This window comes from Podarcis pityusensis (genome assembly GCF_964106645.2).
Source record: "Podarcis pityusensis genome assembly, chromosome: 13".
NCBI classification, from domain to species: Eukaryota; Metazoa; Chordata; class Lepidosauria; order Squamata; family Lacertidae; genus Podarcis; species Podarcis pityusensis.
Genome location: NC_138038.1, coordinates 14,803,922 through 14,926,051, shown reverse-complemented (window position 1 = coordinate 14,926,051; position 122,130 = coordinate 14,803,922). Strand labels below are relative to the sequence as shown.

General features: G+C 46.1%; 2 protein-coding genes across 9 annotated transcripts in view; one reads left to right on the top strand and one right to left on the bottom strand.

The window, feature by feature from the left end:
• Window positions 1-3,134: 3,134 nt before the first annotated feature.
• NSF (N-ethylmaleimide sensitive factor, vesicle fusing ATPase) lies at window positions 3,135-111,888 on the bottom strand. Of its 8 annotated transcripts, none has more exons than XR_013978548.1 (22): window positions 111,737-111,888; window positions 78,937-79,022; window positions 74,825-74,924; window positions 71,979-72,018; window positions 66,687-66,853; window positions 63,830-63,937; window positions 62,693-62,768; window positions 53,010-53,165; window positions 38,783-38,982; window positions 36,925-37,090; window positions 31,955-32,029; window positions 30,853-31,040; window positions 27,866-27,961; window positions 27,582-27,738; window positions 26,010-26,143; window positions 24,052-24,118; window positions 21,356-21,435; window positions 14,711-14,845; window positions 12,316-12,429; window positions 7,184-7,239; window positions 6,411-6,631; window positions 3,135-5,457 (listed from the first exon to the last, which is right to left on the bottom strand). XR_013978548.1 is itself a non-coding variant. In XM_080976676.1 (21 exons), exons 1-20 carry the CDS (start codon window positions 111,746-111,748, stop codon window positions 7,180-7,182), a joined length of 2,217 nt encoding a protein of 738 aa, XP_080832802.1. In that variant the 5' UTR covers window positions 111,749-111,887; the 3' UTR covers window positions 3,135-5,457; window positions 7,155-7,179. The 8 variants fall into 8 exon arrangements, 6 of the variants coding, with proteins under 6 accessions (XP_080832802.1, XP_080832805.1, XP_080832803.1 ...); XR_013978549.1 differs by lacking the exon at window positions 111,737-111,888 and adding an exon at window positions 110,555-110,602; XM_080976676.1 differs by lacking the exon at window positions 6,411-6,631 and having other exon boundaries at window positions 7,155-7,239; window positions 111,737-111,887.
• Window positions 111,889-120,715: 8,827 nt separating this feature from the next.
• The window catches only part of PSMD11 (proteasome 26S subunit, non-ATPase 11), a 21,115-nt gene continuing 19,700 nt past the window's right edge, over window positions 120,716-122,130 (top strand). The window contains exon 1 of the mRNA XM_080976905.1: window positions 120,716-120,876. Coding sequence (XP_080833031.1) covers window positions 120,786-120,876 — 91 coding nt within the window. The 5' untranslated portion in view covers window positions 120,716-120,785. The remainder of the gene's footprint in view (window positions 120,877-122,130) is intronic.

Genomic DNA, 122,130 nt, shown 5'->3' with positions numbered 1-122,130 from the left:
ATGTCTCTTTTTCTCTCTCGCTCCAGCAGTCTCTCCTGTTTCCAAAACACTGCAACAGTACCACCAGATCAAACTGCTTTCATGGCAGGGAACCCATGGCTCTGCAGATGAGGACCTCCCAACTGCCCTCAACTTTGACCACTAGCCATGCTGGCTGGGGCCAAAGGAAGTTGGGAGTCCAACAAGATCTGGAGTGCCACAGGTTTCAGCTCCCTGCCTCAGACTTACTGGATAGCTCCAAGCAGGAGATGGAAAAGAATTATTCATCCTCCGAGATTTTTTTTCTTTTCTTTTTAAACCACTGGAAAGATGCAAGAGGGATTTGTCCCACATTAATACTTCGTTTCCCCTGGTCTGAACTGACACGATTTCTTTCCTCACGGGGATTTTACCTTCTTGATCATTTCCACAGCTCTCCTTTTCATCCTTCCCAGCTTGTCAATGGCCACTTTTGAAGCCTGGGACAGGCTGATACTAGAACTTCCAGTTCTTGGAAGCAAGGGTCCTTGTTGGCAACATAAAAGACTTGCATTACCACTGGTACCTTGGTTCTCGAACGGCTTAGTTATCGAACAAATCAGCTCCCGAACACCACAAACCCAGAAGTAGGTGTTTGGGTTTGCGTACATTTTCCAGAAGCCAAATGTCCGACGCAACTTCCGCAACTTCTGATTGGCTGCAGGGCGCTCCTGCAGCCAATCGGAAGCCACACCTTGGTTTTCGAACGGTTTCGGGAGCCGAACGGACTCCCGGAACGGATTAAGTTCGAGAACCAAGGTACCACTGTATTGACCTTTTGTGAGATGGGACACACTCAAGTTTCTCATCTGCCATACCTCCTAAAGCCATCTCCACAATGCTGGTTGAATAGACCTTTACCCACAGCCAAAGTGTCTGGGCGTTTATAGCATTAGCCAGAAGCCAGCCAGAGTACATACCGTATTTTTTGCTCTATAAGACTCACTTTTTCCCTCCTAAAAAGTAAGGGGAAATGTGTGTGCGTCTTATGGAGCAAATGCAGGCTGCGCAGCTATCCCAGAAGCCAGAACAGCAAGAGGGATCGCTGCTTTCGCTGCGCAGCGATCCCTTTTGCTGTTCTGGCTTCTGAGATTCAGAATATTTTTTTTCTTGTTTTCCTAGGTGTGTCTTATGGTCTGGTGCGTCTTATAGAGCAAAAAATACGGTATTTAAGCCCGCTGTCTACTCAGCAGCAAAAATTCCCACACTAAACAGACCCCTGTGCTGCTGTAGACCTAACATGGGAGTTCTCTCACTGAAGTTGAGAGCAGCTGGGAGCGGGCAATGGCATCGCAAACTGCGATCCGCAACTGAGGAAGAGGTCAGTATTGTTAGCTACCATTAATGCTGATCAGCGGTCAATGGTAAGCTTCAGATTCTGGCTAGGAGGATCCCTGGCTAGCATTAACCCCGCTTAACTTCATGGCTGATTTTTGTGATTAAAAAAAGGAATCTGTTCCAGAGAGGCAGTGTGGTAGCTACAGGGGTGCTAGCCAGGTTTTTCTGCCCTGGGTGAAGCCTCCAGAGTGGCAACTGTGTGTGTACCAAACTGCGTGAAATAAATCCTAGTTTCATTCCTGCAGTCACTCAGCCTGCCCCCGATCTCTTATCCATTATGCTTGACTAGAAAGGGCCTGGTACAGGCATATGCATACTAATAAACTATATATTCCAGTCATCTTTTGGGGGACATTAAGTCCTGCTCCCCCCCCCCAGCCTCCCCTCAACCTGCTGTATCCAAAGTTCTTTACAAAGCCGTAGAGGGTTTCCAGCCTTTTTTGAAAGTTATATTCAGAAAATGCTCTTTTTATAATTATTTATTATACAATGTATATATACCTTTGAGTTAACTAAGATTATATATTATATAAATATATATATATTATATATATTTGAAGAAGAAGAAATATATTTCACCTCTCTTTGGTCCTCTTTAAGTCAATAAAGTTAAAGGCACTTAAAAGCAAACTTAAAATTGTTGGAATATTTTTTGTCGTGTTAGTGTGCAAGGCTGGGTGTGTGTGTGTGTGTGTGTGTGTGAGAGAGAGAGAGAGAGAGAGAGAGAGAGAGAGAGAGATAAAGTGCTGTGGAAAGGAGGAGTTGGCTGCCTAGGGTTAATCGATTTTTTTTAAAATGTCATTACTCATTCCATGAGGGAAAAGAGACACGAGAAAGCTACTGCCAGAACCCACGAGGCACAATGGAGGAGGCAATTTGCACTCAAGGACTTTTACAATTTGGGAGTTATTAGCTCCCCGTTCTTTTTATCTCGACTTCTAAAGGCATAGAGCACTGATTCTGAAATATTTAAAAGAGAGAATTATTAATGGGAATGAGAGCAGGGAGTGGGGGCAGTGGATTTGATTTTTCATTAAGGCGAGGGGGAGGGGAAAGGAATCTGGGACTTGTGGGTTTGAAATGGGAATCTTGGAGTCCTAACCTAAAATTTCCTGGCACTGGGGATGCTGAGGTGGCAGAACCCTGGAGCGAGCAACACTTGCAAATGGCAAGTGTAAGGCCTGTGTATAAGGTCAGGCCTGGTATAAATCCTGGAATCCTGGCCTTCTGCTCCTCATCTAGTTGACTAAGCAGGACCCTCTGCATCTCTGGCATCAGTGGTACCCAACCTTGAGAATGTACCCTCCAGGCACTGCTTCCATACAGAGTCGTACCTTGGATCTCGAACGCCTTGGTTCCCAAACAAATTGGCTCCCTTTCGGAACCCGGAAGTGAGTGTTCCGGTTTTCGAACAATTTTTGGAAGCCGAACGCCCGTCGTGGCTTCCGATTGGCTGCAGGAGCTTCCTGCAGCCAATCAGAAGCCGCGTTTTTGGTTTTGGAAGTTGAATGGACTTCCGGAACAGATTCCGTTCAACTTCTGAGGTATGACTGTACACGCACGCTTCTCATACCCTCCAACTTTTCTGCAGTGAAAATAGGGACACTCTCAAGCCACATATCTGCTGAACGAAGCTCTGGCCTTTAAAGCTTTACATTGCAACAAGCTAGTTAAAACATTTCTGCAGCACTGCATCTTTGGATTGCGCAGACATTCCAAGGAGAACCGAACGACTCGCTCATCTCCTGCGCCGTTCACAAACCACCCAAACACCTGAATATCTGTGCCTTTTTATTGCATCAGTTCACCTGCGTTTTAAACATACAATCAATCGATATATACATATATATTTGTATTTTTCTCTCTCTCTGTGAATATAGCTTTGGACAAAAAAGAAGAAAAAAAACCACAATAAAAATGTTTTACATCATTTGGTTCCAAGACATTACGTTAAATACAACATGTGTGTTTCCCTTTCACTGGAAGATGAAAGAAGTTGGAGAAAGGAGAAGGTTCTTGAGATTTGGGCCAGGTGGGGAGGGGGGTGGAGGCAAAGGTGCAGCTGGAAACAGAGCAATCACACAACTGAAGAGGGGATTTTACAGCTCCACCAAGGATTCACATAATCCTCAACACTAATAACAGGGGGGGTGGAACTAAAAAAAGAGGATAAAGCTGCTAACCCACGTTATAATAAATGCATCCATTGTGATTCAAGTACATTGCAGCAACTTCTAACACAACTGTTTTCCTTTTGCTGCACAGGGCGGAAAGGAGTCAAGTGTAGTTTTCAGCTGCCTGATTGTAGCAACTTGGGAGAGGTGGGGAATGAGGACCCCGTCAGTGATATAGAGGGGGGTTTCAGCAAGACGGAAGATCGGTCCAGCCACTCACTTGTGTTGTGGATGAGGTGGAGGAAGATTATTCAGGGCCATTAAACCACCTGTATTTCTACAGAGCAGTGTTAAGAGCCGATTCAGAGGAAGCAGAAACTCCGTAATTAGTTTTTTACCCTCCTGTCCCTATGGGCTTAGCAGAACTCGATACTACGTGCACCCCTCTCGCTCCCAAACTGGCTGGGCAATTGTTGCCGATACGGCGGGGAAACTTCTCGATGGGACGGGCAGGATCCAGGTGGCAAGCTCTGCAATAAAATGCAGCCGGACGATAGGTGGAAGAACTCATCCGGCTCTAGCGTAAACAAGCGCGACGTTGCTTGGTGGTTTCCCAAGAGCAAATGGGACTATTGGTTCACTATTGCAGTGCACAGCAAAGGAAGCCTCTCTGGAAGAAGCGTAACAGCTTTCCGCTTTTGTGATGCCACTACGCTGAAAAGCAAGAAGCCGACGGCAGAGACCAAGGTCTCCGATAGCCACTTAGGAAGATCGCTATGCGCTCATGCCTATGGCAACCGCATACGGAAGAAACTGCACACCAGGCCTCTTGTGACAGATCTGCGCGACATCACAAGGGGCCAGACTCCAGCGAGGAAGGGCGCTGCAACAGAAAGCTGCAGGCTGTTTTCAAAGTTTTGCAGGAATACTAAGCTGTCTGCATCTACGGGTGGGACCACGCTGCCTGTTTTATAGGAAACCATTAGTGAAGGGATAGCCCATGCCGGGGGGGGGGGGGGACTACAAATCCCATCAGCCCCAGCCGGCATGGTCAATCGTCAGGGATGATGGGAGCTGAAGTCCAACAGCATTGGGGTAGCCCTGCGCTGTCTACCCCCGCCTTAGTGCACCAGAGTCCGGCTGGGTTCTTCCACGCCCAGTGGCCGCTGGGAATTAACTAGCCGCCACTGCAAATGTTGTCGAGCCTCTGAAGGGTGCAGCCACCATTGCCCCTCTTTCCTAAAACCTCTCTCTGGATCCTGGTCTTGTGATGAATACTTCATTCACCGTTTTCCCCTGGGACGAGTCTGAAGCTCCACAGCACGGTATTGGCCCACGAGGACCAAACCACTTGTGTGAATGTGTGGGAGAAAGGGGGAACTTGGGGTACCAGCAGCTTTAAGAAGGACCATACACAGGTCTGGAATGAGGAGGATTTCCCTGTGTTTGGGGCCTGGGAGCTATCACCAGCTTGCGCGTTAACACGGACAGGTCTGCATGGGGCACGTTCGTTTTCCTCCCCCCTGTGCGCCAAAACCAAGTGAGCAGGTGCGGCAGGCAGCATAATACGAAAGCAGTTACTCTAGATAGAGAGTTTTGATTTGCCACGAGACACCAGGATATCGAGGACGATAGATAACAAAGGGCAGAGTGTTCGGCTGCGTCCGACATGCAAAGAGGAGGGATGAGGGGAGTCTCTGAAGGAGGCCGAACGTTAGGCTCTTGTCCAGACACACCACACGGAAGAGGAGGAGGAGGAGGAGGCTCTCGCTTGGCTTCTTCCCCAGCCACGGCTTCTGCCCAAGGCTCCGGGTTTCCCTCTTAGTCCAGCGGGCTGCTGCAAAGGAAAAGAGGGCAACCGGTTCCACAAAGGGCGGGCATATCTTGGGGGAGGGGTGGTGAGTGGCACACACAGCTGGACATCCAGAGATGGGAAGCGCATGCGGAGTCACAAAGATGGCCGTGCATCAGGCATTAATCCTCCAAGCTGCAAAAAGAAAGAGGTTCAGCGGGCTACGGCTCTGGACTGGAGCAGGCTATGGGGAAACAGAACAGCCCCAAAGCAGGCGACCCATATCTTTAGCAGAATCTCTCTCGTGTTATCTCACCCCGGAGAGGTACAGAATCGGGTCCGAATCTAAACCAGAGGTCTGCGGAAACTCCTTCCTTGAACCCACGAAGCCGCGTGTGAACGCATTTGCCTATACCTCTCTTCTAGCCCCTTATGGGAGCTCTTCCAGGAATCACCGCTTCCGCTGTCAAAGAGCTAAATCTACAGACTCGCCGGCCCAGAGGCGGACCGTGCCCTGCGACTAGATGTGCGTGGGGAAAACTGGAAGAGAAATGGCTCCAGAGCCCAACACATTCAAAAATATCCACGTGGTACAGCCATCTGGGTGTGCACATCTTCACAGGGAGGGAACAGGCATGATTGTAAATTCCCCTCCATCAGAACCTCCCTCCATGTGACGGAGGAAAGGGTCTAATTTCGCTTCCTCCTTGGTGTGCTGCTTTTCTACATGCAGGGGGTCTGAACACAACCCTCCTCCCCACAACTGCAACCTGAAACAGAGCAGAGCAGGAGGAACGGTGCTGGGGTTTTTTGCAACACGCTGCTCAGCTCGCGGCATTTAATCTTGAGTTTCAGTCTGCCGGTGACCCAGATTAGTGGCCAGGGGTTCGGTTATAAGGCAGTGCATCAGCTGCTCTTAGCCGCTCATGCTCAGAGCGCTTTCCCTCACAATGATGTCAAAGCCAAGCCAAAAGACATATGAAAACAAGGGGCTTTGTGGGGGTCAAAAAGTATGGCTATACAGAAAGGATAAATGACACGCCTATCAGCTTCCGGGCCCAATTCAAAGTGCTGGTTTTAACCTACAAAGCCTTAAGCGGCTCAGGACCGCAATACCTCAAGGACCGCCTCTCTCCATATGAACCTACCCGGACCCTGAGATCATCTTCTGAGGCCCTCCTTCGTGTGCCTCCTCCTCGAGAGGTCTGGAGGGTGGCAACATAAGAACGGGGCCTTCTATGCAGTGGCTCCCCATTTGTGGAATGCTCTCCCCAGGGAGGTTTGCCGGGCGCTTTCAATATACACCTTCAGGTGCCAGGCGAAATGGTTCCTCTTCAACTGGGCCTTGGGCTGACTGACATCCAATGCCCTTTTAAAATGTGTTGGAGAGGAGGGAATTATTGGGTTATTCTTGCTTTTGTTTTTATTATGTATTGTTTGTTTTTATACTGTGATTTTATGCTGTGACCACCCTGAGGCCTGCAGGTATAGGGTGATATACACATATGAATAATAATAATAATAATAATAATAATAATAATAATAATAATATGGTTCCTATGCAAGCTTGAGCCACAAAACTCCCTCCCTTTTTACACACACACACACACACACACACACACACGAATGAATGCAACAGATTTTTGCACACACTCATGTCACTGGTGAATAAGCAAAATGTTGAAATAAGAAGAAAAACCCCAAACCTCGAAAGTAGGATGAAGCAGGAATGGAGTAATTTAAACAGCCACCAAGGACGAAGATGAGCCTTTTTTCTTTTTGTAAAACCAAGGTTTACAAAAAGGACTCTTGCTAAAATTCTGGCCTGGGCCAATGGCACATGGCGAGTTATTAAGCATGCACGCAGATTAGGCAAGAATAAGCGGACACACCCCTGTCAGATGCTCTTACTGTCACTTACGCTCCTTCTTCTCTTAGAAGTGCCAGGAATTTTCGCACGCGGTACTCGGGATCCATCTTCGCAAGTTCAAAGGGAAGACACAAAGAGAGAGACAAAATCAACCAGTGAACCACAGCAAGCTCACCTTGCTGAAGGGACAAGGAGCAGGTGAGGGCAGTTGCGGCTAAACCAACTCAAAACTGTCTTATTATTTATTCTTAGGCTTATATCTTCCTTCTTCCATGAGCTCAAGACTGTGGTCGCACGCACATACACACACACTTATTTCATCCTCACAACAGCCCTGTGAGGTAGGTAAGATTGGGAGGCAATGATTCGACCCAAAGACACTCATAGCTGAGTGGGACTTTGAACTTGGGACTCCCTGGTTCTTGGTTTTTAAAAAAAGGTAAAGGACCCCTGGATGGTTAAGTCCAGTCAAAGGTGACTATGGAGTTACAGCGCTCATCTCGCTTTCATGCCAAGGGAGCCGGCATTTGTCCACAGACAGCTTTCCGGGTCATGTGGCCAGCAGGACTAAACCGCTTCTGGAGCAACGGGACATCGTGATGGAAGCCAGAGCACACGGAAACGCCGTTTACCTTCCCGCCGAAGTGGTACCTATTTATCTACTTGCACTGGTGTGCTTTTGAACTGCTAGGTTGGCAGGAGCTGGGACAGAGCAACAGGAGCTCACCCCGTCGCGGGAATCCTTTACCTTTTATCTTACCCTGGTTCTAGCTGAACACTATAACCGTTACACTGTGCTGCCTCTCTTGAAACTCAATTTTGTATTCTGCGGTTCTTTGCACAAGCCTGGAAATTTGCACAGGGCACAATTTAGCAGACCGAGATGCTGAAAGGTCTGAGCAGTGTGGATGCAACACATGGCAACACCTTGGAAGACAGAGGAAGGGAAGGCGTGAGGTGAGATTTTTCAAATTCCCCTCAAATATGGAGTCTGCAGGGAATCCCTACTAAACCTGGGTTTTGTCAGTGGAAAGCAAGCAGCCCCTTACAAATAATGCTTCACGCTTCTGAATGAGCCTTTAACACGTCAACATTTCAAAGGGCTGCAGCCTACTTCAGAAACCCAGTAGATCCGACCAATTTTTTTTAGGTGCCAGTAAGTGACTGAATTTTTGCACCCCAGTGAGGAGGGGGGAAACTTAGCATGAGGGGTCGCCCCCCCCCTTAATACCCTCAAACTAATCCAAGGGGTTCTTGCAACAGCCTATTTAAAAAGTTTTGTAATTTTTCACTTTGGAAAAATGTAAGGAATCTAACATCTGTAGGTGATCTTAAAAAAAAAAGTGTTCACATTAAATTCCAATACTTACAGTGCTATAAATTTGGGGTCTAAAATTCTGTCCCAGATATGAAATTCAAGATTGGTTGTGTGATTATTTAGAAGCTACATTTTAATGCAAGCAAGCAACTTATGGGTCGTGATGAGCAGTCAGGATAATCGTCAATGGCTTTTTTCTGATAAACCGATTTGTGGAAGGTGTTACGGCCAGCATGCAAAGAGCCACAAAACCAGTTCCACTTGCCCGAGAGGACTTGGGGCTCCCATTTTTTTAAACTGCAGTGCTCACTCTCATTACCACCAGCCCTTTAAGGCAACATGGTTTTGAAGCTGGGGGAGCTTTCAAAAACAGACTGTTCCAGTCCTTGGGAGCCCTTCGGATCCTGCGATTCGAGTTGAAGCATTTTGCTACTCTCGTTTCTTAGAATACCAACCCAAAGTCTGTGGCGAAGGAGGATGAGGTGGGAGAGAAGCTGCTGAACACCCCAAAGTAGTCACTCTTTTTTGGAGATGCACTCAACTCTTCACTTTGTGGGGAATACCCCAAAATAGGACAATGTTGCTGTCAGGCTCAGTTTATGAAGTTTCCTGGGTCATCTGGCTGGGCAGGGGCAGAAGAAACAATGGCAAACTGGATGGACCATTGATATCACCTACTATGTGAGTTATTTTGGCTGCTGTGCCACCAGCTGTGGCTCCAAATATAATAAATCTACTTTCCTCCTTCTTGTCAGTGCAGAAAAAGCATGCTTCTTTCCCTGTCCCCTAAAGCCCCTCAAAAATATCCCAACCACAGGGGTGCAAACTTAATTTGGTCTTGTTTCAAGTCCAGTTTTGGACTATAGGATGCTACCTCACTGAAAGCAGCACACTCAGGTTTCTGAACATATTCTAGGAATAGCAAGGAAAGTCAAAGGCCACCTGCCTTCCAGGAATAAACACCTCCACCACTAGGAAATTGCAGTCGCAAGGAACGTGCGATACAATTTGACTCCGGCTCCTGTCTTCATTCAGACCCCTTCTTCTCTCACAATACCACTGTCCCACCTCTGAAACATTGCATCTTGGAAATAAAAGGCCCTAAACTTCAAATCCTGCCGCCCGCCACCCCGCTGCCAAAAGATAAATATTTTTTTGGATGCACGTCCACAATTCTAATCCAACTTTAAAAAGCGCCCCGAAAAGGGTGAAATTGGCCGTAACCTTGCAGATCTCTGCCCATTATATACACTTTAATAGGTGTGAGCAATAACTTACTGACTTTTGCCTGCGGGTATGGAATTAAAGAGTCAAGGGGAAGAGAGAGGGGGGAAAGTAATCTAGATAAATGACTCTGTACCCTCGGGTGACATCCAGTCAGAGCAGATCCCCAGCCCTGTGCAAGTTTCAACAGAATCACAGAGAACGAGCCACAGGGAAGGGGCGGGGGACGGGCTTAACACATTGCCGAACTGCTTGCCTCTTGGCTTGCGCCTGGAAGCCTGTCCCAGGAAGGTGCGAGGAATCTCTTCATTTAGTAGCACCTGAAGACAGGGCCCGGTCCCAGAAGGGTACAGAGGCATTGCCCGCGGATGACAGAGGGCACTATACACTGGGATAGCCTCCCTTTGAGCTCCCATCAAAGTTGGAGCAGAAGGGAAAAAAGCACAACTCCCAGGAGTCTGCAAAAGACTCAGACCGGGATGGTGCTGTACACGGCGAGAATATAAACATACGAAGCTACTGGTCCATCACGCCCAGGTTTGTTGGCTCCAGCGAGTTGCAGATCTGCAAGCAGAGATCTTTCCCTGCTGCCAGAGATCCCTTAGACGGAGAAGCCAAGGTGTTAAACTGAAATTATGACTTTTCCGTATTGGATCAGATTGTCATTAGGTGTGTGATCTTTGCTGTCTATTTAAGCTCTTTCTTCAGCTTGCAAAGCACCTTGTAATATCGAAAGGCGGCATACAGATTAAAAGTGAAATGAAATTGAACGTGTGCAAAAGGGCAAGCTTCATCACTGAACCCCAAGTAAGAACTGCTTGCTGGGCCAGGCCAAAGTTCAATATTCTGAACTCCAACAGTGGCTAAATTTGGCGATGATGGATAGCCTTTCCCTGTTTGCCTGCAACATCCAGAAGCATACTGCTTCTATATATGAACAATTCCATCCAGCTGTTGTTCAAGTAGCCATCAGTATACCTATCTTCTGCTGTTATTTATCAGAGATGGGGAACCTGCAGCCCTACAGATGTTGCTGGGATGCAATTCCTATCAACAGAACATTGGTTACGTCAGCTGGGGCTGATAGGAGCTGAAATCCAGCAACGTTAGGAGAGTCACAGGTTCCCCATCTTACATATAGTGGTACCTCTAGTTACGAACTTAATTCGTTCCAGAGGTCCATTCTTAACCTGAAACTGTTCTTAACTAGAGGCGTGCTCTCGCTAATGGGGCCTCTTGCTGCCGCTGTGCCACCGGCACACGATTTCCGTTCTCATCCTGGGGCAAAGTTCTCAACTCGAGGTAACTCTTCCAGGTTAGCGGAGTTTGTAACCTGAGGCGTTTGTAACTCGAGGTACCACTGTACATATCTAGTGACGGGGAGGGAAAACAATTTGTGTTTTATCCAAAGTACGGTGGTACCTCGGGTTAAGTACTTAATTCATTCCAGAGGTCCGTTCTTAACCTGAAACTGTTCTTAACCTGAAGGACCACTTTAGCTAATGGGGCCTCCTGCTGCCGCGGCGCCACCAGAGCACGATTTCTGTTCTCATACTGAAGCAAAGTTCTTAACCTGAAGCACTATTTCTGGGTTAGCGGAGTCTGTAACCTGAAGCGTATGTAACCTGAAGCATATGTAACCCGAGGTACCACTGTAGTGCTAAGTAACTTGGTCCATCGGCGCAAGGAGTTTTGCTTGGGCAACAGAACTGCCCCTGTAAATCTTCTCTAGGGGTTCCCCACACCCTCCAGAGCAGATTTGAAGTGGGGGCAGGCAGTGGGCAGGGGAGAGTCCCACTGCGCAAGCAGCAATCCTTGCACTGACAGGATGCATTAATTTGGATAGCGGCCTTTTCATGCAAGTTATTATTTTGCAAAGCAGTCGTCTAGCTGCGGCTCCAGCTGCTTTCGAAATGCTACAACAAGAGAGCTAAAAACCCGCTAAGGAAAAAATGTATTATAAGAAAGGTAAAGAAATTGGAATACGACTGTAATATTGTTTTATGAAATAATGATATTGGAAACTGCTGCATTCAAATTAAGAAGAAATTCAGATGGAGAAGATTAGAGGAAGTCAACCAAAATGTTTATGAAAATGCATTTTAATGAATTAATTGAGGTTCTTTTTTTCTGTTTAGGTATCTTAAGTTTGTTACTTTCCCCCCCTTCTTTTTCACTTTTTCTATTGTGTTGTTGTATATTTTCTTTTTTGTTATGTCTATTGATGAAATTTAATAAATATTATTGTAAAAAAAAACAAAAGCCGCTAAGGAAATCTTCCTTTTCCGACGCTAGAGAAAAACGCCAGGGAGGGGCAAATCCAGCCTGTCCTCCGTGGTCAATTTGCCCATCTAATTTGAAGAGAAGAAAAAGATGCACAGACTAGATGGCTAGTTCTTGGACAGGGTCTGTAGTTTTTGAACTGCTAAATCGCAGCTAGGAAGCAAACCCTGCAGTACATGCTGCTATTATTATTTTTTTTTAGCTTAATCATTACTGACATTTTAATGTGTGGGTGTTTAGGTTGCCAAGAGCTTTGAGCCCCTGGGAATTGAGAGAGGCAAAACCAAGTGGGTGTCTTATTACCCCACAGCTATTCCAGATCCAGACTCTGGCTTGACCAGAGGGCAAGGTACCTTACCTGCATTGACATCTCAATCAACATCAGAAGCTTCTTGATGCCAATCCAGACCTTCCTCCCTTTGACGTTCTGGGCAATGGTGGAACGCTCCTTGTCTTTAAAGCTGCCCAGGAGCTGCGAGGGGACAGAAGAGAGAAGCCGGCTGCGTTAAGAAAAGCCCAGCACTCAATGGAAGACCTTGTCTAACAAGCAAGTAAGACAGGTAACATTGGCAAGATGCTACGCACTGCTACAGAACTTGAAATTGATCCTCCATGCACCAAACTCTCCATCGCAGAGCCTCTTACTTCACTGAATGGCAATGTCGTAAAGGATCTGTCTACTGATCAAGCACACAGGTATCTGATCACACAAGCCATAGGTAAAGGTAAAGGGACCCCTGACCATTAGGTCCAGTCGTGGCCAACTCTGGGGTTGCAGCGCTCATCTCACTTTATTGGTCGAGGGAGCCGGCGTACATGTGGTCATGTGGCCGGCATGACTAAGCCGCTTCTGGTGAACCAGAGCAGCGCACAGAAACGCCGTTTACCTTCCCGCCGGAGCGGTACCTATTTATCTACTTGCACTTTGACGTGCTTTCAAACTGCTAGGTTGGCAGGAGCAGGGACCAAGCAACAGGAGCGCACCCCGTCGCAGGGAATCGAACCGCCAACCTTCTGATCGGCAAGTCCTAGGCTCTGTGGTTTAACCCACAGCGCCACCTGCGTATCGGATCACACAAGCCATAAGGACAGGGAAATTGGTCCAGTACAGCATCAGGTGGGAACAGAAGAGGACCTGGGCCACAAGGAAGCTCCTCTACAGCCCCTGAAGCAGGAACTTCTTCTGTGCAATCTGCATGCCGAAGGTTAACGAACTTGCCTCTTAATATTTACAACTTCCTCACAGACCAAAGCAGCTCCCAGGAGCAGAGCAGAGCAAAGAAATTTGGGGGGAACGGGACTGTGTGTTGCAGAAGAATTGAGGCCACTACCATTCCCACAGCTACGAGTACAGGAGCTGTGCCTGTGCTCCCCACAATTTTTCTCTCCACAGATTCACCTTTGGGGGGGGGGAGTTTCTGTACTCCCTCTTAGGTGCTCCCATTAAATTGAACAGATTTATTACTGCAGAATGACCAACGTGGTATGTAGTCCTTAGAAGACTATCTGGAGAGGCTAAGCATAATCCTGCAAATGAACAGGGGTGGGTTTTTGAGGGGGAGGATTGCTTTTTTCTAAAACCGAAACGAAACAGCAAATGATTCCAGATTCCGCAGCTAGGACCCAAAACTTGGAAGTAAACTGTAAAGGACAAGGGCTCTGTTTGCTATATAAGAGACATGCTTCTTAAAAGTTTGAGTGTGTCACCCACAGTTTTTATAAGTACTGTATTTTTCGCTCTATAAGACGCATCAGACCACAAGACGTACCTAGTTTTTGGAGGAGGAAAACAAGAAAAAAAATATTCTGAATCTCAGAAGCCAGAACAGCAAGAGGGATCGCTGCGCAGTGAAAGCAGCAATCCCTCTTGCTGTTCTGGCTTCTGGGATAGCTGCGCGGCCTGCATTCACTCCATAAGACGCACACACATTTCCCCTTACTTTTTAGGAGGGAAAAAGTGAGTCTTATAGAGCAAAAAATATGGTACTTGTATTTAAAGATCATGTACATCTGAATGCTGATTTACTAATTAAGGACACTTTTTATTCTGCCATCAATTAATTGATTAAAAGTCACAGTCCTAGTATTCATTGTTCCATTCTTAACAGTTTCATTTCAGGTTATATAAACCCAGTGCCTAAGCCTGTCTTTCACGTCTCCTTATATTCATATAACTCAGAGATTGACATTTCTTTACAAGTAGTAGCAAAGCTGATTTATCGATTCCTTCCCCCCACCCCCCAGGTTCCAGAGCCGTGGTGTTATATAGCACAGTTCTCCAATATTTTGCAAAAACCAGTTTGGACCTTTGGGGTGGGGGCCTGGAGACTCACGCACAATGGCAGATCACGAAGGGAAAAAAGGAGTGAAAGTCCCGGGGCTGAAAGATTGGGCATTAACAAATCTGACCAAGTAAATGCCCCCAAAACATCTGGAAATGGTTCAGGTGATGGTTTACCCAACCAGACGATGATGGGAGATTAATGTATTGCCAATTGCCCCCTCTTCCCTTCTCAATTCCAGGATGAATGCTGAAATGTTCATGCCACAACTCCACAATAGGTTTTTGGGTCTACTGCAGACAGTAGCCAGGGACTCAACTAGTCAGTTTTCCCAGGCTTTTGGGCCCACTGCAGGCAGTAGCCAGGGACTCAACTACTCAGCTTGCCCAGATCTTCCCATTCCTACAGCCCCAAAGAAATCGAGCTCCTCTCTCAGCTCCCTTCCCCAGCCATTCCCAGGTGCCTCCTGACCTCGAGGGCTTCCATGAGATGGTCTCCTGTAGCAATATTGGGAACATGGATAGTTGTGCTGAAAGCATCCAGCATCTCCATCTCCTGCAGGACATCCTTGCGACTGGTGGTCCCAATGATCAAGAGCTTACGACCCTGCGCATTTAAAAAGAGCACAAGGAGAGAGAAGGGGAAAAAATAATAAGAGGAAGTCATTGTTATTGTATTACCAGATAGGCGTTTTAGACATCTAGCATTATACATAGTTTTAAATTTTCCTGCTTTTAAGTTTCCAACTGTTGCATTTTATCTTGCTTTGAGACCTTTTGGTAAACCCCAACTAACAAATGCAATTATTCTTTTTTATTATTATTAAACTTTGTTTTGTGTTATTAATAATATTAATAAATGACCTAGACTTCCATTTCTAATAGAAGCCCACCAGAGACCTACAAAAGCATTTAAGGAGGATGGATATGAAGACAACAACCACCCAGCCATAGTTTGTGTTTATTTACATTTATTTCCCAGTATTTTGAAACTGCTCTTCACTGAACATTTCCATACAGCCTATGTATGCTTGTATTAACCTTTAATAGTGAGAAAACCTCACTATTAACCTTAATAGTGAGAAAAGTGGCCGCACTCTGTTGCCTATGAGCTTCTCCAACAGCCACAGAAAGACAAAATAATTGTTGTTCTTGCGCAGAAAAAACAGAGACTGGGACCTAGCACACACAAAGGGCTAAAAATGCTGAAGCTTTGCTCTAAACTCTATCAGTTCCTGATTCTGAAACACATCTACTCCCCCCCCCCGTGAGACATTTAGAGGGCTAAGTTGGAGATCATAGGCCATAACCCAAGAGAAGTCCGTGCCTCTGCTTGAAAGATCTCGAGGGGAACCCAGTAAGTAATGAAAGAAGTGCCACCTTCTCGGTTTAAAATTTACTGCATGCAATGCCCTAAAAGAAAATGTGATGAAAATGATGTATAGATGGTATATTACACCTGTTAAGTTAGCGAAAATGTATAAAGTCAGTAATAAATGTTGGAAATGTAAAGAAAAAGAAGGAACATTTTATCACATGTGGTGGGAATGTAAAAAGGTGAAATGCTTCTGGGAGATGATATATAATGAGTTGAAAAAAATGTTGAAATATACATTTATAAAAAAACCAGAAGCATTTTTATTGGGCATTGTGGGGAGTGACATAAATAGAAAGGAATGTAAGCTCTTTTTATATGCAGTAACAGCAGCAAGAATATTATTGGTCCAAAAATGGAAGCAAGAAGAGTTACCGACGATTGAAGACTGGAGGATGAAGTTAATGGACTATGCAGAATTAGATAAACTAACAGGAAGGATTCAAAACCGGCGAGACCAGAAATTCACGGAAGACTGGAGTAAATTTACGGACTATTTGAAAAGTAATTGTGAAGAACAGACGTTTGTAGGGTTGCAAGAAGTTTTGTGAGGAGTATTATTAGAAGTATTGTAAAAATGGACAAGGGGGAGGATGATTTGTTAAGAGATGTAAAGGCAATATAAAGTTAAGAAATGCATAAGAAGTGGTTAAAACGGTGGATCATCAGAGGTGCTGATGGAAGTCTAAAAAAATTGTATAAGTGATAAGTTTTGTGGTACATTTTATAATTTATATGTTAAAATTAATAAAAAATATTATAAAAAAGAAAGAAGTGCCACCTTCTCACAAATCAATTTCCTTCCTGTTTCTCAAGAGGAGCCCAGCACCTGAGCTACTGCTTTGGCAAGTTCTCCTCCCTATTATAAACCCAGAATAATGGGGAAACATCCGAACGAGAAACAGCCTTGCTGAAAAGCAGAAAGCCATAAAAAGAGATCACTGCGACGAAAGATGGAGCCCACCCGTAAAACGATACAGTGGTGCCAGCGGGAAGGAAGGTCGCAGAGTTTAAACGTGCCTGCTGGTGAGCTGGATTATCAAACGCTTGCTGAAAAATGTCGAGAGTGGGTTGTCAGGCACGCCCTTCATCCAAACAGGGAACGTGCTCAATAAAACATTACATTATTAGAACTGCTCTGTGGTCCAACTCGCATGGGATCGTAAGCCTGTCCTCTTCCCCCACAAAACAAAAAACCGTGAAATGAAGGAGCCAGTCTAAACCTTTGGGGATAAAGAACTGGGAACCTCAGCCAGCAGCCTTTGCTGCCAAACAGTAGGTGCAATCTTTGGGGGAGAGGTGAGAGGCAGTTGGAGGGGGCTAAGCAACTTTCAGGCGCATACAGTACATGTTTCATCAAGGCAGGGGAAATAGTGGGGCAGGGGTTAGTTATACACCTTCCTTTGTCTGCCTGTACTTTCCTGTGAATCACAGGAGCCAATTTATGGCAAAAAAGTGTAGGGTTCTCAAACCTGTGCTTGCCTCTAGACAAAAAAAAATCAACCCTAATGATCAGATTTTAAGTGCGGCACAGTTGTCTTAAAGAAGGCTGATCGCCGAAGAATTGATGCTTTTGAATTATGGTGCTGGAGGAGACTCTTGAGAGTCCCATGGACTGCAAGAAGATCAAACCTCTCCATTCTGAAGGAAATCAGCCCTGAGTGCTCACTGGAAGGACAGATCCTGAAGCTGAGGCTCCAATACTTTGGCCATCTCATGAGAAGAGAAGACTCCCTGGAAAAGACCCTGATGTTGGGAAATATGGAGGGCACAAGGAGAAGGGGACGACAGAGGACGAGATGGTTGGACAGTGTTCTCGAAGCTACCAGCATGAGTTTGACCAAACTGCGGGAGGCAGTGGAAGACAGAAGTGCCTGGCGTGCTCTGGTCCACGGGGTCACAAAGAGTCGGACACGACTAAACCACTAAACAGCAACAAAGTAGTGGTGGAATAAATAAACAGAAATGATGTATTAAACAGAGACCTAGGTGCATTGAGTCAATTAACATGTCCCATCTGGGTTCATCAAGGAGCATGTAGCACAAATAGTTTTGAAACACGAGTGGAAACGCCAGGGGAAAAAGTCCCATAGTTGATCATCCTTTTCCTTCGTTATAGCATGGTTTAGCTTCTTTTTTTTTTGCTTTTGGCATTTCCAGTATCGGTTTCTAGATTTCACAGGGGTCTCAACGTCCACTAAAATTCCGAACAGGATTACAAGTTCGTCGGCAGCGTCTCTGCGCTGAATGCTGAGGCCGGCATTTCAACCAGGAAACAGCTTCTGCAGAACTTCAGATGTCCTGGCAACAGCTTATTTTAAAAACACAGGTCTAGAGAGCGTCGCTTTTTCAGACGCAGAAGCCCGCAAGTCTCTTGCAAGGGACTGCAGGGTCACTTTAACTGCAAGGACCGCAGCAGAATTTAAAGTGAGCGGGGCCCTACGGAAAGGAAGCAGTTAAAGGCCGGACCTAACACAGTTTTTGTTTAGTTTTCCAAAGATACATGCAAATGCAGCTTTGCGGGCACGGGGGGGGGGGGGCGGAAGACGACGACACCCTTAGCATCTCCAAGGTCCTTAGATGGACCGTCGCTGCGCTAAAACTTTGGAGTAACGCAAGGACGGCAATCCTCGTTTCTTCCCTCTGCCTCCCTGAGGAAATCGTGCAGGGGAAAAACTGGGGAAGAAGTCTTAAGCAGGCCTTTCTAGGGAGCACGCCCCCCCCCCCCCAAAGAGAGTCCACCGTACTTCTTATAACACTGACCAAATTGTCTGTCCAGCTTAAGGACGGCTTTGGGGGGAGTTGGGAAGGGGGTGGGGAGAGATACCACAAGGGGCTTTCACCCTCCGAGCCCAATTGTTAGCTTTTTCAGAGGAACCAGCAGGGAACCACATGTGAAACCTCCATGGGGTTCCCGAGCATCCAATGCCTTGTGTGACTCTGCATGTAGATGAAGCTAGCCTCTCGGTTTGGCGAGATGTTGCTGCTCCGTTCTCAGAGAAGCCTTTTTCTCTCTGGCTTGGCTCCCCGCTGAGACAACGCTTTTCAGTCTCCTCTCCCTCTCTCTCTTCTCCCCCCCCCCAAACAACCATTCCTCCCCTCGACAATCTCTTCCCCTCGCAAAAACCCAGGGAAACCTGACTGAAATAAAAGAGCAGGGAGAAAGAAAGAGTTTTATTGGATTCCCTTTCATTTCATAACAGCTTTGAAACAAAAAACATTAAAAAAACAACCCAAATTGGTCACGTTTTAAATTCTCCTTGGACTATTTATACCATGTTCGTGTCGTATGTCATATTCTCGCCTTATATCGTAACACTTTGCAGGTTAGGGGAAGCGGGACAGAATATGGGGTTGTCAGGTTCCCAAAATGGCTTTGCACCAAATGTTTGCAAAGCTGAAGAATCCCAGGAAGTCTGGGTACTTTGCAAGCGGCAATACAGTGCTACCTCTGGTTACGAACTTAATTCGTTCCAGAGGTCCGTTCTTAACCTGAACCTGTTCTTAACCTGAAGTACCACTTTAGCTAGTGGGGCCTCCCACTGCCGTCACCGCGTAATTTCCATTCTTTCTCTCTCTTTTTAAAATAATTTTTATTAAAGATTTTCATGAACTACAAAGAACGTGCAACGTCTCTTGCTTTTTTTTCTTTACAAAAGCATTGCATACAGTCAAACCTCGGTTGTTGAACATAATCTCACACGATTTACGTTCTCATCTTGAGGTAAAGTTCTCAATCCGAGGTACTACTTCCGGGCTAGTGGAGTCTGTAAGCCGAATTGTTTGTAACCTGAGGTGTTTGTAACCCGAGGCACCACTGTATTCCTAATGAGTTCTGTGGGAGCAATAAAACAGTTTCTGGAAGGAAAAGAATCTGATTTCATCCCTGTGAGAGAAGTGTGTGGGGGGGGTATTTATAGGAAGCTGTAAGGCAGACAGGCTGCACGACTGGCAAGCAACGTGGAATAATAAAACCCAGCCGCTGCATACAGAACCATCTCACATCTCTTGGTACGTGGATTGTGGAAGCAGTCACGCCACAAACTAGGCTTTTTTTTTTATTCAGCTGGTTTCAGCTGCTTACCGAACAAAAATACCGCATGAAAACCTCCACACGGGAGCTTCACCAATGACGTGTGGGGAGGTGCCTGGGGAAGTGTGCCACCGTGTGGAATAATATACACTTAATTATCTGTCACACCACTACCTCAACCCTTCCCTTCAAGGGGCTCAGAGGTGCCTATGTGGGGTTATCCCCATGGTCTCCAGAGGTCAAGCAATTAATGCAAATATGGCCGTTCCTGCTCCGATTGGGTTCCTCTTGCAAAAACACCTTTCTGCCTGAAAGAGGCAAAGGTGAAGAGGCTGTCTGATGTCTTTGATAAGTTTACACACACACACCCTGCAGGAATCAGCCTTAGAGAATCCAAATTCTGTAGGTTCGCTGGCAACATAATACAGTGGTACCTCGGGTTACAGACACTTCAGGTTACAGACACTTCAGGTTACAGACTCCGCTAACCCAGAAATAGTACCTCGGGTTAAGAACTTTGCTTCAGGATGAGAACAGAAATCGTGCTCTGGCGGCGCAGCGGCAGCAGGAGGCCCCATTAGCTAAAGTGGTACCTCAGGTTAAGAACAGTTTCAGGTTAAGAACGGACCTCCAGAACGAATTAAGTTCTTAACCCGAGGTACCGCTGTAATAATAATACAGTCATACCTTGGGTTATAGACACTTCAGGTTGCGTTTTTCGGGTTACGGACTGCCGAAATCCAAAAGTACCGGAATGGGTTACTTTCGAGCTTCGGCGGCTGCCCATGCGCAGAAGCGCTAAATTCACTTTGCGCATGCGCAGAAGCGCCGAATCGCAACCCTTGCGTGTGCAGACGCGCCGCTGTGGCTTGCGGATGCTGTGGGTTGAGAACGTGCATCCCACACGGATCACATTTGCAACCCGAGCGTCCACTGTAATAAGCAAATCAGACTTTGCTCTAGAAACTTTGAGTAGCTTACAATCCACGAGGAAGGGCTGTATTCACTGTGATTTGGCAGCTTTGTGGTAGTAAAGGTAAAGGGATCGACTGAGAATTCGACTGAGATCCACTTCCTGCAGAAGACTTCATAATAATAATAATAATAATAATAATAATAATAATAATAATTTATTTATTTATACTACTCCCATCTGGCTGGGGTTCCAGAATATTAAGTGGCTCACAACAGAATACAGTATTAAAAGCACAATAAAACATCAAACATTAAAAACTTCCCTAAAAGGGGCTGCCTTCAAATGTCTTTTAAAAGTAAGATAGTTGCTTATTGCCTTGACATCTGATGGGAGGGCGTTCCACAGGGCGGGTGCCACTACTGAGAAGGCCCTCTGCCTGGTTCTCTGTAACCTCACTTCTCGCAGGGAGGGAACCACCAGAAGGCCCTCAGAGCTGGACCTCAGTGTCCCGGCTGAACAATGGGGGTGGAAACGCTCTTTCAGGTATACTGGGCCGAGGCCGTTTAAGGCTTTAAAGTCAGAAAGACCTGCCCACCCAGCCCAGGAAGGTTTCCCTCATACTGCACGGCTCTCCTGTGCTCAAGGAGAGAAACACATGATCTACCACAACAGAACGTTATCAAAACCGATAGGCATTTGTGAATGGGTCCTGCTCAGCTTTCCCATTGGCCTTCAATGAGGGCCCAATGCAGTTTGCAAACATTCCGCTCTGCTGCAAGAAATGGAGACTTACATGAGGGGGCGCTTTCTTCAGCAACACCAGAAGAGCCTGTAACACCAGGTTGGAGAACCGGGGGCCAATCGGAACATAATCTGAAAGAGGAAAGGGGACAAGGTCACTCGCTGAGCTCCAACCAAGTTCAATTGTGGCTCTGTTTCAAATGTTGGTGTTTGGGTTGGTCTGCTAAGCGCCATACACTCTTTTCAGGTCTGGGTGGGACGTAAGGCAAGAATTCGGCTTGTATGCTGTCCCCCAGCTCTGGGTAACCCAAAGGGAAGGGGCTGTGGAGACAGCAGCAGAGCTGGAAAAACTTGCCGTCCTCCTGACATAAGGAGTTGGACATAAGGAGGGCCACAGGTTTCTTTCTGCACATGCTAGAGAGGGAAGAGAGGGGCAGATGCGGCTCATTAACCTGGGAAGGCAGCCCATCGAGGAGAAGGAGAACTCTGATCCATATATATATATATATATATATATATATATATATACACACACACATATATTATAATTTTTACCAACCACCAAAATACAAACAGTGAAACCCCCCAGGCAGCTGATACATTGGGTATACAATATTCAATAATATAAATATCCAATAATATATTCAATAATATTCAATAATAACATATTCAAATTAACCATATGTACGCTTCTCTATACCTTAACACTCCTCCTTCCACAAGGTTTATTTAACTTTTAGCATTTTAAGTGCCCCAAATTGTTCAAACCTACTCAAATAACCCAACATCTTCTCAAACCAATCCTCCTCTTTCTCACTGACCTTAAACCCTTTCGTTCTATGTTATCTTCACAGTTAGGTAGAGAACTCTGATCCTAATCCTCTGCTGCCTTTGGTTGGGCTAAGAAAAGGCTAAGGAATAAACCAGCACTTCCCAAACTTGGGTCTCCAGCTCTTTTTTGGACTACAATTCCCATCATCCCTGACCACTGGTCCTGCTAGCTAGGGATGATGGGAGTTGTAGTCCAAAAAAACAGCAGCAGCTGGAGAGCCATGTTTGGGAAACACTGGGGTAAACCCTACACAAATCCAGAGTGGGGTCCCTAAGATGGTTGGATGGCGCCTTCCGGCAACTCCTGCAGCCAAGCTGGTGCCAAAGTATTGCCCTGCTGTCCTTTGGACCACATCGGTGAGGCCAAGATCTGTCATCTGGGCAGCCTGGGATCTCCATAAAAACTGCTCAGGCTTGCACCCCAGGGAGGTCACATGGGTGCTGTTAAGACAGCAGTTTGACTTCGCCCCTGGAGGTGCACTCCATCGTTTCTCGAGACGGACGGATGCCAACGACAACGCTCTCCATTAGTGCCAACCAGCATGGCTGCCGGTCACAGACGATGGGAGTGCAAAACTCTATGGAGGGCTACTGGTTCTCTAGCTAAAGGTAAAGGGACCCCTGACCATTAGGTTCAGTTGTAGCCGACTCTGGGGTTGCGGCGCTCATCTCGCTTTATTGGCTGAGGGAGCCGGCGTACAGCTTCCAGGTCATGTGGCCAGCAGGACTAAGCCGCTTCTGGCGAACCAGAGCAGCGCACGGAAACGCCGTTTACCTTCCCGCCGGAGCGGTACCTATTTATCTACTTGCATTTTGATGTGCTTTCGAACTGCTAGGTGGGCAGGAGCAGGGACCGAGCAACGGGAGCTCACCCTGTCGCGGGGATTCGAACCGCCGACCTTCTGATCAGCAAGTCCTAGGCTCAGTGGTTTAACCCACAGTGCCACCTGCACCTGCCACTGGTTCTCTAGCCCTGCTATAAAGGATTCCATGTCAGATTTGACTACTGTAATTCCAGGCTTGACTACTGTAATTTGCTCTACGCGGGGCTGCCCTTGAAGCTGTCCCAGAAACTCCAGCGGGTGCAGAATGCTGCAGTGAGGCTCCTCACGGGGTCTCTGCCATGGGAGCATATTCACCCAGTGCTTTTCCAGCTGCACTGGCTCCCGGTGGAGTACAGGGTCGGATTTAAGGTGCTGGTTTTGACCTTTAAAGCCTTTCACGGCCTAGGACCCTCGTACCTACGGGACCGCCTCTCCTGGTATGCCCCACAGAAGACCTTAAGGTCCATATATAACAACACCCTAGAGGTCCTGGGCCCTAAGAAAGTTAGATTAGCCTCAACCAGAGCCAGGGCCTTTTCAACACTGGCTCCGGCCTGGTGGAACGCTCTTGTCTCATGAGACCAGGGCCCTGTGGGATCTGATTTCTTTCCGCAGGGCCTGTAAGACAGAGTTGTTCCACCTGGCCTTTGGCTTAGAATCAGTTTGATTCCCTCCCCCTCTTTCTTTTTCCTTTCTCCTCCTGTGAAGAGGCTGCATCCTAATGTTTTACTGTTGTATTTTAAACTTTTTAAATTGTATTTTAATCAACTTGTTTTTATTATTGGTTGTTAGCCACCCTGAGCCCGGTCTTGGCTGGAAAGGGCGGGCTATAAATAAAAAATTATTATTATTATTATTATTATTATTATTAGCCCAAGCAAATAAGAGACTGGCTCTTGCCTATGCACAGAGGGCCTTCAACGTTCTTCTCTGGTCTTTGCTTCAGCCTGCTCTCATCAACCACCTACTTGAGTCAGGTTCGGGTGCTCCAGTAACAAGAGCCCTAGGATTGGGGAAAAGGCTACAGAAAGGAAGATCTTGCCTCAAAAAATGCCTCATGCAAGACCCCCTCACAGTCTTCCACTTCTCTCACCTAGGAGTCTTTCAATGTCGTCCACCACAACGCAGCTGAGCTGAGACTTGTAAGCATCGTCAAAGATCTGTTTTTCGGAAAGCGAAAAGTTAAAATTTTTACCTCTTAGCTACAATGATTGTACTTTAAAGGGTGGGGGGAGACCCATGAAGGGTAGAAATTAAATCCTTAGTTGTGAACACATGATTTGATTTATTTATTTGCTTTGAAGGAGCAGACAAAAGCCAAACGCACGGTTGGCGTCCATACAAAACGCAGCGTATTCTAAGGCTGTGGAAAAAAGATTTCTTAGAATGCGAGACAAATTCCAGGAGCAACAACTTGGCAATGGTTGCTGTCCCTGAACAGGCACAGTCAAGCCTGAAGAACAGGTGTTTTGAAGTCTTTTTCTAAAAACACAGAGATTAATGAAGAAATATCATGCACATTATATATTGCCAGCAATTTTGCTCCCCTCCTCTGGAGAGGTTGTTAGATGTTTGGAATTCTTGAAAGGAAATGCCCCCATTTTTCGGAAAAACCAAGCCGCCTATCTGCTTGTCTGTATTCAGTTCTTTCAAACTACCTTCCCCCAGTGCAGATCCTGGTGAAAAGCAATTAAAAAGCAACAATTTCCCCACATTTGAAAGGTCGTATAATTAACTGTGGCTCAGATGTCTCTGGGGAATATGCGCTTTCTAGAGATGGAATAATATTTAGGATTCTAAAGTCAATCTTTTCTTTGCCGAATGTATTCATCCCATTAGGGGATGTTTGCTTCATCTTACTCTCTTTCTGTGAAGGTTCTACATAGATGCAGACAGACTGCATTTATTTCCTTCTTAAACCAGGGAAATGGAAGGTATCTTCCTTTTGTTTTACTGCATTCTTTAATTCTTTGTGCGTTCCATTCAACCGAGCAATAGGTTCAGATGATCTTGCTCACTGTCTATTCTTGACAAAGCCACTTCCGCCTTAGGAAGGTATGGTCAGCCCTGCGCAATTGGGGGGTTCCCCGCCTGCGCCACTGCAAAGGCAACCAAGCCGATTGCTCTGGGGGTGTGGCCTGCTTGATTTAAGCAGGACGCAGCGGGAATCTCACCCCTTTCCGCGCTTCCAGCTGCTCCAGTTTTCCCACCCTCCTGCCCTTTAGGTTATTTCATCTCTTGACCTTGCTATGGACTGTGGTTGGTCGCCGTTGAGGGGCCTGGTAGGAATTTTCCCACTTGGCAAATTGGCTCCGCCACTTGGTTTTCGCCTACCTCGTAGCAAATCGTCACAACTTTGTAAGGTTTGGCGGTCAGGCATTGGGATATTGCTGGAGAAGAGAGGAAGGGGGGTAGTGCCATCACCTTCCCCGCACATTGAAGGGTATTCCGTTAAAGCAGTGTTTCTCGACCTGTGTGGTCCCCAGATGTTGTTGGACTACAACTCCCATCATTCCTAGCCAGCATGACCAGTGGTCAGGGATGATGGGAGTTGTAGTCCAACAACATCTGGGGACCCACAGGTTGAGAACCGCTGTGTTAAAGGATTCTGGGGGAATGGCCCAGTCCGAAGCCTGGGGAGGCTAGGGCCTAAGGCACGACCCCTATTGGTGACCCCGGGGGAGCTCCTAGTTAATGTGCATCAGCAGGACTCCCCCTACTGGTGGTTAACCTTTCACGGACTCCTCGCAGACGGGCAGGAGTCAGATATAGTCAGTTAGGTCCAATGCCTAAGCCAATACCGCTCATAATCTGTAACCAATAAAGTTGTGGCCTTTTTTAGCCCATTAACCTAAAAATACTGGTGTTGAGTGTCTTTATTCAACCTTGGGGGGGGGGGTTGGGACCTTGCTACACAACTTTCTATAGTTTGTGGCATCATTTTATAAATTTGAAAGTAGCAGAGGACATCGATGGAGTAATAGGGAAACAGACACAATGCCCGTGACATTAAACAAAAAATGTGGCATGGAAGGGATTCGCAAAATATACCTTCTTCATTGCCTGGCATTTGGCAGTTTCTGAAAAGCCAATCATCTTATCTGGAGAGCAGATCTTGATAAATGGGAAGTTAGATTCTTCTGCAATCTTTGCAGCCAAGGCCGTCTTTCCACTGTGTGGGGGACCTGTAAGGATCACAGAACAGACAGAATTGAGTAAGAGGTAACAGCAAATTCAGCATGTCCGGGCTGAAACCATCCAATCTCACTTGGAAAAGATGCCCATTCGTTTCCACGGTTTGTTTGTTTGTTTGTTTACTGTTTTGTCATGGATCTAGAACAGGGGTCAGCAAACTTTTTCAGCAGGGGGCCAGTCCACTATCTCTCAGACCTTGTGGGGGGCTGGCCTATATATTTTTTTTTGGAGGGGGAATGAATGAATTCCTATGCCCCACAAATAACCCAGAGACGCATTTTAAATAAAAGCACACATGCTACTCATGTAAAAACACCAGACAGGCCCCACAAATAACCCAGAGATGCATTTTAAATAAAAGGGCACATATTCATGTAAAAACATGCTGATTCCCAGACCGTCTGTGGGCTGGATTTAGAAGGCGATTGGGCTGGATCCGGCCCCCGGGCCTTAATTTGCCTACCCATGATCTAGAATATTGCATAGCCTGAATTGCAACTCAAATTATTCTGCCCATTGAGCAGTGTTGCAGTTCTGAATGTGCAGTTCTGAGCGGCCTTGAAGATGGATTCTGCTCTGTGTGCCTCACATCCCATTGGCCAAAGAAACATGGCAATGGTGGTCAGAACTAAGAATGGTTTGCATTAACCATCACTAAGCAACCAATCTACAGTTTGTGCTCTCAGTTGCACAAAAGACAAATCATGGTTCAGAGCTACACCCAGATTCATGAATTCAAGGTTGTAGGAGTCTGTGGCAGTGGAGCAATGGCTTTATTTGAAGCCATACATCCCACTAAACCATAGTTAGTCCGAATCATGGTTTGCAAAGTCATTTCAAACCACGGTTTCCGATTCTGGTTTGCTGGCTGATTACATACCACATCCTGTCAACTGAAATCACATCAATCAGCTTCCTTATCATGGTCTGACGTGATGTCTGACTTGAGCCATGGCAAGTTATCAGTGAGGGAATCAGTGACAGAACAGTGCTTTTTGCTTTGTTTTGCTTTTGTTGTCCCCTAAAAAGGTAAAAGGTAAAGGACCCCTGACGGTTAAGTTCAGTCACAGATGACTCTGGGTGTTGGGCTCATCTCGCTTTACAGGCCGAGGGAGCTGGCGTTTGTCCGCAGACAGTTTTTCCGGGTCATGTGGCCAGCAGGACCAAGCCGCTTCTGGCGAACCTGAGCAGCACACGGAAGCGCCGTTTACCTTCCCCCCAGAGCAGAACCTATTTATCTACTTGCACTTTGATGTGCTTTTGAACTGCTAGGTGGGCAGGAGCAGGGACCGAGCAATGGGAGCTCACCCCATCGTGGGGATTCGAACCGCCAACCTTCTGATCAGCAAGCCCTAGGCTCTGTGGTTTAACCCACAGGTTCTCCAGTCCTAATCTGGCTGAGAAGACAATGTGGAGAAGGAAACCAACCTTCCAAAAGGACGCTGACCAACGGGGTTCGGTCACTGTTTTTGGCCTGCTGAACAAGAAGCTCTCCATCATCCAGCACCCGAGTGACAGGATCACCCCATTTCATGATCCCATTCATGATGTAGCTTGCATAATCCTCCTGATTGGTCCCAAATGCCTGCAGGTTGAAGAAAAGGAGATGGTGCAAAATCAGGACGTCATTGTCAGTTCATTAAAGCCTGCCTCTGGTCTTCCACAGAGGGGAGCAACACGAATGTCTGCGGGATTAAAAGGGGTTCACTCACCGGCTTGATGTCATTCTCCAGAGAAGTTAAGAAGTCTCCCCTTGTCACCTGCAGGCACTCTGCCTTCTCCATGTCAACTTCCACTTTGGTGGTGGCCTAATCACAAGAGGAGATGGTATGTTAGTGAGATAGCCAGCAGGAATCAGAAGCTTTTTTATTAGGAATCATAGGTACCGAGATCCCAAAGGACCAGGAAAGACTATTGGTGTATGCGACAGCAGCCGCACAGATGTTACTAGCCCAGAGATGGAAAGAAGACACAATCCCGGCCAGGGAAGAATGGCAAACCAAGTTGATGGACTATGCTGAAATGGCAAAATTAACTGGAAAGCTCAGGACCCAAGAGGACAAGAACTTCAAAAAAGAATGGGGAAAATTTATAATTTACTTAGGAGATCATTGTAAGCAGTTGGAAACATTAGCAGGATTTTAAACTCACTGGTAAGGTAACAAAGACTATGGATAACTCGGATGGATAAAATATGTGGATAATGGATTGATACGGAGGTGTAAATGCTGACATTAGGACCCATGGAGGGGAAGTCCAGAGATTCAGGGGAATCTCTTTATATGGAGCTATAATGGTATTTGTTACAAATTTGTATTTGTAAAACCGAATAAAAAATATTTCCAAAAAGAGAGAGAGAGAGAGACAGCTGGAGGCACATGTTCACAGAGAAAGCTGCTGAGGTCATGAAGCGAGACTCTTTGGAAGCCCTGCAAAAATCTAAAGAGCCTCAGCTTCCGTCGAAACAGAAGGGGGAAATGTGTTTAGACCTTTTTGAGGATAAAAAGAAGCTTGGGAGAAGAATGGCACGGGTCTTTCCCCTTTTCTTTCCATCTCTCTTTGCATCCTACCCGATCATATTTTGCTGATCCCCTCTAATGATGAGAACCTGTCAAGATGGCTGCTTTGAATCATCAGCCTGAGCTCTATGGTCTTCCAGGTGTTGCTGGACGGCAACTCCCATAATCCCCTGGTCCTTTGCTATGCTGGCTGGGGCTAAAACGGGTTCTGTCCAACAGCATCTGAAGGTGCACATGTTCCCCATTCCTGGCCTTCATTTCTGTGGTGCTCTTACACAACAGGGGCATTTGTGTACAGCAGCCTTTCTCGACCTGTGGGTCCCCAGATGTTGTTGAACTACAACTCCCATCACCCCTAGCTAGCAAGGCCAGAGCTCAGGGATGATGGGAGTTGTAGTCCAACAACATCTGGGGACCCACAGGTTGAGAACTGCTGGTGTACAGTCTTCACGTGGTTCCTGTTGAGGATGTGAGCAGGTCAGCAAACCGGCAGAGGGTAACTAGCTTGGTAATGCAAATTTGAAGGGCTTTTTTGGGGGGGGGTTGGGATGTTAGTGGAGCCAAGGGTCTGGACCCCATCGCTACCAAATCTTTAGGGTGCCTTTTCAAGCCAGTAACTGGCCACAGCACTCTTCCCCCTCCTGAAATCACTGCACAACATTAAAACGTTTACACTAACGCCTGCCTGTTCCAGGGTGCATTCCTGGCCCTACACCTGTGGCAAGCTAACAAAAAAAATAATATAAGCATTTCAACACTCTTCAATAGCAAACCCTTATTTTGCATGTTCTAGCTAATCTCTAACCTTCTCACTCTGACATTTCGCAGCCTGCATCACTCATTTCCTATTAAAGGCACAGTGACCTTTACAACTTAAAAAAAGGGGGGGACAGGGGGAAGAGACAAACACCAACTACATTCCATCTTGAAATCTCAGCTCCGGGAGCTGAACAGCAACATGGGCACACGGCACATATGCTTAACTTTTCTGCACAACTGTGCACAGAAAGAGGAATCTGTGCAGATCTATAGGTTCAGTACATGCAAGAAGCAAAGAGTCTTCTGTTGAAAGCTTAAGTTGTGTCTCATGTAATCTTAGTCCCTTCTTAGAGCTGCAGAGAAAAAGTGTGTGGCAATGTCTTATGAAAGTTCAGACACCAACAGTGGGATTCGGAAGGGTTCCCAGTGCAGTCATACTTTGGCTGATGAGCAGAATGCATTCCGGGAGTCTGTTCGACTCCCTGGAACTGTTCGAAAACCAAGGTGCACCCGACGTTCAGCTTCTGATATCCGAAACGTTTGGCAACTAAGCCGTTCGTCAACCAAGGTACGACTGTATTCAGTGACTGGAGAGGTGCAAACCAACTCCCCACCTCTGAATCCTTCCCCTTTATTACTTTCTCGTTCCTTTTTTACTTTAATCTTTCTGTTACTTTTCCTTTTTTTGCTTTGCTTTGCTTTTGTTGTCCCCTAAAAAGGTAAAAAGGTAAAAGGTAAAGGACCCCTGACAGTTAAGTCCAGTTGCAGACGACTCTGGGCTGTGGTGCTCATCTCGCTTTACAGGCCAAGGGAGCCGGCGTTTGTCCGCAGACAGTTTTTCTAGGTCATGTGGCCAGTATGACTAAGCCGCTTCTGGAGCAATGGAACACTGAAACCAGAGCAGCGAACGGAAATGCCGTTTACCTTCCCGCCTGTGCGGTATCTATTTATCTACTTGCACTGGCATGCTTTCAAACTGCTAGTATGGCAGGAGCTGGGAACGAGCAATGGGAGCTCACCCCGTCGCAGGGATTCGAACCGCCAACCTTCTGATTGGCAAGTCTTAGGCTCTGTGGTTTAGACCACAGCGCCACCCGCGTTCCTATTTGTTGTCCCCTACTCTGGGTTAATGAGGAGACTGTGCACAATTGAAGGCAACGGTTGGCTGGTGACGGACTCTGTGTGAGAGGCTGGGAAGGGAAGATCTCCCAGGGTGGGAGGCTGGGAGTGGAAAGGGAAGCTCTGGGTTGAGATCTGAGAAGGTCCACCTCTTTCTTTAACCGAGGCAGGGGAGATGTTCAGAAGCATTATTGAATGGAGGAGGAGGAGGAGGAGGAGGAGGAGGAGGAGGAGGAAGAGGGAGGCAACAGAAGATCCATCTTGGATTTATAGCCAATGCCATCTGAAGGGAAGAAGCAAACCTTAATGTGTCTGTTCATAGCAGTGGACTGTGCTGCACGGACCAGACCCTCAAGCTCAGCACCACTGAAGTTCTTGGTTTCTACAGCCAGCTCCGAAATGTCAACATCTGAGGCCAACAGCTGGTGGGTCCGCATCCTTGAGGTGTGGATGTTAAGAATCTGCATCCGGCCCTTTTCATCCGGCAAACCTAAACGAGATCATCAACACTGTGAATTATTTACGTTGGAAAACAACGCTCTGTTCCATGGCCGGAATACTAGGTGCTACAATGCAATAAGCCATCCTTCTCCAAAACCCAGGGCTCTGGTGGGCTTCTTGGGAGTGAAGAAAGGAAGTCACATGGCACTCTAGCTTCATCTAGAATGAAGAGGGTCATTCAGAGGGCACTGATGGGATGTCAAATTGGTGGATTTCAGACATATGCGCGTGAGCCTTGGCAATTCTCAAGCTTGTGTGCTCACTCTCCTTGTAATTTGTGAACCACTATTTTTTTACTACCTAGACTGTAAGGTCACCTTCTGAGGCCCTTCTGTAGGTGACCCAATAAATGAATTAAGGAAGGCAGCTACTAAAGAGAGGGCCTTTTCAGTGGTGGGACCTCTGCTTTTCAGCATCAGATGAAGATATTTTTATTCACCAAGGCCGTTTGGGGTGGAAATGTTTTTTTTATAGTTTTTAAATATCTTTTGCACTGCTGTTTCCTCTGTCGTTTTATCTTGTGATGTTTAACTCTGTTCTAGATGTTCATTTTATATTATGCATTTTTAACATTGTAAACCTCCCACTGAACATCAGGCAGTATAGAGATGATGAAGTAAATAAATGAACTAACCCCAGTTCCCCATGACACCCAGACTTGGAGAAACTGCGGCTTGTTTAAACTATGCTTAGCAAGAACAAGCCAGGATTTAAAACCACAGAAGCTTGCAGACTCCTCCTCTGGCATGCAGAAAGCAGAGGGGAAGGGCCAGGAAAAACATGGCGACAATGATAACTCCTATGTACTCATTTGCAAGTCTGCTCAAATCGAACAAGCTTTCGGTTCTTTTTCTGGTTCAGACCGTCAGCCTGTGGCCATGAGCATTCCCTCGAATTACTTACCAATCTCCATTTTCACCTCCAGTCGCCCAGGTCGCAGGAGAGCCTCATCTATCAGGTCTGGCCTGTTGGTCATTCCTATGTATCAGACAGAAGACGTTAGCAAAAGCATCAAGAGCACCTTCAATAGCTTGAGCCCAGGGACCACTGTCACCCCTTGGTCCCTCTTTGCAGAGTTCTCATTTCCCCAAGGACAAATGGGGATGTGCAATGGTTCCTTATCCCCATTTAGAACTCACCCCTTCAAGAGGATGAGGCAAGAGCCATTTCAAACATTACAGCTGAGGTTGCTTTGCTCACATATTGTGTGTGTGTTTGGGGGTGTCTATCTATTGATATGGGACGCGGGTGGCGCTGTGGGTAAAACCTCAGTGCCTAGGACTGATCGCAAGGTCGGCGGTTCGAATCCCCGCGACAGGGTGAGCTCCCGTTACTCGGTCCCTGCTCCTGCCAACCTAGCAGTTCGAAAGGACCCCAAGTGCAAGTAGATAAATAGGTACCGCTTTATAGCGGGAAGGTAAACGGCGTTTCCGTGTGCGGTGCTGGTGCTGGCTCGCCAGAGCAGCTTCGTCACGCTGGCCACGTGACCCGGAAGTGGCTCCAAACAGCGCTGGCTCCCGGCCTCTTGAGCGAGATGAGTGCGCAACCCTAGAGTCGGACACGACTGGCCCGTACGGGCAGGGGTACCTTTACCTTTACCTTTTTATCTATTGATATTGACCATAAAAAAAGGCTGATCGACAAAGAATGGATGCTTTTGAATTCTGGTGCTGGAGGAGACTCTTGAGAGTCCCATGGACTGCAAGAAGATCAAACCTATCCATTCTGAAGGAAATCAGCCCTGAGTGCTCACTGGAAGGACAGATCCTGAAGCTGAGGCTCCAATACTTTGGCTACCTCATGAGAAGAGAAGACTCCCTGGAAAAGACCCTGATGTTAGGAAAGATGGAGGGTACAAGGAGAAGGGGACGCCAGAGGACGAGATGGTTGGACAGTGTTCTCGAAGCTACCAGCATGAGTTTGACCAAACTGCGGGAGGCAGTGGAAGACAGAAGTGCCTAGCGTGCTCTGGTCCATGGGGTCACGAAGAGTCGGACACGACTAAACGACTAAACAACAACAACATCTATTGATCAGAATGTGTGTGAGCCAGCAAGCTCACAGGGCTAAATTGCAATACATCCAGCAATACAGTCATACCTCAGCTCCCGAATGCCTTGGGAGTCGAACGTTCTGGCTCCTGAATGATTGAAAACCGGAAGTGAGTGTTCTGGTTTATGAACGTTCTTTTGGAAGCCGAACGTCCAACAGGGCTTCAGTGACTTCCGATTGGCTGCAGGAGCTTCCTGCAGCCAATCGGAAGCCGTGCTTTGGTTTTCGAACGTTTTTGGAATTCAAACGGACTTCCGCAACGCATTCCGTTCATCTTCCAAGGTACGACTGTACAGTGGAACCTCGGTTTTCTAACGTAATCCGTTCTGGAAGTCCGTTTGAATTCTGAAACATTCGAAAACCGAGGAAGTTCAATGGTTTTCAGCAAGTTCAATGGGGGAAATTGAGAAACATGTCTCAGAAGCCCGTTTGACTTCTGAGGCATGTTCAAAAACGGAAGAATTCGCTTTGGGTTTCCGAAACATTCAATAGCTGAGATGTCCAAAAACCGAGGTTTGGCTGTACCTAAGATTCCAAAAGATGCTCTGGAGATGTTTAAGCAGCAGAGCACGGCCAGCTGCCAGCTGATGTTTGACTGCTTACACAAATAACCACACACGCACACAGTAACATGCAGATCACTCCTTGGATAACCTTTTAGGCTTAAGAAGTAAAGGCTTCTCTTTACTTCTTTGAACAGACAAGGCAAGGGAAACTGTAGCTGCTTGAGTTTTCAGTGCATCTAAGACTTAGCCCATTATTTATCATTTTGTTCATTCTATGACTCTCTTAGAGCAAAGTGTCTTTCCCACCATGTGTCTCAATGCATGGGGAGATCAATGCATTATATACGGCAGGCTTCCTCAAACCTGCCCCTCCAGATGTTTTGAGACTACAGTTCCCATCATCCCTGACCACTGGTCCTGCTAGCTAGGGATCATGGGAGTTGTAGGCCAAAAACATCTGGAGGGCCGGGTCTGAGGAAGCCTGATATACGGCATATGCACTTTTAGACGAGTAAGACTGTATATTTTGTCAAGATGAATTATTTGCTGCTGCGGCCACTCAAAAAATGCGAGAAAGTACCTTGGAAAAAGTGGCCGTGGGCCGTATACACTTAAAAATGTAAATTGTGAGCAGGACAGATATGCATTTGGGAAATATGCAATATACAGGTAGACTCAGCAGCTATATCCCTTTGTTAAACACAGACTCAGGGGCAAGCCTGTCTATATTTTCTTCATTTATTTCTAAGCTCTTGTGCTTCCCTTGCTATTAGACAGTGGAGTCCTTGTGTGTTTGGAAGTACTGCTGCAACCTATTTTTAGCCCACAGGAAGGAAAACGGTATAAATATTAACCAATAATGATGCATCAAACACCATCTTACTGGGAAGTTTAGGTAGTATTCAAATTTATCTTTCCCTCTTCCCCACCCTCCACTTGGTTTGCTTCCTCGTTTGCTAAATTTACAATCAGAGCACAGCCCTGTCTTGTTTATGTTGCTCTCCTGTTTCTTGCAAAAGGGTTTTTATTTCAGCGTTTTAATTTTTATCCTATACGATGCCAAGAGATTTTATTTTACGAGGTGTCAGGGGTTCAGGAGCAGAGGCAAGGGCAAGGGAGGAAACAGAGAGCGAGGGAGAGGAGGCAGAAGAAAAGATGAGTGATGACGACGACCCGAGATCTCCGAGTCTTTCCAGTGAATCAGAAGATTCACAGAAAGGAGCACCAGTGGCCAGGGCAAGGGGGGAGCCTAGGGGGACACCCCAGGAAGATAGAGCCAGAGGGGACTCAGAGGGGAGCAGTTGGAAATCAGGACCAGCGTCACCGCCAGAGAGCAGGGAAGAGGAAGGGCGCCAGGGATCAAGCGCTGGCAGCTCACAACAGGGGGGAGGGCACGAGTCAGGAGTGGCCACACCTCCATCGGGGAGCGAAGAAACGGTCAGACGGAAGGTGGAAGGTTGGGCGCGCGTGCCAAGTTCAAATGCACAGGAAGGTGGCGCAGTAGGCAGCCCGGAAAGGGAGCCAGGTCCTAAAGCCCGCCGAAAGGAGGGAGAAGAGTCAGGGGGGTCAGCGTCAGCGTCAGAGGAATCCCGGAAGGAAGAGACCCCGGGGGGCAGAGGGACCCAGAGAAGAACAGTCAGGCGGAAAAGGTGGAGCAAGGCTAGGATATTAAGTTGGTGTACAAGGGGCGGAGACTCAGATGGAGCTTCGCCGATCTAACCATGAGACGTAGAGTTGCACGCAGCAGCTTGAGAATGGAAACTGTAACTCAATAAAGACTTTTATTTAATGATCGCTGGCTAGCGTGATCCTCTGTGAGCTAGGATCTGGAAGCAGCTCTGACACGAGGTATCTCATAAAACAGAAATACAAACCAAGGTGCCAGGTACAATTATGGTGCTATAAAGATAATAATAATAAATACTAACGTTATAATAATGTGAAATTGGTGCTATAAAAATAAGAATAAGCATTCTTTTCTCGCAAAACAGGCGTTAATCAAGTAATCTTCAAACTGAACCATCTAGTATTTGTACAAGTCCTTCCCTACAGTTCAGCAAAGCAGAAATGAAGGAAAGTTGTGCCAGAGTGAGCTAAGACAGTCTGAGAATATTATGCGGAAAGACGCTTTCAAGAGCAAACACGAACCAGGAGAAGATATTCAGCATTGAGGAACTCTTAATATTATGAGCCATGGGGTTGCAGCTACCTTGTTGAATACCATGAGCTTAGTTTCAGGGACAGACTACATTGTTATCCAGAACATTTTTTGGATGGGGGTGGGCTCATGTTTCAGTAATAGTTCTGCCACTGAAAAATCCCAATAATCAGAAAGGTGAAAAAAAATCACAACTCGGGCATTTAAACGCAGCACATTTTGATACTGAACAGTTTACCTCAGAAGTCGAACGGAATTCATTCCGGAAGTCTGTTCAACTTCCAAAACGTTTGGAAACCAAGGCGCGGTGTCCGATTGGTTGTAGGAAGCTCCTGCAGCCAATCGGAACCCACAACGGATGTTTGTGTTCCAAAGAACATTCGCAAACCGGAACACTCACTTCCGGGTTTTGCGGCATTCGGGAGCCAAAACGTTTGACTCGCAAGGCGTTCGCGGACCAAAGTATGACTGTATTTTGAAAGGAGCAGGCCTTTTCAGAGACAGCATCCTGTTTTGTGGATCTCCCCTTCCAGAGAAGCCACCAGGAAACCTCTTGATGTTTTTTTGATGGCTCCCGAAAACATTTATTACAGAAGGTAGATCAAGGTTTTAGTTGAAAGCTGTTTTAATCTCACTGTGTCTTTTGGACTGGCTTTATCACTGGCTTCTAAGCACTTTACAACTATCAAATCAACTATCAAATCTATCCATAATTAAAACACACAACAAACCAACTGCACCAGAAGAATAAAACATTCACAATTACAATGTACAATAAAACCATATATGGCTTTACATTGATTTTTCTGTTATTTATATAATTCAAAAGTTTTAAAAACTGGCCAGCATTTTCCTCGTCTACCGCAAGAACAGTAAAAACCTAGGGAATGGAATAATCCATTTAGGAATGAAATCATTCTTAAAACTGAATGTAAATATCAGCCAATCTCTACCCACCCAAAGCAAAGCTTGGCCATAATCCAATTTAACTGCTTGCCTGAGGCCACCTTTCTTGTGTATTTCAGGTATCCTAAAATCTGAAGATTAAGACATTCGAACAACAAATGGTGCCCAACACAAACCCTGCAGAGTCTACGCCCGACATGAAACTACAGCAGAGTCCCCCACCCCAAAACAGTACAAATAGCTTTCATTACCAATGACCAAGATGTTGTTTAGCTGCTCCACCCCATCGATTTTTGATAGCAGCTGGTTCACAACCGTGTCGTGGACGCCGGTGCTGCCCGCCATGCTCCCGCGCTGCTTGCATATGGCATCGATTTCATCAAAGATGATGATGTGGACGCCGCTGTTTGCACCAAGCTAATGAAGAAGAAAAACAGAAACATGCCAGAGATCATGGACCCCAAAAGGGCTGCTCCTCCTTTTTCCTATCTAATAATAATAATAATAATAATAATAATAATACAGTGGTACCTCAGGTTACATACGCTTCAGGTTACAGACTCCACTAACCCAGAAATAGTACCTTGGGTTAAGAACTTTGCTTCAGGATGAGAACAGAAATCGTGCAGCGGCAGCGGGAGGCCCCATTAGCTAAAGTGGTGCTTCAGGTTAAAAACAGTTTCAGGTTAAGTACGGACCTCCAAAACGAATTAAGTACTTAACCAGAGGTACCACTGTAACTTTATTGCCATTGTACAATGAAATTAAACGAGCCTCCCCCCCCCCCAAAAAAACACACTCAATCTCTTATCAAACAACACACCACCTTGCAAGTCAATTTTGCTACGTTATTTTTCGTTCAACAGCCTAACAGCCCACAGACAGAAGCTATTTTTTAGCCTGTTGGTACGGCTTATTATACTTCTATATCTCCTGCCCAAGGGTAGAAGATTGAAGAAGTGGTGGACGGGGTGTGAGTCATCCCTGAGAATTTTTCTCGCTCTCCTAAGGCAACTATCCCTTGCGATATCATCTAGCGGACTCAAGAGACAGCCCATGATATCATGTGCTGTATTCACCACCCTCTGTAGAGACTTTCTGTCCGTGGCTGTCAGGCCAGCATACCACACTGTGATACAATATGAAAGGACACTTTCTATTGTGGCCCGGTAGAAGGAGTTCATCAGTTGTTGTTGAACATTATTCTTTCGCAAGACCCTGAGGAAACGGAGTCTCTGTTGGGTCTTTCAGACCCCCTTCGCTGAGGGGGTGACTTTTGGTGCACCGCCTGCCGGGACTCCCAAGCCTTCCCCGAGCCGTCGGGGGAAGGGGGGAGCTGCGTCGCTTTGCCGGCAGTATTCCCCCCTTCCCCCTTCATGCTTGGGAGTCGCGGGCGGGCAGCGCGCCGAATGTCCGCCATGGGTGATTAGCTCCACCCTGTGGGTGGCTAGCTCCGCCCCCGGGTGCTGCAGGGAACGATCACTGTTCCATGCACCTGAGCAGCTATCCCTTGCCTGGGAGGGCACCCTCCGTGTCCCCCCCTTCGGGAGCACGCCGGCCCCGGGCAGCGCGAGCATATGCTCTGCCGCTGTAGGTTGGTGAAAGCTGTTTTGCATGTTTGCCTAGGAGCCATGGCTCAGGTACCAGAATTTGCAAAGCCCTTGAACAGCCCCAGGCCCCCTTTCAATGCTTTGAAGCTATACAGAAATCTACTGCAGAAGCTGAAGGGCTGGGCCTCTTGGGGTATCACCATCCCAAGTGTCTTTTCCATGCTGTCATCCCATGAACCATGCAGCTGGCGCTCGACGCTAGGGAGACAGCTGGCAGCAGCAGCCTTGAAGCTCTGCCGTTTCTTTTCCTCCCATGACATCTATTCTTATTATAATGCAAGTCATATTCACACTGGTGAGTTTCCCCAATTCCTCCTCAACTTCATCGCCCGCTGCTTGTGGGGGCAAGAAAACTGGCAATGCAGTGATGTCACCCCTAACGTTTTGAAACAGGAACGAGAGAAACAAACAATGCTCCATCATGTCTGATTCCAGCAGGAATCTTCATCCACCTGCATCTTATTCTTCCATTTTTAATTTCTTTAAAAAGGCAACTTACCCTCCTCTGTTCTTCTTCTGCATCTGCAAAGAGCTTGCGAATGTTGGCCTCCGACTCCCCGACGTATTTGTTGAGGATTTCCGGCCCGTTCACTATTTTGGGCTCTCTGGCGTTCAGCATCTTGCCAATCTGCCTGGCCATAAGGGTCTTGCCGCAGCCAGGGGGACCAAACAACAGGATGCCTTTGACGTGCTTGCAGCCTGGAAAGGAAGAAAAAAGGGGGCAGCTCGTCATGAAGTCAAAACAAAGGTTCTTTCCTGGTTGGGGGTAACCAAAAGAAAATGACACGTTCTACAAGGGGTCGCTGAGGAAGACCATTCGAAAAGGGTGATTGACAGAAAATACAGCAGCTGAGTTGGTAACTGGTGCCTATATCAAATCTTGACAGTGTTTACAGTAGGAGTGGTCGAACGCAGAGATACATCAGATCTGTTAGACTGCCTGTGAACTAGTCCTGAGGAATTCAGCCATAAATAAACTTTGCCTGTAGAATAATCATTGCGATCTCTGCTCAACTTCTTTTTCTTAAAACTGGCTAATTCACTGCAAATTTAACAGATCTAACAGATCCGATGTATCTCCACGTTCAACCACTCCTACTGATTACGAGCACTCCTTAGACTCTGGGAAAGGATTCCGTGGAACTGCAACAACCTTTCATGTGGATTGTTGGACTCTATGAACAGACAGGTGGAATAGACATTTTCACATATATGGACCTTATGCATAAACTGATTAGAGAATGAACTCATCCACTGGGTCTCCTACCTTTTTCGTTGAACTTTATGAGCTACTTCTGTTGAAATCTACAATTCAATACAATGAATAGTATATATTATTTTTTCAAATGTACAGCCGGTTACATCTTGTGTGTTTATTTAATGGCTACCAATTAAAGGCATAAGAGCTGTTTGACAGTGGATTAGTCTCCCTCAGACTCTCCTTCCTTGGAGGTTTCAAAGCAGAGGTTGGATGGCCATCTGTCATGAATGCTTTTGTTGAGATTCCTGCATTGCAGGGGGTTGCACTAGATCAGGTACAGTGGTGCCTCGCAAGACGAAATTAATTCGTTCCGCAAGTCTCTTCGTCTTGCGGGTTTTTCGTCTTGCGATGCACGGTTTCCCATAGGAATGCATTGAAAATCAATTAATGCGTTCCTAGGGAAACCGCCTTCAGACCAGGTCCGGGGACACTCTGTCCCCGGACCTCTTCTGAAGGCTGGGGGGGGGGATAAGGGCTTTTCTTCCCACCCCCAGCATTTTAAAAAACCCCGGGACAGCGGAGGACTTCTCCGCTGTCCGGGCAATCTTAAAATGCTGGCGGGCGGCATTTTAAAATCGCCCCAGGACAGCGGAGGACTTCTCCCCTGTCCGGGCGATCTTAAAATGCTGGCGGGCGGCATTTTAAAATCGCCCCGGGACAGCGGAGGACTTCTCCGCTGTCCGGGGCGATTTAAAAGCCCCTGGGAAGGCAGGCAGGGGGGACAAAGACTTTTGCCCCCCGCCAGCCTTCAGAAGGTGTTCCCACCCCCCCGCCCCGCTTCGGAGCACCGTTCCGAAGCGGGGCGGTGGGGGAAGGTGTTCCCACCCCCCCGCCCCGCTTCGGAGCACCGTTCCGAAGCCGGGCGGTGGGGGAAGGTGTTCCCACCCCCCCGCCCCGCTTCGGAGCAGCGTTCCGAAGCGGGGCGGTGGGGGAAGGTGTTCCCGACCCCCCGACCCGCTTTGGAGCACCGGGAGAAGCGATCTCCCCGCAGCCCCTTGCTTCAAAAGAGGTCCGGGGGCAGCGGGGAAGAAGCGCTGCGCTTCGCGCTGCCCCCGGACCTCTTTTGAAGCAAGGGGCTGCGGGGAGATCGCGATCTCCCCGCAGCCCCTTGCTTCAAAAGAGGTCCGGGGGCAGCGGGAAGCGCTTCCCGCTGTCCCCGGACCTGGGGCTGCGGGGAGAAGATCGCTTCTCCCCGCCGCCCCTTGCTTCAAAAGAGAAGACCCGCTGTCCCCGGGGCAAGCTTCGTTTTGCGAAGCAAGCCCATAGGGAAATTCGTCTTGCGAGGCAACTCGAAAACGAAAAAACCTTTCGTTTTGCGAGTTTTTCGTCTCGCGAGGCGTTCGTCTTGCGGGGTACCACTGTATAGGCAAACTCGGCCCTCCAGATGTTTTGGGACTACAACTCCCATGATCCCTAGCTAACAGGACCAGTGGTCAGGGATGATGGGAACTGTAGTCCCAAAACATCTGGAGGGCCTAGTTTGCCTATGCCTGCACTAGATGAACCTTGGGGTCCCTTCCAACTGTACGATTCAATGATCTTTTGCAGCCCTGCTTTGCAAGCTCCTTTAACTGGGGATTGAATCTGAGATCAAGGCATATGCTCTACTACTGAATCATGAGAAATACACTGAAGCAAACACGAAACAGCAGCAGTTGATTATTCCCTGCCGATCTCTGGGATTGCTATCCACTTGATCTTGAGTGGTACCTGGAAGGGCACCTCACAGCGCTGCAGCTCCCAGGAGCAGAACTAAGGCAAACTTGTTCCCTGGTTTGGAAAGGCCGGTGTGTAGCTCTGAAATGGGCTGAGTCACAGCAGCAAATGTGATAATACTGTTGACATTTGTGAGTTGTTGTTTTTTACAAAAGAAAAACAAAAATGATTCTCCTTTGCTATTGCCTTGATGGAGAGTTGGATAACGAAAAAATTTATTAGTCAGCTCTCAGGCATTCGAGAGAGACAACCAGAAAAGCAAATATACACACAGTGTATAAATGGGGGAGGAAAGAAAAATATCACTGGAGGTGAAAGACTAATTTTACACATGAACCAGCAAGGTGGTGATAAATTAAAAGTGATCCTTGTCAAATTAGTGTCAGGGTAGAGCCAGTTAATTCAGCATACTGGGGGAACACGATCTCTTGTGTAGCCAAAAAAACAGTGAGGCGGGATTCGAATGATGAGTGATGCCAGCAAAGGGGAATCCCAGCTTGCCGAGACGAGAGAGGCTACGGAAAGGCTACGAGCAAGTTGGGACAGATTTCGTACAAGCAGGTTTAGGGAATTTCTGTTGTCAGGCAAGCCAGATGGACGTAATCCCTTGCTGCTGTGCGCTAGCCCCCTTGAAACAGGAGGCCACACGGTCAGGTGAAGCACCCAAAGGCTTCACTTATTTGAGACTCGCCATTGTCAGACAACTGGCCAATAACAAGAATTATTGTGAATCGATCTGCATACATAGTCACGCACATTTCATTGCTGGACCAAAAGGTTATACCGAAAAACTTGCTCCTTGCCCATCACAAGACTATGCTCTTAGCATCAGAGAGGGATGTGCGCACACCTGTACTCTCAGAAAACAGCCGTTCACTCCAGCAACAGCTTCGCCACTAAAGACTCTACTCCTGAGCTGTCCACATTGCCAACTCAATAGGGAACAAACAGAGTCGTCAGTGCAGACATTACAAAACTGTGGTTGTTTAGTGTTAAATTATTGGTGGAGTAAGGTAAAGGGACCCCTGACCATTAGGTCCAGTCGTGACCGACTCTGGGGTTGCGGTGCTCATCTCGCTTTATTGGCCGAGGGAGCCGGCGTACAGCTTCCAGGTCATGTGGCCAGCATGACTAAGCCACTTCTGGTGAACCAGAGCAGCACACGGAAACGCCGTTTACCTTCCCGCCGGAGCAGTACCTATTTATCTACTTGCACTTTGACGTGCTTTTGAACTGCTAGGTTGGCAGGAGCTGAGACCGAGCAACAGGAGCTCACCCCGTCGCGGGGATTCGAACCGCCGACCTTCTGATCGGCAAGTCCTAGGCTCTGTGGTTTAACCCACAGCGCCACCCGCATCCCCATTGGTGGAGTAAGCGACTGCTATTCCAGCACACAGGGATGATGTGTCAGCAAGTGAAAATTCTAGTAGATCACAAGGAAGACTGGTCCACATATGAGGGAAGCAAGTCACAGCAAAAGGGGGAGACTCCCTTGGCTTCTTCAGCAGCCTGCCCCATCTCTGTCTCCTGGCCTCCTTCCTCTCCTTCCTCTGATTCTGGACTGCTCTCTGCCCCAGCCTCTTCCTGCTCACTAAACCCTTGCTGCCTCTTCAGCTTCCAACACCTCTGTTTCCCAGTCTTCTCCCTCTGACCACTCGTCATCATCCCACCACCAGTCCAATGGCTCTGAGCCTTCTTTCCCTTGGGGATTCCCCAGCTGCTGCCTGCCACCAATCCTCTGCATCCAGCCAGTCCATAACAGCAACTCCAGATTTCCACAAAGCACCTTGCTCTATCACCAAGGCTCCGTCCTGTTTCCAGCAATGGCAGCTATGTGCCTTTGCGACACCCGCAGACTGGGCAGGAAGGCAACAAACCTCCCCACAGCTTACAGTACTGAGAGGTATGCTGCCACACCTCAGTGGCAGAGCATCTACATCAATCCCTGACATCTCTAGGTAGGGCTGAGAGGCGCTCCAGTCTGGAGATGTGCCACCAATCTATGTGGACAACACTGAGCTTGAGACCTAAGGGTCGGACTCTATGTAAGGCAACTTCCTGTGTCTCTGTGCCTCTGAACAGGGGAGGTTATGTTTCAGGTACAACACCTAAAAACACAGATATTAACCTCTAGAAGTGTGTCTAATCCCCTTTCAGAGTGATCTAACTGAGCAGCAACCGCCATATTTCGTGGCGACGAACTCCATCCGTTCGAATCTCCGCGACGGGGTGATCTCCTGTTGCTCTGTTCCAGCTCCTGCCAACCTAGCAGTTCGAAAGCACGTCAAAGTGCAAGTAGATAAATAGGTACCACTTCAGCGGGAAGGTAAACGGTGTTTCCGTGCGCTCTGGTTTCTGTCACGGTGTCCCGTTGCGCCAGAAGCAGTTTAGTCATGCTGGCCACATGACCCGGAAAGCTGTCTGTGGACAAACACCGGCTCCATTGGCCTGAAAGCAAGATGAGCGCCGCAACCCCATAGACGCCTTTGACTGGACTTAACCGTTCAAGGGTCCTTTACCTTTGACCTACATCTGCAGGTCTCAGGGTGGCTACAACATAAAATCACAATATAAAAACACAAAATGCACAATAAAAACAAAAACAACCCAATAATCTCCCCTCCCCAGCTTTGTTCTAGCATTACGAGAACAAAAGCCATCACAACTCAAAAGTGGCCCAGGAAAATTGATTTGCTGTCTTATGTTTCGCTGGAGATACCATCCATTAAACCCAGGACCTTCGAGAGAGACTAAGCATGTTCTCTGCCGCTTGTCTTGCTTCCCGCACCCCCTCACCTCTTCTCCATCTGGAGAGCATCCCTCTAAAAATTGCGCCCACCTGGCCAGCATGGGAAGCAATGAGAACACGGAGACAGGCTTCCATTCAAAATAGGAAAGTGATGACAAACTTGGAAAATGTCACGGCTCGAGACTGCGCCGTGGGCTCCTCCTGCAGCAAGAGAACACTTGGCTTCGTAGCTTATCTCTGCTCTGGGAGAAAGGCAGGCAGTGTCTCCAAATGTCAGCGCGGTTAACAAAGAACCTTACAAAACTCACCCTCTTCCTCTGGGTGGGCATTTCTGAATGCCTCCGTCTATCACGAGGACCATTCCCCACCGAAAGTCACTCACGTTAACAGGGCACCAGGGTTATTGAGAGGCTTTTAATTACTCGCTCACCCGCTCACAACAGGAAACAAATAAGCCAGACAACGAAATAAGAGCAACAGATAAATCAAGGGCCAAAGACAACGTTGTCATCCCCGTAGCAGGCTCCCCACAAACAAAGGAATTCTCAGCAGGTTGACATATGGTGCAAATTAGACAGAGACAACCGTACTCTCATTGTATCTCGGGAAACTGGTCTGTAAAGGTCAGCTTCAGGTGCCATTCATGGGATTAGCTGCTCCCAACCTACCCACCCGACTCTTCCAGTCTTTTCATACTACTCAGGTGCATGGATAAGTGACATTTGTAGGCTGGGAATGTTGCTCAGTGGGAACAGAACAGACTTTATTTGATAATTTCGTCAACCTACAGGTGTACCCACAAAAGGCAGGCACTGAAATGGGTTGGGAGGAGGAAGGTGGGAGATGCTACCATTTAGACAGCGTCATTAATGTACGTAGCATTGTGCAGAGTTTCGGGAGGTTGGGGCCTCCGACCTTTTTAGCTTATAATCTACAATTTCAACAGTGCGGAAGAAAACGGGTGGAGTGGCAGAGACAGTCAAAGATAGTAAGGGCTGAATATGAGCAAATGCAAACTTCAGCCTGGTTCTAGTTAGGGATTAAAATTAAGGGGTTATGCCAAAAGGGAACTCATCGTTGGTTTATTTGGGCAGGCCATTTGTAGGCTGCCCCACAGGAGAAAGTTCTCTGGGTGGTGCGCAGCGCAAAATAAGTCAACACAAATGAAAAAATCATACTGTAATAAAAGGCAAGGAAACACACCCATTTAATACACCAGAGCAAAACAAATCAATTAAAAGCAAGGGGCAGGGACCGTATTTTTCGCTCTATAAGACACACCAGACCACAAGACGCACCTAGTTTTTGGAGGAGGAAAACAAGAAAAAAAATATTCTGAATCTCAGAAGCCAGAACAGCAAGAGGGATCGCTGCGCAGTGAAAGCAGCAATTCCTCTTGCTGTTCTGGCTTCTGTGATAGCTGCGCAGCCTGCATTTGCTCCATAAGACGCACACACATTTCCCCTTACTTTTTAGGAGGGAAAAGGTGAGTCTTATAGAGCAAAAAATACGGTAAACTGAACGGCCTGCAAAGCTAAAGCAATATGATGAACATCAGTATAATCTGTTGGGGCAGAAAGAAGGTCTTTGCCTGGCATCCAAGAGAAGTATGGCATTCCACAAACTGGGAGCCACCACTAAGAAGACTCCATCACTCACAGCCCCCTATCGTATCTCACTTCGCAGAGGCATTTGAAGAAGGGCGCAAATGTCTCAAGATACATGCAGGGAGAGGTAATCTTCCAAGTACAAAACTAAAAAGGGATTTAAAGATAAAAAACGGCACCCCTTGGCCTGGGCCAAGCAATGGAGCCAGCGGAGATGGCAAAGTCCTGCCAGAGCATTCCATAACACCATCCCAGTTAGCCCTCTTGCATTCACGTTCCGTGCCCTGTTCTGATTTTCGAATTACACATCATTGGTGTCCGACGGCAGGGGTCAAGAAGTGGAACTTTACCCCACACCACAGCGCTGTGATATCTTGCATACTTTTTGCACAACAATACAGCAAGAAGACAATAACTGAATGAGTGAAGGCTGTTTCTGGTGACTGTCATGCACTTAGCGTAACGTCTATTGACCTCTAGTGTTACGTTTTATCCTAAGACCACCTGCAGGAAAAGTTGACAAATAAGGAAGATGAATTGGAACCAACGGACCTCTAGGATTTATGTGAACTGCAGAACAATTATCTCCTTCTGATGGAATGTGGGGGAGATCAGATTAAAGCAGGAATTCTTAACACACATACAGAAAAGCCCTGGGCTACGAAGTAAAAATCGCACACATTTTTAAAAACACACACACACAGAAAAACTTTGAGCCCAAAAGTGGGACTCAAGGCTTGCTCGCTTAAAAAATAATAATAACTATGTTTCATCATGTAATTTTAGGCTTTTAGCAAAATCGCAGCCGCAGAGGAGACATGCCAGCAGCCTCATCCACTAAGAGCTTGAAAATGAGAAGGCGGCCGAACAGCTGCTTGAAGATTATAGGAAAGGCCACCAGCACGGGAATGGGTTGCAGCTCGCTGAGGCTTAAGTTTCAGCCATCAATTGCAGGCAGCCTTTTAGGCATCAGGACTGGCCCTCATCGTTGGCCAACTGTCAGCCAATGTGGTAAAGGTAAAGGGACCCCTGACCATTAGGTCCAGTCGTGGCCGACTCTAGGGTTGCGGCACTCATCTCGCTTTATTGGCCAAGGGAGCCGGCGTACTGCTTCCAGGTCATGTGGCCAGCATGACTAAGCCGCTTCTGGCAAACCAGAGCAGCACACGGAAACACCGTTTACCTTCCCGCCGGAGCAGTACCTATTTATCTACTTGTGCACTTTGACGTGCTTTCAAACTGCTAGGTTGGCAGGAGCAGGGACCGAGCACTGGAGCTCACCCCATCGCGGGGATTCGAACCGCTGACCTTCTGATCGGCAAGTCCTAGGCTCTGTGGTTTAACCCACAGCGCCACCCGTGTCCCTCAGCCAAGGTACTTATGGTCAAATAGAGAGCTATAAATCCAGTCCCTCTCTCTTTCTCCATCTCCTCTGGAACAAGAGTGCTGAGACACACTGGCTCAACGTAACACAAACCAATTGGCCAACCATGGTTAGGCATCCCAGAAGGAGCTGAACATTTGAATCCTGCTCCTTTGCACAAAAATGTGCTGCTCCCTGCTTCCCTTTGGGGAGCTAGGAGCCGGTTCACACATAATGCTAAGCCAGAGAAGAGTTCACAGCTGCCCCTTCTCCAGTCCTGCAGCCTTTGCACCGCTTTAACCAATGTTTGTTATAGGGTTTACAGCTTGTGGATTTCTGGGAGGGTATGAACCACAAGCCCTGGTTTGGATGACACATGAAGCCAAGCCATAATTTAGCTTCCAGCAGCAAAGCCAGAGGATTGCAGGAGGAGCACAGCAGCTAGGATCTCCTCTCCACGAGCGATCACATTTGAAATAAGTCACGGTTTAGCTTAGCATTACAGGCAAGGGCCAGAAGCTTGGTTTTAAAATAAAAGGTGAGATGCCAAAGGATTGACTTGATAATAGAATTTAGCTTCCGGTCTAGTATTTGCTATGCAAAGATCCGTATAGTTAAAGCTATGGTTGTCCCAGTAGTGATGTATGGAAGTGAGAGCTGGACCATAAAGAAGGCTGATCGCCAAAGAATTGATGCTTTTGAATTCTGGTGCTGGAGGAGACTCTTGAGAGTCCCATGGACTGCAAGAAGATCAAACATATCCATACTTAAGGAAATCAGCCCTGAGTGCTCATTGGAAGGACAGATCCTGAAGCTGAGACTCCAATACTTTGGCCACCTCATGAGAAGAGAAGACTCCCTGGAAAAGACCCTGATGTTGGGAAAGATGGAGGGCACAAGGATAAGGAGACGACAGAGGATGAGATGGTTGGACAGTGTTCTCGAAGCTACCAACATGAGTTTGACCAAACTGCGGGAGGCAGTGGAAGACAGGAGTGCCTGCCGTGCTCTGGTCCATGGGGTCACGAAGAGTCGGACACGACTAACGACTAAACAACAACAACAACATGCAAGAGCAACTATGCTGGAAGACAAAATCTCTGCAGAAATTCAAAGGGCTGTCAACATTTGGCTTAGGATAGGTCATGGAGCACTGGTGATTCTGCCACTGCAACCAGCCACTATAATAAATGAGGACAAACAGGAATGTCCCAGATCTTAGCCGGAAACCCATACTTGAAATGGAAGGAAGCAGAATGGGACAGGCCACCGTAGGTGGAGCACAAAAACACCCAGCCCAAAACTGTTTCAGGCTGCTACCCAGTTCAGTTTGAATGCTTCCTTTCCCCCTCATAATTGGGGAGCAAACATGGTTGAGGAGGAGAACCCCTCCATTGTCCTAGAGGATGGAAACTTTGCTACGTTAATTACCACTAGGACGGCCAGGCACAATGTCAAATCCAAGGGCCCCTCCATCCTCCTCCATTCATTTTTATGTACCCCAGCAAGCCAGCAAGTCATGGATGCTGGAAAATGCCTGTCTAGGCTCTCTCTCTCAAGTCCAATCTAGAAAGCAGCAAAGAGGTTTTTGGTTCCTTTAATATTCGACATACATATTATGGCAAGATCTTCTATTGACTAAAACCTACTGTGTCATCAGTGTCAACAGAACTTTATTCCGTGATGGATTTATTCGCATTATTGCCACAAGAAACAAGCACGGCTACCCATTCTCTTCTAGAATTTGGGGATGGGGCTCAAGACAACTTAGTTACTTCCTAGTTTTGCTCCGTACTCTTGTACGACCCCTGTTCGCTTTACTGGGGCTGTGTGACCCACTGGGGGCCAATTCTGCCTGCCTGTACCTCCGCCAGCCTTAATGGCCCCTCAAAACCCACCGCCTCACAGATGCGGCACGCTGAAGTGGATTTATAAAACTCCTTCTCCCCTCCTCCCTTTCATAAGAGCTGGTGGAAACCACACTGAAGCAAACAGAAATGCAAGATGGGTCAATCTTGGCCAAGCTGCAGCTGGCATATTGACTGCTGCTCACTTGTGAGGCACAAGAGCGGGGAAAGGCGGGAGAGAGAGAGAAAACACAAAAGGGGTTCTTGGGGGGAGATCTGCGACTGCTACTTTGCGCAGGGCTGAGGAATGGCTTTCTTCTCCCTTCCCTCCCCCTCGTGAATTATTACGGCGGACCCGAGCAGATGTCAACCTGGCATCTGAGCCTTGAAATATAGTTGGAAGAGCAAGTCATAACTAATGCACGGCGGGGGAAGGATGAGTGTCAGGAAGCGGCACTTTTCTTCAAATTTCAGATAAGCTTCTTTCGCCTAAGGGAGGCCTGTCGAAGAAGAGAAAGGCAACTGGGATGGAAGGCTTAAAGCTCCGCTTGCGAGGCAGCAAGCGTCCAACTCGAAGTGGGCCGTAGCACGTTGAGGAACAAGCGTTCAGCAGCAACAACAATGACCCTGGCAGGAACAGATACTGATTGGCAAGTCCATATACTTCCACTGTGCATCAGGATGCTTCTAAAGCTTCATTTATATGTTCCCTGGAACAGCACGAAGATTCTATCTTCAAATGTCAAAGTTCAACATTTTACAGTAAAACTGGAAAGAAGTTATTATGGACAAAGGGGTATCAGAAAATGAGCTGCTAGTATGGTAGGTTCACTGGAGGCAAGCTCATTCCAAGACCTGAACCCACTGCCAATCAATTCCACAGGATGCTCCCAAGTTGTTGTTGTTCGGTATATTTGTATACCACCCTTACAATGCGGGTGGGCGCTGTGGTTTAAACCACTGAGCCTCTTGGGCTTGCCAATCAGAAGGTCAGTGGTTTGAATCCCTGCGACGGGGTGAGCTCCCGTTGCTCTGTCCCAACTCCTGCCAACCTAGCAGTTTGAAAGCATGCCAGTGTGAGTAGATAAATAGGTACCGCTGTGGCGGGAAGGTAAAGGGCGTTTCCGTGAGCTCTGGTTTCCATCACAGTGTCCCGCTGCGCCTGAAGCAGTATAGTCATGCTGGCTACATGACCCGGAAAGCTGTCTGTGGACAAACGCCGGCTCTCTAGGCCTGAAAATGAGATGAGTCGTGCAACCCCATAGTCATCTTTGACTGGACTTAACCATCCAGGGCTCCTTTACCTTGTAGGTGTTTCGCACAAACGCTCCTACTGGGGCTGGAAAGGGGTTAGTTTAACCTCCTGTTTGCTAGTAAAACTGAATTACTGCATCCTGAAATGCCTGTCTAAAAAGTGTGTCACCAACATGAAGAGTCTGGAAAGCTCTGCTCTAACCGCATAAGGTTGAGGTTAAGAGTGAAGGGTGCCTCCAGTTACATGCCTCAGGTTACAAACCCAATCTCACTTACCCAGGAGTAAGACCCACTGAGTTAAATGGGACTCCTGAGTAGATACAAAAATTCCTTCCTGTAGCACCTTAAAGACCAACTAAGTTAGTTCTTGGTATAAGCTTTCGTGTGCATGCACACTTCTTCAGATACACTGAAACAGAAGTTGCCAGATCCTTCTATATATTGAGAAGGTGGGGAGGGGTATTACTTAGAAGGGTGGTGGGAATCGGAGATTGGCAGATAGCTGAGATGAGCCTGTTGACGACTCTTAACGACTGTAATAGGTCTTACAGGAAAAGGCAAGGGGTGAGAAGGTGAGAAATGGCTTAGTCATGTATAATGAGATAAGAATCCGATGTCTCTGTTCAGACCAGGTCTCTCCACTGTTTTAAGTTTGGTAATGAGTTGTAATTCAGCAGCTTCTCTTTCCAGTCTATTTCTGAAATTCCTTTGTAGTAAAACAGCTACTTTGAGATCTTGTATAGAATGTCCTGGGAGACTGAAGTGTTCTCCTACTGGTTTCTCTGTTTTGTGATTCTTGATGTCAGATTTATGTCCGTTTATTCTTTGGCGTAAGGTTTGGCCTGTTTGTCCAATATAGAGAGCTGAAGGACACTGTTGGCATTTGATGGCATACACAATGTTAGACGATGAGCAATTAAATAGTCCCGAGATGGTATGTGTGATGTTGTTGGGGCCAGTAATGGTGTTGTCCGGGTGTATGTGGCAGCAAAGTTGGCATCTGGGTTTATTGCAGACTCTGGTGCCAGTGTCCGTGTTAAGTCTGGTTGTAGTATTATTGTGGGTTAGGAGTTGTTTAAGATTGGGTGGCTCTCTATATTGGACAAACAGGCCAAACCTTACGCCAAAGAATAAACGGACATAAATCTGACATCAAGAATCACAAAACAGAGAAACCAGTAGGAGAACACTTCAGTCTCCCAGGACATTCTATACAAGATCTCAAAGTAGCTGTTTTACTACAAAGGAATTTCAGAAATAGACTGGAAAGAGAAGCTGCTGAATTACAACTCATTACCAAACTTAAAACAATGGAGAGACCTGGTCTGAACAGAGACATCGGATTCTTATCTCATTATACATGACTAAGCCATTTCTCACCTTCTCACCCCTTGCCTTTTCCTGTAAGACCTATTACAGTCGTTAAGAGTCGTCAACAGGCTCATCTCAGCTATCTGCCAATCTCCGATTCCCACCACCCTTCTAAGTAATACCCCTCCCCACCTTCTCAATATATAGAAGGATCTGGCAACTTCTGTTTCAGTGTATCTGAAGAAGTGTGCATGCACACGAAAGCTTATACCAAGAACTAACTTAGTTGGTCTTTAAGGTGCTACAGGAAGGAATTTTTTTATTTCGACTATGGCAGACCAACACGGCTACCCATCTGTAACTGAGCAGATACAGTTAGTGTTGCAGGCTCAGACGTTTTGATGAATTCAGAGTTACAGGAACCAGCCAGCCAAGAAGCTGCACTAAGCAGAGGGTTACAGCTCCCCATTTTGTGGCTTCGATTATTCAGGGGAGAATCCCATCAATTTAACACTAGCAATTTAAGCTGTTTTCAGCGGCTGCTGTAACCAATGGAAGGAGCCCTTCAGGTCCATTTTGGTGCCAAACCAGGTGAAATCCATAGGACTCGCCTGCAATAGTTGCACAGAAGGAACCTGAAGCACACTGGGCACCCGGCAGGCCATAACTGGCTGTTCAGCTCAGGCGTATAATTTGATTTTGCCTGGTCCAGTCTCCACTGCTCCAATCTCCACTTCATCTTTATACTCCATGAAATCAAACCCTAAAAAAAGACTGCCCTGTTTTGTTTAGCTACCACTGCCTAAGGAAGAGGGGGCAAAATGCTGTAATATTTGACAGTCCTCGTGGCTTGCATGTCTGAGTTTTCTGCATTTCCTGCTGCTGTCCCTTCTCCTCTCCTATCTTAGTCAGCTCCTATTTTGATACCTGCCCACCCCCTTTGTATATCACTATCCGTGGGAAGCGGGTGGCGCTGTGGTCTAAACCACTGAGCCTCTTGGGCTTGCTGATCAGAAGGCTGGCAGTTCGAATCCCCACGACGGAGCTTCCATTGCTCTGTCCCAGTTCCTGCCGATATAGCAGTTCAAAAGCACGCCAGTGAAAGTACAGTGGTACCTCGGGTTAAGTACTTAATTCGTTCTGGAGGTCCGTTCTTAACCTGAAACTTAACCTGAAGCACCACTTTACCTAATGGGGCCTCCCGCTGCTGCCGCGCCAGCAGAGAACGATTTCTGTTCTCATCCTGAAGCAAAGTTCTTAACCCGAGGTACTATTTATGGGTTAGCGGAGTCGGTAACCTGATGCATATGTAACCTGAAGCGTATGTAACCCGAGGTACCACTGTATTTCCGTGCACTCTAGTTTCCATCACGGTGTCTCATTGCGCCAGAAGCGGTTTAGGCATGCTGGCCACATGACCTGGAAAGTTGTCTGTGGACAAACGCCGGCTCCCTTGGCCTGAAAGCGAGATGAGCACTGCCGCTCCACAGTCGCCTTTGACTGGACTTAACCATCTTGGGGTCCTTTACCTTACCTTTTACCTTTACATCATCATCGTTTGTGAGACCCCCTTGTACACCATTGTGGGATTTCGTTCTCCCTTAGCTTTGGTACTCACCCATCTGCTCCACAATCTCAGGTGGGAACACTCGGGAGGCAAAGGCCCGCCGGAAGATGTCAGAGAACTCCTTATCAAGACCCCCAATGCCCATCTTCTCAAAGTTCCAGTCAGGGTTGATGATCGACTGGCGGTTTTCTCTGGTTTTGGATTTGCCTGTGGGAAGGGAGAAAGGAGTCAGCTCAAGGATGACAAATTCAGTCAGCGCATGGAAATGTTGCAGAGTTCTGTTCCCTGTGTGCAAGATGCTAAAGCAAACTTCAAACACAGTGTAGTTTGTGTGTGTGTGTGTGTGTGTGTGTGTGTGTGTAGAGGTTAAGAACAAGAGCCACAAATTCAGGGCCTTTAGAGACCCTAAGCACTAAGATTTTGGTGCCCCCATATATATCTAATTCAAAATATAAACAATAATAACCCGTAAAATAAATTTCTATTTTTTGAAATGAAACAAAGCCTACAGTAAGGTGGAAATTATTTTTGTCTATTTTCACTTTATTTATATTCGATAAAAATTTCTCCTACTTTTTCTAATTGCAAAGTCTTTGCTCAGATTGTCAAAACTAATCTTACATAATAGACATCTGCTTCCATACTTAGTAGAGATAAGGCCTCGAGCCTGCCTTGTTGAATAGTTGTTCTGTTGGGATTTTTAATATACAGCCGTACCTTGGAAGTGGAACGGAATCCATTCTGGAAGTCCGTTCGACTTCCAAAACGTTCGAGAACTAAGCTGTTTGAAAACCAAGGTACGACTGTACTTCAGCTGAGAAAATGAATGCTCAGATGAGCAATTTGTGACTGTTAATGTAAAAAAAACCGGCAACGGAAAATTTCTGTGGTGCCCCTCTTCCCTTGATGCCCTAAGCACATGCTTATTTTGCACAAATTACCTGTTCACATCTCAGTTCAGCCTTGGATCTGCTGAACGGACCCAGGAAGGCAACCATATCTCAGCTTCAGCCCCATACTACCAATCTAACGTGGGGATTATAACCCCGATGTTCTTGCAGAGTTGTAAAGATTACAAAGATGTGAGCTAAATGCATTCCATATTTAGAAGGAGGGGGGAGAAAGAACATCATAGGAAAGGATCAATCCTGATGACTGGCAATTAATTTAAGCAATTGATCAAATACTTGAGCTAACTTGAGGGTGTGGAAAGGAGCGTTCTCTTCCATGGAAGAAAAACACACACCAAGCACCAGGAACCCAATACATTCCTGTTGTTTTAAATATACTTTTAACTGCAGCACAGGGAAGCCACAGATGATGTACAACACGTAGCAGTCATTGCTGGTCTAGACCCTATAATTGATTTCACGTTGAAAGTACTGTAAGTAGAAATCAATACCGCAGTAGTCCTGACATCAAAGGGGAAAGTGGGGTTTTGTTTTATTTATTTCTTTGGAAAAGGTAGCCAGCAAGTCCTATACACATCGACTCAAAAGCAATCCCCGTTGCGTTCAATTGAGCTTACTCCCAAGTAGGTGAATATAGGAATGCAGCCTAAACAACTCAAGAGACTTTTAAAATTACAGTATGTTTGGTTTTCTAATTCTATTTCTTATAACAGCGGTATATTTCTATTACATTTTAGAACTGACTTTCAACTGAATGCATAACGTTTCACATTTGTGTAACAAATAGAAAGCCTAAAAACAATACAGTTGTACCTTGGTTGTCGAACGCCCTGGAACTCGGACGTTTTGGCTCCCCAACGCCGCAAAACCAGAAGCGATTGTTCCGGTTTGCAAACGTTCTTTTGGAAGCCGGACGTCCGACGGGGATTCCGGGGCTTCTGATTGGCTACAGGAGCTTCCTGCAGCCAATCAGAAGCTGCGATTTGGTTTTTGAATGTTTTGGAAGTCAAACAGACTTCCAGAACGGATTCCGTTCGACTTCCAAGGTATGACTGTACTGTTTTCTTCTGAAGAAAGCAAACCAGTTACTACCTTTTAAAAACACAGTACTCTGGTACCACCATTCCATTCCATTACCCAGTATGGAAAAGCATCAGGAAAAAACTGGGAGAAACAGCATCTTTTGGATAGGTTGGTAAAAAAAAAAAAAAATTAGGGCGTAAAATTACTTTCCAGCCTTAAAGTTGCTTTTATCTTCTGTGTTATTGTTTCCCAATTTACAGCCCCAACAAAAGCACAGCATGTCCGCTTTCTGTATTTTAGCTTGCAATGCACAAGCAGAGGTGATGCCTCCTGGTTAGCTGACCTGGTTTAACAGCAAAAAATGGTCTGCTAACCGCAGTCCAGCTTCTGTGAAGGAAGGGGAAGTTGTCAGTTTGGCTGGGATTTAATTACAACCGTGCAGACACAAGAGCTAGCTGAGGTCTAGGGAAGAGGCACTGGGAGGTAGAGAAGGTAGAGGACAGGGAGACAGGATGCAAGAAGGCTGGGGAAAGTTACAGAGCAGACAGAGACAGGTGGAGAAGAGGTTGGTGGAGAGAATGCTCAAAGGGCAGAGAAAGGCACAGAGTCAAGGCAAGGAAGGGCAAATGGGAGAGGTGGCTCCGTCAAAACTCTGTGGCGCTTGAGATCAGGAGTGCCTGTATGATATGGGTTCAAGAGTGTTAGGAAGGCGGAGATGAGACAGGGGCCTTAAAAAGTGAGCAAAGTAGGTCATGGCCTGAACAGAGGAGAACCTCAGCAAATCAAGGATGCAGGAGATATGGAAATAAAAAGAGGTGCTAAGGCAGTTGTGGGGGATAGATTTGGGGCAGAGCTACACAGGGCCTAGAATTTAGAACATGGGTAGGCAAACTATGACCCAGGGGCTGGATCCAGCCCAATTGTCTTTTAAATCCAGCCCGTGGACAGTCCGGGAATCAGCGTCTCTTTACATGAGTAGAATGTGCCCTTTTATTTCAAATGCATCTCTGGGTTATTTGTGGGGCCTGCCTGGTGTTTTTAAATGAGTAGAATGCATACTTTTATTTCAAATGCATCTCTGGGTTACTTGTGGGGCATAGGACTTCATTCATCCCCCCCCCAAATATATAGTCCGGCCCTCCACAAGGTCTAAGGGACAGTGGACCGGCCCTCTGCTGAAAACGTTTGCTGACCCCTGCTCTAGAAACATGTAGGGCTGTATAAATTGGCAGGAAGGAAGGAGGCAAGGGAACGAGGGCCAAGGAGCCATGCCACCAAGTGGGCTTAGGACTGCTTGGCTTGCAGCAGGAATGGGGAACCTGCGATTCTCCTCCACATGTTGTTGGACTACAATTCCCATCAGCCTCTGGAGGACCACAGGTTTCACATACAGAGTGCTTTAGAGCCAAGTGAATTCTGCCTGCTGTGGTTCCGACTGCTATATGGGTGTAGCTTTGTGATCCATCAACACTAAGGAGGGGTGGGCAGACCCAAAAGAGGCACACATCGAGTTTCATGTATTGATTTAAAGAACTCAGGCAGTCTTCGTCTGCAGGCTTTTGGTGTTTTCATTTATTTTGCTTCCTGCAGGATGGCTGTAATCATACGACCTCTTCCCAGAGTTAGCTGGCCTCTTACGACTGCTTAATTTTTACCTTTTACTTTTCTGATTCTCTGCTGCCACATGCTGGTTGTGGGCTGTATTTTAAAATTTGAAAGCAACATGTCTGGGGCCATTCATTCGCTCAGAAAAACTTTCTTCGCTTGATTCCGAAGTCCGATTTTACAATACTGCCTTGCTAAACAGTGCGGTTTTAAATGTGCGCAAATGATGTCATCAATAGAACAAGCCGCTTAAAGCAGGGCAAGGCAAGGCAGATCTGGCTGGAATTAGCACACTGCTGATTTTAAACAAGTAAAGGTTTCGACTCAAGTAGTCACCAGCACCTTGCGCAAATTCAGTGCTAAATATATGTGCTAAATATATGAGGACCACATGCATCTACCAGGGTATACAATGCACCAATAATAATATCCAAGTTGAAACTAGATTGTGGGTTGATTGATGCTGATGAAAAACAAAAACCAGCAGAACCCCCTTTCCAGCACAAGGAGGCTAATTTCAATGCCAACCCTGCAGTACTATCACACCCAGGTACAGAACCCTGCAACTGTGAAGTCTAACTGCCACATGGGCAGGGTTTTCCCAGGTCCAAATCAAAAAGGAAGAGCTGCAGAAAAGCATCACTGTCATTTTCCCAACTGGTTAGCATAGAGTAGCCCTGATTTCACAATAGGTCCCAAAAGATGATACCCCTGTTCTGCAAAGGCAGCACAGGGGGCCCTGCTCAGCCAAAAGCTGATTTTTACAGGGCACTTTTCCCCAGCCAGTGGAGATGAGTAAGTAAGAGCAGGGATTTGTGCATTGCCGTGATATTTCTGGCACTTACGGCTGCAGAAATCCACTGCAGTCAACACCTGTGGCAATCTCAGAAGTCAGAAGTGCGCCTGAGTAAGATTTCCAGTGGTTGGGGTGGGGCTCCAGTTCTCTACAGAGATCCTTGCTTCTCCTTGCTACATCAGAATAGATTACGCAAAGTAATAGAAGCTGCTCAATTTGAAGAAACGTACACTAGTACCTTGGATCCCGGATGCCTTGCAAGTCGAATGTTTTGGCTCCTGAACGCCACAAACTCAGAAGTGGCTGTTCTGGTTTGCAAATGTTCTTTGGAACCTGAACGTCCGACACTGCTTCCGCGGCTTCCGCTTGGCCGCAGGAGCTTCCTGCAGCCAATCAGAAGCCATGCCTTGGTTTCCGAACGTTTTGGAAGTCGAACGGACTTCTGGAACGGATCTCGTCCGACTTCTGACGTACGACTGTATACATGCTAACAGATTTCAACTTCTCCGTACGCAAAATTGGGATTGCCTGGCTACCGAACCTTTAACTTTTAAAAAAAGTTCAGCCTTGTCTATCAACTCTCCTTTTAATTTGATCAGTTCCCCAACCCACATACAGGTATTTCTCTTCTTTCTTGCATAATTTTTGCTCCCTGCAGCTCCTCCTACCCTCTCCTGTTCCAGCCATGCAAGCAGCTAAAAAGGGGCCCATGCAGAGAAGTTTTCCTCCCTGGCTTGACCCACTCACCCAGCCAGCTCCTCTGCACCTTCCGAACACAGAGGACAAAGGAACGAGAGCCAGAGAGCAAGTGGGCATTCAAGGGAACGAGTGAGAACCAGAATGCAAGTTCCTGCTGGATGCTTTGGCATAACCCCACTTCCCCATGGTCTGCCCTGTCTCCTCCTGCAGCAACAAGAGACACGAAGGGGAGCCGAGTGGAATATCCTTCCTTCTAGAGGGACTCAGCAGGGTTAGAATTCACCCCACCTGAACACTCCAAGGGGGCCTTGTCTTCGCTGCCAGAAAAGCCCTAGTTCTTATCCTCTGGGCTGAGACTTGGCTTTTTCCATTCAGTATCTTCTCCCTGGGGACACACCTCGGTTGCTTATACAGTCGTGCCTTGGTTCTTGAATGGAATCCGTTCCGGAAGTCTGTTTGACTTCCAAAACATCCGGAAACCAAGGCATGGCTTCTGATTGGCTGCAGGAAGGTCCTGCAGCCAATTGGAAGCCACGTCAGACATTCAGCTTCCAAAAGTAGTTCGCAAACCGGAACACTCACTTCTGGGTTTGCAGCATTTGGGAGCCAAAATGTTCAAGAACTAAGCTGTTCGAAAACCAAAGTATGACTATACTCCGCTTTGATTTGGGCATACAGTGGTACCTTGGTACTTGAACAGCCTGACTCCCAAACAAATAGGCTCCAGTACACCGTAAACCCGAAAGTGTTTCGGTTTGCGAATGTTTTTTGGAAGCTGAACATTTGAAGCAGCTTCTGATTGAGTGCAGGAACCTCCTGCAGCCACTCGGAAGCCACACCTTGGTTTTTGAACTGTTTCGGGAGTCGAACGGACTCCCGGAACGGATTAAGCTCGAGAACCAAGGTACCACCGTATCTGCAACTAACCCCTTTTTCGGTCTACTCCCTCAGCCTAAAAGAGCTCCTGGGAATTTGGAAGTTTTACCATGGCTTCTTTTTCCCCACAGAAACTTTTCTCCCACAAACCTTCCCCCACAAGACTTGCTCCGAGCCTAGCTAGGAGAAAAGGAGCTACGGGGAGGCGGAAAGTTTCAGCAAACCTTCCCATGCCAACACCTCACCCACTTAATCTGTTACTTGGCGGCAGCCCATAATTGAAGGCAAAATTCTGCTGCTATTCTGTGTGGTTCTACCTTGATGAATGCCCTGCTTCTGGGCCCCATCCTGCCCCACTTTTATCAGCTTCATGCAACACCTGTTGCCTACATGGTGTGAAAGGAAAGGAGCATCGAGAGAGTAATAATAATAATAAATTTTTATTATAACGCCAGGCAACTACTAAGGGGAGAGATATCCATGGAGCTAAGAGCCAGGGCTGCTTGCTAGGCTCTAGCAAGAACACAAAGCTAAATATTATTTGGGTATGGTTAGAGAAGGACACAAGGGCAACATGCACGCCCCCATTAAGTGTTTCCTGAATTTGGCAAATACAAATATAGCCTGAAGGAAGATTTGTACTGAGGAGTAATTGTAAAATAGAAGAGGAAGGAAGTTATTGTTGTTTAGATAGATGGACAGAGAGACATAGATGCAAGCTATTATACAGTATTTTGTTCAAGGGTACAGTATAACCTACAGTCTGGAAATTCTTGAAGTTAATTTATGACTCCACAGCTGAATGTTTGCGCAGTCTCATGTTGATTTTTCAGCTGGGCTGGCTACCTATATATCTGAACGAATAAAACTTGAGGCGGCTAACACAAAACCACAACTGGCGAAGCTGGCTGGTGAGAGTGCTCAAATCGCAACTGATCTCTTGCGGTGATAGGGGGCACTCTCTCCTTTCTTAACAATGAAAGGCAGAGGAGAATGCAGGTTGAATCCACAAGATTTAAAAAGGATTTTAACTAGGACCTTGGAGAGCTACCGCCATTAATCTGAACAGACCAAACTTTCGTTCTCACACTTTTTTTCCTCAGGGCCACACTTTCAGAATTAAGACACACACACACACACACACACATATATATATATATAGGTAAGAAATACATTGGAAAACAAAAACAAGCTAAGAAGTTCTATTTGTAGCGTAGAATGCAACTATCTTACAATATCCAAAAATTATAAAACAATGCAGCTACGTAAGAACGTGAATCATTTCCACACACTTGACACTCTTGCTTTCATGTTGAAAAGGTATCTATCCATATTACGCAAATAAAATAAAAAAAATTGATACTATACTACACTGAAATGTTCAAATGTTTCTTTGGTTGTCCTTGAATCTTTTATAAAAGATTGGAAATGGTTTATTGAATATTTACAGATAAATTGTAAACAGATAAGAACATTGGCAGGATTATTGTAATAACCTGCAGTTTTGTAAGAGTATATAATTAGATGAATAAATGAGCAAATTTATTTTGATATGCAGAAGATATTAAAAATAAATTCAAGCGACCGCAGAAAGAGGGGAAAGGAAGTCGAGCTTTGAAATGTTAAAATGATTGTAAAATTAGTGAAATGTATAAACTTGAAAAGCATATACAGTGGTACCTCGGGTTAAGTACTTAATTTGTTCTGGAGGTCTGTTCTTAACCTGAAACTGTTCTTAACCTGAAGTACCACTTTAGCTAATGGGGCCTCCTGCTGCTGCCGCGCCGCCCGATTTCTGTTCTTATCCTGAAGCAAAGTTCTTAACCTGAAGCATTATTTCTGGGTTAGCGGAGTGTGTAACCTGAAGCGTATGTAACCTGAAACATATGTAACCCGAGGTACCACTGTGTGTGTGTGTGTGTGTGTGTGTGTGTATGCTGATGGGGGGGGGGGAGCTTACCCTTGACTCTTCCTGCCAAACTTGCTATCCTCTTTTGTTACACCAGTGTAGCACACCACACCCTTTGAGAACAGCTGGAATGGGCGATAGTAAACTTGATGGACCAGTGGCTTGATTTGGTATATGGCAGCTTCCTATGTCTCCCTGGGAGATGCTACAACCTGGGAGATGCTCTCCTACCCCAACCCCCAGCAGAAGACGCCAGCAGCCAGCTACTGCCAGCAGGACAAGGAAAAGAACCCTGCTGCTTTGCCTTCTCCAGCTCTGGCTACTGGATGCAATCAGAGAGGAGGCCTCAGCTGTCATCTGGGCCTTGAATGTCAACAGGACGGGCCTTTGTTACTGAAAATCCCTTTTGCTACCTACAGAATGCCTGGCCAGTGGAATTTCTTCTGCAGCACAGCTAGTAAAGTTTTTTTAAAATAATAATAATAATAATAATCCCTGTCACTCTCTTTTATGATATGTGTCTTGATCTCTTCCTGTTCACTCTTGCTATCTTTCCACTTGAAAAAAGAAGATAAAGGAAGCTAAAACCAAAAGAGCATCAGCACCGCTGGTCAAGATACAACCTATGTACGTGTGTGTGTGTGTGTGTGTGTGTGTGGTTTTTTAGGACCTGGAATAGTAATAGTGGTACCTTAGTTCTCAAATGCCTTGGTACTCAAACGCCGAAAACCCAGAAGTGAGTGTTCCGGTTTTCAAACATTTTTCGGAAGCTGAACGTCCGGTGCGGCTGTCAGCTATTGTTTCTGGGGCGCCTGCACCAATCAGAAGCTGCGCCTTGGTTTCCGAACATTTCGGAAGTCAAATGAACTTCTGGAATGGATTAAGTTTGGTGCTTTTGTTTTTGGTATTTACTTGGCGTTTTTGTTTTTGAGGCTTTTTCGGTTAATTTGTTTTTGTGACTGTGTGGAACCCAGTTCAGCTACTGATTGATTGATTGATTGATTGATTGATGGGAAATGGATAAAATCCTCCCATCCAACCAATGACTATCATCAGTGCAGGTAAGAAAAAAAATAAATTTTTATTTTTATCAACTACAATACTGCCTTATTTATTTTATAGTGCAGTACATTGATTACAGCTTTCATTTTACGGATCAATGGTCTTGTTAGATAGTAAAATTCATGTTAAATTGCTGTTTTTGTTGAATGGTCTCTTTAAATGTGAAGGTTCATTATTGTTCCAGAAGATGTGTATTTCTTTAAGGGCTAGAGCAAATAACGAGACCCAGTTTTACAGCTGTGAAACAGTATAGCAGGTGCTGCTAAGTTATGTTAATTAAGCTGTGTCAGCAATTGGGTATAGTATATAAAGAGCAGCACCTAGCTCTCTCAGTACCTGGGGGATGGGCTGGTGGTTGGGTCATGCTTGTTGATCTATTTAGTGTAAAAGGAGTTTTTGTTTTTGTTTTTGTTTTTAAAACCTTGTTAAAGTTATTTTTGAGTTCCTTGTAATGCGTGGTCTCCCCAGCAAGCTTTCTGCAGCGCAACTAAACTGCAAATAGCCAACAGTTTTAGGGGTTGTTTTTAAAAGTCTGGAATGGATTAATCCGTTTTGCATTACTTTCTATCGGAAAGCACGCCCTGGTTGGCTTTGGAACGCTTTGGTTTTGGAACGGACTTCCGGAACGGGTTTGAGGACCAAGGTACCACTGTATAAACTAGCTAAGAATTAAAAGGGGAGAGAAGATGCAACTTGAACGAAGAGCCCAGGTCTATGTTTGACAGTCACGTAGATAAGGACGCAAGGGCAGACAGGCGAGTAAATACTGCTGTGGTAATTTTTGTGGACTTGCCAATATGGAAGACAACAGACTGCTTGGAATGCACAACTGTTGCCCCAGGGTCACACTTACCAATGAGAGTGAGGGAAGAGCTCTCGGCCTTTTCAAACGCAACCTGGCTGTTGCCAACGACAAGACCAACTTCGATCTGAATGAACGAAAACCACAATTAAAAGCCTTGAAGAGTAGTAACAGACACTCATGCTCCGTGTTCCCTGGAGAGCCTCAGAATGGAAAGAGAGGGCCGTTTTTATATTAAGACAAGCTCCATAGCAGCAGAAACCAGCAGGCAGCATGAGATGAAGTCATCCCAGCGCAGCTGGTGCTCAGCCTCAACAAGATTCCTAGCGGCATATGGTCAAAGAAGACCTATTCGTGACGATACACCCCCGTCTCAAGCTGTGAAAACAGGGGAAAGGACCTGGACTTTAGGGCTCCGGAAAGGAAATCAGCTGCCAGAACAGAAGGCAGGTGAAGAAAGAGCTACAATGCTGTTTCGCTCAAATCAGTGGGGTGCTGGCACAATATATAAAAGTGGGCACAACGAAAACAAAGATGTAAAAGAGATTTACCTCTTTATGAAATAACACAGATCTCCGGGGCGGGGAGGGTGGGATTGGCACGAACCCTGGTTAATTAAAAGCTGATTCAAACCAGCATGTTCCCCATTTTGGCAGGAGGATATTCCTGACACATTTGGGAGGATTTCAGATTAATTCCTAGAAGCTTCTGGCGAGTCATACTCCATTTTTAAAACTCTAGGTATAGCAGTCTTCCATTATGTTCTGCGCCCCATTTCCTCTCTCTTCCTCTTTTTTTAAAGGATTGATTTGGTTGTTAAGTAGGATTATCTTGGCAGGGGTGAGATTATGGAATCATTCTAGCCTGACAGCCCAGGGTTGGGACTTTGCTTGTATATTTTGCAGAATGAAAAGGAGATACTAATCAGATGCTTGTTCCCCACTAATTAAGATGGGAAACGCATGTGTGAATAAGCCAATGCAGATCAGCATTTCTGTATCACTATATCCAAGATGAACCTAGGATACGGCCAAGGCTACAGTTGGTCCAGCACTGAGTGACAAGGTGCTCACAGAAAGTCCACAATCAGGGCACTGCCTCAGGATTAGTGGACTCTATTCACATATTCCATTTCCAATCATTGCAATTTACATTGAGGTAGCTAAGAAAGGGAGATCCAGTTCTTACCTTCTGTTTTTTCCCGGTGGCCGGCTCTCCTTTAAGGATACTGGGATCCATGGCTTCAATGTCCTTGACCAAGAGGCCAAAAAGCTTGTCGTTGAAGCTAAACACAAGCTGTGCAAACAAAGGGAAAGAAAATAAGGTTATTGAAACACTTGCCTGCATTTTCGTGGCTAGAGTGGCAGCCAACAAACAAATGAAGCTCCAGTGCAAGATTTATTTGGGTCCCTCCCTCCTAAGCCATCTCACCGGTCCAACAGCACAGCGAGGAGAGGCAATGCCTCCCTGCAAGCCAGACCTTTCAAGGACTGAAGTTTTCACAAAGGGAATGGAGCCTAGGCAAGGTAGATTGGACCCAGAAGCTCAAAAGGCTTCAGTTGCACCTCTAGCCTTTGCTGAAGCAAGTTGCTGATTGGAGCTCTCCATGGTTCTGAAACTCCTGGCTCTGTTTGCCCCATGAGCTCTTTCACCAGACCAAGGCACTTTTCCTCTCACAAGTCTGACCAAGTCCAACTGTGAATATCAAGCAGCACTTCTGTAAGACAATTCTCTTTGGGTGGACTTTTAACAATTGCCTAAGGTATATGGGATAATGCCTATATATAGGTAAAGGTAAAGGGACCCCAACCATTAGGTCCAGTCGCAGACGACTCTGGGGTTGTGACGCTCATCTCGAGAGAGCCGGGGTACAGCTTCTGGGTCATGTGGCCAGCATGACTAAGCCACTTCTGGCGAACCAGAGCAGCGCACGGAAATGCCGTTTACCTTCCTGCCAGAGCAGTACCTGTTTATCTACTTGCAGTTTGACGTGCTTTCGAACTGCTAGGTAGACAGGAGGAGGGACTGAGCAACGGGAGCTCACCCCGTCGCAGGGATTTGAACCACCAACCTTCTGATCAGCAAGCCCTAGGCTCTGTGGTTTAACCCACAGCACCACCCGTGTCCCTTCAATGCCTATATATATGTATATGTCATCCTGTTTTTACTTTTTTCTCACGTTATTGTTACAGTCATACCTTGGTTTTTGAACAGCTTCGTTCTCGAACGTTTTGGCTCCCAAACGGCGCAAACCCAGAAGTGACTGTTCTGGTTCGCGAACTATTTTTGGAAGCCAGCGGGGCTTCCAATTGGCTGCAGGAACCTCCTGCAGCCAATCAGAAGCTGAGCTTTGGTTTCCAAACATTTTGGACGTCGAATGGATTTCCGGAACAGATTCTGTTCGACTTCGAAGGTACGACTGTATTTGTCCCATATGGCTGGAATGAGGTGGGGCAGAAACTAAATAAATATTTTGTCAGTTTGGCAACTGGTAGACGCTGCCCACATTTTTTGACAATTCTGATCCTTTGTACTCTCTGTGTGTGGGAAGGGGAGTAATAAATTGATTTGAGGAGATGCACCCTACTACTTTCAATCTGTAACTTTGCCGAGGTACAAAAATGCTTTTTCTTGGGTAGTAAATCTGGTGCTTTGGCTTCTTAGAAATTAAGCAGAAGATTTTGAACCAAATCTTGTAGACTGTGTAATTCAGATTTAAAAGAATCATACTCTTAGTGTGTAAAAGAGAATGAAATGAATGAGCATGTCAATAGACCAGCCAGAAGGCTCTGATCAGGCTCCAAGATCCTTGGGTCTTTTGTCAAGCCTGGCTTTGACCTCCTTCACACATATATTCTCCTCCTATATACTAATAGAAAACTCATTCTTCAAATATGGATCTTTCTGCAGTCTAAATGGCACCAACCACAAACAAGAGGCACCAGACTCATGGAAGGCCAAAAATCTTTCGTAACATTTTTGGTTAAAAAGCCCAAGAGGGAGAAATAAATGACCACAGAATGCTGGCCAGCTGTAGGGCTTTTGGGAGGGGGGAGCACCAAAAAACCATATGAAAAGCATATGCTCTCTCCAGCCTCAAGGGTACTAGTGCAGAACCTAAAGATTCTTCTTTTTTTAATGCAACTCAGAATTTCAGCTTTCATGGTTCTCTTTTTTATCCTTCGTGGTTGCAGAAACTCTGCCTGAATATACAAGCTCATTATCCTGGGTCAAGAGCTCCTTGAATGGGCCTCTAAAAAAGAGCCTTGTCTAACGCTGGTCCTAAAAAACCCCACCTCTTTTCAAATACCGTATTTTTCACTCTGTAGGACGCACTTTGTCCCCCTCCAAAAATGAAAGGGAAATGTGTGTGCGTCCTATGGAGCGAATGCAGGCTCTTTGCCTTCAGCGATAGCAACGCGAGGCCTCCAAAGCGCAGAGGGAGTCTTGCTCTCCCGGCTTCAGCAAAAGGAACCTGAAGCATTTTGGAGCGCAGCGCGAGTTCCTGCTGAACTCCAAAGGCTTCAGGTGGCTATCCCTGAAGCCTTTGGAGTGCAGTGGGAACTCGGGCTGCGCTCCAAAGGCTTTGGGTTCCTTTCGTTGAAGCAGGAGAGCAAGACTGGCTTCAGCAGAGAGGGAGAGCTGCACAACGCCCCTTCAGTGAAGCGGGAGGAGAAATGGAAGGGGCTCCATTTCTCCTGCCACTTCGCTGAAGGGGCGCTGAGCAGAGAGGGGGAGAATTTTTTTCCCTTGTTCTCCCCCTCTAAAACAAGGTGCGTCCTATGGTCGGGTGCGTCCTATAGAGCGAAATATACGGTAAATCCTCAAAAGGGTCCAGTCTACAAAAAGTGTACAAGCCATCCACCTACAAACAACTCTTTTTATCATTTGCTGTCTAAAAGAAAGAGCGTGCAACTGATTTCTTTGCAAAGATTCGCTTTCTAATGAACTGCGGTTGGCGATTTGCAAGATTGGAGTAATCGAGTCCTCAGAAGGGAGAAATGGTTTCAACGCTAAGTGAAAATCGCATATAAAGACCACAAACCTGCTGCCCCACTGTGAAGGCCTGGTTGTTGAACTGCTGGATGAACTCAGCCGCCATTTTGTCAGAATCATACGGGTTGGAGTCGACACTCTTCTTCTGCAAGAAGTCTATCTCAATAGTCATCGTGCCGACGCACTGCTTGGTCTTATCAAAGTTATACACGGAAACTGTGTGGGAGGCAGGGAAAGCACAGACGTCAGCGGAGTGCTGAAGGATCTCAGTTCAGGTCATTTGCCAACATCCCCTTAAGAACCACGTCCCCAAAGAACATAGAAAGGGTCTTCAACAAATGCTTAAATCAACGAACACTTAACCAAGGAAATGGAAATGATGAATAATGGCAATGCCATTTTAATGTGATTATCAACTATTTTATGACCTTGTGCTGCAATGTACGGTGAGGCCTCCTTGGAGGGTATAAAAATGAACCAAGAGTATCTTGGCTGACTCTTAGTGCAGACCCAGGTCATCGAGCCTGAACTTCCACAACCGTCACCCACCATAAACCACCAATGGCAGAATTGGCAGCAACAGCAGTATATATGTTCAATGCTTACAATAATATTTCATTCTCTTGTTAATTGTGCTGTTTTAAATGTGCATTTTATACTCGACTTCCTTCAGTAATGTTTTATTTTGAAATCTTTAAGATAATATTTTAGTCACCTGTTAATTATGTTGCTTTGAATGTATACTTTATACAGCCATACCTCGGAAGTCGAACACCTTGGGAGTCGAACGTTTTGGCTCCCGAATGCCACAAACCCGGAAGTGAGCGTTCCAGTTTGCGAACGTTCTTTGGAACCCGAATGTCCGACGTAGGTTCCGTGGGGTTCTGATTGGCTGCAGGAGCTTCCTGCAGCCAATCAGAAGCCGCACCTTGGTTTCCGAACGTTTTGGAAGTTGAATGGACTTCCGGAACGGTTTCCATTCGACTTCCGAGGTACAACTGTATTCGACTTTATTTGGTACAGTACCGTTTTATTCTGGATTGTTTTATTTGATGTTTTTAATGTGTTGTAAAGTGCTTTGAGATTTTGTCTTAAAAATATAAAGCGGTATAGAAATGAGAATAATAATAATAATAATGAGCAGGAGCAGGAAACTCTCCTTGATTTTCTGGGTGCTCCTTGAGCCAAGCAGAAGCTCTGGTGCCTCCATAAGGGAAGCAACAAGGAGCAAAATTTCCGAAGTAAGCAGAAATCAAAGCATAATGAGCAACAGGGGTTATATATATTTTTCAAAAGTGCCTAAGCCATTAACTTTGAATTAGATTTCATGGTTGGTGACTATTAAGAGAGTGAAAACCACGAAATCAATATATCAGGCTGTTTCAGAGACAAAATGAACTAGTCTCATGGTCAATCCATTTTGGGTTTTGTTTTTAAGTCCGTCTAATTTTTGCAATTTCCCCCATAATATTGTGACAACAAAATAAAGCAGACCGGAGCCCTGCTTGCCTCCGCTAGAGAAGAAAAAAGAGGCACCCTGGTTTCTGTTTCTTGGGGACACTGAAGGGTGAGAGAAACAAAAATTTGACATCCATGCATCTACTTGATATATGCTTCAGCCCTCGGAAGCATAACGCCACCTCCATAATGCACACATGTTGTAAGCATCCAATTGGTAGGGGACAGTTTCCATGCTGCCTACAGGGAATTTGCTTCCTGGCACAAACCTCCAGAAAGAAACCTCTAAGTGGAAAGAGAATACAGTCATTACGCCTATGTGAGTAGTTCCCCGGCCTTCTCCTGCTCTTAGCAAAAATGATAAACATTGCAAGTTGGGACCGATCTTCTGTTTCTCGTTACAAGTTCCAATTATTGGAGATGCATCACAATGCCAACTGGGGCCTCTGTGCTCTCATTTTCAGAGTGAATGAGAATTAAGAGCCACACCAAAGATGCAGCTTATGTAATTACCACTTTAAGGCATCATTAATGACGGCACAGCTTTGTCTAAAACACCAGTACACAATGCCCAGTAGTGCTGTTAGTTTCATATTGCTGGGCAATGTACAAATTTACTTTTACTGCGCAATGCACGGTAACCCACAGCTTCCTGCTTCTTTAATATCCCTCTGCCCATCCCCAGAATTATACCAACTGCAACCTAGGTTTCCATTAACTTGTTTTTCCATTAACTTGTTTATCCAGCACTTTGGACAGTGCACGGCGATATCACTATTAAGAGTGCACCTTTTAGAACAGGGGTCAGAAACCTTTTCCAGCCGTGGGCTGGTCCACTATCCCTGAGACCTTGTGGGGGGCCAGACTGTATTTTGAAGGGGGGGGGATAATGAACAAATTCCTATGCCCCACAAATAACCCAGAGATGCATTTTAAATAAAAGGACACATTCTGCTCATGTAAAAACACACTGATTCCCAGACCGTTCGCGGGCCGGATTGAGAAGGCGATTGGTGGGATTGTGATGAAATTAAAAAGTTTTGGGAAATGATATACAATGAATTGAAGAAAATGTTCCATCTAACATTTGTTAAGAAACCTGAAGCATTTCTGTTAGGGATTGTAGGAAAAGACCCGCCAAGGAAGCTGAAAAATATCTTCATGTATGCGACAACGGCGGCAAGAGTCTTAATAGCACAAGGATGGAAGAATGAGGAAACCCTGACTAAAGAACTATGGCAAGAGAAACTGATGGACTATGTAGAATTGGCAAAATTGACACATAAACTATGGGACAAGAATAACTGTGACTTTAAAGATGAATGGGAACCTTTCACAAAGTACTTAAAGAAGCAACAAAGTGAACTGGACTCCTTGGCAGGCTTTGAATAAACACTCACAAACTTTTTATTGACAATAACCAGTCAGATAAATTAAGGATTTATACAATTTTGTAACATGCAGAGAGTAGCATCTGTAGAGAAACCAGAGACTGGAGCTGATGGAAGTCAGGGGTGAGGGGAGGGGATCCTTTTATGGGGGGGATGGGGGGAATTAAGGATGATATGTTTTAAGATAATATGTTTTGTTCAAATTCCTAATAAAAAAAATTATTTTGTTTTTTTAAAGAGGGGCGATTGGGCTGCATCCGGCCCACGGACCTTAGGTTGCCAACCCCTGTTTTAGAAGATAAGGGACAGGAGAGGGGGGAAGGTTTGACAACTGTCTCCAGGGCAGCACCACACATTTGCGTTTTTCTGTAGGAATATGCACAAAGCTGGGGCGCAGTTCAGCGTGTAGGAAGATAATAAATTCAACTATTTCACTGCATGGGAAAGTTACATGGTTTCCCAGCACTAGAACTAAGTGCCTACAGAGTGAATAAGGCATATACAGTGGTACCTCGGGTTAAGTACTTAATTCGTTCCGGAGGTTCGTACTTAACCTGAAGCACCACTTTAGCTAATGGGGCCTCCTGCTGCCACCGCGCCACTGGAGCCCGATTTCTGTTCTCATCCTGAAGCGAAGTTCTTAACCTGAAGCACTATTTCTGGGTTAGCGGAGTCTGTAACCTGAAGCATATATAACCTGAGGTACCACTGTACATTGCTCTGAGCAGATGTTCCATGCTTATTCCTATCCAAGAACACTTTGCATTTCTGCACACAGTCCTTTACTGGTATATTTTTTTATAACGTCATCCTCTTAGTCCTCTTATTTGCTCCTTTGAAGTTATCTTTTTTTACCCTGACAACATTCAGTTATATTTTTCAATTTCTGATCTCTCTGCGTCTTTTCACTTTCTTCTGGGTTGATAGCTCAAACTTAAGGTAATACTGGATTTCCCTTCCTCTCACCCCTCATTGCTGGTTCATCTGTTGTTGCTTCACCATCACCACCTCATAATTTAGATGTTCTGGTTTTTCTCTTTCTTTTGCTTCGAATATTTCTTCTGTTGGTAAAGTCTGTAGCTAGGTAAAGGGGACCCCTGACCATTAGATCCAGTCGTGGCCGACTCTGGGGTTTCGGCGCTCATCTCGCTTTATTGGCCGAGGGAGCCGGCGTACAGCTTCCGGGTCATGTGGCCAGCATGACTAAGCCACTTCTGGCAAACCAGAGCAGCACACGGAAACACCGTTTACCTTCCCGCCGGAGCAGTACCTATTTATCTACTTGCACTTCGTGCTTTCGAACTGCTAGGTTGGCAGGAGCAAGGACCGAGCAACGGGAGCTCACTCCGTCACAAGGATTCGAACCGCTGACCTTCTGATTGGCAAGTCCTAGGCTCTGTGGTTTAACCCACAGCGCCACCTGCGTCCCTAAAAGTCTGTAGCTACCCGCTGCTTAATCTGAGATTTGGACTTCTCTTTCAAATTCATTTGGCTCATTATTCAGTTTGCCCCTAGTTTCTTTCTCATTTGGATTATTTTAATTCTTTACTAGTTGCTTTAATCTTGGTCTCATCTTCAACCTTTTAATTCAGTTTTTAGTTGCTCTGCTCAACTTACTTATCCTGTTCATATGGTCATATTATTCCATTATGTATTTATCTTTGTTAATTCTCCTATCCTTTCCACATTTGGTGCTTTTCAATACAATCTTACGCACCTTTACTCAGAAATCCTATTTAATTCAATGGGGCTCGCACCCATTTAAATGGATACAAGATTGCCATTCATGTCAATAACTTTTAAATGTATTGATTCATTGGTTTCTTTGTTTCATTCTGCCTTGTTTTCATTGTTCATTTCAAAACCACAAATTCTGTTTTGACAGCATGGCATCTTTCCCCCCCTTTAACTGCTGTCTGTATTTGAAATGCACCACTAAAGGGGATTTAATCTGTTACATCTGTTTTTTCTTAAAAACAAAGAAACCCTGAAGACTTTTTGTTTCACTCGGCACATGCTAGCATCAGGTGGCAATCATTTATTTATTTTATATATTGCCTTTGATTTAGCTGTTAACAGGTATCCCAAAATAACAGCAACAAGGCTATAAGCCACTTTCATAAACAAAATATAGAAATGATTTGAGCAAGAAAAGTTAGTTACTTTTGACTCAGTGCAATCTACTGATACAAATACCTTTAGAAAAACAAAGTTATATACAGTTGTACCGAACACATTGGGAGTCGAACGTTCCAGCTCCCGAACAATCGAAAACTGGAAGTGACTGTTCCGGTTTTCAAATGTTCTTTGGGAAGTCGAATGTCCGATGGAGCTTCCATGGCTTCCAATTGGCTGCAGGAGCTTCCTGCAGCCAGTTGGAAGCTGTGATTTGGTTTTCGAACATTTCAGAAGTCGAACGGACTTCCGGAATGGATTCCGTTCGACTTCCAAGGTACGACTGTACCATAAACAAACTTACAGGAAAAACTTACCATCGATGTCTTGCCCGATGGAAAGCCCAGCCCATTTTCTCTGAAAGAGAACAAAAAGATGATAGATAGATAGATAGATAGATAGATAGATAGATAGATAGATAGATATAGGAGCTAGGGGGAAAAACATCTCTTCGTCACAACTAAAAACAAAATTTCAAAGCTGGAGGAAGGATATGCAATTTTTCGCAAGCATGCTACAAGTCATATCCTCAATAAGAGTTTATGACATTCACATGACTATAGCCTGTATGAGAGTCCGGACAGCATAGTGGCTAAAAGTTTGAGCTAATGTCAAGAAGTCGCTGTCACAGCTCTTTACTTTGACAGCCATCTCCCAAATACCCCACCCTATACGCAACGGGGGGGGTTAGACCACTGGCCTACCATACAAGGTTGTTGTTTGGACAAACAAAAAGATAATGTGATGTGTTCTGAATATGCTAAAGTGCCGTATAAAAGCTAGGTATTATATGCAGGTCCCCTGCCTTTTGAAGTGTTTTTGCCTCTAGCCTGCTGAGGAAGAGAGCAATGCCAAGCAAGCAAGTAGGTCTCAAGCGATTTCGTAGCCACATTTGTTCAACTAGGTTTGCGAATCCATAGCACGGATTATGCTACTCCATTGTTGCACTGACCACTGAACCCCTATCATATTCTGTTTATTGTTGCTTAGTCGTTTAGTCGTGTCCGACTCTTCGTGACCCCGTGGAACAGAGCACGCCAGGCACTCCTGTCTTCCACTGCCTCCCGCAGTTTGGTCAAACTCATGCTGGTAGCTTCAAGAACACTGTCCAACCATCTCGTCCTCTGTCGTCCCCATCTCCTTGCGCCCTCCATCTTTCCCAACATCAGGGTCTTTTCCAGGGAGTCCTCTCTTCATTCTGTTTAAAGCACTGCTAATTAACTTTAAAGTGAACTATGTCCTTATCTTTCAACTTGTTCTCGCCTCAAACTCTGCATGCATGCTTTATGAACCAGAAATTTCCACTTCCGTTTCTGAACTGTGTGCATTTCTGCCAACAGCTCCCTACATTTGAAATGGGGAGATCCAATCTGTTCAATGCCACCCACTTTAAGAAGGTGTCTCAAAACCTACTTCTTTCAGTTAGCACTTGCCAACACAATCTATATTTTTAGATTCCTCTCCAGGTTTTTTCTTCCTCTCTGTTGATTGCTTTGATTACCGGCATAAGCTTGTGAACAGGATTTCGATTTTAATTTTTTGCAAAATGCCTAGCTGTATTAGAAACTTAGTAGTTTTATTCAGATTGCTATTTAGCCTGACCCATCTAAGCCTTTTGATTAGGAACATGATCTCCTCATGGTGGTTCATCTTTATCTTCCTCACTCCTCAAGGCAGGGGAACAGAGGTTTTCCATAACACCTCCAGATGAGTCAGAGACAGAAACAAAGATTTGCAGCCTGGTCTCCCAAGCAAGCACCCTTACAGAGTTGTTGAATAAAAAAAGAAAAAACAGAGAGAAAATCCTCTTTTGCAATTCACAGCCCTGTAGGCTATTCCTCTTTTGCTGTTTTGTTGAAAGAGGAAAGGAAAAATCTCATCTAGCAGTTCACTCCCCAAGCTAGGCTGCACTTGATTCACAGGTTCAAAGTGTTTGCTGACACTGCAGGAGGTTCAGGGAAGCCAAGGAGATTAATCACACACTGCAAAGTGTTGCTGCTAAATATCCAGCGATGCTGGCGCTACAGTGGAGATTTGCAAGTACTGTACCAGATCACTGGGAGATTATTTAGCAGCAGCACTGCTTTCCCAGGGAAGCTATAACCCTCTGTTCCGCATTGCTTGTGTTTAAGAGGGCTGAAGCCATGGCAGGGGATCCAAGCAGAAGGCCAAAATAATTATTATTATTATTATTATTATTATTATTATTATTATTATTACCCTGCCCACTCTGGGCAGCTCCCAACAGAATACTAAAAACACTATAAAAGATCAAACATTAAAAACTTCCCTAAACAGGACTTTCAGATGTCTTCTAAAAGTCAGATAGTTGTTTGTTTCCTTGACATCTGATGGGAGGGCATTCCACTACTGAGAAGGCCCTCTGCCTGGTTCCCTGTAACCTCACTTCTCGCAGCGAGGGAACCATCAGAAGGCCCTCGGAGCTGGACCTCAGTGTCCGGGCTGAACAATGGGGGTGGAGACGTTCCTTCAGGTATACTGGACCGAGGCCATTTAGGGCTTTAAAGGTCAGCACCAACACTTTGAATTGTGCTCAGAAACATACTGGGAGACAATGTGGGTCTTTCAGGACCGGTGTTATATGGTCTCGGAGCAGCTGACTGATGGAATGCATCACATGACAGCAGCCATCCTTTCTGAGGAATGAGATAAGAGATACTTCATGGCTCTCTACTCTTAAACAATCTTGCTTTCCGCAGCGTGGTGTAGTGGTTAGGAGCGGTGGACTTGTAATCTGGTGAACCGGGTTCGATTCCCCGCTCCTCCACATGCAGCTGCTGGGTGACCTTGGGCTAGTCACACTTCTCTGAAGTCTCTCAGCCTCACTCACCTCACAGAGTGTTAGTTGTGGGGGAGGAAGGGAAAGGAGAATGTTAGCCGCTTTGAGACTTCTTCGGGTAGTGATAAAGCGGGATATCAAATCCAAACTCTTCTTCTTCCTTGCCACATCAGACCAAAAGGTGCTTCCAAGTCCAACACTCTGACTCCCCAACAGTGACTGACCAGATGTCCCTGGGAAGCCAACTTTAATATGCAGGTTTTGCATTTTTGCGGGTTAAAAAAACAACACACAGCCATAGCTTTTAGTATGAAGTTCCATTTCACTCTTGGCCAATCAAGCAATAAACAGTCAAAAACATACCTGTGGTAAACTGAAGGCGATGCTGCCTGGGACAACGGAGGAGTAAGTTCTTAGCGTAAAAATGTATTTGTGGTTCGGGGAGGTCTTCACAACTACATGCCTGCAAGGGGGAAGAGAAATGGACAAGGATTGCTACACCCCGTGCAGAAAGTTCCAGCATCAATCTTTGGCATCTCCCAGGTAGTGCTGGGAGAGAACCCTGCCTGAAATCCTGATAAGTAATATCCAAGGCAACACGATGACCAAGTACAACAACGCAATATCAATATAAGCTCTTTATATAATCTATACGAAACATTGAACAATATGAAATATATGAAATAAACATAGAGCCAATTTAACATAGGTCTTATAAGTCTCTGAAAGTCTTTGTAAACTATGCAAGTCTCTGAAAGAAGCAACAGGTCAGATTCTTATCTGATGAAAACAAGCCTTAAAGCTTTGTTTTTATGATGTCCAACGCTGCCGAAGTGGTCCGCAAGAAGACGTAGAGAACAGTGATTCCAGATATACCCACTGTTTCGTGAAATCCATCTTCAGCACGGCAGAATGTAGTCAGTCAATATCGAGCTGGCTGGGCCGACAGTCGGATTCAGTATAAAGCAGTTTCCCTTGGCCCAAAAGACCCTCAGATTGTTACAATATTCCTGCCAAATGCCCCCGCTTCCTTGGAAGCATCCCAACACAGAGAACATGTTCTTCAAGTCACAGTTATACAGTGGTGCCTCGCAAGACGAAATTAATTCATTCTGCGAGTTTTTTCGTCTTGCGAATTTTTCGTCTTGCGAAGCACAGTTTTAACGGTATTAACGGTTTTAAGAAAAAGGAAACGTTTTCGTCTTGCGAAGCAAGCCCATAGGGAAATTCGTCTTGCGAAGCAACTCAAAAAATGAAAAACTCTTCCGTCTTGCGTGTTTTTCGTCTTGCGAGGCATTCGTCTTGCGAGGTACCACTGTATAGTTTTTCTCATGCAGATTCTGGCTGTCAAGAAGAGCAACCGGTGTCCGTTCTGGACGCCTTGCCCTTGATAAAAGAGCAATCCCACGTGGGAAGGGCTCTTCCCATCAGATCTAGCAGCAGAACAAGTGACGGTGTACAACCCAGGAGGACAGGGCAGCTTCCTGCTACACAGTTCTTCCCTCAAGGATATGCACATTCAAGAAAGAATAAGGGAATTCCATATAGCTTACAAGGCTGGGATCCAAACTATCTGCATGGTGACTCTATTAAAATCCTTCAGAAAAGTTAGTCGTGACTAACTTAAGCCCCACCGATTTCAATGGGAACAAAATGCAACAAACTCATGAGCACATCTCCTGTGATTTCTTTTCACAGATCTGAGGGGGTTTCTTTTTTCTTGTTCCGCCGCTTTTCCACGGTTAAACCCGCTGGTTACTGCTGAATCAGGACAAACATCTATCTGCAGAAAACCTGATCAATGTCTTTTCCTCGATTCAGTAGTAAACAGCGGGTTTTCCTGGGGAAAGCGGCAGGACAAAAAAAGATTAAAAAGTCTCGGACCCGTGACTGGAAATCGCAGGACAAGTGGAATCGTGGTTGAGCCCATAATCTGTATCCAATCCACACAGGTTTCAGCTTTAGGGCGTGCCTGAGCAGGTAGTTTTCTGCAGGGCAAATATCTGTTTCAGGGATTTTACCAGCGTTGGTCTGCAGTATAAATGAAATGTGAATGTCAGCCTTCACGGTTGCAGAGAAAACCTGGGAACTCAAAGGAAGCCACAAATGTACATACACACGTCTCCACTGACTCATAAGGAAGAGTGCCATAAACAGTGTTCTCTCACTAATGTACAGAAAAAGCAGAGTTTCCCATCCCTTACACCGGTTACCATGGGAGCGTCCTCGTCTTTTCCGCCACCACGCTCCCTCCACACGGGCCTTTCTAATCCCAAATGTGACAGGTGCTGAAGAAAAACCATCCATGTAGTCGCTACAAATGAGACTGTGATGGAGAACGATATGCATTTCTCAGCACCGATGAACATACATGGTTTCACAATCGGCAAAGTTACGAGGTCCCAGCTGATACCTCGCTGTCGCCACAGAAGGAGGAGTTGGTGCTGAGCGCCCACAGTGGGGCGAGGGAGGACAGTCCCCCCGGGGGGGGGGGTGAAACCTAACTCCCAGATTCCCAGCTTTCATTTTAAAAAACAAAGGTGTCTCTAGCTGTTGTAGAACCCGAGGTACGAGACAAAAGGTGCAGACACAATTCTTCTCATTTTAAGGTGAGAAATTAGCTAGCTCTCACCTTCCGTGTTTTACTACCCCTCCCCCCCATGGGGGGGAACTGCTGATGCCCATCACACTCCTTCTTGTTAGTGTAATAATAAAATTTAAGGTCTTATATATATAATAGGTAAAGGTAAAGGGACCCCTGACCATTAAGTCCAGTCGTGGCCGATTCTGGGGTTGCGGTGCTCATCTCGCTTTATTGGCCGAGGGAGCTGGCGTACAGCTTCCGAGTCATGTGGCCAGCATGACTAAGTCGCTTCTGGCGAACCAGAGCAGCGCACGGAAACACCGTTTACCTTCCCGCTGGAGCGGTACCTATTTATCTACTTGCACTTTGATGTGCTTTCGAACTGCTAGGTTGGCAGGAGCAGGGACCGAGCAACAGGAGCTCACCCCGTCACAGGGATTCGAACCGCCGACCTTCTGATCAGCAAGTCCTAGGCTCTGTGGTTTAACCCACAGTGCCACCCACGTCCCTATATATATATATGTTCATAAATGTACCAACCAAGCACGTACAACCCAGCACAGGAAGACCGACTTGAAACCATTTTGACTCCCAAACTGACCAAATGTTTTCTCTGCAAGGAGGGAGGGGGTCAGGGAGCCTTTCCATTGTCTCAAGAATTGGGAAATCACCATCTCAAAGGGTGACAGACTACCAGGAAAGGCAATCAGATAAGGCATTATCAGATAACCTGGTAAACAGGAAAAACATGTATCTGAAGAAGTGTGCTTGCACACGAAAGCTCATACCAAGAACTAACTTAGTTGGTCTTAAAGGTGCTACTGGAAGGATTTTTTTTATTAGGAAAAACAACAACATTCAAATTTCTGTTGTAGACCACCTTTTCTGTAGTATGTATGTATGATGTATGGAGGGGTGGTCTTGAGCTCCAGGGCAGGGAATCTAAAATGTCTATATAAGGGCAGGCACACCTCGGTTCTGGGTCCTCCTCCTTTCCTGTGTGTGAGGGGAACACCTTGTTGCAACAGATCAATAAAGATCAGGCTTACTAGCTTCTCAATATTCTCTGGTTGGCCTCTGTTATTTTCTCCTACCAACAGGGAACCCACGTAAGGACTCTATATGGGCTCTTGGATACCCCATAAGGGGGAAAGTGCAGATTTTGTTTACAACATTAGACAATAAAGGACAGAGGTCTGTGAGGGGGCGAGACCATGAAATTTGCAGTGTTGTGTCCAAGCATCCTCTGTGCCTCCAAGTCACATTCTCACATCACACAGGCAGCTGTAACTGGGTTAGAGGCACCTATGTCTCTCAGGGAATATTTTTGGTGTGGCATTGCCTTCTGCAAAGCGGAATCGTTCCTAACAAAAGGCGCCACCTCAAATCTCCACTAGAAGAGATTGGAGTCATTCTGAGCGGTAGACCTTTAGACTAATGAAACTGCAAATGCTTAATTGTTCGCTTTCAGGAAACATAAACACACATTTGCACCTGAAAGCTTTTTACTATGCCCTGTGGCTGGCAGGTTATGAGTGTTCCACTTTTATGAGGCTCAGGCTGCATTTTTCATTGGTTTATTGCTTGGAGCAGGTAATTGTTTTAGATTTATGTCATTAATTCATGAAGTGCCTTCTATTCTAGTAAGAGAAGCAATCTAAAACAACAACATTTGAATGACTGTTTTTTGGCAACATTCCACCTTTAGGGGATCGGAACCTAGGAGCAATATATTGCCCAACCAGCCCAGACAACATCCTGCAATACTCTGGAGATGAGCTACTAAAGGCTCTAGGAAACAGTAGGTTCCTGTAAATTATTTCCCCCCAGTCACCGCAAGAAAAGGCAAATTCTCCATTAATGTGTGAGGATAATAACCACCAAAACTTACAAGCCAGACTGAAAGTCCTTTTCGTTGACCACCGCACAGTTGCTTAAGGAGAGTTCGTCCGTGGGACATCTCGCAGCTTGCATAGTCTGTGAGGGAATCAGAGAAGACGCGAGGAAAGGTCAGAGCGGCAAGACATCATAGGACATGTATACAAGATGGCTTTGCTCTCTAAGGTCCACATTTTAATTAGCCGGAGGGAACAGGAAAGGCAAATCAGCTGCTTATAACTTGCTTGGCATTCAGAATACTAGTACAGCGGTACCTTGGTTCTCGAACTTAATCCATTCCAGGAGTCCCTTCGACTCCTGAAACCATTCGAAAACCAAGGTGTGGCTTCCAATTGGCTGCAGGAGCTTGCTGCACTCAATCGAAGCCGCGTCGGAAGTTTGGCTTCCGAAAAATGTACACAAACCAGAACACTTACTTCCAGGTTTGCAGCATTCGGGAGCCAATTTGTTCAGGAGCCAAGCCGTTCGAGCACCAAGGTACCACTGTACTCTAAAGCAGCGGTTCTCAACCTGTGAGTCCCCAGATGTTGTTGGACTACAACTCCCATCATCCCTGAGCTCTGGCCTTGCTAGCAAGGGGTGATGGGAGTTATAGTTCAACAACATCTGGGGACCCACAGGTTGAGAAAGGCTGCCTAAGGGGACACCTCCGCAGAACAAACATGTTAGTTGTGCATGTGGGAACTTGGTTCTGAGAACACTCATAACGTAGAGGATGAAGAAAACTGATCAGACGGAGGAAGCAAAGCTGTGTAATAATAAATAATAATAATTTTATTATTTATACCCCGCCCATCTGGCTGGGTTGTGTCGCTTTAGAACGAGACTCTCATGACTGTATGGCTTCACCATACAAGGGTCCTTATACATTGAAAGCCAGCACATCAAGGAAGAAAAGAAAAAGGCCAACCTTTCCTTTTACTACTACTACTACTAATACTACTTATTGTGGGACGCAGGTAGTGCTGTGGATTAAACCACAGAGCCTAGGACTTGCTGATCAGAAGGTCGGCGGTTTGAATCTCCACGGCGGGGTGAGCTCCCGTTGCTCGGTCCCTGCTCCTGCCAACCTAGAAGTTCGAAAGCACGTCAAAGTGCAAGTAGATAAATAGGTACTGCTCTGGCGGGAAGGTAAACGGCATTTCTGTGCGCTGCTCTGGTTCGCCAGAAGCGGCTTAGTCATGCTGGCCACATGACCCGGAAGATGTACGCCGGCTCCCTCGTCCAATAAAGCGAGATGAGCGCCGCAACCCCAGAGTCGGTCACGACTGGACCTAATGGTCAGGGGTCCCTTTACCTTACTACTACTACTACTACTACTACTTATTATTATTATTATTCAGATTTATATACCACTCTTCATCAAAAGATCCCAGGGTGGTTCACAAGACAAAAATACAAGACAAAAGCACAAATAAATAGTTAAAACAGAAACAACGGAACAAAACAACCTCTCCTCCCACAAACACGTTTTAAAGGCTGTAGAATATTAATCAGCCAAGGCCTGGTTGAAGAGCACATTGCCCAACCTGCCCAGATAGTGGTTTTGATTAAGACATCTATCACATCGCGTTGCTCCTTAGTAATTTGGCAAGTTCAGAATAGGCGGCTCTAAGGTCCAACAGTTGTCTAGGAATATCTTTGTAAATTTCAATTCTTCTGTCCAAAATATCCAGTGACTTTCCGTAGTGTAGGCCCAAAATCTTGTCCCTTTCCTCCTTTGATCTCAATGTTATCAGGCAGTCTCTGGGCCTCTCCTTTTTTATAAATCTTCCAAGCCTGAAAGCTGACACAATTTTAAAATCCTTTTCCTCTAAATTCCAAAACTTGGAGAATTCTTTAGTTAAAAACTCAGCTAGGTTTCCTTCTTCTGCTTCTTGTAGCGACCTAATCCTCAAATTATTCTCACGATTTCGCAGTTCTATCATAGAAAGATAAATCTGATGTTCCCCTACTTGTTTGGTGAGTGGTCTTACCTCTTGTTCTAAATTTTCTAATTTTTGTCTGGTATCCTCAGCCAATTTCCGATTTTCTGCTGTGGCCTCCGTCAACTGTCCAATTGCCTGTGTGTTCTGTGCCACTTGTCCAGTTAATTTATTTAGGCATTCTGTATTTTGGTCAATCTTGGCTGTTTGCTCATCTGCTTTCTTGTCCAAAGCTTCCAATTTTTCAAAAATTTTCTCTAAAATAGAAGCAGATGCTCCTGAGGCCATATCTTCCAATTGTAACTGCTCTATTTCTCCCTCTTTTGCCTGTGACAAGGCAACTTCTTCTACTTCTGAAGGCAGAGTAGGTACAGATGATCTACGTGTCTGTGAGGCTGAGGTTAGAGTTGTCAAAGTTGTTTGTCTAACTCTTCCTCTTCTTCTTGTGCCACTCATTCCAACGTTATCTATCAGTCAAGGTCACACTGAGTTATTCCCATGGGAATAGAGAGGCCCAGAGAAAGCAAGCAGCCGGGGAATCGAAAGTAAATGTAAAGTCACTGTTTTAAATCTCCAATCCTCTAGAGGGAGCTTAAAATGTCTTTCAGAGTCTAATTTAATGTCCAAGAACCTTCAAATACAAATATTTGGCAGAGTTGATATTAATAGTCACTTTGTTTCAAACAGTGCTTACTGGTCTCCAAAAGATGTTTCAAATTAGGAGGTCTGAATACCCTCAGATTGTTGCAAGTTCCAATACACTGTAGCCAAATCTGCAATACTGACAGCTCAGTCTCTCAAAGCTCAGGCAGCTCCGGACCCTGGGTTTCACCTTTTAATTGTAATCCAATGTAAGAAGGATAAGTCAAATGCAAATAATAATTCCAAGTCATAAACTTAAAGTCTTTACTTTAAATTGCAAGTTCAGTGGGTGCTTAGATCAATAAAGTTAAAAGTTCTTTTTTCAGCCTCCACTCCTCCAGCTCTTTGCTTTTTAAAGTTCAATGGCAGCGGAAGACGGACTTCCTGTTTCCACGTCTCTCCGCTCTCAGCCAAGTTCAAATCTTTTAATTCAGCTTTTAGCCTCAAATTTAAAGTGTTTCAGTCTTTACTCACGAATAAGTTGATTTTGGTTCCGGATCCAGAATTTACAGGAAAAGGGATCAGCGCTCACCGGCAGCAGCAGCGCGGCTTCGCTCCGCAGATTGCGAAACGGCTCACAGCGCCGCCACCCCCCTCCACGCTCCGGAGCCCCTTACGGGGTTCCTTTGACGTTTGGGAGGTCGCTTCTGGCGCCCACCGAGCCTCGAGACCACAGGCTCTTGCCGCCTGTGGTTTTCCGGAGTGGGTCTCCGCTTCGCCGTAGCGGACGACCCAGTTTCTGCGGAGCCTCCTCCTCACAATTAGAAGAGGACCGCCATTGCCGTTCGCGTATAAACAATAAACAGACCTCAGCATTAACAATTAGAGAGTTAATTTGACAGAAAGTTGAGTTTTATTCAGGGCTGGTTATTTGCCCCGTGTTACCATTTTCCCATTTTATTATGTTTTAATTATTTTATCACACACTGCCACGATATTCCTCTTGCCCGTTGGTGATTTATGCATGCTCTTACGTAGAAAACAAGCAATTAAAAATCAACCAAAACTATCACAGATACAGGAGGCAGAATCGAAAGCCCATTGGCCTAAGGCATTTTTTTAAATAATTGAAGATAATGGTTTAAGGAAAGTGGCTTTATTAGGTGTTCTACTGGAGTGGATGAAGTGAATAATGTTTATATATTTAGCGGGCAAATGAAGTCGTAAGTTCCTTAGCTTCTGCTATTTCAAGTGGAACAAGTCAAGAAAACCATACTTTTTTCTGAAGCTTTGTATCAGATCTCCAGACCATGATAATTTTGAGACAGAGGTTCCCTTGAGTCCCCCAAGACTCACATCCCACAAGCAGCGCTCAAAATTCGTCAGGCACCAGGCACATTTTGTACGTGGCTATCGGCTACGTGCGACCAAGATACCCAGGTACCATTAGGTTGGCACCTGATGTCTCCACCATTTGGAGATGCCTACCTGGGGATGCCAGGATCTTGACTGTTTTCACACACTAGCAACACATCCTGTGGAATTCTGTCTGTTATATTTTATCTGCACAATCAGGATGAATTTCAGGAAGCAACAAGTCGTCTTGAAAAAATAAGACTTTTGAGCCGTCTGATCCAAAAATGGCAACGAAGCATTCCGTTTAGACAACTGTAACTCCGGTTTAAGGAGCCATTTGGTACCTAGCTTATACAGTGGTACCTCAGGTTAAGAACTTAATTCGTTCCAGAGGTCCGTCCTTAACCTGAAACCGTTCTTAACCTGAGGCGTGTTTTCAGTAATGGGGCTTCCTGCTGCCACTGCACCGCTGGCATGCGATTTCTGTTCTTATCTTGGAGTTCTTAACCTGGAGCAACCACTTCCTGGTTAGCGGAGTTTGTAACCCAAAGCATCTGTAACCAGAGGTACCACTGTACAGTGGTACCTCAGATTAAGAACTTAATTCGTTCTGGAGGTCTGTTCTTAACCTGAAACTATTTTTAACCTTTACTACCACTTTAGCTAATGGGGCCTCCTGCTGCCGCTGTGCCGCCGGAGCACGATTTCTGGTCTCATTCTGAAGCAAAGTTCTTAACCCGAGGTACTTTTTTTGGGTTAGCGGAGTCTGTAACCCAAAGCGTATGTATCCTGAAGCATATGTAACCCGACGTACCACTGTATATCAGAGTTTCTAACACTGCCCACAAGTCAGGCGTTTGGGACCTGGCAAATTATCACAGGTTATCCACATGCAAGGTGCCTTATGTAGCTGCACAAGCAAAAATAGGCAATTTGGCGCTTCGCAAGCAGATTACGATCTAAAAATGGCTCTGAACTGCAAGCCAGAAGAGCCTCACGTCCTGACATATATTGTACATGCAAACCCTTGGCATTAATTTCCACAACACAGAGGACAAGATTAACTTGGGCACTGATCTGCCGCAAGACAAGAGAGCAAGTGTGCGCAGCAGAAATGATCTATGAGTCATCCTCAGCCTGACAGGGAGCAAAACGGGTGAACCCAAAGCAATATGAAAATCTGTGATGTGACTGAGGACGCAGGGTGCCTCAAGCTCTCTTCCAAAAAGAGAAGAGGCCAAGAACAGAGTGCCCTCAAAACTGCAGTGGGGAACATAAATAAGGGAACAATGCTAATGGCTCGTCCTGTTAGATCCATCGGGTTCTTCAAAGAAGTGTCTCCAGATGCAGTCAGGAATCAGAGTGTGAATCTGCCTTCTCCAAAACAATGCAATGCAGAAGGCTGCTAAGTGACGCAGTTTAGTTTAGTTTATGATTTATACCCTTCAGATTATAACTCATTACATAAAATCTATGGTGGGCTAACCATAGATGCTTATGTTTTTGTTATGTTTTTAGATGCTTTTATCCTGTTTTGTTTTGTTTTGTTTTTAGATGCTTTTATCCTGTAGTTTTATTGGCTTCAGGTTGTATTTTTGTTTTTAATGATGCTGTTATCATTTTTAAAAGATATTGTATACAGCTTAGAGATTTAAAAATATTAAGAAGATTATAAATGCTTTTCAATCAGGGGTTATTAAACGTCTCCACCCTCTCCCACAGATCACTTGAAAATGGGTGAGGGGTCTCGGTGGACCAAATCATGATTTTTCTGCCTGTTTTAGCAATAGTGACACACCGTGCTAGATGCTGCACGATTTTCTGTGATGTCTTTAATGGCTTCTTTTATTCCTCATAGATTGTATCTTACTGTGTTACAATTTAAAAGCAGCCATGAAACTAAAAATCACTATGAATATTCATAGTTGTCAACTTTTCCCTTTTCTTGCAAGGTATCCTATTCGGAATAAGGGAATTTCCCTTTTAAAAAGGGAAACGTTGGCAGCTATGTGAATATTCCATGTGGTGGAATATTCAACCAGAAATCTACAGACCTGCCGCGGGTCACCTGAATGAAGTCTGCAGACCACTGATGGTCTATAGACCACAGTCTGAGAACCCCAGTTTTGAATAAAGAGAAGCGTGAGCCATACCTCCCATGCTGACTGGGACCACACGTACATGATGACACCTTTGTATGCTACATTCGTCTACTGCCTTCCTCCCCCCGACCTTTTCCATGCTAGCATAACCCCTCCTGGGAACTGGAGAGATGTCATTCTCAGAAGAAGCTGTAATATGTGACTCCTCTGTCTATCTCTGTCTCTCTCTCACACTTACACAAGCTTAGAATCACAGAATCGTAGAGTTGGAAGGGACCCCAAGGTACGCAGGCTGAGACCCTACCTGCCGGCAGGCTGTCTCGCAAGAGTGGTGCATGCTCTAGTTATCTCCTGCTTGGACTACTGCAATGCACTCTATGTGGGGCTACCTTTGAAGGTGACTCGGAAACTACAACTAATCCAGAATGCAGCAGCTAGACTGGTGACTGGGGGTGGCCGCCGAGACCACATAACACCGGTCTTGAAAGACCTACATTGGCTCACAGTATGTTTCCGAGCACAATTCAAAGTGTTGGTGCTGACCTTTAAAGCCCTAAATGGCCTCGGCCCAGTATACCTGAAGGAGCGTCTCCACCCCCATCATCCAGCCTGGTCCAGCTCCGAGGGCCTTCTGGCAGTTCCCTCACTGCGAGAAGTTACAGGGAACCAGGCAGAGGGCCTTCTCAGTGGTGGCGCCCGCCCTGTGGAAAGCCCTCCCATCAGATGTCAAAGAGATAAACAACTACCTGACATTTAGAAGACATCTGAAGGCAGCCCTGTTCAGGGAAGTTTATAATGTGTGACATTTTAATGTATTTTTAATCTTTGTTGGAAGCGGCCCAGAGTGGCTGGGGAAACCCAGCCAGATGGGCGCAGTACAAATAAATTGTTGTTGTTGTTGTTGTTGTTGTTGTTGTTGTTCTTGTTGTTATGTTTTCTTTCTGTGCAGGAATCTCAGCTCAAGCATCCATGACAGGTGGCCATCCAGTCTCTGCTGAAAAACCTCCAAGGAAGGAGACCCCACAACCTTTCGAGGGAGACCTTTCCACTATCAAACAGAATTTACTGTTAGAAAGCTCTTTCTGATGTTTAGTCGGAATCCCCTTCCCCTTAGCTTAAAGCCGTTCATTCAAGTCCTACCTTCCAGAGCAGGGGCAAACAAGCTTGCTCCATCTTCCATGTGACAACCCTTGATATATTTGAAGATGGCTACCGTATCTCCTCTCAGTCTCCTCTTTTCCAGGCTAAACATACCCAGCTCCTTCAAACGTTCCTCATAAGGCTTAGCTTCTAGACTCTTGATCATCCTAGCTGACCTCCTCCGCACACGTTTCAGCTTGTCAACAACCTGCTCAAATTGTGGCACCCAGAATGGGACACAGTATTCCAGGTGTGGTCTGACCAAGGCATAACAGAGTGGTGCTATTGCAGGGTGTTCCTAACCTCAGGTTACGAACTTAATTCGTTCCAGAGGTCTGCTCTTAATCTGAAACCATTCTTAACCTGAGGTGTGCTTTCGCTACTGGGGCCTGCCGCCGGCGGGCAATTTCCATTCTCATCCTGGGGCAAAGTTTGTAACCCGAGGTATTACTTCCGGGTTAGCAGAGTTTGTAACCCAAAGTCTTTGTAACCCGAGGTACCACTGTATTATTACATCTGTTGATGAAGCCTAGAGTAGCATTTGCCTGTTTTTTTGCTGCTGCATCAAATTGTTGACTCATGTTAAGCTTGTGGTCTACCTTATCAGCCTTTAGCCAGAAAATTTGCGAAAGAAAGAAAGAAAGAAGCTGATAGTCTGAGTAATCTGGTAGATGTCCTAGCTCTCATGCCACCAATCACAGCACTACTACAGCTATACAGTGGTACCTCGGGTTACAGATGCTTCAGGTTACAGACACTTCAGGTTACAGACTCCGCTAACCCAGAAATAGTACCTCGGGTTAAGAGCTTTGCTTCAGGATGAGAACAGAAATTGCACGGCGGAAGCTGGAGGCCCCATTAGCTAAAGTGGTACCTCAGGTTAAGAACAGTTTCAGGTTAAGAACGGACCTCCAGAACGAATTAAGTTCTTAACCCGAGGTACCACTGTACAATAAATCACAATGAACCTCGCTTCTTGGCCAGGTACATGTTATATAAAGTGCAGATCTAGCAATTGCCACATGAGACACAGAGCTTCTGAAAAATCAAGCCCGGGATCTGCAGATGCAGCCCTAAATTATGCTAAGTCATTGGTGCTTTGTTTATGTTTAAATAACTGCCTTAGGTGCTGAGTGGGAAAAGCACCAGGCAGAGGGGCTCTGGGCTCCTTTGATGCTGAGGCCTGGTCAGATTCTGCCCTGGCGTTTTTGCACCTCAGCAGATGCATTTTCTCAACCTGTAAACATGGAAAGGAAAGTCCACAAAGCCATCTTAGATTGCAATGCTTCTGGGGGGAGGTGGGAGAAGGACTTGGGAGGGTTGCCCTGAAAGGCCTGGAAATAAAGGTCAAGAATATGGGCTTATAAGCACAACTGTCCTAAAAGCCAGAGTCTGTGCCTAAATATAAGGCACATGCCAACCCGGGGGAAGAAAGGGAAATAAATCATCAGCATCCCATTATTTAAATCTGCATAGAGCCTTCAAATGTCACCCAGGCTGCCAGAGTTAGGCAGTGGTGGGGCACGAAATCTCCTGGAGATTTAAATGCTATTTTGTAACCTGCTCTGCAGGGATTAGAGAGTTAAGCTTTTTCCTATGTCACATGAAGAGCAGCTTTCTTTCTTTCTCTCTCTCTCTCTCTCTCTCTCACACACACACACACACACAAACACACACACTAATGCTAAACAGTATCTCCTAAGTGATGGAGAACTGACATTTTTAAATTATTTTTACAGGGAAGTGTCAAAGGAAGCACTGTATCATCAGACCATGTTCAGAGATTAATTTTATTCACTGGAACTGGAATCAGCCTAATTCTCTTGTTCATACCAATTTTTCTACCTCTGGATAAATTGTGGCAATTACTCATAAAACGGACCAGTTAAGACTAAACAAAGTGCATCTCATTTCAGGTCTCAAGCTCTATTACAAATTATACAATCTGGTCTGGAATCTGGAATCTGAAACCCCGAAATGCAGGTTTGTAGAAAGACTAAGGGCTGTGTTGTGTAGGCTGAGTTCTGCTCATGCAACGGGGCTTCCCTTTGCTCCTCGTCCCCCACAATCTGCTCCGAAGGGTCACCCAACCCTCTGGAGCAAATTTTGAGGTTATTTGGGGGACGGGCTCCAGGAGAGGGAAGAGTTTGTTGTGCAAGCGGATATCTGCTGCACAAACCATACAGCAGCCCTGGACGCAACCCCAGACCTCAAACACATAGGCCAATATTAGTACCTGGCATGCTTCTAAAATGGAGTCGTTTCATCCTCTCTCTAGAGGTATATATGCTGAGGTAGGAAGGAATTTAGACCACAATTGCCAGGGTTCTTAGGAAAAATGCTGGATAGTGTCTTTAGCTAATGCTGCAAGGACTCCTTTTAGACTTGATTTGAGTCTTCACAGACTAAGGAGTTGCTAACTGCTAAGAGCTCCTGTGTAGGAATTTCGGGCTCAAAATCAGCCAGGCACCAGGCATGTTTTGCGACTGGTGCGGGTCCAATCGCGCCCACGTAGAGATCTCTGAGTGCCAGGCTGGTGACTGGGGAAAGCAAAATGTCACCTAGAGAAGGATAATAATAATAATAATAATAATAATAATAATAATAATTTATTTATACCCCGCCCATCTGGCTGAGTTTCCCCAGCCACTCTGGGCGGCTCCCAATCAGTGTTAAAAACAGTACAGCGTTACATATTAAAAACTTCCCTGAACAGGGCTGCCTTAAGATGTCTTCTGAATGTCAGGTAATTATTTATCTCTTTGACATCTGATGGGAGGCCGTTCCACAGGGCGGGCGCCACTACCGAGAAGGCCTTCTGTCTGGTTCCCTGTAGCCTCACTTCTCGCAATGAGGGAACCGCCAGAAGGCCCTCGGCGCTGGATCTCAGTGTCCGGGCTGAACGATGGGGGTGGAGACACTCCTTCAGGTATACAGGACCGAGGCTGTTTAGGGCTTTAAAGGTCAGCACCAACACTTTGAATCGTGCTCGGAAACGTACTGGGAGCCAATGCAGATCTTTCAGAACCGGTGTTATGTGGTCCCGGCGGCCACTCCCAGTCACCAGTCTAGCTGCCGCATTCTGGATTAATTGCAGTTTCCGGGTCACCTTCAAAGGTAGCCCCACGTAGAACGCGTTGCAGTAGTCCAAGCGTGAGATAACTAGAGCATGCACCACTCTGGCGAGACAGTTCGCGGGTAGGTAGGACCTTAGCCTGCGTACCAGGTGGAGCTGGTAGACAGCTGCCCTGGACACAGAGTTAACCTGCGCCTCCATGGACAGCTGTGAGTCCAAAATGACTCCCAGGCTGCGCACCTGGTCCTTCAGGGGCACAGTTACCCCATTCAAGACCAGGGAATCCCCCACACCAACCCGCTCCCTGTCCCCCAAAAACAGTACTTCTGTCTTGTCAGGATTCAACCTCAATCTGTTAGCTGCCATCCATCCTCCAACCGCCTCTAGGCACTCACACAGGACCTTCACCGCCTTCACTGGTTCTGATTTAAAGGAGAGGTAGAGCTGGATCTGAAATATTTTCCTTGAAGCTTGAATCAGTTTTATTCTGGGTTCTTTTATTTGATGTTTTAATGTGCTTCAAGATTTGTTCTTTAAAATATAAAGTAGTATAGACATGAAATTATTATTATTATTATTATTATTATTATTATTTACAATCAGGGGGAGGATAAGGCGCCTAGACATTCCATTGTGGTGATCGCAGGCCAGGTTTAAGGTGCCATTTGGTGATTAAATTATATACAGTGGTACCTCAGGTTAAGAACTTAATTCGTTCTGGAGGTCTGTTCTTAACCTGAAACTGTTCTTAACTTGAAGCACCACTTTAGCTAATGGGGCCTCCCACTGCCGCCGCGCGATTTCTGTTCTCATCCTGATGCAAAGTTCTTAACTCGAGGTACTATTTCTGGGTTAGCGGAGTCTGCAACCTGAAGCGTCTGTAACCTGAGGTACCACTGTATATATCTCAGCTTCTAACACACTTTGGGAAGCCACAGGGAACCTAGTAAAAAATAAAGCAGGCTATGCCGGACTGAAGTCATGTACCCCTGATGTACAGAGTTGAAATTCACAACCACAACAACGACGAAAACTTTTCTCATCGTAAAGTCCCAGATATTCCTTCAAATTCCCTTCATCTAACTGCTTTCCTCCAGGCTCCATGCCCCCACAAGTTCTAGCCGGATTACTGGTCTGGGAAACCTGGGTCTTATTCTTTGTTCAGGATGGCCTTGAGTTAAGTCACATCCTCCCAGGAACACAGGAATTGGAACAACCTCCTAGTAGCACAATGTGATGGGACGATGAGCTGCTTGTGTGTAAAATCCAAGTCCCTCAGAGTTTGGTCAAGTTTGCAAACCTCTGTCTGTAACGGAGCCCCTTAAACATGGCTCCGTCAGTCGCTGGCAGATTCCGACAGTGGTTGCTTTCGGAATCGCTTCCAACATAAAAGCTCCTTAACGGAAACACGTCTTCTGGACTCTCTGCGTGACAGTTTCCAGCGAGGAGTGGGTGTCCCTACAGGAGGTCCTGAAACCTCCCCACTGTTTTCGCTGGAAGTGTCTCTGAGCCATCCCTCCAGCTCACTTTCCCTCAGCTCAGCTCCTCTCCCCCTACTGGTTCCCTCTTCAGCTGCTGAGTCTCTCCCAACCTGTGTGAGCCCTTTCACTTCCCTTCCTTCCGATGGCAGTTCCCTGACATCCACCTCCCCTCCAGGGCCCCCTTCATCCCCTCTCGCCCCCTCCTCTACGGGCGGTGAGGAGGCAAAACCCCGGAATGAACTTCCTTCATCTTCCGATGTCTCGAACACTTCTCTCCACCTGTTGCGGTTCCTGGTCTCGAAGTACTCCTCCTCCTCAGAGTCCATCTCCCCTTCCCCTTCCGAGTCCGAGAATCCTTCCAACTCCTCCTCCTCATCGGTGGTCCCAAAGTATTCCCTCCGGAACCTCTCCACAGGCTGAGGTTTCCTTGGGAACCTTTGGTGGAACGTTTCTATCAATACCTCGTCATTGATATCTTCTGCCATTACCCAAGTGTTTTCTGACTCCGGTTCTCCTTCCCACGCTACCAAATACTCCACCTGATCCCCCTTCCACCTGGCGTCGAGGATTTCTGCCACATGGCTGCTGCATTCCCTTTCTTCTATGACCGGTCCCCGAGTGGCCATCCCTTCTCGTCCCCCCTCATACGGTGACAGTAACGACCTGTGAAATACTGGGTGCAGTTTCATGTGGTTGGGTAACCGGAGCCTGAAAGCCACTGGGTTGACCTGTTGAATGACCTCAAAGGGACCCAATCTCTGGGTCTTAATTTCTTACAACCTCCTTTGAACGGCAACCCTTGGGTTGACAGCCACACCCTATCTCCCACCCTTATGGTTTCACCTTCCCTTCGGTTCTTGTCTGCCTGCCTCTTGTATTCTTCCTTCGCCCTTTCTAAGTTGAGTTGGAGCTGACGATGGATTGCTTCCATTTCTTCTACAAAATGCTCGGCTGCCGGGACGCTCCATCTCTCCCCTTCTCCCCCTGGGAAAGCCCTGGGATGACACCCATAATTAGCCAAGAAGGGGCTCATCCCTGTGGACACATTCTCGGCATTGTTGTAGGCAAATTCCGCCAGCGCCAACTTTTCTACCCAGTCATTCTCTCTGTCATTGACATAACACCTCAGGTATTGCTGGAGGACACCGTTTGCTCTTTCCGCCTGCCCGTTGGTTTCAGGGTGCCGGGCAGTCGAAAAGTTGACCTCCACCTGCAGTAAGCTCATGAGCTTCCTCCAGAACCTGGAAGTAAATTGTTTTCCTCGGTCTGAGACCACCCTCAATGGCACCCCGTGCAACCTAAAAATGTGTTCTACAAATAACTTCGCTGTCTCTTCCGCCGTGACTGCATGCGAGCAGGCTACAAAGTGGCACATCTTTGTTAGTAGGTCTACCACCACCATGATGGCTGTTTTCCCCTTGGACTTCGGCAGATCAGTCATAAAATCTATCGACACTGCCTCCCAAGGTCGTTCTGGGGTTGGTAAGGGTTCTAATAGCCCCGCCGGTGCCCGCCTCTCCCCTTTGGCTCGCTGGCATTGCTCACACCCTCTTACATACTCCCGTACATCTTCCCTCACCTTAGGCCACCAAAATTCCCTGGTGACCAACCACATGGTTTTGTGTTGTCCAAAATGCCCCGCCGTGGGGCTGTCGTGCAACTGCTTGAGTACCCTCCCCCTTAAGTCTCCTTCAGGGATATACAGTGCCCCTTTGTAATACAAAGCTCCATTTCTTTCCTCGAAACCCCCTGGTTCCTCTCCCTCACCCCTAAGACCTCTGAGCTTATTCTGGGCGTATTCATCATTCTCTGTTTCCTCTACCAGTTCTCTTTGTCCCACCAATGCCGCCCCACACACCCAGCGGTCCTCTGGAATGACATGTCTCTCTTCGGGTGCTCCCTCCCCCTCCAAATATTCAGGTTTGCGTGAGAGAGCGTCCGCCCTAATGTTCTCTGGGCCTGGCACGTAACAAATCTCAAAGTTAAATTTGGAGAACTCCTGGGCCCATCTCACTTGCCGTTGGTTGAGCACTCGTGCCGTCCTCCAATACTCTAGGTTCTTGTGGTCAGTGCACACTTGCACCTTATGTTGTGCGCCAATTAGCAGGTGCCTCCATCTCCGGAACGCCTCATGAATGGCTAGTAGTTCTCGGTCATACACCGTGTAGTTCCTCTCGGATTTGTTCAGCTTTCGCGAAAAAAAGGCACACGGTCTCCACTCTGACTCCTCCTTCCCTGGCTGCAGAAGCACCGCCCCAATCGCTCTGTCTGATGCGTCAGTTTCCACTCTCATCGGTTTTTGTAAATCCACATGCAGGAGTTGTTGTTCCGAGGCGAAGGCCCTTTTTAGTTCCTCAAATGCTCGCTCCGCCTCCTCAGTCCAAACGAACTTCTTCTTACTGCTGAGACAGTCCGTAATGGGCGCCGTCAGGTGGGCAAAGTTTCGGATGAACTTACGATAGAAGTTCCCAAATCCTAGGAACCTCTGCACATCCTTCCTTGTTTTGGGTGTTTTCCATTCCAGCACCGCCTGGACCTTGCCGGGATCCATGGCCAATCCCTTGTCTGACAGGCGATACCCCAGGAATTCCACCTCCTTGGTATGAAACTGACACTTCTCCAGTTTCACCCACAGCTGGTTGGCTTGCAGCCTGCTCAACACTTCTCTGACGTCTCTCACATGCTGCTCCTCATTCTCAGAATACACCAACACGTCGTCTAAGAAGGCCACACAATTCTTGTAAAGCAAAGGCCCCAGGACGTGGTTCATAAACGATTGAAAGCATGCGGAGCCTGCTTGTAGGCCGAAGGGCATAACTAAATATTCAAATGCCCCTAAAGGGGTGAACATGGTGGTTTTCCATTCATCCCCCTTCCTTATTCGTATCAGGTTGTACGCCCCCCTTAGGTCCAGCTTTGTGAAAATCTTTCCCTTCCGCACCCTTGTCAAAATGTCGTCAATCCTGGGCATAGGGAAAGCCACTGGTTCTGACACTGCATTTAAGGCCCTGAAGTCACACACCAGCCTCGGCTTGTTCGTGTTTTTTTTATCCACAAAAAACACTGGGCTGCCCCCCACCGCCCTGGACTCTCTGATGAACCCTCTCTTCAGGTTCTTGTCAATGAACTCTCTTAGCTCCTGCATCTCTCTGTCTGACATGGCGTACAGCTTGCCTACAGGGAGCTGTGCCCCAGGGAGTAAATTGATTTGACAGTCAAAGGGTCTATGCGGAGGTAGTTGGTCAGCTTCCCTTTCGCTGAAGACGTCGCGGAGATCTGCGTATTGTCGTGGTACCTTCACGTTCTCCGTTACTTCAGTCCCTGCTAGGGTGGCTTGGGCCCCTGCCAAACCCTTTCCCTCTTTGCAGTGTTCTAAGCAATGTGCTGAACCAAAAGAAACCACTCTCTGATGCCAGCCCACCAGCGGATCATGTAACGCTAGCCAGCTCATCCCCAATATAATGGGAGCTCCTCCCAAGGTGGCCACATTAAACGCTATCAGTTCGGTGTGCCTTGCCACCTTCATTATCATTGGGACGGTCTGCAAGCTGACTTCTCCTCCCAACAGCTCCCTGCCATCGATCGTGGTCACCTGCAGGGGGTTGCTTAAAGGGATCGTCTGTATCTGGTGTTCAGCTGCAAACTCTTTGCTCATGAAATTGCAGGAGCTGCCTGAGTCCAACAGCGCCTTTATCTTTAGAGGGTGTCCGTTTGGCAGCTCTAGCGCCACTTCTATCACTAGGGCGGGTTTAGGAGGTTCTGGCGTGGGCACTTTCACTGCTCTTTGGCCTGGCTGCTGTGCCCCGACGGTGGCAGCCAGGCGTTGGCTTTTACTTGCTCCGGTATTTCTTCCTCTCTTCCCTCCACAGCTCCTACCATCCCTTGCCATTCCTTCCTCTGGGGGCAGACTCTGGCAAAGTGACCTGGCTGTTGGCAGAGATAGCATTTCCGGGCGCCTTTTCCCTCCTTCTTTCCCCCCTCACTGGGCTTTGAAACTGCGCGCGCGCGCGCTGTTCCGATTTCCATCGGCTCTGCCGGCGGGAAAGTTGGCTCTGGAATGTCTGGAATGCGGAACTCCTTCCAACGTTCCCCCTTCCCTTCCCGCCTCTCCAATGCTCTCGCCTCCTGGCGCGCTCCTATGGTCAGCGCTGATTTGGTCAGCTGGTCCATAGACTCCGCCCTGGGCGCCCGGGAAAGTTCGTCTTTCACAGCCGAAGAAAGCCCTTCTTCAAAGAGCATTTGAATGGGTTCCGCCGATAGATCCCACCCCAATTTATGGATCAACATGGTGAACTCAGTCCAGTACTCACGGACAGATCGGCTCCCCTGTTTGCAAGCCATTAACTGTCTGCGCACCACTCCCTGTTCAATATCGCTGGAAAACATCAGATCCATGGCGCGAAAGAACTTCATCGTGTCCTTTAGGACGTCACTATTCGCTGCCATCAGGGGTCTAACCCAGTCTCTCGCCCCCTTTTCAAGATGCCCAATCACGAAAGCCACTCGTGATTCCTCGTCAGGGAATTCATCAAACTGCAGATTGAGGGCATATTGCATCTCTGTCCGAAAGCCATGATAGTCTTTGGGCTCCCCCCCAAACTTCTGCACCAATCCTGGTACCTTTCTGACGAGCTGGGTGTCTTTCCCCTTTTTGTCTGCATCCTGAGCCCTCCTCTCCTCAAGCCTCGCCGTCTGCAGCGCTAGCTGGACCTCCAACACCCGGTACCTTTCTTCCAGGCTTGGACCCGCTCCAGCTCCTGCTTCTCCGGTTCCGGCTGGGTTGCTCATGATGCCTTCTCCTGCACAAGCTGCTCACGGAGACTGTCGGAATGCTGTGATGGGACGATGAGCTGCTTGTGTGTAAAATCCAAGTCCCTCAGAGTTTGGTCAAGTTTGCAAACCTCTGTCTGTAACGGAGCCCCTTAAACATGGCTCCGTCAGTCGCTGGCAGATTCCGACAGTGGTTGCTTTCGGAATCGCTTCCAACATAAAAGCTCCTTAATGGAAACACGTCTTCTGGACTCTCTGCGTGACAGTTTCCGGCGAGGAGTGGGTGTCCCTACAGGAGGTCCTGAAACCTCCCCACTGTTTTCGCTGGAAGTGTCTCTGAGCCATCCCTCCAGCTCACTTTCCCTCAGCTCAGCTCCTCTCCCCCTACTGGTTCCCTCTTCAGCTGCTGAGTCTCTCCCAACCTGTGTGAGCCCTTTCACTTCCCTTCCTTCCGATGGCAGTTCCCTGACACACAAGGTTGTTGGAGACATCAGCACAATTCATAACACGCACATGAAAAGTGCTACATACCATATTTTTCCGTGTATTAGACAAAGTTTTTTTTAATTGTGTCAAAAAACTGGAGTCATCCAATACACGGATAGTGGCATGGGGGGGAGAAGCTCAACAACTTTGGGCCATCTCCCCTCATTTTCTTAAAATTGAGTTCCCCAAAATTGGGGGGGGGGGTGTCTTATACATGGAGGCGTCTTATAGATGGAAAAATATGGTAAATGACTCTAAGTTGTTAAGTTTGAATTGTAAAAGGGGAGTGAAGCACATTTCCATATATTCCAACTCCGTCCCTTTACCAAGCATTCCACCCCCTCCACATGCAAAAGCTAGAAATGTCCATTCCTCATAGCCCTGGGACACAGGCAAAAGAGAAAAGCCAATCGGCAAGAAAATTGTTGACTGAAGAACGGGAATTTTTTCCCATTCTTAAGAGAGTACCAATAGAAGGACAGAAAGCTTGTAGGGGGGCACACACATTCACGTCATGTGCCAGAGGTTCTCCACCGCTATTGGAGGTAGTCACAGAAATTTGGGTTTGACAGGAAGATAGCAGGGCAACAAAACACTATACAGTCATACCTCATGTTATGTCCGTTTCATGTTACATTCTTTCAGGTTACGTCCCGCGGTGACCCGGAAGTACCGGAAAGGGTTACTTCCGGGTTTCGCAGCTCACGCATGCGCAGAAGCGCAAAATGACGTCACGTGCATGCACAGAAGCGGCAAATTGCAACCCGCGTGTGCACAGACGTGCTGCTGCGGGTTGCGTTCTCTTCATGTTGAGAACGGGCCTCCAGAATGGATCCCGTTCACAACCAGAGGTACCACTGTACAGTGGTACCTTGGGTTACAAACTTAATTCCTTCCGGAGGTCCGTTCTTAACCCAAAACTGTTCTTAACCTGAGGCGCGCTTTCGCTAATGGGGCTTCCCGCTGCTGCCGCGCCACTGGCGTGCAATTTCCGTTCTCATCCTGGGGCAAAGCTCGTAACCCGAGGTACTACTTCCGGGTTAGCGGAGTTTGTAACCCAAAGCGTTTGTAACCCGAGGTACCACCGTACAGCTGTTATTCAGTTTCCTCTGTAGAATGACATTCAAAAGGTGTCCAAAACAGAGAAAAATCAGCCCCACCCAAAAACCCTAGTTAATAGTCTTTTCCCCACAGAAAACCGAGTGCCTGTTGCTTTTGCTCTTGTCTCATTTCCCCACTGTTCTGGTGCTGCTGACAGCATTTACCAACTCATATACGCAGAAGAGAAGGCGTAGAAAGAAGCTATCTGAAAACCTGCATCTGACAGGAAGGATTTCTGACTCACTAACAGCAGCAGCAGCAGCAGCAGCAACAAAAGCTCTCTCTTTCTAAACGCTGCTGAAACGAAGAACGTTTGGGCAAAAACCGCAAGTGGGTGTTTTGTGCAAAAGGACTGAACTCATTTCTAGTATGGACTGGGCATGTGTTCAGAGACAGTTTGCTGTTGTTTTAAAAAAATCTAGGTGTACATCTAACACTATTATTCCAAAAGCCATTGTTTGGTACCTGGATCTTGCTGCTGGATTGGACTTTTTATAATAAAAAAAAAATGCAGAGTACAACCTAGAAGGCCACATTTGCAGTGTAATAAATGAAAATCTGCCTTTATTCCCTTATGGGGGACACAAGAGCCCTTATAGAGTCCTTTGCAGGTTCTCCATCGGTTGGAGAAAATAACAGAGGCCAACCAGAGAATATTGAGAAGCAAAGCAGCTACTAAGCCTGATCTTTATTGAACTGTGCAACAGGCTGCCCCTTTCACACGCAGGAGAAGGCGGAGGACCCAGAACCCAGGTGTGCCCGCCCTTATATAAATATTTTAAATTGCCCGCCCTGGAGTCCAAGACCACCCCCAGACACATCATACCTACATCACAGAAAAGGGTGTAGCTCACAACAGAAATCTGAGTGCATTGTTTACATCCTGTCTGACAGGTTACCTGTTAATGCTTACTGTCTGGCAGGTTACCTCTTAATGCTCACTTGATTGGATACCCTGGGGAGCCTGGCCAGTCTTTTGTAATGATAAATACTTAGTACCTGAGCCAGGTCACAGGCTCACCCTATTCATACACAGACATACCCTTAAGACAGGATTTGTGAAGGAAAAGACAATGGGGAGGCTTTTCCATTTTCCTTGACCTTGCAGAGAAATCATTTGGTCAGTTTGGGAGTCAAAATGGTTTCCAGGCTGTTTTCCTGTGCTGCTTCAGAAATGGTTTATATATTTATTTATGTATGTGCTTGCTTGGTACACTTATGAGCATTTATTATATATATAAGACCTTAATTTTTTATTTCAGCAGCAAAGTGTCCACAATTAAAGGAGAAGGCTGAGACTAGAGAAGATTGTGGCTCAGTGTTCATCGTGCACTGTTAACAAGAATGAAAGGACACAATGCAAAGAGCACCAGTAGCATGTGATTAAAGAATTACTTAAGTTACCATATTTTTCACTCTATAAGACGCACCGGACCACAAGACGCACCTAGTTTTTGGAGGAGGAAAACAAGAAAAAAAATATTCTGAATCCCAGAAGCCAGAACAGCAAGAGAGATCGCTGCGCAGTGAAAGCAGCAATCCCTCTTGCAGTTCTGGCTTCTGGGATAGCTGCGCAGCCTGCATTCGCTCCATAAGACGCACACACATTTCCCCTTACTTTTTAGGAGGGAAAAAGTGAGTCTTATAGAGCAAAAAATACAGTAAATAACCAACACAGAGATTTCACAGTGAAACATCTGGTAGCAATGCAGTCCACCTTTCCTTGCATCATTCCATCAGATCTAGACTCAAAGCTTCAAGCATCCAAGCCAAGAGCTTGAAAAACATGGCAGTATGTTCAAGGGCAGAGATGGGGAATTGATTGCCCTCCAGATGTTACTGTAGTACAACTCCCACCAGCCCCAGCTAGCACAGCCAATAGCCAGGGCTGATGGGGTTTGTAGTCCAACACCTGGAGAAACACAGGGGTCCCTCCCCGTTCTAATGAATACTGGACTTCACTATCCAAGGTTTCTCAATTTAAAGCCTTCTACCAACGAGATGTTCTTCTGATATGCTGCCACTGGGAATAGGGGGCATGATCTAAGGTGCACTCTCATATCACGTAGGGCAGTGATGGCCAAGCTTGGCCCTCCAGCTGTTTTGGGACTACAACTCCAGTCCCAAAACTGGACCAGTGGTCAGGGATGATGGGAATTGTAGTCCCAAAACAGCTGGAGGGCCAGGTTTGGTGATCACTGATGTAGGGCAACGGTGGGACCTCACAGGCCTACCCAATGTGCCGCAAAAACAGAGGGCGCTCCCAGAATCCACTGTCCTGAATAGGAGGTACTTGACGAGACAAGTCAATACTGAGAGGTTTTCCCTGAGGCGCGCATTTCGAAAACAGTTGCAGCGCTACACGGCAATTACAGAATAAGCTTAAAAAGGAAAGGTAGGGAGGGATTTTAAGGTTTAAGATGATATCTTATAGGTAAAGGTAAAGGGACCCCTGACCATTAGGTCCAGTCGTGGCCGACTCTGGGGTTGCGGTGCTCATCTCGCTTTATTGGACGAGGGAGCCGGCGTACAGCTTCCGGGTCATGTGGCCAGTATGACTAAACTACTTCTGGCGAACCAGAGCAGCGCACGGAAACGCCGTTTACCTTCCCGCCGGAGCGGTACCTATTTATCTACTTGCACTTTGACGTGCTTTCGAACTGCTAGGTTGGCAGGAGCAGGGACCGAGCAACGGGGGCTCACCCCGTCACGGAGATTTGAACCACCGACCTTCTGATCAACCTTCTAAATACCAGCAGTCAACAACTCTCTGATACTGGTAATAATACTGTGATAATTCTGCTATGGGGTCTCAGGAAAGCATCCAAGTAGCTAAACATGCAGCAGAATGCTGCTGCTGCTTGTATTCTTCCTATCTCCACTAGGAACACTGCAGTGTTAGACATGCTAATTCTGGAATGAGGACAAGGCTGCTGCAGGCAAAGGACATTGTTTCAGACCTCTGAAATCTTGGGAGATTCAAGGTGTGGAAGGAGAATTCCCTAAGAATGGACTGTTTGTGTGTGCCCTGGGTAATAAATGCCTTGGGTGGGGGGGACACAACGCAGATGCTTCTGTTTTCTCACTAGGAAAAAGCAAGCTATCACTTAGTAGCAGGGAAACAGCAGGAGACCAATTACCCCTGGAAAGGTTTAGTGCTGGAGACATCCTTTCAACCAGCACCACAGGTCTCAAAGGTGGCAGGCAGGCAGGCAGAGGAAACAAAGCGGGGGGGGGGGAGAGAAGTGCATAATAATAAAGAATAAGAAAAAGAAAAAGAATAAGAATTTGTTATTTATACCCCACCCATCTTGCTGGGTTTCCCCAGCCACTCTGGGCAGCTCCCAACAGAATATTAAAAACATGATAAAACGTCAATCACTAAAAACCTCCCCCAAACAGGGTTGCCGCCTTCAGATGTCTTCTAAAAGTCAGATAGTCGTTTATTTCCTTGACATCTGATGGGAGGACGTTCCACAGGGCGGGCGCCACTACTGAAAGGGCCCTCTGCCTGGTTCCCTGTAACCTCGCAGGGAGGAAACCACCAAAAGGCCCTCGGAGCTGGACCTCAGTCTCCAGGCTGAACGATGGGGGTGGCCTTAAAGGTCAGCACCAACACTTTGAATTGTGCTCGGAAACACAGATTGAAACTGCAGAGTTTTGAGAAACTAAAAAACAAAGTGCGAGATTGGCTTCATTATTATCAGATAATGGAGGCATATAATTCGGACAAGAAAATTGGCTTCCAGGTGGAAAAATCAAAATTAGAAACAGAACTGTTAGAACCCAAAACTAAGACTTTATCAAAGATATATAACTTGCTGTTGAAATGGAATACTCAGGATGAAACGGTGAAATCTGCTATGATTAAATGGGCACAAGACGTTGGACATAACATAATGATGGCTGACTGGGAACAGTTATGGACCACAGGTATGAAGTTTACGGCATGCAATGCCCTAAGAGAGAATATTATGAAAATGATATACAGGTGGTACATGACACCAGTCAAGCTTGCAAAAATCTCTCATTTGCCCGATAATAAATGTTGGAAATGTAAAGAAACTGAAGGTACATTCTTTCACCTTTGGTGGACGTGCCCAAGGATTAAGGCTTTCTGGGAGATGATCTATAATGAATTGAAAAAGGTATTTAAATATACCTTCTTGAAGAAACCAGAGGCCTTTCTCCTGGGCATAGTCGGCCAATTGGTGTTAAAAAAGGATAGAACTTTTTTTATGTATGCCACAACAGCAGCAAGAATACTCATTGCAAAGTATTGGAAGACACAAGATCTACCCACTCTGGAAGAATGGCAGACGAAGGTGATTGACTACATGGAACTGGCGGAAATGACTGGCAGAATCCGAGACCAGGGAAAAGAGTCGGTGGAAGAAGATTGGACGAAATTTAAAGACTATTTACAGAAATATTGTAAAATTAATGAATGTTAGAATGATGTTGGATAGAAATTAAATGGTTTTTAGCTGAAATATTATAAGGGAATATGAAAAATGGATTACTAACAGGTAAAAATTTAATGTTACAATACTTTAAGATTAAAGATTAGGATAAACAAAGAGGGGAAGGATTTGCTGAACCAACAAACTGAACTGGAATACAAAAAAGGGAGGCGTGAGGAGGTCCGGGAAACAAGCTAATGAAAAATAAGTAATGGAAAGATTGACTTGTTTTTAACTATTTTTATTTTGTATTTTTCTTTTTTCTATTTTTATTTTGTAATATTTTGAAAACCTTAATAAATATCTTATAAAAAAAAAAAAGAATTGTGCTCGGAAATGTACTGGGAGCCCATGTAGGTCTTTCAGGACTGGTGTTATATGGTCTCAGCGGCCAATGTAAGTATAGACCTTTCAGAGAAATACGCCTGTGTCAAGGCAAACTAAAAAGGCTATTTGTTGTAGGACCACAATTCTCAGCACCCCTGGTCTTTGGTCATGCTAGATGGGGCTCGCGGGAGTTATAGTCCAACAAGCTCAGTCAGTTGAGCATGAGACTCTTAATCTCAGGGTTGTGGGTTTGACCCTCGTGGTCCATTCCAACTCGACAATTCTATAATTCTCAAATAACATCGTCCATTTTTTCTTTTGCTACAGTCTGTCAGCTACACAATAAATCTGATCCACTCTGATTCTCTATTCCTATGATTGTGTCATGCTCAGATATGGTCAAGATATTCCTGAGCAATTCCTGTTTCTGGATCCTGCCTCTTTTAATCTATAGTGTGCTTACGTTTTAAAAAGGGTTTTACAGTGGTACCTTGGTTCTCAAATGCCTTGGTACTCAAACAACTGGGAACCCAAACACTACAAACCCGGAATTAAGAGTTCTGGTTTGCGAACTTTCTTTGGAAGCTGAATGTGCTCCATTTTGAGTGGTACCCTTCCCTTTTGAGTGTTACGCTAAGGCCTGTCTTTTTTTGCTATTTATTTTGCGTCTTTGTTTTTGCGGCTTTTTTGTTTTGTTTTTGTGACTGTGTGGAACCCAGTTCAGCTACTGATTGATTGACTGTGTGACTGCAGTACATTGTTTATTGCTTTCATTTTATGGATCAACGGTCTCGTTAGATAGTAAAATTCATGTTAAATTGCTGCTTTAGGGGTTGTTTTTAAAAGTCTGGAACGGATTAATCCATTCTGCGTTCCTTTCTATGGGAAAGCACGCCTTGGTTTTGGAACGCTTTGGTTTTGGAACAGACTTCCAGAACGGATTAAGTTTGAGAAGCAAGGTACCACTGTACTGTAGTTTTGTAAGCTATCCTGGGAATCTATTCAAATGGCAGGATATACATTCCTGTTAAATAAGTATTTGTTTTTTTCAGCCTCACGTTGCATGATGCTACATTAGATAAAGCAAGTGGAGGCAGAATAAAGAGATTACGACCACAATTGCGCTGGCAGAAGCAATTTATCCAGAAAGATTAAAAACCATAGGACTGGATGAGAAGAATAAACCCAGTATCCTGGATACAGATCATCCTTGCAGGTGTATGCCTAATCAGAAAAGGCTATATTTCCATTCTGTTGATTAATGAGTTCTGTGCTGCTTGAATCTTGCATACTTATATACCTTTTCAGTAAGAAAGTTAACTCTACCTGCTAGGCTTCCTGTTCTCTGAAACAAGTGTTGCACCTGTCACCCTCACAGGCAAATTTCTTTTTTTATTAAAGATTTTCTTGTTTTACAGAAGTATGTGTAATGTCTCTTGTATTTTTTCCATGTAAAATTTTTACAAATCAGTTTCATTTGTTGAGACATTGGGGGGGTAGGGGGGGAGATGGGGGGGTCGGGTGGCGATGTTTCTATTTTGCTTCATGTATGTAGGGTTTGGTGTCAGCGTTGCTCGTGCTGTTCATTTGTGTTCCTTTGGTGGTGAGAGAGGTTGGGGTTGTCCTAGGGTGTGGTTGTTTGTTTGTGATTGGCTGTGGTGGTCTTTTTCTTTCGTGTGTGAGTGGGGTGGGTGGGTGTTTTGGATCAGGTTAGCCATATTGATTTGTATGCTGTTGGTGGATTATTGTCATTGTCTTGTTGGGCTGTGTATGTGATAAACGGGAAGCCATACCGGGGTAAAGGCATCTTCTTCTGTTTGTCCCCATGTCAGTTTCAGTTTATTGGTTAATTTTTCTAGTAGGGCTGTTTCCCATTCTATTTGGTACACAGGCAAATTTCTGTAGGAAAAAGGTATAGATTCTGGCAACCTCAGAATTGATTCATGAAGCAGAATTGACCACCCAAGCATTTTTTTTCTGGTCTAGGCTCTGTCTTTCCTAACTGCCAATTCTCCTTGGCCATCCTCACAGTGGGTATATGGTACTGAACATATGTAGAGAGGGCAAATCCTCAAGCCAGCAGCTGGGAGTTATGGCAAACCTGGGTTTTTTCTAATGTTCAGAAAGGTTCGGTGCTCAATTCTATGAGAACAGACAAGAGGGTGTTTTCGTAGGATGAATGAGTAAGCGACAGAAGTCTAATTGATCAACTTGTGACAGGATTGTACCACTGCAGCTTGCTGATGGAATTACCTTTCAAATGATGAAATAATTGTCCCTGTTCCAAAAAATAAATCCCTAAACAGTGGTACCTTGGGTTAAGTACTTAATTCGTTCCGGAGGTCCATACTTAACCTGAAACTGTTCTTAACCTGAAGCACCACTTTAACTAATCGGGCCTCCCGCTGCTGCCGCGCCGCCGGAGCACGATTTCTGTTCTCATCCTGAAGCAAAGTTCTTAACCTGAAGCACTATTTCTGGGCTAGCGGAGTCTGTAACCTGAAGCGTATGTAACCTGAAGCGTATGTAACCCGAGGTACCACTGTATAGAGAAAACAGGCTGGGAGACAGGTTAGAACGCTTTCCCTTGGCAACCTGGAACTATTTTTGTATGAAGAAGCATTCCATCATGCAAAACACCGTATGTAGTTTGAAGTGGGGAATTTCAGTTTAGTTTGAAGCCCAAGGCACTGAGCCTGCCTTGGTCATCCAGACTGGTGACATTTCTTGGGAGAGAGACGAGGGAGTGTGGCCCTGTTCATTCTCCTTGATGTCTCCAAGACTTTTGATACCATTGGTGATAGCATCCTTCTGACATGGCTCCAGGGGCTGGGGACTGAGAGCACTGTGCTACAATGGCGCCACTCCTGCCTTCAAGGCCAGCAAGTAGTTATGGGTGGCTACTGCTTGACACCATATGATGCAGGTGGCACTGTGGTCTAAACCACTGAGCCTCTTGGGCTTGCTGATCAGAAGGTCGGCGGTTCGAATCCCCATGACGGAGTGAGCTCCCGTTGGTCTGTCCCAGCTCCTACCAAACTAGCAGTTTGAAAGCACACCAGTGCAAGTAGATAAAGAGGTACCGCTGCGGCGGGAAGGTAAATGGTGTTTCCATGCGCTCTGGTTTCCATCACAGTGTTCTGTTGCACCAGAAGCGGTTTAGTCATGCTGGCCACATGACCCAGAAAGCTGTCTGTGGACAAACGCCGGCTCCCTCGGTCTGAAAGTGAGATGAGCACCGCAACCCCATAGTCGCCTTTGACTAGAATTAACCGTCCAGGGATCCTTTACCTTTTTACCATGTGAGTTGCCTGCTGGCATCCTACACAGTTCCATCTTGTTACCCAAACAGGGCTCTTGGTTTGTGTTATTTTAATGGCAGCCCTCCCATCGCCCATTCCACCTGACAAGGAACTTTGAAAGCAAAAGGATTTTCAAGCAGATTGCAATATGGCATGGAAAGAGTTTTGCAGCGATGCTGAACCCCTTGCGCCTTTGCCTAGGTTTGGGAGAATTATCTGGGGGTTTTGTCCCCAAGGAATGAACATACAGGCTATTTCTATTACTGGAAATCTATTCTTTTCTGCATCCTGGAGGAAAGGGAGAACTTGAAGCATTTCCTAAAGACAACAGCTCTTCGTGTGACCATAAGGAGAAGCTTCAAGCACTGTTATTCTACAGAAGAAAACCTTATGCAAGAGTTGTGTAACTTGTGTGTCACATGTTACAGTTAGATACCAGTACAACCTTCACTCTCCTCACAGTCCAAGCCTATCCATATTTACTCAGAAAACCTTGCTGATTTTAACAGTTCTTACTTCTAAAACATTTCTGCTTAAGATAATTTATTAATGAAACCACGTTTGTGCCCCAGAGGGAGATGAAAACAAGGGAAACCATTTGTGCAGGGACAAGAAGAGAGACTTTCTAAGGCCCAGAAAACCAACACAGTGGCAAAGATGGTGCAATTCGCAACTTGCATTGCATTTTCCAGTAGCTAGTCTGGAGGTTGCTGACTCCCATTGTCAGGAAGGGACCTCTGCATTAGAGGACCTGCTATGACCACCTGGCTACACAATCTGAGGATACCCTGTCACCCTGGAAAAAAGCAGTGGCATTGCCACTCGGAAAGAAAATGGCCCTAGACCCTTTGGTCTGGAAGAGCTACTGACCAGCTGCGAATATCCCCTTCCTAGGGATGTCATGGAGAGGGTCAGGGCAGGAAATCTTGGATGACAAAGATTTTCAATTTGGGTTCAGGCCCAGCCATGAAACCAACCTTGACTGAGAGCAGTATATCGGAAATACAACCTTGTTCCTGTTTTTCCATCACTCTATAGCAGGGATGTCCAACAGGTCAATCATGATCTACTGGTAGATCCCCGGGAGGTTTTGGTAGATTGCGGTCGATCACTGGGTCCCTTTCCTTAGCATTGGTAAAATATAATCTGGCTCCGCCCCCTCCATTGTTGCACGATTTGCTGAACGGAAGATGGAGTTTACTCAGTGAGGCTGTTTGTTTCCCCAGCGATCTGTTGGTGAGTAGCTGTTCCCCTTTCTCCCTTGATCTTAGGCTTGAACTTTGAAAAATCGGAGCTCACCCCCTCCCTAAGAGAAGCTCACCAACTTTGACCTGTACCCCCCAAAAGGGGGTAGATCACTGCCAGTTTTTAATTCTGCGAGTAGATCGCAGTCTCTTGGGAGTTGGCCACCCCTTATAGCTCTATAGCAGGGGTCAGCAGCCTTTTTCAGCCAGGGGCCGGTCCACCGTCCCTCAGACCATGTGGTGGGCTGGACTATATTGGGGGGGTGTGGAATGAACAAATTCCTATGCCCCACAAATAACCCAGAGATGCATTTTAAATAAAAGGACACATTCTACTCATGTAAAAACACGCCGATTCCCGGAACGTCCGCGGGCTGGATTTAGAAGGCGATTGGGCCGCATCCGGCCCACGAGCCTTAGTTTGCCTACCCCTGCTCTATAGCTTGTAGGTGAAAGTGCTGACTTTCCCCTACAAAGCCTTAAATGACTCAGGACCGCAATACCTCAAGGACCACCTTTCCCCATATGAACCAACCTGGCCCCTGCAATCATCATCTAAGGCCCTTCTTCATGTGACTCCTCCATGAGAAGCTCCCCACCTGTGGAATTCTCTCCCCAGGGAGGCTCGCCTGGCGCCTTCATTACATATCTTTAGACAGCAGGCGAAAACCTTTCGCCATAACCAGGCCTTTGGCTGATTCAACACTCTATGGCCTTTTAAATATGTTTGTGGGAAGGGGGGGTTATTGGTTTGGTTTTCGTTTTCAGATTTATTTTCTAATGGTGTATTTTGTCTTCTCATTCTACATTTTTATGTTATGAGCCGCCCTGTGATCTTTGGATGAAGGGTGGTATACAAATTTAAATACTAATAAGAATAACAATAATAAATCCAGTCTATAAACAGCCACTCAGCTATGGCAAGTAAAATTTAGCCAGTCCTTTTCCCCACAAATGTGGCCTAAAATGACCAAAGCTGCAATCTTATGCACATTTAACTTGGGAGTAAATATGCACAGTATCAAATGGTATCACAGGTAACAAACAAATCATATCTGATTTGGGTTTCAGTGTTCTCCTAAGAAGAGTGAACAAAACTCTCAAACACATTAAATAGGAAATGTGTTTGATTGTTTTTAGCTCAAGCTTTGCGTGGGGAATTTGTTACTTGTGAATTCCTATAAGAACAGACCTGATCTGCAACTTCTGGACTGCCTTTCACACTTCCCAAACACTATGATGCTCAAAATATGTTTAGAAATGTGTAGTTTGAGAGAACACACATTTTATGATACTTACTTAAGTTAATATCTACACACACGTTTTTGTGAGGACTAAAAATTTGTAGATAAAGGTGGAAATGGGGTGGAAATAAGCCACGAATGAACATATGAAAAAAATGAGATGAGCTAGAAATAGATACCGGTACCTGCCTGTCCCTAGTTCTGGGGGCCACTGAAAAAAGTTACTCCACGGAAAACATATGAATAGCAACTAGGCTGACATTTTTCATCACTAGGATGTTGATGCCAGTAATCTGGTGATTTAAATTGCCCTGGCAATTTCAGCTAAAGGATCCCCTCCTTGCTGTAGATTGTTATATAAGGAGATAGCTATCCAGCTAAGACCACGCACCTTCTGTCATTTCAGCCACACACGAGGCCAAATATCAGTTGAGGATTAAATGAGGTTATAATTAAATAAATGGGATTTTGAATATTAAGAAACGTGAATAAGATGGATTATACAGTGGTACCTCGGGCTAAGTACTTAATTCGTTCCAGAGGTCTGTTCTTAACCTGAAGCACCACTTTAGCTAATGGGGTCTCCTGCTGCCGCCACGCCGCCGGAGCCCAATTTCTGTTCTTATCCTGAAGCAAAGTTCTTAACCTGAAGCACTATTTCTGGGTTAGCAGAGTGTGTAACCTGAAGCGTATGTAACCCGAGGTACCACTGTAATTGGAAATTATTTTACTTTAATAATGATATTGGGAAGCTGTTACTTTCAATTACAAGGAAACTCAGAAGGGAGGGACTAGAGGAAGTCAACCAAGATGTTTAAAAGGTTGGATTTGTAAAGAATTAAGTTTGTTGTTTATTGTTTATCTGGTTTTTTTTCTTTTATTGATGTCTTTTTCTTTTCTTTCTGTTTTTGTGTGTTATTTTGCTTTGTGGTTTTTGTTATAATTATGGAAAATCTAATAAATTTTATTTTAAAAAAAACAAATATCAGTTGAGGGCAACAGATGCTTCTGAGAGCTCATTCACCCAAGGTGTGTACCTGGAGTCCTAGAGAAATTCCACAGAGTGATTCACATGTTTATGGTGGAGCAAGATCAACAGAGAACTCTGCGTTGATTTAGACAACTCATAATCGCAGACCTGCCTGGCCACATATGACAAGCAGAACCTCTCAGTTCAACTGTGAGAACCCACTGACCCAGAGACGGAGACCAAAACAATACTCTATGTAAAATGGTATTTGTGCGTTTCATTGGTCACTGAGCATGTATATGCCTAAGATACATGTCAGCAATCACTTATGAGTGAGAGATAGATAAATTATGCCTTTCTTCCTTGCGCACATCAAGATTTGTACGAAGGGAAAGAAGCAACTTTTAGTGTCTGCTGAAATGTGAAGATGGGCAATGCAGAGAGTGATTTATCACAGGAATTCATTGCAGGAAAGAGGGCCTATTTGTGTCTGACAAGAAGTTTACGCCACTCATCCAGGCCTGCAAATATGAGAGAGTGACTGCCCGTCTTCTGTTCCACTCATGGAGACCAGCCTTCCTCATCATCTTCTATATCCCCATCATGGTGTTCCTGTTGGTTTCACCTCTCCCCAATGTTAGTGTGGGATACCCCAAGCAATGGCCTGCTCACAATTACAAGGATAGTGTCATGTGTGCAATCTCCATTGCTCAGTCTTGTATACTGAGAGGTCCGGAGGGTGGCAACACGAGAACGGGGCCTTCTCTGCAGTGGCTCCCTGTTTGTGGAATGCTCTTCCCAGGGATGTTCGCCTGGCGCCTTCATTATACACCTTTAGGCACCAGGCAAAACTTTCCTTTATAAACAGGCCTTTGGTTGATTTGACATCCTACGCCCTTTTAAAATGTGGTTATTTGGGGGGGGTTATTGGCTTGTTGCTTTCATTTTGATTATATATTTTGTGGTTTTATATTTTGCTTTTGTTCAGTGAAATTCAACAAATATAATAAAATAATAATAATACAGCAGGTAGAAAGGACATAGAGAGCCTATGTCATTGTTGCCGCAGAGTGTGCCTTCAGCATCTCCAATAATTAAGCAGAATCAACACAACTAATGGGAAGGGGTTACTTAGGAAATCTTTTCCAGTATGTACCATATTATATGGCAAAGGGCCAGTTAAATCCTTGGATTGCTTTCTGTTGTGCCATGCCTGTGCCATGCCTGCTTCTTTGAACCAGAAAGCAATACGTATGGATGGGCTTTTAAATACTTTTGCATTTTGCCTCCAATTTTTTTTATACTTATCAATCAGAGTTATCACGAGCATTTTGAGACTTGACCGTTGTCACTTCCTCCTTACTCTTATTGAGAAGTGTTCCAATGGCGGGAGCTCACTACCATTTATTTTAATGCTAGTTTCTGCATTTTAAGCCAAATCCTACAGGCATACGCTGTTGTTCTCACACCTCAAGTAACGGGTTTTTCATTGAACCATTACCACAAGCCAGTGGAAGAACCAAACCTGCTTCAATTCTGGATGATGCCTTTTTGCGGAAAACCACTATTATGCTTCCAAAATCACCAATCACCTGTTGTGTTACGTCCTGGTTTGTTCCCCTATATATCATCCCTCCCGAAGCTTCCTTAATCTGCCACAATCTGCAGGGAGGGAGAACATTTTAAATGATCCTGAATCAACACTCCTCCTCCTATATACTAAACAGATATTCTTCGTGGCATAAGGCCAATAAGCCTTTCTGGTGTTGGGGAGTATCTGCGTAACAGAAGGTAAATAAACCTGAGAAAGGTACATCCATTAGCCTTTCCCCAACTGCTCCATTGCTAACCCGTCTGCACTGAACCCGTCATTCTAGGGGATGCAAAGTACTAGGCACATGTTGGGTCACTGGGAAAATAAAGCAACAGCAATCTGACATCATTGTAACCAGCAGCATCACCACAAGTTCGGTTCATATGCAACCCGAAGACAGAGTCTTCCGCTTGCCAGCGAAGTGTGCATTGCAGTAAAGGTGCTCACCGCATAAACAGCTTGATCCTCCCAGCTTTTCACCCACCAGACACTCTTGTTCCAAAGGGAGGGAGCAACGCAGTAACAGCTTATTAACTCCAGGTCACCCAGAAGTATTTATGACACAGCAAACAATTCCGGCATTAACCCTTCAGCCTGCCCTTGTTCCTGCAATGTCCTATTTAAGGGTAACAGATCGGGGGTGAGATGGGGAGAGAAGGGCAGGCACATTTTTGCCAAGCCGCCTTCGAGGAAAGCCATTTTACATTAAGAATGCAAAAAAGCAAGCCGTTCTCCAATGTCTCAGCTACAATGCTCAGATGACTGAGAGACCCAGCGCGAAAGCAGCACGCTGCTTTTTTTCTTTTCCAGCACACCGAACAGACCCATTTATCTTCCAGCAAGCCGATCCACCGAGAATAAACGGAAGGCAGAAAGAGATTGACTGTGCGCCCCTTTGCAACAGCCCGCCGAGGTGGGCTAGCCTGAGTGGGAGGGCACCGCATCACTCAAGGCTCTGTGGCGGAGGATCTGCACTCGGGTCCCCCCTAAGTGCGCACACCCCGTGAATTTGAAGAGCACACCCCAAAAGAATCCTGGGAACCGTAGCACCCAGCACCCTTAACAGGCGATAGTTCCCCGGTTTAAGAATCCTAGGAAATGTAGCTCCTAGCACCCTTAACAAGTGATAATCCTCAGGTTGAAGAATCCTGGGAACTGTAGCTCCTAGCACTCTTAACAAGAGATAATCCCCAGGTTTAAGAATCCTGGGAATTGTAGTTCCCAGCACCATTAACAGACAATAGTTCCCCGGTTTAAGAATCCTGGGAACTGTAGCTCCCAGCACCCTTAACAAGTGATTGTGAGGATCAGAGCTTACAGGGTTAACAGCTCAGTGCCGGACCTCCAGAGTGATAATCCCCAGGTTTGAAAATCCTCAGAACAGTAGTTCCCAGCACCCTTAACAGGCTATAGTTCCCGGGGGGGGTGTTTTTTAAAGGGCGCGGTGTGGGATGAGCTGAAAATGTATGGCATATACGCAGCAGTGTCATAGGGAGCAGGGAAACCTCCCTAACTGGGCTGGGTGGAAGGGCGGTGGGCTGCTAAGAGAATGAATGGGAGGCAGAAGCCGCCGAGCTGACACGTCACTATCTCCCCCCCACCCCGCCCGTCATTCAGCCGTCCACTCACCCGAGCCGCCATCTTGTTCCGCCGGCGACGAAGCAGCGACTGACAGATGCGAGGTGCGGAGCGCGGAAAGCAGCCGGCTGGGAGGAGGCGGAGCCACGCAGAGCGCGAGGGGTGGGGCTTGTCCTCGCCCCTCCCACTTCCGGACCTTTTTTATAACCGCCTCGTTCTCGCGTCTGCTGACCCCGCCTTCAAGAGTTCAGGGAGCCGCGAGAGGCACCCGCCCGCATACACGCACGGGAGTCCAATGCGACGCCGGCAGAGGTTGAGTTCAAGGTGCGGGAAAAAGAGAGGGGCACAATTCCGTACAAGGAAACAAGGAGGAGGGGAAAAGGGCATTTCCTTGCTTAATTTTAATATTTAATTGGTATTTAAGGCGACCAAAGTGTGCTAAGGGGGGTTCACTCGAATTGCAGGGATAAAACCCCAAGCAAGATGTCAACATCATGTCAACATGCCATCAAAATCCCAATGATACACGATATCTTCAGAAATAGACTGGAAAGAGAAGCTGCTGAATTGCAACTCATTACCAAACTTAAAACCATGGAGAAACCTGGTTTGAACAAAGACATTGGATTCTTATCCCATTATACATGACTAAGCCATTTCTCACCTTCTCACCCCTTGCCTTTTCCTGTAAGACCCATTACAGTCGTTAAGAGTCGTCAGCAGGCTCATCTCAGCTATCTGCCAATCTCCCATTCCCACCACCCTTCTGAGTAATACCCCTCCCCACCTTCTCACTATATAGAAGGATCTGGCAACTTCTGTTTCAGTGTATCTGAAGAAGTGTGCTTGCACACGAAAGCTCATACCAAGAACTAACTTAGTTGGTCTTAAAGGTGCTACTGGAAGGATTTTTTTTATTTTGACTATGGCAGACCAACACGGCTACCTATCTGTAACTGATATCTTTTTTGTCATTGTCCCATACAGAACAATGAAACTGAAAATCTACACAAAACATTCAAAAAACCCTAACAACTCTGAAACCCCATTTTAAAATACAATATACTATACTATATACTATAGGATCGGGTGCTGGGATAGGCAAATGCTAAAACTGAAGCGATCCCTCTAAAAAATATTGGGGAGGGGACGCCCAAAAGAATCAATGCAAACAAATAAAGGGACAGAGGTATCCCATTAAAGAGATTTTATTATTATTATTATTTTCAAAGAAAACTAGACAGATAGGGTTACAAGGAAGACATTTCTCCAGTTTGCACAATGCATACATTAATAATAGCAATATGATTGTGTATTAAATAAAAAATTAATTTAAAAAAGAGATCTGTCGCTTCGCAGAAATGTCTTAATAAATCATGACTCGTCGTGTCTTGCAAGTGTATCCGGACTCTGGCTTATGACAAGACCAAGCCCTGCATTCAAGCGGCACCTTGAAAACTAACCAAAGTTACTTCTACTTAGAAGTAAGTCCCATTCGGTTTAATGGGACTTACTTCCAGGTAAGGGTGTGCAGTATAGAATTGCAAGCTTACTCGTGGACCTTAAGAGACGCGTTTCTCTTTCTCTGCATTACTGCCCCGCACGTGGAGGCATTCCAATCAGAACCAGAAGTGATGGTTGAATATTTAAGCAATCCTCTTTTCCTTTCCATCTCTAATTCCCTTCAATCACGTCCGCAGAGAGGCAGAGATATTAAAAAGTTGAAGACGACTATCTCATTTTCTCTATACGCTGCATCCGGGTTTAGATCCGATAAGCCATTTTTAAATGTCTCCTGGCCGACCTTGGAATAGGGGAATCCAAGCTAAGGCATAGATAGCTGTGATTGTGCAAAATAATTATTTATTTAATCATAATAATTGCACTTTTTGGTCACTTTTTTTTTTTTTTTTACAAAAGGGAACCCGAAGCGACTTGCAAAAAAATAGCACGTACGTCCCAATGAACATAAAATTAAAACAGAGTAAAATCTAAAAGATATGTTTCATTTTGCTCAAAAAACTAAATGTCGCTTCCGTTTTCCAACATTTTAAAAAATAACCTTACTTACCACTGCATATTCCAATACAAATGCAGTGCATTATCCACATATTAAAAGGTGGAAGAGGCTTTGGGTGATACAATAGTCCCACAGTTTCCTCTCAATATTGCAAGGTGGGCATCAGGCTGGAGCTCCTTGCATGGTTTTCAACAACCCTGACATGTAGTCCAGTTGCTGAACCTATTACAGGTTGGGGCTGAAGTTCAGGTACGCTATCCCTGCCATATCAGTCTGCAGAAAGTAGCGTACAACAACCCTGCAATATAGGCCACTGTTTTTATACTAACAGTATATTGTAGGAGGGGCCTGGTGAGGAGATGGATTTATGACAGCCCAAGCCCTGCAATGCTGTCTGCTGTTAATATTGCAAATCAGAGATCGGGCTTAGATTAAAATTTCCGGCAAAAGAAACCCCAATACAAAACAAACCCTTAGGTTGCACACTGACAATCTGCTTGAATTGCCTATGGAGAGGCCTAGACAAGAATTCCAAAAAGAATGGGGAAAATGCAGAGAGTGCTTGACCAAATAGTGACCCAAAATATACACCTGGACTTGTTTCAATTAATTTCTACAGGAGACGTTGCAGTTTTTAAAGTCATAATTAGGAAAAATTGTAGTAATCACATATAAAAGAAACAGTATACAAGAAGTAAGTAATGAGGCCATTTACAGGATAAAGGAAGTCTCTTATTTTTATGTTATGTTTTCTTTGTGAAAGGGGATAGGAGTTCAATTTTGATAATTAAATTGTCGGTGGTGGTGGGTTTGTTTGTGTGTATGAGTTGTTGTGGACTATGTTGTAAATAAAGTAGTGGTAGTAAACCACAGAGCCTAGGACTTGCCAATCAGAAGGTCGGCGGTTCAAATCCCAGTGACGGGGTGAGCTCCCATTGCCCGGTCCCTGCTCTTGCCAACCTAGCAGTTTGAAAGCATGTCAAAGTGCAAGTAGATAAATAGGTACCGCTCCAGCGGGAAGGTAAACGGCGTTTCCGTGCGCTGCTCTGGTTCGCCAGAAGCAGCTTAGTCATGCTGGCCACATGACCCGGAAGCTGTACGCCGGCTCCCTCGGCCAATAAAGTGAGATGAGCGCCGCAACCCCAGAGTCGGTCACGACTGGACCTAATGGTCAGGGGTCCCTTTACCTTTACCTTTAGTAATAATAACAATAACAATAATAATGCCTATGGAGAATATCCCCTGGAAACAAATCCAATGCCTAGTTGCATGCAGACGCCTCATCCTCTGTGGATTTGCATGCAGGTAGCTTGTGCTTTTAACTGTTCAAAATCTCAATAACAAAATCACACTATAATGTTAGTTAGATGAGAGATTCCTGTCTCTACTGCTATATTTTCTCCTCTCTTTTGGGGGGGCCGGGTGGGGCGGGAGGGAAAGGACACCTGTTGCCCAGGCATCAGAAGAAGGGCATTCAAAAGGCGAAGCCAACAGCCGTTGGACTCCCACTCCCATAAGCCCTAGTCTGTGTGATGGATGATCAGGGATGATGGGATCTGTAGTTCTGTTCCACCAAAAATGCAAAGTACGTTGCTCACCACACTTTTTGTGTCTTTGCGCACGGAGCAGCTGACACAGCCAGGCTTCATCTCTGTTGTTAGCACCACAGTTTCCTCGCTCAGTTGTTACTGCCAGTTCTTCCTCCTCTCCTATTTCCATTCCAGCCCTGTCGTTCTAAATGACATCATACTCTAGTATCACTGCCTGGTCCACAAAGATAAGAAAATAATTACACAGAGAGAGGCATCTGGCTGTGTGTGTGTGTGTGATTTCCAGGTTCAGATATGAAAAACCATTTTTAAATGTCCCCCGGGGAGGTAGGGAGAGTTGCCAATATACATCAATAAAACAATCCAGCATTTTATTTTCCTTTTTTGGCAATTTAATAACTGGTTTAATAGATCCACAGCAAAGCAACACATTAGATTCCTGACATACATATATTTATTGACTAAATAGATTCATTCAATACACATATTTAATAGTATAATAAAAAAAATAAAAAATTCCTACTTGCATTGCAGATCTATCCAATTCCTCATTTGTTAGACGGCAGCTCGCGTCATCTTTGACCACTGGCCATGCCGGCTGGGACAGATGGAAGCAGAGGAGTCCAACTGTACTTGGAGGGCAAACAATTCCTCCACTCTTGCCCTACAGGACCGGGTTCAAAGTCTGGAGGCACCTTTAGGTGAGTGGGGGGGGGGGGGCTGATCAGATATAGGCAGGGCTGGCCCAAGACATTTTGGCACCCGAGGCAAACCACAAAATGGTGTCCCCCTCCCCACCAGGGAAGCAGCTGCAGAGGTGCAGCATTCGGACCCTGTTATGTACTGAAGTTCCCACCCTGGGCCAGCAGGGGGATACTGTAGATAGTTATGCAAATGAAGGATCGAAAGTGATGTTCAGTGACTGGATAGATTTAGAAAGTTGTTACAGTAACGTGGCACTGGAGCTCTATATAAGCAGGCTGGCTGAGCCCTTCAGTTCAGTTCTGTCCTGGCCTGTGAATAAACAAGAGCTGTTTGAAGAATCGCTGTGTCGTCTGACAACTTAACAGACCCCATGTCATGGGCCATGGGTAGGCAAACTAAGGCCCGGGGCATCTCTGTCAACCTTCCCTTTTTTTGCGGGAAATTCCCTTATTCCAGCGCCGTTTCCCGCTGCTTCCCGCTGTTATCCCAGATTGTTAGATATCCCGTAGATTGTCTCCAGGACAGGTGAGGCTACTGATCCCTAATTTTTGAGGCTGCTGATCCCTTATTTTCAAATCTGAAAGTTGACAGCTATGGCCCGGGGGCCGGATCCGGCCCAATCACCTTCTAAATGCGGCCCGCATTTGGTCCGGGAATCAGCATGTTTTTACATGAGTAGAATGTGTGCTTTTATTTGCAATGCATCCCTGGGTTATTTGTGGGGCATAGAAATCCGTTCATTTTCCCCCCTTCAAAATATAGTCCAGGCCCCCACAAGGTCCGAGGGACAGTAGACCGGCCCCCTGTCGAAGAAGTTTGCTGACCCCTGTATGGGCTGACTGGAGGCACAAGTTGGGGATTCCCCCAAATGAAGAAGGCTCAGAGCCTGGGGATTGGTGGTGGGAAAGAGAAGATTAGGAGGAGGAGGTGTCAGAAGCTGAAGGGGTAACAGGGTTTAGTGAGCAGGAGGAGTCTGTGGCAGAGAGCAGTCCAGAATCAGAGGCAGAAGCTGAAGCAGGAGAGGAGGGAGGCCAAGATGAGTTGGGCTGGTGAACAAACCAGGGGGTCTCCGCCTCCTGCGGCAACAAGCTCCTTTCCCCTCACCCACTGGTCTTCCAGGACCAGGAGAGGTATGAAGTGAGAGGAGCAAAGGCAGGCGCAGACCCTCAAAGTGTTCCTAGTCCCACTGGGCTAGCCATTGTCTACCTCACAAGATTGTTGTGAAAATAAAATGGCAGGAGAACCATGTACAATGCCTTCAACTACCACCATAAATGTAATAAAATAAATGATTATTATAAAATACACTGCAGAGGTGCTATGGAAACAACAAAATATCTATCCTTCACAAACTGTTCTGTTGATCAAAGAGCTTTGATCAAGGTCTGTGTAGTCATTATCTTAGTTTATTATCATGCCTGATTTGTATAAAGGCTCCATTTGCACTATTAATTTAAAGCAGTATTGCAGAACTTTAAACAGCCACGGCTCCCCTCAAAACATCCTGGGAACGGCAGTTTGTTAAGGGTGCTGAAGGGGTGCTAGGAAACTTTTTTTTTTTGCCCTTCCAGAACTACATTTCCCAGAGTTATCTAGAGAAAGGGATTGGTTGTTAACAAACCACTCTGAAAATTGTTAGCTTTGCGTGGGGAATAGGGGGTCTCCTCCTAACAACTACATCCTTAACAAAGCTCCCAGAATTCTTTAGAGGAAGTCATGACTGTTTAAAGTGGTATAATAATGCTTTAAATGTACGGCGCAGGTGAAGCCTAGAAGTGAAAAACCCAAGTCTCTTCCCTCAGGCTCGCAATCTCACAATTATTATAGCAGTCTGTTTTCCAGCCGTAACCACACAGATGCTCCTGGAAGACCGCAGAGGAGGGTGTGAAGGTCAAGGCTTGGTTAGATTGATGACACTAATAATTCTGTGTTCTGCTCCTGTGCTTTATATTAAAGAGTCAGTTTACTGCAGTCTGCGGTGGTCATGCTGCAGTATTTGGGATGTTGCTACAAGGCGGCTAGAAAGGGAACTGCTGTATTGTACAGAAGAAAAAATATAGTTTGTGCACTGAATACGTGTTTGTGTGTTTGAAGGAGCCTATTTGCACAGATCTCTCTTGTAGAGAACAGCTGTGTTTCCCAAGGTCATATGTTATTTAAAAAAAATACTGAGAAAGCGGAGCAGTTTTGCAATGTCGTTTAAAGAATGTTCTGGATAATATTAGGCTTTACAGTGGAAGAAAGGGGAAGCATCACCATGGAAACCAGAATTCTAACAGAAGCTGCAAATTCTGCAGTCTTCCCCTGTGGTGTGTCACTTTAAATATGTCATTGTTGGAAATGCAAACTTGGAATAGGCACTAGTATGTATGCCGGGGACTCCAGTAGTTGTAATTGGACTCCCAAGTCCCATCAGCCCCAGCCAGCATGGCCAATGGGCGGAGATGAAAGGAAGCATATAGCAGGTTGTTTGAATCCCCGCTATATGGTGTGGAATACAATACAGTACTGTCACTGATAAGTAGTGTGTAACCTAGGAAGAGGGACGTGGGTGGCACTGTGGGTTAAACCACAGAGCCTAGGGCTTGCCAATCAGAAGGTCAGCAGTTCGAATCCCCGCGACAGGGTGAGCTCCCGTTGCTCAGTCCCAGCTCCTGCCAACCTAGCAGTTCGAAAGCACATCAAAGTGCAAGTAGATAAATAGGTACCGCTCTGGCAGGAAGGTAAACGGCGTTTCCGTGCTCTGCTCTGGTTCTCCAGAAACGGCTTAGTCATGCTGGCCACATGACCCGGAAGCTGTACACCGGCTTCCTCGGCCAATAAAGCGAGATGAGCGCCGCAACCCCAGAGTTGGCCACGACTGGACCTAATGGTCAGGGGTCCCTTTACCTTTACCTTTAACCTAGGAAGAGCTTGGTTCACGGCTCACTGAATAAATCAGCCTATTCTAACCTGGTGCCCTTTAGATGTTATTGACAACTCCCATCATCCCTGACCATTGGTCCTGTTAGCTAGGGATGGTGAGTGATCTAATAATAATAATAATAATAATAATGTTAATAATGTTATTATTGTTTATACCCCACTCATCTGGCTAAGCTTTCCCAGCCACTCTTACAGCACATAAACAAATGTAAAACATTAGACATGAAAAACTTCCCTAAACAGGGCTGCCTTCAGATGTCTTCCTAAAGTAAGACAGTTGTTTATTTCCTTGACATCTGATGGGAGGGCGTTCCAAAGGGTGGGCACCACTACCGAGAAGGCCCTTTGCCTGGTTCCCTGTAACCTCACTTCTCACAGTAAGGGAACCACCAGAAGGCCCTCGGAGCTGGACTTCAGTGTCTGGGCTGAACGATGGGGGTAGAGACGCTCCTTCAGTCAAAAACACCTGGAGGACATCAGATTAGGGATGATATTTGAAACTCATTTAGGTAGCTTTAATTCTTAACCAGCGGGTTAATAATATTGACCTATTTGCCACCAAGCTGCTGTAATTACTGAGATAATGCACGGGAAGCGTTGTTTATTATATCTCCTTGCCTCTGTGGGCTGAAGCTTGGATTTACTGGTACTTTTACGTCGCTAAAAAGGGAATCACAGAATCATAGGATTGTAGAGCTGGAAGGGGTCACACGGGTCATCTAGCCTAACCCCCGGGAATTCAGGAATCTTTTGCCCAATGTGGGCCCATGAACCTGAGATTCATAGCTGTCAACGTTTCCCTTTTTTAAAGGGAAATTTCCTTATTCCGAATAGGATTCCTCGCAAGAAAAGGGAAACGATAACAGCTATGCTGAGATTAAGAGCCTTGCGCTCTATCAACTGAGTTATCCAACCACTTTCAGTGGAAATAATTTAGAAGAGGAGCGGTCTGTAGGCTGTAGTGTGTCTCACCCCACAGCTATGAGCCCACCAACTTTTAAAGCGGGTATAAATCAATACTTTATTGCCGTCCAAAGACCCACAAAACAATTTGAAAACTTGATACAGTTAAAACGACCAGACAGACAGATGAAAGAAACCAAGGCAGTCATTTTGTTTTATCTAGGGCATACGATATTTGTTTTTTATAATCTCCACAAGAAACTTTGCCACGGCCAGTGTAATATCATTTCACCTGTCTTCCCAAAGATATTTAATATGGGAGGCTTCGGATTTTCCTGGGAAATTTCCCAGTAAGGGTTTGATCAGTTGATCCCTTGCTCTTTAAAGCAGGTACGTTTCCATTGAAATGGAGAGGATTCCGATTTCATTGCTGAAAAGAGAGCAGCTGGGGCTCAGGTTACACAGTATACTCTTGTGATATATGTGGGCTGAGGGGGGAAAGAGGAAGCTGCACTTTGTGCATGCTCAGAGACATTTTTTGCACTTGCTTTTACATTTCTCACCAGGGCTTTATAACAAAAAAAGCCCCCAACATAGTCGGAAAAATACATTCCTTACACAATGTTGGACTACAACTCCCATCATTCCTAGTGAGCAGGACGAGCGGTCAGGGATGATGGGAGGTGTAGTCAAACAACGGCTGGACCCATTTGGATGAGTTAGCGGAAGGCGCAGCAACCTGCCTCACTCCGCCTCCTCCGGTCTCCTAGCAACCCCGCCGTTTCGAGTACTACATTTCCCAGCAAGCATCGCTCCGCCGCGTACGCAGCGACCATAGAGCTAGGAAGGAAAAAAAAGAAAGCACTTTCTTATCTCTATGGTTTCGCGCCACGGAAAAGCCCCAGAGAAGGAAGCGGGGCGAGCGGCTTCCGGCGGAAGTGAGGCCCTGTGGTTCCGGCCGGCGTGAGTGAGCGAGTTTGGGCTTTTTTTTTCCAAGATGGCGGCTGCGGCGGGCTTGGAGTTCCAGCGCGCCCAGTCCTTGCTGAGCACCGACCGGGAGGCCTCCATTGGCATCCTGCACTCCATAGGTGAGGAGCCGGAGGGAAGGGAGTGCCGTCCGCCCTCCGCCGGCTGCCGGGGGCTCCGGCGGGCGCGGGAGGCCGGCGGCAGGGGCGGCTGACGGCCGGAGCCGCTGCTGACTCACCGTGAGCGGCTCTGAAGGGGGAGAAGGCAGCCGGGGCGGGGAGGGGAGTTGGGGAGCGGGGATGTTTTCGGGGGGAGGGAGGCTTGGTTTTGTGGGAATGGGGGAGTCCGGGCCGCCTCGGAAACCGGCCGAGGGGTCGGCATCGGAAGGGCCTAGGCAAGCGGAGTGGGGAAGGCTGCCCTGAAAGGCTCCCCCTTCCCCAGACCCTCTCCCATCCCCAGCCTCTTCTTTGTCATGGGAGGCAAGAACGCCGGACTCGGGTTATCCTGCGCTGCCAGGTCTCCCTAATCTTTCCTAGCATCCCAAATCTCAGCCTAGGAACAAGGCAGTCATCAAACCCTATCCCGCCCCCCCCCCCACCTCCGAAATCTGATTTCAATCAGAAAGGTAGGAATAAGTTGTTGGGAGTAGAGGCGGGGGGGGGGGGAGAAGACTGGCACAGACTTCTGAAAGTGGTTTGTCTCGGTGGGTGCTGCCAATGGAGAGAAGGAACAACAAGATGGAAGTTGGAGAGGGTGCCAACTTGATGGCATGAGATTCCTGGCTGTGGTAAAGGTAGGAGAGGGAGTTTTGGGGTGGGAGGAGTTGGCCAACAATAAGCTTCCTAGTGGTTTTTACATGGATCTCGTTTCCCATGCCTTTATCAGAAACTGGATGTGCAGATGTTAACAAGAGAGTGCATTGTGATGCCGGTTCTGGCAGAACACAGTTCTCCTCCTCATAGGAGGAGGTCTAGCTAGGTTCCCTTCCCCCCCGCTCAGTTAGACAATCTCCCTGACAGATGTTATTATTTCCAAAAAATTTTTTTTTAAAGAAAGTGGTGAGTTTTGAGGAAGATGTGATGGAGGTTTGCTGTGGAGTAAGAGGTAGGAGAAGAGGGTAGGCCTGAACAAAGGCTGGGGAGATAACTGGGAGCGATGAATCTGAAGAGGGGTTAGTGGTGAAGAGATAGCATGGGAAGGCAGCATGGGTTGTGTAGTGAGGGTGTTGGCAAATCACCTCCGGAGTGTGCCTAACCTCTTCCTTCTTGTGAGAGGGTTAATGCTTGATATTAGCTATGAAAGATGGCATTTTGTGTACGCCCTCCCCTCATATCTGTTTTATTAGGGGAAGGAGGACAGTTTATGTGCAAGTCGTC

Coding starts and splice junctions, on each gene's coding strand:
- NSF (XM_080976674.1), bottom strand. Junction 32,030..36,924: donor AAACAACATCTTGGTCATTG/GTAATGAAAGCT, acceptor TCTGATACATAG/GAATGACCAACAGGCCAGAC. Junction 12,430..14,710: donor ATCTCATGGAAGCCCTCGAG/GTCAGGAGGCAC, acceptor GTCCCCTCGCAG/CTCCTGGGCAGCTTTAAAGA.